At 41.4% G+C, this 112,007-nt stretch overlaps 34 non-coding genes across 34 annotated transcripts; all 34 read left to right on the top strand.

Annotated features, from left to right (window-relative positions):
* The first annotated feature begins 3,922 nt into the window (after positions 1–3,922).
* TRNAY-GUA (transfer RNA tyrosine (anticodon GUA)) lies at positions 3,923–4,008 on the top strand. Its single transcript is given in 2 exon segments — positions 3,923–3,959; positions 3,973–4,008. It is a non-coding gene; the product is annotated as a tRNA-Tyr (tRNA).
* A 560-nt stretch (positions 4,009–4,568) lies between these two features.
* Positions 4,569–4,654, top strand: TRNAY-GUA (transfer RNA tyrosine (anticodon GUA)). The gene is given in 2 exon segments: positions 4,569–4,605; positions 4,619–4,654. It is a non-coding gene; the product is annotated as a tRNA-Tyr (tRNA).
* Positions 4,655–5,859: 1,205 nt separating this feature from the next.
* Positions 5,860–5,945, top strand: TRNAY-GUA (transfer RNA tyrosine (anticodon GUA)). The gene is given in 2 exon segments: positions 5,860–5,896; positions 5,910–5,945. It is a non-coding gene; the product is annotated as a tRNA-Tyr (tRNA).
* A 3,142-nt stretch (positions 5,946–9,087) lies between these two features.
* TRNAY-GUA (transfer RNA tyrosine (anticodon GUA)) lies at positions 9,088–9,173 on the top strand. Its single transcript is given in 2 exon segments — positions 9,088–9,124; positions 9,138–9,173. It is a non-coding gene; the product is annotated as a tRNA-Tyr (tRNA).
* A 1,205-nt stretch (positions 9,174–10,378) lies between these two features.
* Positions 10,379–10,464, top strand: TRNAY-GUA (transfer RNA tyrosine (anticodon GUA)). Its single transcript is given in 2 exon segments — positions 10,379–10,415; positions 10,429–10,464. It is a non-coding gene; the product is annotated as a tRNA-Tyr (tRNA).
* A 1,205-nt stretch (positions 10,465–11,669) lies between these two features.
* Positions 11,670–11,755, top strand: TRNAY-GUA (transfer RNA tyrosine (anticodon GUA)). Its single transcript is given in 2 exon segments — positions 11,670–11,706; positions 11,720–11,755. It is a non-coding gene; the product is annotated as a tRNA-Tyr (tRNA).
* Positions 11,756–15,542: 3,787 nt separating this feature from the next.
* On the top strand, positions 15,543–15,628 carry TRNAY-GUA (transfer RNA tyrosine (anticodon GUA)). Its single transcript is given in 2 exon segments — positions 15,543–15,579; positions 15,593–15,628. It is a non-coding gene; the product is annotated as a tRNA-Tyr (tRNA).
* Positions 15,629–16,834: 1,206 nt separating this feature from the next.
* On the top strand, positions 16,835–16,920 carry TRNAY-GUA (transfer RNA tyrosine (anticodon GUA)). Its single transcript is given in 2 exon segments — positions 16,835–16,871; positions 16,885–16,920. It is a non-coding gene; the product is annotated as a tRNA-Tyr (tRNA).
* A 1,205-nt stretch (positions 16,921–18,125) lies between these two features.
* TRNAY-GUA (transfer RNA tyrosine (anticodon GUA)) lies at positions 18,126–18,211 on the top strand. Its single transcript is given in 2 exon segments — positions 18,126–18,162; positions 18,176–18,211. It is a non-coding gene; the product is annotated as a tRNA-Tyr (tRNA).
* Positions 18,212–21,353: 3,142 nt separating this feature from the next.
* On the top strand, positions 21,354–21,439 carry TRNAY-GUA (transfer RNA tyrosine (anticodon GUA)). The gene is given in 2 exon segments: positions 21,354–21,390; positions 21,404–21,439. It is a non-coding gene; the product is annotated as a tRNA-Tyr (tRNA).
* Positions 21,440–21,998: 559 nt separating this feature from the next.
* On the top strand, positions 21,999–22,084 carry TRNAY-GUA (transfer RNA tyrosine (anticodon GUA)). The gene is given in 2 exon segments: positions 21,999–22,035; positions 22,049–22,084. It is a non-coding gene; the product is annotated as a tRNA-Tyr (tRNA).
* Positions 22,085–25,871: 3,787 nt separating this feature from the next.
* On the top strand, positions 25,872–25,957 carry TRNAY-GUA (transfer RNA tyrosine (anticodon GUA)). The gene is given in 2 exon segments: positions 25,872–25,908; positions 25,922–25,957. It is a non-coding gene; the product is annotated as a tRNA-Tyr (tRNA).
* A 1,206-nt stretch (positions 25,958–27,163) lies between these two features.
* Positions 27,164–27,249, top strand: TRNAY-GUA (transfer RNA tyrosine (anticodon GUA)). The gene is given in 2 exon segments: positions 27,164–27,200; positions 27,214–27,249. It is a non-coding gene; the product is annotated as a tRNA-Tyr (tRNA).
* Positions 27,250–28,591: 1,342 nt separating this feature from the next.
* Positions 28,592–28,677, top strand: TRNAY-GUA (transfer RNA tyrosine (anticodon GUA)). Its single transcript is given in 2 exon segments — positions 28,592–28,628; positions 28,642–28,677. It is a non-coding gene; the product is annotated as a tRNA-Tyr (tRNA).
* Positions 28,678–32,464: 3,787 nt separating this feature from the next.
* On the top strand, positions 32,465–32,550 carry TRNAY-GUA (transfer RNA tyrosine (anticodon GUA)). The gene is given in 2 exon segments: positions 32,465–32,501; positions 32,515–32,550. It is a non-coding gene; the product is annotated as a tRNA-Tyr (tRNA).
* Positions 32,551–33,756: 1,206 nt separating this feature from the next.
* TRNAY-GUA (transfer RNA tyrosine (anticodon GUA)) lies at positions 33,757–33,842 on the top strand. The gene is given in 2 exon segments: positions 33,757–33,793; positions 33,807–33,842. It is a non-coding gene; the product is annotated as a tRNA-Tyr (tRNA).
* A 2,495-nt stretch (positions 33,843–36,337) lies between these two features.
* On the top strand, positions 36,338–36,423 carry TRNAY-GUA (transfer RNA tyrosine (anticodon GUA)). Its single transcript is given in 2 exon segments — positions 36,338–36,374; positions 36,388–36,423. It is a non-coding gene; the product is annotated as a tRNA-Tyr (tRNA).
* Positions 36,424–36,982: 559 nt separating this feature from the next.
* TRNAY-GUA (transfer RNA tyrosine (anticodon GUA)) lies at positions 36,983–37,068 on the top strand. The gene is given in 2 exon segments: positions 36,983–37,019; positions 37,033–37,068. It is a non-coding gene; the product is annotated as a tRNA-Tyr (tRNA).
* A 1,205-nt stretch (positions 37,069–38,273) lies between these two features.
* TRNAY-GUA (transfer RNA tyrosine (anticodon GUA)) lies at positions 38,274–38,359 on the top strand. Its single transcript is given in 2 exon segments — positions 38,274–38,310; positions 38,324–38,359. It is a non-coding gene; the product is annotated as a tRNA-Tyr (tRNA).
* Positions 38,360–38,918: 559 nt separating this feature from the next.
* TRNAY-GUA (transfer RNA tyrosine (anticodon GUA)) lies at positions 38,919–39,004 on the top strand. Its single transcript is given in 2 exon segments — positions 38,919–38,955; positions 38,969–39,004. It is a non-coding gene; the product is annotated as a tRNA-Tyr (tRNA).
* Positions 39,005–40,854: 1,850 nt separating this feature from the next.
* TRNAY-GUA (transfer RNA tyrosine (anticodon GUA)) lies at positions 40,855–40,940 on the top strand. The gene is given in 2 exon segments: positions 40,855–40,891; positions 40,905–40,940. It is a non-coding gene; the product is annotated as a tRNA-Tyr (tRNA).
* A 7,014-nt stretch (positions 40,941–47,954) lies between these two features.
* TRNAY-GUA (transfer RNA tyrosine (anticodon GUA)) lies at positions 47,955–48,040 on the top strand. Its single transcript is given in 2 exon segments — positions 47,955–47,991; positions 48,005–48,040. It is a non-coding gene; the product is annotated as a tRNA-Tyr (tRNA).
* Positions 48,041–48,599: 559 nt separating this feature from the next.
* TRNAY-GUA (transfer RNA tyrosine (anticodon GUA)) lies at positions 48,600–48,685 on the top strand. The gene is given in 2 exon segments: positions 48,600–48,636; positions 48,650–48,685. It is a non-coding gene; the product is annotated as a tRNA-Tyr (tRNA).
* A 5,076-nt stretch (positions 48,686–53,761) lies between these two features.
* Positions 53,762–53,847, top strand: TRNAY-GUA (transfer RNA tyrosine (anticodon GUA)). The gene is given in 2 exon segments: positions 53,762–53,798; positions 53,812–53,847. It is a non-coding gene; the product is annotated as a tRNA-Tyr (tRNA).
* Positions 53,848–61,507: 7,660 nt separating this feature from the next.
* TRNAY-GUA (transfer RNA tyrosine (anticodon GUA)) lies at positions 61,508–61,593 on the top strand. The gene is given in 2 exon segments: positions 61,508–61,544; positions 61,558–61,593. It is a non-coding gene; the product is annotated as a tRNA-Tyr (tRNA).
* A 1,205-nt stretch (positions 61,594–62,798) lies between these two features.
* On the top strand, positions 62,799–62,884 carry TRNAY-GUA (transfer RNA tyrosine (anticodon GUA)). Its single transcript is given in 2 exon segments — positions 62,799–62,835; positions 62,849–62,884. It is a non-coding gene; the product is annotated as a tRNA-Tyr (tRNA).
* A 559-nt stretch (positions 62,885–63,443) lies between these two features.
* TRNAY-GUA (transfer RNA tyrosine (anticodon GUA)) lies at positions 63,444–63,529 on the top strand. The gene is given in 2 exon segments: positions 63,444–63,480; positions 63,494–63,529. It is a non-coding gene; the product is annotated as a tRNA-Tyr (tRNA).
* Positions 63,530–73,127: 9,598 nt separating this feature from the next.
* TRNAY-GUA (transfer RNA tyrosine (anticodon GUA)) lies at positions 73,128–73,213 on the top strand. Its single transcript is given in 2 exon segments — positions 73,128–73,164; positions 73,178–73,213. It is a non-coding gene; the product is annotated as a tRNA-Tyr (tRNA).
* Positions 73,214–82,151: 8,938 nt separating this feature from the next.
* On the top strand, positions 82,152–82,237 carry TRNAY-GUA (transfer RNA tyrosine (anticodon GUA)). Its single transcript is given in 2 exon segments — positions 82,152–82,188; positions 82,202–82,237. It is a non-coding gene; the product is annotated as a tRNA-Tyr (tRNA).
* A 560-nt stretch (positions 82,238–82,797) lies between these two features.
* Positions 82,798–82,883, top strand: TRNAY-GUA (transfer RNA tyrosine (anticodon GUA)). Its single transcript is given in 2 exon segments — positions 82,798–82,834; positions 82,848–82,883. It is a non-coding gene; the product is annotated as a tRNA-Tyr (tRNA).
* Positions 82,884–89,239: 6,356 nt separating this feature from the next.
* On the top strand, positions 89,240–89,325 carry TRNAY-GUA (transfer RNA tyrosine (anticodon GUA)). The gene is given in 2 exon segments: positions 89,240–89,276; positions 89,290–89,325. It is a non-coding gene; the product is annotated as a tRNA-Tyr (tRNA).
* A 2,495-nt stretch (positions 89,326–91,820) lies between these two features.
* TRNAY-GUA (transfer RNA tyrosine (anticodon GUA)) lies at positions 91,821–91,906 on the top strand. The gene is given in 2 exon segments: positions 91,821–91,857; positions 91,871–91,906. It is a non-coding gene; the product is annotated as a tRNA-Tyr (tRNA).
* Positions 91,907–92,466: 560 nt separating this feature from the next.
* Positions 92,467–92,552, top strand: TRNAY-GUA (transfer RNA tyrosine (anticodon GUA)). Its single transcript is given in 2 exon segments — positions 92,467–92,503; positions 92,517–92,552. It is a non-coding gene; the product is annotated as a tRNA-Tyr (tRNA).
* Positions 92,553–108,579: 16,027 nt separating this feature from the next.
* On the top strand, positions 108,580–108,665 carry TRNAY-GUA (transfer RNA tyrosine (anticodon GUA)). The gene is given in 2 exon segments: positions 108,580–108,616; positions 108,630–108,665. It is a non-coding gene; the product is annotated as a tRNA-Tyr (tRNA).
* Positions 108,666–112,007: the final 3,342 nt, after the last annotated feature.

Here is a 112,007-nt window from a genome sequence, read left to right as displayed (position 1 = left end):
CGGTTGAAGTGGAAGCTCGTATTGAGCTTGCTAGAGACTGATTTGCCAAGCCTTCGATAGCTCAGTTGGTGGAGCGGAGGACTGTAGTGGTAAAACAGGCATCCTTAGGTCGCTGGTTCAAATCTTGCTCGAAGGACTTTTGCCAAATGCACATTTTATTGAATACTTGGAAAGTAAAATACTTGGAAAGTAAAATAACAGACAATGTATAATTATATTATATTTCATCACTGAAAATAGATGCCTTTTGCTTTGAGGCTGTGACCACGTTATTTTTCTGTCCAACACGAATCTTCATTGGTTTCCTGTGAGGTGTTTTGGATCCCCATTTCTTGCAATGAACTGGCAAAACAGCAGAATCCCCTTGACAATCTTGATTTCTCAAGGGAAATGAGAGAACACTATACACCATCCAAGATATTAAAATATTGTCAAGGCCCAACGCGGCTGAATACTCTGAGGAGATGGCCAGTGAGGTGCCGCCTTTCAACTTTTCCCCCTTAGTATGGTGGTCAGTAACATGCGGGAGACTGCGGAGGGGGTCATTTTTTTAATTGGGAACTGATGTGCTTTTACTCAATTCGGGAACCTCACAAGCCAAATTTGTAGTATTTAGCACGAATTGCAAGAGATGTTTACAAGTCGACGGTTGAAGTGGAAGCTCGTATTGAGTTTGCTAGAGTTGATTTGCCAAGCCTTCGATAGCTCAGTTGGTAGAGCGGAGGACTGTAGTGGTAAAACAGGCATCCTTAGGTCACTGGTTCAAATCCGGCTCGAAGGACTTTTGCCAAATGCACATTTTATTGAATACTTGGAAAGTAAAATACTTGGAAAGTAAAATAACAGACAATTTATAATTATATTATATTTCATCACTGAAAATAGATGCCTTTTGCTTTGAGGCTGTGGCCACGTTATTTTTCTGTCCAACACGAATCTTCATTGGTTTCCTGTGAGGTGTTTTGGATCCCCATCTCTTGCTATGAACTGGCAAAACAGCAGAATCCCCTTGACAATCTTGATTTCTCAAGGGAAATGAGAGAACACTATACACCATCCAAGATATTAAAATATTGTCAAGGCCCAACACGGCTGAATACTCTGAGGAGATGGCCTGTGAGGGGCCGCCTTTCAACTTTTCCCCCTTAGTATGGTGGTCATTAACATGTGGGAGACTGAGGAGGGGGTCATTTTTTTAATTGGGAACTGATGTGCTTTTACTCAATTCGGGAACCTCACAAGCCAAATTTGTAGTATTTTGCACGAATTGCAAGAGATGTTTGAATGTCGACGGTTGAAGTGGAAGCTCGTATTGAGCTTGCTAGAGACTGATTTGCCAAGCCTTCGATAGCTCAGTTGGTGGAGCGGAGGACTGTAGTGGTAAAACAGGCATCCTTAGGTCGCTGGTTCAAATCTGGCTCGAAGGACTTTTGCCAAATGCACATTTTATTGAATACTTGGAAAGTAAAATACTTGGAAAGTAAAATAACAGACAATTTATAATTATATTATATTTCATCACTGAAAATAGATGCCTTTTGCTTTGAGGCTGTGACCACGTTATTTTTCTGTCCAACACGAATCTTCATTGGTTTCCTGTCAGGTGTTTTGGATCCCCATCTCTTGCTATGAACTGGCAAAACAGCAGAATCCCCTTGACAATCTTGATTTCTCAAGGGAAATGAGAGAACAGTATACACCATCCAAGATATTAAAATATTGTCAAGGCCCAACGCGGCTGAATACTCTGAGGAGATGGCCAGTGAGGTGCCGCCTTTCAACTTTTCCCCCTTAGTATGGTGGTCAGTAACATGCGGGAGACTGCGGAGGGGGTCACTTTTTTAATTGGGAACTGATGTGCTTTTACTCAATTCGGGAACCTCACAAGCCAAATTTGTATTATTTTGCACGAATTGCAAGAGATGTTAACAAGTCGACGGTTGAAGTGGAAGCTCGTATTGAGTTTGCTAGAGTTGATTTGCCAAGCATTCGATAGCTCAGTTGGTAGAGCGGAAGACTGTAGTGGTAAAACAGGCATCCTTAGGTCGCTGGTTCAAATCCGGCTCGAAGGACTTTTGCCAAATGCACATTTTATTGAATACTTGGAAAGTAAAATACTTGGAAAGTAAAATAACAGACAATTTATAATTATATTATATTTCATCACTGAAAATAGATGCCTTTTGCTTTGAGGCTGTGGCCACGTTATTTTTCTGTCCAACACGAATCTTCATTGGTTTCCTGTCAGGTGTTTTGGATCCCCATCTCTTGCTATGAACTGGCAAAACAGCAGAATCCCCTTGACAATCTTGATTTCTCAAGGGAAATGAGAGAACACTATACACCATCCAAGATATTAAAATATTGTCAAGGCCCAACACGGCTGAATACTCTGAGGAGATGGCCTGTGAGGTGCCGCCTTTCAACTTTTCCCCCTTAGTATGGTGGTCAGTAACATGCGGGAGACTGCGGAGGGGGTCATTTTTTTAATTGGGAACTGATGTGCTTTTACTCAATTCGGGAACCTCACAAGCCAAATTTGTAGTATTTTGCACGAATTGCAAGAGATGTTTGAATGTCGACGGTTGAAGTGGAAGCTCGTATTGAGCTTGCTAGAGACTGATTTGCCAAGCCTTCGATAGCTCAGTTGGTAGAGCAGAGGACTGTAGTGGTAAAACAGGCATCCTTAGGTCGCTGGTTCAAATCCAGATTGAAGGACTTTTGCCAAATGCAAATTTTATTGAATACTTGGAAAGTAAAATGCTTGGAAAATAAAATAACAGACAATTTATAATTATATTATATTTCATCACTGAAAATAGATGCCTTTTGCTTTGAGGCTGTCGCCACGTTATGTTTCTGTCCAACACCAATCTTCATTGGTTTCCTGTGAGGTGTTTTGGATCCCCATCTCTTGCTATGAACTGACAAAACAGCAGAATCCCCTTGACAATCTTGATTTCTCAAGGGAAATGGGAGAACACTATACAACATCCAAGATATTAAAATATTGTCAAGGCCCAACACGGCTGAATACTCTGAGGAGATGGCCTGTGAGGCGCGCCTTTCAACTTTTCCCCCTTAGTATGGTGGTCAGTAACATGCGGGAGACTGCGGAGGGGGTCATTTTTTTAATTGGGAACTGATGTGCTTTTACCCAATTCGGGAACCTCACAAGCCAAATTTGTAGTATTTTGCACGAATTGCAAGAGATGTTTACAAGTCGACGGTTGAAGTGGAAGCTCGTATTGAGTTTGCTAGAGAATGATTTGCCAAGCCTTTGATAGCTCAGTTGGTAGAGCGGAGGACTGTAGTGGTAAAACAGGCATCCTTAGGTTGCTGGTTCAAATCCGTCTCAAAGCACTTTTGCCAAATGCACATTTTATTGAATGCTTGGAAAGTAAAATACTTGGAATGTAAAATAACAGACAATTTATAATTATATTATATTTCATCACTGAAAATAGATGCCTTTTGCTTTGAGGCTGTGGCCACGTTATTTTTCTGTCCGACACCAATCTTCGTTGGTTTCCTGTGAGGTATTTTGGATCCCCATCTCTTGCTATGAACTGACAAAACAGCAGAATCCCCTTGACAATCTTGATTTCTCAAGGGAAATGGGAGAACACTATACACCATCCAAGATATTAAAATATTGTCAAGGCCGAACACTGATGAATACTCTGAGGAGATGGCCTGTGAGGCGCCGCCTTTCAACCTTTCCTCCTTTGTATGGTGGTCAGTAACATGCGGGAGACTGCGGAGGGGGTCATTTTTTTAATTGGGAACTGATGTGCTTTTACTCAATTCGGGAACCTCACAAGCCAAATTTGTAGTATTTTGCACGAATTGCAAGAGATGTTTACAAGTCGACGGTTGAAGTGGAAGCTCGTATTGAGTTTGCTAGAGTTGATTTGCCAAGCCTTCGATAGCTCAGTTGGTAGAGCGGAGGACTGTAGTGGTAAAACAGGCATCCTTAGGTCGCTGGTTCAAATCCGGCTCGAAGGACTTTTGCCAAATGCACATTTTATTGAATACTTGGAAAGTAAAATACTTGGAAAGTAAAATAACAGACAATTTATAATTATATTATATTTCATCACTGAAAATAGATGCCTTTTGCTTTGAGGCTGTGACCACGTTATTTTTCTGTCCAACACGAATCTTCATTGGTTTCCTGTGAGGTGTTTTGGATCCCCATCTCTTGCTATGAACTGGCAAAACAGCAGAATCCCCTTGACAATCTTGATTTCTCAAGGGAAATGAGAGAACACTATACACCATCCAAGATATTAAAATATTGTCAAGGCCCAACGTGGCTGAATACTCTGAGGAGATGGCCTGTGAGGTGCCGCCTTTCAACTTTTCCCCCTTAGTATGGTGGTCAGTAACATGCGGGAGACTGCGGAGGGGGTCATTTTTTTAATTGGGAACTGATGTGCTTTTACTCAATTCGGGAACCTCACAAGCCAAATTTGTAGTATTTTGCACGAATTGCAAGAGATGTTAACAAGTCGACGGTTGAAGTGGAAGCTCGTATTGAGTTTGCTAGAGAATGATTTGCCAAGCCTTCGATAGCTCAGTTGGTAGAGCGGAGGACTGTAGTGGTAAAACAGGCATCCTTAGGTCGCTGGTTCAAATCCGGCTCGAAGGACTTTTGCCAAATGCACATTTTATTGAATACTTGGAAAGTAAAATACTTGGAAAGTAAAATAACAGACAATTTATAATTATATTATATTTCATCACTGAAAATAGATGCCTTTTGCTTTGAGGCTGTGGCCATGTTATTTTTCTGTCCGACACCAATCTTCGTTGGTTTCCTGTGAGGTATTTTGGATCCCCATCTCTTGCTATGAACTGACAAAACAGCAGAATCCCCTTGACAATCTTGATTTCTCAAGGGAAATGGGAGAACACTATACACCATCCAAGATACTAAAATATTGTCAAGGCCGAATACTGATGAATACTCTGAGGAGATGGCCTGTGAGGCGCCGCCTTTCAACTTTTCCTCCTTTGTATGGTGGTCAGTAACATGCGGGAGACTGTGGAGGGGGTCATTTTTTTAATTGTGAACTGATGTGCTTTTACTCAATTCGGGAACCTCACAAGCCAAATTTGTAGTATTTTGCACGAATTGCAAGAGATGTTTGAATGTCGACGGTTGAAGTGGAAGCTCGTATTGAGCTTGCTAGAGACTGATTTGCCAAGCCTTCGATAGCGCAGTTGGTAGAGCGGAGGACTGTAGTGGTAAAACAGGCATCCTTAGGTCGCTGGTTCAAATCTGGCTCGAAGGACTTTTGCCAAATGCACATTTTATTGAATACTTGGAAAGTAAAATACTTGGAAAGTAAAATAACAGACAATTTATAATTATATTATATTTCATCACTGAAAATAGATGCCTTTTGCTTTGAGGCTGTGACCACGTTATTTTTCTGTCCAACACGAATCTTCATTGGTTTCCTGTGAGGTGTTTTGGATCCCCATCTCTTGCTATGAACTGGCAAAACAGCAGAATCCCCTTGACAATCTTGATTTCTCAAGGGAAATGAGAGAACACTATACACCATCCAAGATATTAAAATATTGTCAAGGCCCAACGCGGCTGAATACTCTGAGGAGATGGCCTATGAGGTGCCGCCTTTCAACTTTTCCCCCTTAGTATGGTGGTCAGTAACATGCGGGAGACTGCGGAGGGGGTCATTTTTTTAATTGGGAACTGATGTGCTTTTACTCAATTCGGGAACCTCACAAGCCAAATTTGTAGTATTTAGCACGAATTGCAAGAGATGTTTACAAGTCGACGGTTGAAGTGGAAGCTCGTATTGAGTTTGCTAGAGTTGATTTGCCAAGCCTTCGATAGCTCAGTTGGTAGAGCGGAGGACTGTAGTGGTAAAACAGGCATCCTTAGGTCGCTGGTTCAAATCCGGCTCGAAGGACTTTTGCCAAATGCACATTTTATTGAATACTTGGAAAGTAAAATACTTGGAAAGTAAAATAACAGACAATTTATAATTATATTATATTTCATCACTGAAAATAGATGCCTTTTGCTTTGAGGCTGTGGCCACGTTATTTTTCTGTCCAACACGAATCTTCATTGGTTTCCTGTGAGGTGTTTTGGATCCCCATCTCTTGCTATGAACTGGCAAAACAGCAGAATCCCCTTGACAATCTTGATTTCTCAAGGGAAATGAGAGAACACTATACACCATCCAAGATATTAAAATATTGTCAAGGCCCAACACGGCTGAATACTCTGAGGAGATGGCCTGTGAGGGGCCGCCTTTCAACTTTTCCCCCTTAGTATGGTGGTCATTAACATGTGGGAGACTGAGGAGGGGGTCATTTTTTTAATTGGGAACTGATGTGCTTTTACTCAATTCGGGAACCTCACAAGCCAAATTTGTAGTATTTTGCACGAATTGCAAGAGATGTTTGAATGTCGACGGTTGAAGTGGAAGCTCGTATTGAGCTTGCTAGAGACTGATTTGCCAAGCCTTCGATAGCTCAGTTGGTGGAGCGGAGGACTGTAGTGGTAAAACAGGCATCCTTAGGTCGCTGGTTCAAATCTGGCTCGAAGGACTTTTGCCAAATGCACATTTTATTGAATACTTGGAAAGTAAAATACTTGGAAAGTAAAATAACAGACAATTTATAATTATATTATATTTCATCACTGAAAATAGATGCCTTTTGCTTTGAGGCTGTGACCACGTTATTTTTCTGTCCAACACGAATCTTCATTGGTTTCCTGTCAGGTGTTTTGGATCCCCATCTCTTGCTATGAACTGGCAAAACAGCAGAATCCCCTTGACAATCTTGATTTCTCAAGGGAAATGAGAGAACAGTATACACCATCCAAGATATTAAAATATTGTCAAGGCCCAACGCGGCTGAATACTCTGAGGAGATGGCCAGTGAGGTGCCGCCTTTCAACTTTTCCCCCTTAGTATGGTGGTCAGTAACATGCGGGAGACTGCGGAGGGGGTCACTTTTTTAATTGGGAACTGATGTGCTTTTACTCAATTCGGGAACCTCACAAGCCAAATTTGTATTATTTTGCACGAATTGCAAGAGATGTTAACAAGTCGACGGTTGAAGTGGAAGCTCGTATTGAGTTTGCTAGAGTTGATTTGCCAAGCCTTCGATAGCTCAGTTGGTAGAGCGGAAGACTGTAGTGGTAAAACAGGCATCCTTAGGTCGCTGGTTCAAATCCGGCTCGAAGGACTTTTGCCAAATGCACATTTTATTGAATACTTGGAAAGTAAAATACTTGGAAAGTAAAATAACAGACAATTTATAATTATATTATATTTCATCACTGAAAATAGATGCCTTTTGCTTTGAGGCTGTGGCCACGTTATTTTTCTGTCCAACACGAATCTTCATTGCTTTCCTGTCAGGTGTTTTGGATCCCCATCTCTTGCTATGAACTGGCAAAACAGCAGAATCCCCTTGACAATCTTGATTTCTCAAGGGAAATGAGAGAACACTATACACCATCCAAGATATTAAAATATTGTCAAGGCCCAACACGGCTGAATACTCTGAGGAGATGGCCTGTGAGGTGCCGCCTTTCAACTTTTCCCCCTTAGTATGGTGGTCAGTAACATGCGGGAGACTGCGGAGGGGGTCATTTTTTTAATTGGGAACTGATGTGCTTTTACTCAATTCGGGAACCTCACAAGCCAAATTTGTAGTATTTTGCACGAATTGCAAGAGATGTTTGAATGTCGACGGTTGAAGTGGAAGCTCGTATTGAGCTTGCTAGAGACTGATTTGCCAAGCCTTCGATAGCTCAGTTGGTAGAGCAGAGGACTGTAGTGGTAAAACAGGCATCCTTAGGTCGCTGGTTCAAATCCAGATTGAAGGACTTTTGCCAAATGCAAATTTTATTGAATACTTGGAAAGTAAAATGCTTGGAAAATAAAATAACAGACAATTTATAATTATATTATATTTCATCACTGAAAATAGATGCCTTTTGCTTTGAGGCTGTCGCCACGTTATGTTTCTGTCCAACACCAATCTTCATTGGTTTCCTGTGAGGTGTTTTGGATCCCCATCTCTTGCTATGAACTGACAAAACAGCAGAATCCCCTTGACAATCTTGATTTCTCAAGGGAAATGGGAGAACACTATACAACATCCAAGATATTAAAATATTGTCAAGGCCCAACACGGCTGAATACTCTGAGGAGATGGCCTGTGAGGCGCGCCTTTCAACTTTTCCCCCTTAGTATGGTGGTCAGTAACATGCGGGAGACTGCGGAGGGGGTCATTTTTTTAATTGGGAACTGATGTGCTTTTACCCAATTCGGGAACCTCACAAGCCAAATTTGTAGTATTTTGCACGAATTGCAAGAGATGTTTACAAGTCGACGGTTGAAGTGGAAGCTCGTATTGAGTTTGCTAGAGAATGATTTGCCAAGCCTTTGATAGCTCAGTTGGTAGAGCGGAGGACTGTAGTGGTAAAACAGGCATCCTTAGGTTGCTGGTTCAAATCCGTCTCAAAGCATTTTTGCCAAATGCACATTTTATTGAATGCTTGGAAAGTAAAATACTTGGAAAGTAAAATAACAGACAATTTATAATTATATTATATTTCATCACTGAAAATAGATGCCTTTTGCTTTGAGGCTGTGACCACGTTATTTTTCTGTCCAACACGAATCTTCATTGGTTTCCTGTGAGGTGTTTTGGATCCCCATCTCTTGCTATGAACTGGCAAAACAGCAGAATCCCCTTGACAATCTTGATTTCTCAAGGGAAATGAGAGAACACTATACACCATCCAAGATATTAAAATATTGTCAAGGCCCAACGCGGCTGAATACTCTGAGGAGATGGCCTGTGAGGTGCCGCCTTTCAACTTTTCCCCCTTAGTATGGTGGTCAGTAACATGCGGGAGACTGCGGAGGGGGTAATTTTTTTAATTGGGAACTGATATGCTTTTACTCAATTCGGGAACCTCACAAGCCAAATTTGTAGTATTTTGCACGAATTACAAGAGATGTTTACAAGTCGACGGTTGAAGTGGAAGCTCGTATTGAGTTTGCTAGAGAATGATTTGCCAAGCCTTCGATAGCTCAGTTGGTAGAGCGGAGGACTGTAGTGGTAAAACAGGCATCCTTAGGTCGCTGGTTCAAATCCGGCTCGAAGGACTTTTGCCAAATGCACATTTTATTGAATACTTGGAAAGTAAAATACTTGGAAAGTAAAATAACAGACAATTTATAATTATATTATATTTCATCACTGAAAATAGATGCCTTTTGCTTTGAGGCTGTGGCCATGTTATTTTTCTGTCCGACACCAATCTTCGTTGGTTTCCTGTGAGGTATTTTGGATCCCCATCTCTTGCTATGAACTGACAAAACAGCAGAATCCCCTTGACAATCTTGATTTCTCAAGGGAAATGGGAGAACACTATACACCATCCAAGATACTAAAATATTGTCAAGGCCGAATACTGATGAATACTCTGAGGAGATGGCCTGTGAGGCGCCGCCTTTCAACTTTTCCTCCTTTGTATGGTGGTCAGTAACATGCGGGAGACTGTGGAGGGGGTCATTTTTTTAATTGTGAACTGATGTGCTTTTACTCAATTCGGGAACCTCACAAGCCAAATTTGTAGTATTTTGCACGAATTGCAAGAGATGTTTGAATGTCGACGGTTGAAGTGGAAGCTCGTATTGAGCTTGCTAGAGACTGATTTGCCAAGCCTTCGATAGCGCAGTTGGTAGAGCGGAGGACTGTAGTGGTAAAACAGGCATCCTTAGGTCGCTGGTTCAAATCTGGCTCGAAGGACTTTTGCCAAATGCACATTTTATTGAATACTTGGAAAGTAAAATACTTGGAAAGTAAAATAACAGACAATTTATAATTATATTATATTTCATCACTGAAAATAGATGCCTTTTGCTTTGAGGCTGTGACCACGTTATTTTTCTGTCCAACACGAATCTTCATTGGTTTCCTGTGAGGTGTTTTGGATCCCCATCTCTTGCTATGAACTGGCAAAACAGCAGAATCCCCTTGACAATCTTGATTTCTCAAGGGAAATGAGAGAACACTATACACCATCCAAGATATTAAAATATTGTCAAGGCCCAACGCGGCTGAATACTCTGAGGAGATGGCCTATGAGGTGCCGCCTTTCAACTTTTCCCCCTTAGTATGGTGGTCAGTAACATGCGGGAGACTGCGGAGGGGGTCATTTTTTTAATTGGGAACTGATGTGCTTTTACTCAATTCGGGAACCTCACAAGCCAAATTTGTAGTATTTAGCACGAATTGCAAGAGATGTTTACAAGTCGACGGTTGAAGTGGAAGCTCGTATTGAGTTTGCTAGAGTTGATTTGCCAAGCCTTCGATAGCTCAGTTGGTAGAGCGGAGGACTGTAGTGGTAAAACAGGCATCCTTAGGTCGCTGGTTCAAATCCGGCTCGAAGGACTTTTGCCAAATGCACATTTTATTGAATACTTGGAAAGTAAAATACTTGGAAAGTAAAATAACAGACAATTTATAATTATATTATATTTCATCACTGAAAATAGATGCCTTTTGCTTTGAGGCTGTGGCCACGTTATTTTTCTGTCCAACACGAATCTTCATTGGTTTCCTGTGAGGTGTTTTGGATCCCCATCTCTTGCTATGAACTGGCAAAACAGCAGAATCCCCTTGACAATCTTGATTTCTCAAGGGAAATGAGAGAACACTATACACCATCCAAGATATTAAAATATTGTCAAGGCCCAACACGGCTGAATACTCTGAGGAGATGGCCTGTGAGGGGCCGCCTTTCAACTTTTCCCCCTTAGTATGGTGGTCATTAACATGTGGGAGACTGAGGAGGGGGTCATTTTTTTAATTGGGAACTGATGTGCTTTTACTCAATTCGGGAACCTCACAAGCCAAATTTGTAGTATTTTGCACGAATTGCAAGAGATGTTTGAATGTCGACGGTTGAAGTGGAAGCTCGTATTGAGCTTGCTAGAGACTGATTTGCCAAGCCTTCGATAGCTCAGTTGGTGGAGCGGAGGACTGTAGTGGTAAAACAGGCATCCTTAGGTCGCTGGTTCAAATCTTGCTCGAAGGACTTTTGCCAAATGCACATTTTATTGAATACTTGGAAAGTAAAATACTTGGAAAGTAAAATAACAGACAATTTATAATTATATTATATTTCATCACTGAAAATAGATGCCTTTTGCTTTGAGGCTGTGACCACGTTATTTTTCTGTCCAACACGAATCTTCATTGGTTTCCTGTGAGGTGTTTTGGATCCCCATTTCTTGCAATGAACTGGCAAAACAGCAGAATCCCCTTGACAATCTTGATTTCTCAAGGGAAATGAGAGAACACTATACACCATCCAAGATATTAAAATATTGTCAAGGCCCAACGCGGCTGAATACTCTGAGGAGATGGCCAGTGAGGTGCCGCCTTTCAACTTTTCCCCCTTAGTATGGTGGTCAGTAACATGCGGGAGACTGCGGAGGGGGTCATTTTTTTAATTGGGAACTGATGTGCTTTTACTCAATTCGGGAACCTCACAAGCCAAATTTGTAGTATTTAGCACGAATTGCAAGAGATGTTTACAAGTCGACGGTTGAAGTGGAAGCTCGTATTGAGTTTGCTAGAGTTGATTTGCCAAGCCTTCGATAGCTCAGTTGGTAGAGCGGAGGACTGTAGTGGTAAAACAGGCATCCTTAGGTCGCTGGTTCAAATCCGGCTCGAAGGACTTTTGCCAAATGCACATTTTATTGAATACTTGGAAAGTAAAATACTTGGAAAGTAAAATAACAGACAATTTATAATTATATTATATTTCATCACTGAAAATAGATGCCTTTTGCTTTGAGGCTGTGGCCACGTTATTTTTCTGTCCAACACGAATCTTCATTGGTTTCCTGTGAGGTGTTTTGGATCCCCATCTCTTGCTATGAACTGGCAAAACAGCAGAATCCCCTTGACAATCTTGATTTCTCAAGGGAAATGAGAGAACACTATACACCATCCAAGATATTAAAATATTGTCAAGGCCCAACACGGCTGAATACTCTGAGGAGATGGCCTGTGAGGGGCCGCCTTTCAACTTTTCCCCCTTAGTATGGTGGTCATTAACATGTGGGAGACTGAGGAGGGGGTCATTTTTTTAATTGGGAACTGATGTGCTTTTACTCAATTCGTGAACCTCACAAGCCAAATTTGTAGTATTTTGCACGAATTGCAAGAGATGTTTGAATGTCGACGGTTGAAGTGGAAGCTCGTATTGAGCTTGCTAGAGACTGATTTGCCAAGCCTTCGATAGCTCAGTTGGTAGAGCGGAGGACTGTAGTGGTAAAACAGGCATCCTTAGGTCGCTGGTTCAAATCTGGCTCGAAGGACTTTTGCCAAATGCACATTTTATTGAATACTTGGAAAGTAAAATACTTGGAAAGTAAAATAACAGACAATTTATAATTATATTATATTTCATCACTGAAAATAGATGCCTTTTGCTTTGAGGCTGTGACCACGTTATTTTTCTGTCCAACACGAATCTTCATTGGTTTCCTGTCAGGTGTTTTGGATCCCCATCTCTTGCTATGAACTGGCAAAACAGCAGAATCCCCTTGACAATCTTGATTTCTCAAGGGAAATGAGAGAACAGTATACACCATCCAAGATATTAAAATATTGTCAAGGCCCAACGCGGCTGAATACTCTGAGGAGATGGCCAGTGAGGTGCCGCCTTTCAACTTTTCCCCCTTAGTATGGTGGTCAGTAACATGCGGGAGACTGCGGAGGGGGTCACTTTTTTAATTGGGAACTGATGTGCTTTTACTCAATTCGGGAACCTCACAAGCCAAATTTGTATTATTTTGCACGAATTGCAAGAGATGTTAACAAGTCGACGGTTGAAGTGGAAGCTCGTATTGAGTTTGTTAGAGTTGATTTGCCAAGCCTTCGATAGCTCAGTTGGTAGAGCGGAAGACTGTAGTGGTAAAACAGGCATCCTTAGGTCGCTGGTTCAAATCCGGCTCGAAGGACTTTTGCCAAATGCACATTTTATTGAATACTTGGAAAGTAAAATACTTGGAAAGTAAAATAACAGACAATTTATAATTATATTATATTTCATCACTGAAAATAGATGCCTTTTGCTTTGAGGCTGTGGCCACGTTATTTTTCTGTCCAACACGAATCTTCATTGGTTTCCTGTCAGGTGTTTTGGATCCCCATCTCTTGCTATGAACTGGCAAAACAGCAGAATCCCCTTGACAATCTTGATTTCTCAAGGGAAATGAGAGAACACTATACACCATCCAAGATATTAAAATATTGTCAAGGCCCAACACGGCTGAATACTCTGAGGAGATGGCCTGTGAGGTGCCGCCTTTCAACTTTTCCCCCTTAGTATGGTGGTCAGTAACATGCGGGAGACTGCGGAGGGGGTCATTTTTTTAATTGGGAACTGATGTGCTTTTACTCAATTCGGGAACCTCACAAGCCAAATTTGTAGTATTTTGCACGAATTGCAAGAGATGTTTGAATGTCGACGGTTGAAGTGGAAGCTCGTATTGAGCTTGCTAGAGACTGATTTGCCAAGCCTTCGATAGCTCAGTTGGTAGAGCAGAGGACTGTAGTGGTAAAACAGGCATCCTTAGGTCGCTGGTTCAAATCCAGATTGAAGGACTTTTGCCAAATGCAAATTTTATTGAATACTTGGAAAGTAAAATGCTTGGAAAATAAAATAACAGACAATTTATAATTATATTATATTTCATCACTGAAAATAGATGCCTTTTGCTTTGAGGCTGTCGCCACGTTATGTTTCTGTCCAACACCAATCTTCATTGGTTTCCTGTGAGGTGTTTTGGATCCCCATCTCTTGCTATGAACTGACAAAACAGCAGAATCCCCTTGACAATCTTGATTTCTCAAGGGAAATGGGAGAACACTATACAACATCCAAGATATTAAAATATTGTCAAGGCCCAACACGGCTGAATACTCTGAGGAGATGGCCTGTGAGGCGCGCCTTTCAACTTTTCCCCCTTAGTATGGTGGTCAGTAACATGCGGGAGACTGCGGAGGGGGTCATTTTTTTAATTGGGAACTGATGTGCTTTTACCCAATTCGGGAACCTCACAAGCCAAATTTGTAGTATTTTGCACGAATTGCAAGAGATGTTTACAAGTCGACGGTTGAAGTGGAAGCTCGTATTGAGTTTGCTAGAGAATGATTTGCCAAGCCTTTGATAGCTCAGTTGGTAGAGCGGAGGACTGTAGTGGTAAAACAGGCATCCTTAGGTTGCTGGTTCAAATCCGTCTCAAAGCACTTTTGCCAAATGCACATTTTATTGAATGCTTGGAAAGTAAAATACTTGGAATGTAAAATAACAGACAATTTATAATTATATTATATTTCATCACTGAAAATAGATGCCTTTTGCTTTGAGGCTGTGGCCACGTTATTTTTCTGTCCGACACGAATCTTCGTTGGTTTCCTGTGAGGTATTTTGGATCCCCATCTCTTGCTATGAACTGACAAAACAGCAGAATCCCCTTGACAATCTTGATTTCTCAAGGGAAATGAGAGAACACTATACACCATCCAAGATATTAAAATATTGTCAAGGCCGAACACTGATGAATACTCTGAGGAGATGGCCTGTGAGGCGCCGCCTTTCAACCTTTCCTCCTTTGTATGGTGGTCAGTAACATGCGGGAGACTGCGGAGGGGGTCATTTTTTTAATTGTGAACTGATGTGCTTTTACTCAATTCGGGAACCTCACAAGCCAAATTTGTAGTATTTTGCACAAATTGCAAGAGATGTTTGAATGTCGACGGTTGAAGTGGAAGGCCGTATTGAGCTTGCTAGAGATTGATTTGCCAAGCCTTCGATAGCTCAGTTGGTAGAGCGGAGGACTGTAGTGGTAAAACAGGCATCCTTAGGTCGCTGGTTCAAATCTGGCTCGAAGGACTTTTGCCAAATGCACATTTTATTGAATACTTGGAAAGTAAAATACTTGGAAAGTAAAATAACAGACAATTTATAATTATATTATATTTCATCACTGAAAATAGATGCCTTTTGCTTTGAGGCTGTGACCACGTTATTTTTCTGTCCAACACGAATCTTCATTGGTTTCCTGTGAGGTGTTTTGGATCCCCATCTCTTGCTATGAACTGGCAAAACAGCAGAATCCCCTTGACAATCTTGATTTCTCAAGGGAAATGAGAGAACACTATACACCATCCAAGATATTAAAATATTGTCAAGGCCCAACGCGGCTGAATACTCTGAGGAGATGGCCTATGAGGTGCCGCCTTTCAACTTTTCCCCCTTAGTATGGTGGTCAGTAACATGCGGGAGACTGCGGAGGGGGTCATTTTTTTAATTGGGAACTGATGTGCTTTTACTCAATTCGGGAACCTCACAAGCCAAATTTGTAGTATTTAGCACGAATTGCAAGAGATGTTTACAAGTCGACGGTTGAAGTGGAAGCTCGTATTGAGTTTGCTAGAGTTGATTTGCCAAGCCTTCGATAGCTCAGTTGGTAGAGCGGAGGACTGTAGTGGTAAAACAGGCATCCTTAGGTCGCTGGTTCAAATCCGGCTCGAAGGACTTTTGCCAAATGCACATTTTATTGAATACTTGGAAAGTAAAATACTTGGAAAGTAAAATAACAGACAATTTATAATTATATTATATTTCATCACTGAAAATAGATGCCTTTTGCTTTGAGGCTGTGGCCATGTTATTTTTCTGTCCAACACGAATCTTCATTGGTTTCCTGTGAGGTGTTTTGGATCCCCATCTCTTGCTATGAACTGGCAAAACAGCAGAATCCCCTTGACAATCTTGATTTCTCAAGGGAAATGAGAGAACACTATACACCATCCAAGATATTAAAATATTGTCAAGGCCCAACACGGCTGAATACTCTGAGGAGATGGCCTGTGAGGGGCCGCCTTTCAACTTTTCCCCCTTAGTATGGTGGTCATTAACATGTGGGAGACTGAGGAGGGGGTCATTTTTTTAATTGGGAACTGATGTGCTTTTACTCAATTCGGGAACCTCACAAGCCAAATTTGTAGTATTTTGCACGAATTGCAAGAGATGTTTGAATGTCGACGGTTGAAGTGGAAGCTCGTATTGAGCTTGCTAGAGACTGATTTGCCAAGCCTTCGATAGCTCAGTTGGTGGAGCGGAGGACTGTAGTGGTAAAACAGGCATCCTTAGGTCGCTGGTTCAAATCTGGCTCGAAGGACTTTTGCCAAATGCACATTTTATTGAATACTTGGAAAGTAAAATACTTGGAAAGTAAAATAACAGACAATTTATAATTATATTATATTTCATCACTGAAAATAGATGCCTTTTGCTTTGAGGCTGTGACCACGTTATTTTTCTGTCCAACACGAATCTTCATTGGTTTCCTGTGAGGTGTTTTGGATCCCCATTTCTTGCAATGAACTGGCAAAACAGCAGAATCCCCTTGACAATCTTGATTTCTCAAGGGAAATGAGAGAACACTATACACCATCCAAGATATTAAAATATTGTCAAGGCCCAACGCGGCTGAATACTCTGAGGAGATGGCCAGTGAGGTGCCGCCTTTCAACTTTTCCCCCTTAGTATGGTGGTCAGTAACATGCGGGAGACTGCGGAGGGGGTCACTTTTTTAATTGGGAACTGATGTGCTTTTACTCAATTCGGGAACCTCACAAGCCAAATTTGTATTATTTTGCACGAATTGCAAGAGATGTTTACAAGTCGACGGTTGAAGTGGAAGCTCGTATTGAGTTTGCTAGAGAATGATTTGCCAAGCCTTCGATAGCTCAGTTGGTAGAGCGGAGGACTGTAGTGGTAAAACAGGCATCCTTAGGTCGCTGGTTCAAATCCGGCTCGAAGGACTTTTGCCAAATGCACATTTTATTGAATACTTGGAAAGTAAAATACTTGGAAAGTAAAATAACAGACAATTTATAATTATATTATATTTCATCACTGAAAATAGATGCCTTTTGCTTTGAGGCTGTGGCCATGTTATTTTTCTGTCCGACACCAATCTTCGTTGGTTTCCTGTGAGGTATTTTGGATCCCCATCTCTTGCTATGAACTGACAAAACAGCAGAATCCCCTTGACAATCTTGATTTCTCAAGGGAAATGGGAGAACACTATACACCATCCAAGATACTAAAATATTGTCAAGGCCGAATACTGATGAATACTCTGAGGAGATGGCCTGTGAGGCGCCGCCTTTCAACTTTTCCTCCTTTGTATGGTGGTCAGTAACATGCGGGAGACTGTGGAGGGGGTCATTTTTTTAATTGTGAACTGATGTGCTTTTACTCAATTCGGGAACCTCACAAGCCAAATTTGTAGTATTTTGCACGAATTGCAAGAGATGTTTGAATGTCGACGGTTGAAGTGGAAGCTCGTATTGAGCTTGCTAGAGACTGATTTGCCAAGCCTTCGATAGCGCAGTTGGTAGAGCGGAGGACTGTAGTGGTAAAACAGGCATCCTTAGGTCGCTGGTTCAAATCTGGCTCGAAGGACTTTTGCCAAATGCACATTTTATTGAATACTTGGAAAGTAAAATACTTGGAAAGTAAAATAACAGACAATTTATAATTATATTATATTTCATCACTGAAAATAGATGCCTTTTGCTTTGAGGCTGTGACCACGTTATTTTTCTGTCCAACACGAATCTTCATTGGTTTCCTGTGAGGTGTTTTGGATCCCCATCTCTTGCTATGAACTGGCAAAACAGCAGAATCCCCTTGACAATCTTGATTTCTCAAGGGAAATGAGAGAACACTATACACCATCCAAGATATTAAAATATTGTCAAGGCCCAACGCGGCTGAATACTCTGAGGAGATGGCCTGTGAGGTGCCGCCTTTCAACTTTTCCCCCTTAGTATGGTGGTCAGTAACATGCGGGAGACTGCGGAGGGGGTCATTTTTTTAATTGGGAACTGATGTGCTTTTACTCAATTCGGGAACCTCACAAGCCAAATTTGTAGTATTTTGCACGAATTGCAAGAGATGTTTACAAGTCGACGGTTGAAGTGGAAGCTCGTATTGAGTTTGCTAGAGTTGATTTGCCAAGCCTTCGATAGCTCAGTTGGTAGAGCGGAGGACTGTAGTGGTAAAACAGGCATCCTTAGGTCGCTGGTTCAAATCCGGCTCGAAGGACTTTTGCCAAATGCACATTTTATTGAATACTTGGAAAGTAAAATACTTGGAAAGTAAAATAACAGACAATTTATAATTATATTATATTTCATCACTGAAAATAGATGCCTTTTGCTTTGAGGCTGTGGCCACGTTATTTTTCTGTCCAACACGAATCTTCATTGGTTTCCTGTGAGGTGTTTTGGATCCCCATCTCTTGCTATGAACTGGCAAAACAGCAGAATCCCCTTGACAATCTTGATTTCTCAAGGGAAATGAGAGAACACTATACACCATCCAAGATATTAAAATATTGTCAAGGCCCAACACGGCTGAATACTCTGAGGAGATGGCCTGTGAGGGGCCGCCTTTCAACTTTTCCCCCTTAGTATGGTGGTCATTAACATGTGGGAGACTGAGGAGGGGGTCCTTTTTTTTAATTGGGAACTGATGTGCTTTTACTCAATTCGGGAACCTCACAAGCCAAATTTGTAGTATTTTGCACGAATTGCAAGAGATGTTTGAATGTCGACGGTTGAAGTGGAAGCTCGTATTGAGCTTGCTAGAGACTGATTTGCCAAGCCTTCGATAGCTCAGTTGGTGGAGCGGAGGACTGTAGTGGTAAAACAGGCATCCTTAGGTCGCTGGTTCAAATCTGGCTCGAAGGACTTTTGCCAAATGCACATTTTATTGAATACTTGGAAAGTAAAATACTTGGAAAGTAAAATAACAGACAATTCATAATTATATTATATTTCATCACTGAAAATAGATGCCTTTTGCTTTGAGGCTGTGACCACGTTATTTTTCTGTCCAACACGAATCTTCATTGGTTTCCTGTGAGGTGTTTTGGATCCCCATTTCTTGCAATGAACTGGCAAAACAGCAGAATCCCCTTGACAATCTTGATTTCTCAAGGGAAATGAGAGAACACTATACACCATCCAAGATATTAAAATATTGTCAAGGCCCAACGCGGCTGAATACTCTGAGGAGATGGCCAGTGAGGTGCCGCCTTTCAACTTTTCCCCCTTAGTATGGTGGTCAGTAACATGCGGGAGACTGCGGAGGGGGTCACTTTTTTAATTGGGAACTGATGTGCTTTTACTCAATTCGGGAACCTCACAAGCCAAATTTGTATTATTTTGCACGAATTGCAAGAGATGTTAACAAGTCGACGGTTGAAGTGGAAGCTCGTATTGAGTTTGCTAGAGTTGATTTGCCAAGCCTTCGATAGCTCAGTTGGTAGAGCGGAAGACTGTAGTGGTAAAACAGGCATCCTTAGGTCGCTGGTTCAAATCCGGCTCGAAGGACTTTTGCCAAATGCACATTTTATTGAATACTTGGAAAGTAAAATACTTGGAAAGTAAAATAACAGACAATTTATAATTATATTATATTTCATCACTGAAAATAGATGCCTTTTGCTTTGAGGCTGTGGCCACGTTATTTTTCTGTCCAACACGAATCTTCATTGGTTTCCTGTCAGGTGTTTTGGATCCCCATCTCTTGCTATGAACTGGCAAAACAGCAGAATCCCCTTGACAATCTTGATTTCTCAAGGGAAATGAGAGAACACTATACACCATCCAAGATATTAAAATATTGTCAAGGCCCAACACGGCTGAATACTCTGAGGAGATGGCCTGTGAGGTGCCGCCTTTCAACTTTTCCCCCTTAGTATGGTGGTCAGTAACATGCGGGAGACTGCGGAGGGGGTCATTTTTTTAATTGGGAACTGATGTGCTTTTACTCAATTCGGGAACCTCACAAGCCAAATTTGTAGTATTTTGCACGAATTGCAAGAGATGTTTGAATGTCGACGGTTGAAGTGGAAGCTCGTATTGAGCTTGCTAGAGACTGATTTGCCAAGCCTTCGATAGCTCAGTTGGTAGAGCAGAGGACTGTAGTGGTAAAACAGGCATCCTTAGGTCGCTGGTTCAAATCCAGATTGAAGGACTTTTGCCAAATGCAAATTTTATTGAATACTTGGAAAGTAAAATGCTTGGAAAATAAAATAACAGACAATTTATAATTATATTATATTTCATCACTGAAAATAGATGCCTTTTGCTTTGAGGCTGTCGCCACGTTATGTTTCTGTCCAACACCAATCTTCATTGGTTTCCTGTGAGGTGTTTTGGATCCCCATCTCTTGCTATGAACTGACAAAACAGCAGAATCCCCTTGACAATCTTGATTTCTCAAGGGAAATGGGAGAACACTATACAACATCCAAGATATTAAAATATTGTCAAGGCCCAACACGGCTGAATACTCTGAGGAGATGGCCTGTGAGGCGCGCCTTTCAACTTTTCCCCCTTAGTATGGTGGTCAGTAACATGCGGGAGACTGCGGAGGGGGTCATTTTTTTAATTGGGAACTGATGTGCTTTTACCCAATTCGGGAACCTCACAAGCCAAATTTGTAGTATTTTGCACGAATTGCAAGAGATGTTTACAAGTCGACGGTTGAAGTGGAAGCTCGTATTGAGTTTGCTAGAGAATGATTTGCCAAGCCTTTGATAGCTCAGTTGGTAGAGCGGAGTATTGTAGTGGTAAAACAGGCATCCTTAGGTTGCTGGTTCAAATCCGGCTAAAAGCACTTTTGCCAAATGCACATTTTATTGAATGCTTGGAAAGTAAAATACTTGGAATGTAAAATAACAGACAATTTATAATTATATTATATTTCATCACTGAAAATAGATGCCTTTTGCTTTGAGGCTGTGACCACGTTATTTTTCTGTCCAACACGAATCTTCATTGGTTTCCTGTGAGGTGTTTTGGATCCCCATCTCTTGCTATGAACTGGCAAAACAGCAGAATCCCCTTGACAATCTTGATTTCTCAAGGGAAATGAGAGAACACTATACACCATCCAAGATATTAAAATATTGTCAAGGCCCAACGCGGCTGAATACTCTGAGGAGATGGCCAGTGAGGTGCCGCCTTTCAACTTTTCCCCCTTAGTATGGTGGTCAGTAACATGCGGGAGACTGCGGAGGGGGTCACTTTTTTAATTGGGAACTGATGTGCTTTTACTCAATTCGGGAACCTCACAAGCCAAATTTGTAGTATTTTGCACGAATTGCAAGAGATGTTTACAAGTCGACGGTTGAAGTGGAAGCTCGTATTGAGTTTGCTAGAGTTGATTTGCCAAGCCTTCGATAGCTCAGTTGGTAGAGCGGAGGACTGTAGTGGTAAAACAGGCATCCTTAGGTCGCTGGTTCAAATCCGGCTCGAAGGACTTTTGCCAAATGCACATTTTATTGAATACTTGGAAAGTAAAATACTTGGAAAGTAAAATAACAGACAATTTATAATTATATTATATTTCATCACTGAAAATAGATGCCTTTTGCTTTGAGGCTGTGGCCACGTTATTTTTCTGACCAACACGAATCTTCATTGGTTTCCTGTCAGGTGTTTTGGATCCCCATCTCTTGCTATGAACTGGCAAAACAGCAGAATCCCCTTGACAATCTTGATTTCTCAAGGGAAATGAGAGAACACTATACACCATCCAAGATATTAAAATATTGTCAAGGCCCAACGCGGCTGAATACTCTGAGGAGATGGCCAGTGAGGTGCCGCCTTTCAACTTTTCCCCCTTAGTATGGTGGTCAGTAACATGCGGGAGACTGCGGAGGGGGTCATTTTTTTAATTGGGAACTGATGTGCTTTTACTCAATTCGGGAACCTCACAAGCCAAATTTGTAGTATTTAGCACGAATTGCAAGAGATGTTTACAAGTCGACGGTTGAAGTGGAAGCTCGTATTGAGTTTGCTAGAGTTGATTTGCCAAGCCTTCGATAGCTCAGTTGGTAGAGCGGAGGACTGTAGTGGTAAAACAGGCATCCTTAGGTCGCTGGTTCAAATCCGGCTCGAAGGACTTTTGCCAAATGCACATTTTATTGAATACTTGGAAAGTAAAATACTTGGAAAGTAAAATAACAGACAATTTATAATTATATTATATTTCATCACTGAAAATAGATGCCTTTTGCTTTGAGGCTGTGGCCACGTTATTTTTCTGTCCAACACGAATCTTCATTGGTTTCCTGTGAGGTGTTTTGGATCCCCATCTCTTGCTATGAACTGGCAAAACAGCAGAATCCCCTTGACAATCTTGATTTCTCAAGGGAAATGAGAGAACACTATACACCATCCAAGATATTAAAATATTGTCAAGGCCCAACACGGCTGAATACTCTGAGGAGATGGCCTGTGAGGGGCCGCCTTTCAACTTTTCCCCCTTAGTATGGTGGTCATTAACATGTGGGAGACTGAGGAGGGGGTCATTTTTTTAATTGGGAACTGATGTGCTTTTACTCAATTCGGGAACCTCACAAGCCAAATTTGTAGTATTTTGCACGAATTGCAAGAGATGTTTGAATGTCGACGGTTGAAGTGGAAGCTCGTATTGAGCTTGCTAGAGACTGATTTGCCAAGCCTTCGATAGCTCAGTTGGTGGAGCGGAGGACTGTAGTGGTAAAACAGGCATCCTTAGGTCGCTGGTTCAAATCTGGCTCGAAGGACTTTTGCCAAATGCACATTTTATTGAATACTTGGAAAGTAAAATACTTGGAAAGTAAAATAACAGACAATTTATAATTATATTATATTTCATCACTGAAAATAGATGCCTTTTGCTTTGAGGCTGTGACCACGTTATTTTTCTGTCCAACACGAATCTTCATTGGTTTCCTGTCAGGTGTTTTGGATCCCCATCTCTTGCTATGAACTGGCAAAACAGCAGAATCCCCTTGACAATCTTGATTTCTCAAGGGAAATGAGAGAACAGTATACACCATCCAAGATATTAAAATATTGTCAAGGCCCAACGCGGCTGAATACTCTGAGGAGATGGCCAGTGAGGTGCCGCCTTTCAACTTTTCCCCCTTAGTATGGTGGTCAGTAACATGCGGGAGACTGCGGAGGGGGTCACTTTTTTAATTGGGAACTGATGTGCTTTTACTCAATTCGGGAACCTCACAAGCCAAATTTGTATTATTTTGCACGAATTGCAAGAGATGTTAACAAGTCGACGGTTGAAGTGGAAGCTCGTATTGAGTTTGCTAGAGTTGATTTGCCAAGCCTTCGATAGCTCAGTTGGTAGAGCGGAAGACTGTAGTGGTAAAACAGGCATCCTTAGGTCGCTGGTTCAAATCCGGCTCGAAGGACTTTTGCCAAATGCACATTTTATTGAATACTTGGAAAGTAAAATACTTGGAAAGTAAAATAACAGACAATTTATAATTATATTATATTTCATCACTGAAAATAGATGCCTTTTGCTTTGAGGCTGTGGCCACGTTATTTTTCTGTCCAACACGAATCTTCATTGGTTTCCTGTCAGGTGTTTTGGATCCCCATCTCTTGCTATGAACTGGCAAAACAGCAGAATCCCCTTGACAATCTTGATTTCTCAAGGGAAATGAGAGAACACTATACACCATCCAAGATATTAAAATATTGTCAAGGCCCAACACGGCTGAATACTCTGAGGAGATGGCCTGTGAGGTGCCGCCTTTCAACTTTTCCCCCTTAGTATGGTGGTCAGTAACATGCGGGAGACTGCGGAGGGGGTCATTTTTTTAATTGGGAACTGATGTGCTTTTACTCAATTCGGGAACCTCACAAGCCAAATTTGTAGTATTTTGCACGAATTGCAAGAGATGTTTGAATGTCGACGGTTGAAGTGGAAGCTCGTATTGAGCTTGCTAGAGACTGATTTGCCAAGCCTTCGATAGCTCAGTTGGTAGAGCAGAGGACTGTAGTGGTAAAACAGGCATCCTTAGGTCGCTGGTTCAAATCCAGATTGAAGATCTTTTGCCAAATGCAAATTTTATTGAATACTTGGAAAGTAAAATGCTTGGAAAATAAAATAACAGACAATTTATAATTATATTATATTTCATCACTGAAAATAGATGCCTTTTGCTTTGAGGCTGTCGCCACGTTATGTTTCTGTCCAACACCAATCTTCATTGGTTTCCTGTGAGGTGTTTTGGATCCCCATCTCTTGCTATGAACTGACAAAACAGCAGAATCCCCTTGACAATCTTGATTTCTCAAGGGAAATGGGAGAACACTATACAACATCCAAGATATTAAAATATTGTCAAGGCCCAACACGGCTGAATACTCTGAGGAGATGGCCTGTGAGGCGCGCCTTTCAACTTTTCCCCCTTAGTATGGTGGTCAGTAACATGCGGGAGACTGCGGAGGGGGTCATTTTTTTAATTGGGAACTGATGTGCTTTTACCCAATTCGGGAACCTCACAAGCCAAATTTGTAGTATTTTGCACGAATTGCAAGAGATGTTTACAAGTCGACGGTTGAAGTGGAAGCTCGTATTGAGTTTGCTAGAGAATGATTTGCCAAGCCTTTGATAGCTCAGTTGGTAGAGCGGAGGACTGTAGTGGTAAAACAGGCATCCTTAGGTTGCTGGTTCAAATCCGTCTCAAAGCACTTTTGCCAAATGCACATTTTATTGAATGCTTGGAAAGTAAAATACTTGGAATGTAAAATAACAGACAATTTATAATTATATTATATTTCATCACTGAAAATAGATGCCTTTTGCTTTGAGGCTGTGGCCACGTTATTTTTCTGTCCGACACCAATCTTCGTTGGTTTCCTGTGAGGTATTTTGGATCCCCATCTCTTGCTATGAACTGACAAAACAGCAGAATCCCCTTGACAATCTTGATTTCTCAAGGGAAATGGGAGAACACTATACACCATCCAAGATATTAAAATATTGTCAAGGCCGAACACTGATGAATACTCTGAGGAGATGGCCTGTGAGGCGCCGCCTTTCAACCTTTCCTCCTTTGTATGGTGGTCAGTAACATGCGGGAGACTGCGGAGGGGGTCATTTTTTTAATTGTGAACTGATGTGCTTTTACTCAATTCGGGAACCTCACAAGCCAAATTTGTAGTATTTTGCACAAATTGCAAGAGATGTTTGAATGTCGACGGTTGAAGTGGAAGGCCGTATTGAGCTTGCTAGAGATTGATTTGCCAAGCCTTCGATAGCTCAGTTGGTAGAGCGGAGGACTGTAGTGGTAAAACAGGCATCCTTAGGTCGCTGGTTCAAATCTGGCTCGAAGGACTTTTGCCAAATGCACATTTTATTGAATACTTGGAAAGTAAAATACTTGGAAAGTAAAATAACAGACAATTTATAATTATATTATATTTCATCACTGAAAATAGATGCCTTTTGCTTTGAGGCTGTGACCACGTTATTTTTCTGTCCAACACGAATCTTCATTGGTTTCCTGTGAGGTGTTTTGGATCCCCATCTCTTGCTATGAACTGGCAAAACAGCAGAATCCCCTTGACAATCTTGATTTCTCAAGGGAAATGAGAGAACACTATACACCATCCAAGATATTAAAATATTGTCAAGGCCCAACGCGGCTGAATACTCTGAGGAGATGGCCTATGAGGTGCCGCCTTTCAACTTTTCCCCCTTAGTATGGTGGTCAGTAACATGCGGGAGACTGCGGAGGGGGTCATTTTTTTAATTGGGAACTGATGTGCTTTTACTCAATTCGGGAACCTCACAAGCCAAATTTGTAGTATTTAGCACGAATTGCAAGAGATGTTTACAAGTCGACGGTTGAAGTGGAAGCTCGTATTGAGTTTGCTAGAGTTGATTTGCCAAGCCTTCGATAGCTCAGTTGGTAGAGCGGAGGACTGTAGTGGTAAAACAGGCATCCTTAGGTCGCTGGTTCAAATCCGGCTCGAAGGACTTTTGCCAAATGCACATTTTATTGAATACTTGGAAAGTAAAATACTTGGAAAGTAAAATAACAGACAATTTATAATTATATTATATTTCATCACTGAAAATAGATGCCTTTTGCTTTGAGGCTGTGGCCACGTTATTTTTCTGTCCAACACGAATCTTCATTGGTTTCCTGTGAGGTGTTTTGGATCCCCATCTCTTGCTATGAACTGGCAAAACAGCAGAATCCCCTTGACAATCTTGATTTCTCAAGGGAAATGAGAGAACACTATACACCATCCAAGATATTAAAATATTGTCAAGGCCCAACACGGCTGAATACTCTGAGGAGATGGCCTGTGAGGGGCCGCCTTTCAACTTTTCCCCCTTAGTATGGTGGTCATTAACATGTGGGAGACTGAGGAGGGGGTCATTTTTTTAATTGGGAACTGATGTGCTTTTACTCAATTCGGGAACCTCACAAGCCAAATTTGTAGTATTTTGCACGAATTGCAAGAGATGTTTGAATGTCGACGGTTGAAGTGGAAGCTCGTATTGAGCTTGCTAGAGACTGATTTGCCACGCCTTCGATAGCTCAGTTGGTGGAGCGGAGGACTGTAGTGGTAAAACAGGCATCCTTAGGTCGCTGGTTCAAATCTGGCTCGAAGGACTTTTGCCAAATGCACATTTTATTGAATACTTGGAAAGTAAAATACTTGGAAAGTAAAATAACAGACAATTTATAATTATATTATATTTCATCACTGAAAATAGATGCCTTTTGCTTTGAGGCTGTGACCACGTTATTTTTGTGTCCAACACGAATCTTCATTGGTTTCCTGTGAGGTGTTTTGGATCCCCATTTCTTGCAATGAACTGGCAAAACAGCAGAATCCCCTTGACAATCTTGATTTCTCAAGGGAAATGAGAGAACACTATACACCATCCAAGATATTAAAATATTGTCAAGGCCCAACGCGGCTGAATACTCTGAGGAGATGGCCAGTGAGGTGCCGCCTTTCAACTTTTCCCCCTTAGTATGGTGGTCAGTAACATGCGGGAGACTGCGGAGGGGGTCACTTTTTTAATTGGGAACTGATGTGCTTTTACTCAATTCGGGAACCTCACAAGCCAAATTTGTATTATTTTGCACGAATTGCAAGAGATGTTTACAAGTCGACGGTTGAAGTGGAAGCTCGTATTGAGTTTGCTAGAAAATGATTTGCCAAGCCTTCGATAGCTCAGTTGGTAGAGCGGAGGACTGTAGTGGTAAAACAGGCATCCTTAGGTCGCTGGTTCAAATCCGGCTCGAAGGACTTTTGCCAAATGCACATTTTATTGAATACTTGGAAAGTAAAATACTTGGAAAGTAAAATAACAGACAATTTATAATTATATTATATTTCATCACTGAAAATAGATGCCTTTTGCTTTGAGGCTGTGGCCATGTTATTTTTCTGTCCGACACCAATCTTCGTTGGTTTCCTGTGAGGTATTTTGCATCCCCATCTCTTGCTATGAACTGACAAAACAGCAGAATCCCCTTGACAATCTTGATTTCTCAAGGGAAATGGGAGAACACTATACACCATCCAAGATACTAAAATATTGTCAAGGCCCAACGCGGCTGAATACTCTGAGGAGATGGCCAGTGAGGTGCCGCCTTTCAACTTTTCCCCCTTAGTATGGTGGTCAGTAACATGCGGGAGACTGCGGAGGGGGTCACTTTTTTAATTGGGAACTGATGTGCTTTTACTCAATTCGGGAACCTCACAAGCCAAATTTGTATTATTTTGCACGAATTGCAAGAGATGTTAACAAGTCGACGGTTGAAGTGGAAGCTCGTATTGAGTTTGCTAGAGTTGATTTGCCAAGCCTTCGATAGCTCAGTTGGTAGAGCGGAAGACTGTAGTGGTAAAACAGGCATCCTTAGGTCGCTGGTTCAAATCCGGCTCGAAGGACTTTTGCCAAATGCACATTTTATTGAATACTTGGAAAGTAAAATACTTGGAAAGTAAAATAACAGACAATTTATAATTATATTATATTTCATCACTGAAAATAGATGCCTTTTGCTTTGAGGCTGTGGCCACGTTATTTTTCTGTCCAACACGAATCTTCATTGGTTTCCTGTCAGGTGTTTTGGATCCCCATCTCTTGCTATGAACTGGCAAAACAGCAGAATCCCCTTGACAATCTTGATTTCTCAAGGGAAATGAGAGAACACTATACACCATCCAAGATATTAAAATATTGTCAAGGCCCAACACGGCTGAATACTCTGAGGAGATGGCCTGTGAGGTGCCGCCTTTCAACTTTTCCCCCTTAGTATGGTGGTCAGTAACATGCGGGAGACTGCGGAGGGGGTCATTTTTTTAATTGGGAACTGATGTGCTTTTACTCAATTCGGGAACCTCACAAGCCAAATTTGTAGTATTTTGCACGAATTGCAAGAGATGTTTGAATGTCGACGGTTGAAGTGGAAGCTCGTATTGAGCTTGCTAGAGACTGATTTGCCAAGCCTTCGATAGCTCAGTTGGTAGAGCAGAGGACTGTAGTGGTAAAACAGGCATCCTTAGGTCGCTGGTTCAAATCCAGATTGAAGGACTTTTGCCAAGTGGAAGCTCGTATTGAGTTTGCTAGAGTTGATTTGCCAAGCCTTCGATAGCTCAGTTGGTAGAGCGGAGGACTGTAGTGGTAAAACAGGCATCCTTAGGTCGCTGGTTCAAATCCGGCTCGAAGGACTTTTGCCAAATGCACATTTTATTGAATACTTGGAAAGTAAAATACTTGGAAAGTAAAATAACAGACAATTTATAATTATATTATATTTCATCACTGAAAATAGATGCCTTTTGCTTTGAGGCTGTGGCCACGTTATTTTTCTGTCCAACACGAATCTTCATTGGTTTCCTGTGAGGTGTTTTGGATCCCCATCTCTTGCTATGAACTGGCAAAACAGCAGAATCCCCTTGACAATCTTGATTTCTCAAGGGAAATGAGAGAACACTATACACCATCCAAGATATTAAAATATTGTCAAGGCCCAACACGGCTGAATACTCTGAGGAGATGGCCTGTGAGGGGCCGCCTTTCAACTTTTCCCCCTTAGTATGGTGGTCATTAACATGTGGGAGACTGAGGAGGGGGTCATTTTTTTAATTGGGAACTGATGTGCTTTTACTCAATTCGGGAACCTCACAAGCCAAATTTGTAGTATTTTGCACGAATTGCAAGAGATGTTTGAATGTCGACGGTTGAAGTGGAAGCTCGTATTGAGCTTGCTAGAGACTGATTTGCCAAGCCTTCGATAGCTCAGTTGGTGGAGCGGAGGACTGTAGTGGTAAAACAGGCATCCTTAGGTCGCTGGTTCAAATCTGGCTCGAAGGACTTTTGCCAAATGCACATTTTATTGAATACTTGGAAAGTAAAATACTTGGAAAGTAAAATAACAGACAATTTATAATTATATTATATTTCATCACTGAAAATAGATGCCTTTTGCTTTGAGGCTGTGACCACGTTATTTTTCTGTCCAACACGAATCTTCATTGGTTTCCTGTCAGGTGTTTTGGATCCCCATCTCTTGCTATGAACTGGCAAAACAGCAGAATCCCCTTGACAATCTTGATTTCTCAAGGGAAATGAGAGAACAGTATACACCATCCAAGATATTAAAATATTGTCAAGGCCCAACGCGGCTGAATACTCTGAGGAGATGGCCAGTGAGGTGCCGCCTTTCAACTTTTCCCCCTTAGTATGGTGGTCAGTAACATGCGGGAGACTGCGGAGGGGGTCACTTTTTTAATTGGGAACTGATGTGCTTTTACTCAATTCGGGAACCTCACAAGCCAAATTTGTATTATTTTGCACGAATTGCAAGAGATGTTAACAAGTCGACGGTTGAAGTGGAAGCTCGTATTGAGTTTGCTAGAGTTGATTTGCCAAGCCTTCGATAGCTCAGTTGGTAGAGCGGAAGACTGTAGTGGTAAAACAGGCATCCTTAGGTCGCTGGTTCAAATCCGGCTCGAAGGACTTTTGCCAAATGCACATTTTATTGAATACTTGGAAAGTAAAATACTTGGAAAGTAAAATAACAGACAATTTATAATTATATTATATTTCATCACTGAAAATAGATGCCTTTTGCTTTGAGGCTGTGGCCACGTTATTTTTCTGTCCAACACGAATCTTCATTGGTTTCCTGTCAGGTGTTTTGGATCCCCATCTCTTGCTATGAACTGGCAAAACAGCAGAATCCCCTTGACAATCTTGATTTCTCAAGGGAAATGAGAGAACACTATACACCATCCAAGATATTAAAATATTGTCAAGGCCCAACACGGCTGAATACTCTGAGGAGATGGCCTGTGAGGTGCCGCCTTTCAACTTTTCCCCCTTAGTATGGTGGTCAGTAACATGCGGGAGACTGCGGAGGGGGTCATTTTTTTAATTGGGAACTGATGTGCTTTTACTCAATTCGGGAACCTCACAAGCCAAATTTGTAGTATTTTGCACGAATTGCAAGAGATGTTTGAATGTCGACGGTTGAAGTGGAAGCTCGTATTGAGCTTGCTAGAGACTGATTTGCCAAGCCTTCGATAGCTCAGTTGGTAGAGCAGAGGACTGTAGTGGTAAAACAGGCATCCTTAGGTCGCTGGTTCAAATCCAGATTGAAGATCTTTTGCCAAATGCAAATTTTATTGAATACTTGGAAAGTAAAATGCTTGGAAAATAAAATAACAGACAATTTATAATTATATTATATTTCATCACTGAAAATAGATGCCTTTTGCTTTGAGGCTGTCGCCACGTTATGTTTCTGTCCAACACCAATCTTCATTGGTTTCCTGTGAGGTGTTTTGGATCCCCATCTCTTGCTATGAACTGACAAAACAGCAGAATCCCCTTGACAATCTTGATTTCTCAAGGGAAATGGGAGAACACTATACAACATCCAAGATATTAAAATATTGTCAAGGCCCAACACGGCTGAATACTCTGAGGAGATGGCCTGTGAGGCGCGCCTTTCAACTTTTCCCCCTTAGTATGGTGGTCAGTAACATGCGGGAGACTGCGGAGGGGGTCATTTTTTTAATTGGGAACTGATGTGCTTTTACCCAATTCGGGAACCTCACAAGCCAAATTTGTAGTATTTTGCACGAATTGCAAGAGATGTTTACAAGTCGACGGTTGAAGTGGAAGCTCGTATTGAGTTTGCTAGAGAATGATTTGCCAAGCCTTTGATAGCTCAGTTGGTAGAGCGGAGGACTGTAGTGGTAAAACAGGCATCCTTAGGTTGCTGGTTCAAATCCGTCTCAAAGCACTTTTGCCAAATGCACATTTTATTGAATGCTTGGAAAGTAAAATACTTGGAATGTAAAATAACAGACAATTTATAATTATATTATATTTCATCACTGAAAATAGATGCCTTTTGCTTTGAGGCTGTGGCCACGTTATTTTTCTGTCCGACACCAATCTTCGTTGGTTTCCTGTGAGGTATTTTGGATCCCCATCTCTTGCTATGAACTGACAAAACAGCAGAATCCCCTTGACAATCTTGATTTCTCAAGGGAAATGGGAGAACACTATACACCATCCAAGATATTAAAATATTGTCAAGGCCGAACACTGATGAATACTCTGAGGAGATGGCCTGTGAGGCGCCGCCTTTCAACCTTTCCTCCTTTGTATGGTGGTCAGTAACATGCGGGAGACTGCGGAGGGGGTCATTTTTTTAATTGTGAACTGATGTGCTTTTACTCAATTCGGGAACCTCACAAGCCAAATTTGTAGTATTTTGCACAAATTGCAAGAGATGTTTGAATGTCGACGGTTGAAGTGGAAGGCCGTATTGAGCTTGCTAGAGATTGATTTGCCAAGCCTTCGATAGCTCAGTTGGTAGAGCGGAGGACTGTAGTGGTAAAACAGGCATCCTTAGGTCGCTGGTTCAAATCTGGCTCGAAGGACTTTTGCCAAATGCACATTTTATTGAATACTTGGAAAGTAAAATACTTGGAAAGTAAAATAACAGACAATTTATAATTATATTATATTTCATCACTGAAAATAGATGCCTTTTGCTTTGAGGCTGTGACCACGTTATTTTTCTGTCCAACACGAATCTTCATTGGTTTCCTGTGAGGTGTTTTGGATCCCCATCTCTTGCTATGAACTGGCAAAACAGCAGAATCCCCTTGACAATCTTGATTTCTCAAGGGAAATGAGAGAACACTATACACCATCCAAGATATTAAAATATTGTCAAGGCCCAACGCGGCTGAATACTCTGAGGAGATGGCCTATGAGGTGCCGCCTTTCAACTTTTCCCCCTTAGTATGGTGGTCAGTAACATGCGGGAGACTGCGGAGGGGGTCATTTTTTTAATTGGGAACTGATGTGCTTTTACTCAATTCGGGAACCTCACAAGCCAAATTTGTAGTATTTAGCACGAATTGCAAGAGATGTTTACAAGTCGACGGTTGAAGTGGAAGCTCGTATTGAGTTTGCTAGAGTTGATTTGCCAAGCCTTCGATAGCTCAGTTGGTAGAGCGGAGGACTGTAGTGGTAAAACAGGCATCCTTAGGTCGCTGGTTCAAATCCGGCTCGAAGGACTTTTGCCAAATGCACATTTTATTGAATACTTGGAAAGTAAAATACTTGGAAAGTAAAATAACAGACAATTTATAATTATATTATATTTCATCACTGAAAATAGATGCCTTTTGCTTTGAGGCTGTGGCCACGTTATTTTTCTGTCCAACACGAATCTTCATTGGTTTCCTGTGAGGTGTTTTGGATCCCCATCTCTTGCTATGAACTGGCAAAACAGCAGAATCCCCTTGACAATCTTGATTTCTCAAGGGAAATGAGAGAACACTATACACCATCCAAGATATTAAAATATTGTCAAGGCCCAACACGGCTGAATACTCTGAGGAGATGGCCTGTGAGGGGCCGCCTTTCAACTTTTCCCCCTTAGTATGGTGGTCATTAACATGTGGGAGACTGAGGAGGGGGTCATTTTTTTAATTGGGAACTGATGTGCTTTTACTCAATTCGGGAACCTCACAAGCCAAATTTGTAGTATTTTGCACGAATTGCAAGAGATGTTTGAATGTCGACGGTTGAAGTGGAAGCTCGTATTGAGCTTGCTAGAGACTGATTTGCCACGCCTTCGATAGCTCAGTTGGTGGAGCGGAGGACTGTAGTGGTAAAACAGGCATCCTTAGGTCGCTGGTTCAAATCTGGCTCGAAGGACTTTTGCCAAATGCACATTTTATTGAATACTTGGAAAGTAAAATACTTGGAAAGTAAAATAACAGACAATTTATAATTATATTATATTTCATCACTGAAAATAGATGCCTTTTGCTTTGAGGCTGTGACCACGTTATTTTTGTGTCCAACACGAATCTTCATTGGTTTCCTGTGAGGTGTTTTGGATCCCCATTTCTTGCAATGAACTGGCAAAACAGCAGAATCCCCTTGACAATCTTGATTTCTCAAGGGAAATGAGAGAACACTATACACCATCCAAGATATTAAAATATTGTCAAGGCCCAACGCGGCTGAATACTCTGAGGAGATGGCCAGTGAGGTGCCGCCTTTCAACTTTTCCCCCTTAGTATGGTGGTCAGTAACATGCGGGAGACTGCGGAGGGGGTCACTTTTTTAATTGGGAACTGATGTGCTTTTACTCAATTCGGGAACCTCACAAGCCAAATTTGTATTATTTTGCACGAATTGCAAGAGATGTTTACAAGTCGACGGTTGAAGTGGAAGCTCGTATTGAGTTTGCTAGAAAATGATTTGCCAAGCCTTCGATAGCTCAGTTGGTAGAGCGGAGGACTGTAGTGGTAAAACAGGCATCCTTAGGTCGCTGGTTCAAATCCGGCTCGAAGGACTTTTGCCAAATGCACATTTTATTGAATACTTGGAAAGTAAAATACTTGGAAAGTAAAATAACAGACAATTTATAATTATATTATATTTCATCACTGAAAATAGATGCCTTTTGCTTTGAGGCTGTGGCCATGTTATTTTTCTGTCCGACACCAATCTTCGTTGGTTTCCTGTGAGGTATTTTGCATCCCCATCTCTTGCTATGAACTGACAAAACAGCAGAATCCCCTTGACAATCTTGATTTCTCAAGGGAAATGGGAGAACACTATACACCATCCAAGATACTAAAATATTGTCAAGGCCCAACGCGGCTGAATACTCTGAGGAGATGGCCAGTGAGGTGCCGCCTTTCAACTTTTCCCCCTTAGTATGGTGGTCAGTAACATGCGGGAGACTGCGGAGGGGGTCACTTTTTTAATTGGGAACTGATGTGCTTTTACTCAATTCGGGAACCTCACAAGCCAAATTTGTATTATTTTGCACGAATTGCAAGAGATGTTAACAAGTCGACGGTTGAAGTGGAAGCTCGTATTGAGTTTGCTAGAGTTGATTTGCCAAGCCTTCGATAGCTCAGTTGGTAGAGCGGAAGACTGTAGTGGTAAAACAGGCATCCTTAGGTCGCTGGTTCAAATCCGGCTCGAAGGACTTTTGCCAAATGCACATTTTATTGAATACTTGGAAAGTAAAATACTTGGAAAGTAAAATAACAGACAATTTATAATTATATTATATTTCATCACTGAAAATAGATGCCTTTTGCTTTGAGGCTGTGGCCACGTTATTTTTCTGTCCAACACGAATCTTCATTGGTTTCCTGTCAGGTGTTTTGGATCCCCATCTCTTGCTATGAACTGGCAAAACAGCAGAATCCCCTTGACAATCTTGATTTCTCAAGGGAAATGAGAGAACACTATACACCATCCAAGATATTAAAATATTGTCAAGGCCCAACACGGCTGAATACTCTGAGGAGATGGCCTGTGAGGTGCCGCCTTTCAACTTTTCCCCCTTAGTATGGTGGTCAGTAACATGCGGGAGACTGCGGAGGGGGTCATTTTTTTAATTGGGAACTGATGTGCTTTTACTCAATTCGGGAACCTCACAAGCCAAATTTGTAGTATTTTGCACGAATTGCAAGAGATGTTTGAATGTCGACGGTTGAAGTGGAAGCTCGTATTGAGCTTGCTAGAGACTGATTTGCCAAGCCTTCGATAGCTCAGTTGGTAGAGCAGAGGACTGTAGTGGTAAAACAGGCATCCTTAGGTCGCTGGTTCAAATCCAGATTGAAGGACTTTTGCCAAATGCAAATTTTATTGAATACTTGGAAAGTAAAATGCTTGGAAAATAAAATAACAGACAATTTATAATTATATTATATTTCATCACTGAAAATAGATGCCTTTTGCTTTGAGGCTGTCGCCACGTTATGTTTCTGTCCAACACCAATCTTCATTGGTTTCCTGTGAGGTGTTTTGGATCCCCATCTCTTGCTATGAACTGACAAAACAGCAGAATCCCCTTGACAATCTTGATTTCTCAAGGGAAATGGGAGAACACTATACAACATCCAAGATATTAAAATATTGTCAAGGCCCAACACGGCTGAATACTCTGAGGAGATGGCCTGTGAGGCGCGCCTTTCAACTTTTCCCCCTTAGTATGGTGGTCAGTAACATGCGGGAGACTGCGGAGGGGGTCATTTTTTTAATTGGGAACTGATGTGCTTTTACCCAATTCGGGAACCTCACAAGCCAAATTTGTAGTATTTTGCACGAATTGCAAGAGATGTTTACAAGTCGACGGTTGAAGTGGAAGCTCGTATTGAGTTTGCTAGAGAATGATTTGCCAAGCCTTTGATAGCTCAGTTGGTAGAGCGGAGGATTGTAGTGGTAAAACAGGCATCCTTAGGTTGCTGGTTCAAATCCGGCTCAGAGCACTTTTGCCAAATGCACATTTTATTGAATGCTTGGAAAGTAAAATACTTGGAATGTAAAATAACAGACAATTTATAATTATATTATATTTCATCACTGAAAATAGATACCTTTTGCTTTGAGGCTGTGACCACGTTATTTTTCTGTCCAACACGAATCTTCATTGGTTTCCTGTGAGGTGTTTTGGATCCCCATCTCTTGCTATGAACTGGCAAAACAGCAGAATCCCCTTGACAATCTTGATTTCTCAAGGGAAATGAGAGAACACTATACACCATCCAAGATATTAAAATATTGTCAAGGCCCAACGCGGCTGAATACTCTGAGGAGATGGCCAGTGAGGTGCCGCCTTTCAACTTTTCCCCCTTAGTATGGTGGTCAGTAACATGCGGGAGACTGCGGAGGGGGGCACTTTTTTAATTGGGAACTGATGTGCTTTTACTCAATTCGGGAACCTCACAAGCCAAATTTGTAGTATTTTGCACGAATTGCAAGAGATGTTTACAAGTCGACGGTTGAAGTGGAAGCTCGTATTGAGTTTGCTAGAGTTGATTTGCCAAGCCTTCGATAGCTCAGTTGGTAGAGCGGAGGACTGTAGTGGTAAAACAGGCATCCTTAGGTCGCTGGTTCAAATCCGGCTCGAAGGACTTTTGCCAAATGCACATTTTATTGAATACTTGGAAAGTAAAATACTTGGAAAGTAAAATAACAGACAATTTATAATTATATTATATTTCATCACTGAAAATAGATGCCTTTTGCTTTGAGGCTGTGGCCACGTTATTTTTCTGACCAACACGAATCTTCATTGGTTTCCTGTCAGGTGTTTTGGATCCCCATCTCTTGCTATGAACTGGCAAAACAGCAGAATCCCCTTGACAATCTTGATTTCTCAAGGGAAATGAGAGAACACTATACACCATCCAAGATATTAAAATATTGTCAAGGCCCAACGCGGCTGAATACTCTGAGGAGATGGCCAGTGAGGTGCCGCCTTTCAACTTTTCCCCCTTAGTATGGTGGTCAGTAACATGCGGGAGACTGCGGAGGGGGTCACTTTTTTAATTGGGAACTGATGTGCTTTTACTCAATTCGGGAACCTCACAAGCCAAATTTGTAGTATTTTGCACGAATTGCAAGAGATGTTTACAAGTCGACGGTTGAAGTGGAAGCTCGTATTGAGTTTGCTAGAGTTGATTTGCCAAGCCTTCGATAGCTCAGTTGGTAGAGCGGAGGACTGTAGTGGTAAAACAGGCATCCTTAGGTCGCTGGTTCAAATCCGGCTCGAAGGACTTTTGCCAAATGCACATTTTATTGAATACTTGGAAAGTAAAATACTTGGAAAGTAAAATAACAGACAATTTATAATTATATTATATTTCATCACTGAAAATAGATGCCTTTTGCTTTGAGGCTGTGGCCACGTTATTTTTCTGACCAACACGAATCTTCATTGGTTTCCTGTCAGGTGTTTTGGATCCCCATCTCTTGCTATGAACTGGCAAAACAGCAGAATCCCCTTGACAATCTTGATTTCTCAAGGGAAATGAGAGAACACTATACACCATCCAAGATATTAAAATATTGTCAAGGCCCAACACGGCTGAATACTCTGAGGAGATGGCCTGTGAGGCGCCGCCTTTCAACTTTTCCCCCTTAGTATGGTGGTCATTAACATGTGGGAGACTGAGGAGGGGGTCATTTTTTTAATTGGGAACTGATGTGCTTTTACTCAATTCGGGAACCTCACAAGCCAAATTTGTAGTATTTTGCACGAATTGCAAGAGATGTTTGAATGTCGACGGTTGAAGTGGAAGCTCGTATTGAGCTTGCTAGAGACTGATTTGCCAAGCCTTCGATAGCGCAGTTGGTAGAGCGGAGGACTGTAGTGGTAAAACAGGCATCCTTAGGTCGCTGGTTCAAATCTGGCTCGAAGGACTTTTGCCAAATGCACATTTTATTGAATACTTGGAAAGTAAAATACTTGGAAAGTAAAATAACAGACAATTTATAATTATATTATATTTCATCACTGAAAATAGATGCCTTTTGCTTTGAGGCTGTGACCACGTTATTTTTCTGTCCAACACGAATCTTCATTGGTTTCCTGTGAGGTGTTTTGGATCCCCATCTCTTGCTATGAACTGGCAAAACAGCAGAATCCCCTTGACAATCTTGATTTCTCAAGGGAAATGAGAGAACACTATACACCATCCAAGATATTAAAATATTGTCAAGGCCCAACGCGGCTGAATACTCTGAGGAGATGGCCTATGAGGTGCCGCCTTTCAACTTTTCCCCCTTAGTATGGTGGTCAGTAACATGCGGGAGACTGCGGAGGGGGTCATTTTTTTAATTGGGAACTGATGTGCTTTTACTCAATTCGGGAACCTCACAAGCCAAATTTGTAGTATTTAGCACGAATTGCAAGAGATGTTTACAAGTCGACGGTTGAAGTGGAAGCTCGTATTGAGTTTGCTAGAGTTGATTTGCCAAGCCTTCGATAGCTCAGTTGGTAGAGCGGAGGACTGTAGTGGTAAAACAGGCATCCTTAGGTCGCTGGTTCAAATCCGGCTCGAAGGACTTTTGCCAAATGCACATTTTATTGAATACTTGGAAAGTAAAATACTTGGAAAGTAAAATAACAGACAATTTATAATTATATTATATTTCATCACTGAAAATAGATGCCTTTTGCTTTGAGGCTGTGGCCACGTTATTTTTCTGTCCAACACGAATCTTCATTGGTTTCCTGTGAGGTGTTTTGGATCCCCATCTCTTGCTATGAACTGGCAAAACAGCAGAATCCCCTTGACAATCTTGATTTCTCAAGGGAAATGAGAGAACACTATACACCATCCAAGATATTAAAATATTGTCAAGGCCCAACACGGCTGAATACTCTGAGGAGATGGCCTGTGAGGGGCCGCCTTTCAACTTTTCCCCCTTAGTATGGTGGTCATTAACATGTGGGAGACTGAGGAGGGGGTCATTTTTTTAATTGGGAACTGATGTGCTTTTACTCAATTCGGGAACCTCACAAGCCAAATTTGTAGTATTTAGCACGAATTGCAAGAGATGTTTACAAGTCGACGGTTGAAGTGGAAGCTCGTATTGAGTTTGCTAGAGTTGATTTGCCAAGCCTTCGATAGCTCAGTTGGTAGAGCGGAGGACTGTAGTGGTAAAACAGGCATCCTTAGGTCGCTGGTTCAAATCCGGCTCGAAGGACTTTTGCCAAATGCACATTTTATTGAATACTTGGAAAGTAAAATACTTGGAAAGTAAAATAACAGACAATTTATAATTATATTATATTTCATCACTGAAAATAGATGCCTTTTGCTTTGAGGCTGTGGCCACGTTATTTTTCTGACCAACACGAATCTTCATTGGTTTCCTGTCAGGTGTTTTGGATCCCCATCTCTTGCTATGAACTGGCAAAACAGCAGAATCCCCTTGACAATCTTGATTTCTCAAGGGAAATGAGAGAACACTATACACCATCCAAGATATTAAAATATTGTCAAGGCCCAACACGGCTGAATACTCTGAGGAGATGGCCTGTGAGGCGCCGCCTTTCAACTTTTCCCCCTTAGTATGGTGGTCATTAACATGTGGGAGACTGAGGAGGGGGTCATTTTTTTAATTGGGAACTGATGTGCTTTTACTCAATTCGGGAACCTCACAAGCCAAATTTGTAGTATTTTGCACGAATTGCAAGAGATGTTTGAATGTCGACGGTTGAAGTGGAAGCTCGTATTGAGCTTGCTAGAGACTGATTTGCCAAGCCTTCGATAGCGCAGTTGGTAGAGCGGAGGACTGTAGTGGTAAAACAGGCATCCTTAGGTCGCTGGTTCAAATCTGGCTCGAAGGACTTTTGCCAAATGCACATTTTATTGAATACTTGGAAAGTAAAATACTTGGAAAGTAAAATAACAGACAATTTATAATTATATTATATTTCATCACTGAAAATAGATGCCTTTTGCTTTGAGGCTGTGACCACGTTATTTTTCTGTCCAACACGAATCTTCATTGGTTTCCTGTGAGGTGTTTTGGATCCCCATCTCTTGCTATGAACTGGCAAAACAGCAGAATCCCCTTGACAATCTTGATTTCTCAAGGGAAATGAGAGAACACTATACACCATCCAAGATATTAAAATATTGTCAAGGCCCAACGCGGCTGAATACTCTGAGGAGATGGCCTATGAGGTGCCGCCTTTCAACTTTTCCCCCTTAGTATGGTGGTCAGTAACATGCGGGAGACTGCGGAGGGGGTCATTTTTTTAATTGGGAACTGATGTGCTTTTACTCAATTCGGGAACCTCACAAGCCAAATTTGTAGTATTTAGCACGAATTGCAAGAGATGTTTACAAGTCGACGGTTGAAGTGGAAGCTCGTATTGAGTTTGCTAGAGTTGATTTGCCAAGCCTTCGATAGCTCAGTTGGTAGAGCGGAGGACTGTAGTGGTAAAACAGGCATCTTTAGGTCGCTGGTTCAAATCCGGCTCGAAGGACTTTTGCCAAATGCACATTTTATTGAATACTTGGAAAGTAAAATACTTGGAAAGTAAAATAACAGACAATTTATAATTATATTATATTTCATCACTGAAAATAGATGCCTTTTGCTTTGAGGCTGTGGCCACGTTATTTTTCTGTCCAACACGAATCTTCATTGGTTTCCTGTGAGGTGTTTTGGATCCCCATCTCTTGCTATGAACTGGCAAAACAGCAGAATCCCCTTGACAATCTTGATTTCTCAAGGGAAATGAGAGAACACTATACACCATCCAAGATATTAAAATATTGTCAAGGCCCAACACGGCTGAATACTCTGAGGAGATGGCCTGTGAGGGGCCGCCTTTCAACTTTTCCCCCTTAGTATGGTGGTCATTAACATGTGGGAGACTGAGGAGGGGGTCATTTTTTTAATTGGGAACTGATGTGCTTTTACTCAATTCGGGAACCTCACAAGCCAAATTTGTAGTATTTAGCACGAATTGCAAGAGATGTTTACAAGTCGACGGTTGAAGTGGAAGCTCGTATTGAGTTTGCTAGAGTTGATTTGCCAAGCCTTCGATAGCTCAGTTGGTAGAGCGGAGGACTGTAGTGGTAAAACAGGCATCCTTAGGTCGCTGGTTCAAATCCGGCTCGAAGGACTTTTGCCAAATGCACATTTTATTGAATACTTGGAAAGTAAAATACTTGGAAAGTAAAATAACAGACAATTTATAATTATATTATATTTCATCACTGAAAATAGATGCCTTTTGCTTTGAGGCTGTGGCCACGTTATTTTTCTGTCCAATACGAATCTTCATTGGTTTCCTGTGAGGTGTTTTGGATCCCCATCTCTTGCTATGAACTGGCAAAACAGCAGAATCCCCTTGACAATCTTGATTTCTCAAGGGAAATGAGAGAACAGTATACACCATCCAAGATATTAAAATATTGTCAAGGCCCAACGCGGCTGAATACTCTGAGGAGATGGCCAGTGAGGTGCCGCCTTTCAACTTTTCCCCCTTAGTATGGTGGTCAGTAACATGCGGGAGACTGCGGAGGGGGTCACTTTTTTAATTGGGAACTGATGTGCTTTTACTCAATTCGGGAACCTCACAAGCCAAATTTGTATTATTTTGCACGAATTGCAAGAGATGTTAACAAGTCGACGGTTGAAGTGGAAGCTCGTATTGAGTTTGCTAGAGTTGATTTGCCAAGCCTTCGATAGCTCAGTTGGTAGAGCGGAAGACTGTAGTGGTAAAACAGGCATCCTTAGGTCGCTGGTTCAAATCCGGCTCGAAGGACTTTTGCCAAATGCACATTTTATTGAATACTTGGAAAGTAAAATACTTGGAAAGTAAAATAACAGACAATTTATAATTATATTATATTTCATCACTGAAAATAGATGCCTTTTGCTTTGAGGCTGTGGCCACGTTATTTTTCTGTCCAACACGAATCTTCATTGGTTTCCTGTCAGGTGTTTTGGATCCCCATCTCTTGCTATGAACTGGCAAAACAGCAGAATCCCCTTGACAATCTTGATTTCTCAAGGGAAATGAGAGAACACTATACACCATCCAAGATATTAAAATATTGTCAAGGCCCAACACGGCTGAATACTCTGAGGAGATGGCCTGTGAGGTGCCGCCTTTCAACTTTTCCCCCTTAGTATGGTGGTCAGTAACATGCGGGAGACTGCGGAGGGGGTCATTTTTTTAATTGGGAACTGATGTGCTTTTACTCAATTCGGGAACCTCACAAGCCAAATTTGTAGTATTTTGCACGAATTGCAAGAGATGTTAACAAGTCGACGGTTGAAGTGGAAGCTCGTATTGAGTTTGCTAGAGTTGATTTGCCAAGCCTTCGATAGCTCAGTTGGTAGAGCGGAAGACTGTAGTGGTAAAACAGGCATCCTTAGGTCGCTGGTTCAAATCCGGCTCGAAGGACTTTTGCCAAATGCACATTTTATTGAATACTTGGAAAGTAAAATACTTGGAAAGTAAAATAACAGACAATTTATAATTATATTATATTTCATCACTGAAAATAGATGCCTTTTGCTTTGAGGCTGTGGCCACGTTATTTTTCTGTCCAACACGAATCTTCATTGGTTTCCTGTCAGGTGTTTTGGATCCCCATCTCTTGCTATGAACTGGCAAAACAGCAGAATCCCCTTGACAATCTTGATTTCTCAAGGGAAATGAGAGAACACTATACACCATCCAAGATATTAAAATATTGTCAAGGCCCAACACGGCTGAATACTCTGAGGAGATGGCCTGTGAGGTGCCGCCTTTCAACTTTTCCCCCTTAGTATGGTGGTCAGTAACATGCGGGAGACTGCGGAGGGGGTCATTTTTTTAATTGGGAACTGATGTGCTTTTACTCAATTCGGGAACCTCACAAGCCAAATTTGTAGTATTTTGCACGAATTGCAAGAGATGTTTGAATGTCGACGGTTGAAGTGGAAGCTCGTATTGAGCTTGCTAGAGACTGATTTGCCAAGCCTTCGATAGCTCAGTTGGTAGAGCAGAGGACTGTAGTGGTAAAACAGGCATCCTTAGGTCGCTGGTTCAAATCCAGATTGAAGGACTTTTGCCAAATGCAAATTTTATTGAATACTTGGAAAGTAAAATGCTTGGAAAATAAAATAACAGACAATTTATAATTATATTATATTTCATCACTGAAAATAGATGCCTTTTGCTTTGAGGCTGTCGCCACGTTATGTTTCTGTCCAACACCAATCTTCATTGGTTTCCTGTGAGGTGTTTTGGATCCCCATCTCTTGCTATGAACTGACAAAACAGCAGAATCCCCTTGACAATCTTGATTTCTCAAGGGAAATGGGAGAACACTATACAACATCCAAGATATTAAAATATTGTCAAGGCCCAACACGGCTGAATACTCTGAGGAGATGGCCTGTGAGGCGCGCCTTTCAACTTTTCCCCCTTAGTATGGTGGTCAGTAACATGCGGGAGACTGCGGAGGGGGTCATTTTTTTAATTGGGAACTGATGTGCTTTTACCCAATTCGGGAACCTCACAAGCCAAATTTGTAGTATTTTGCACGAATTGCAAGAGATGTTTACAAGTCGACGGTTGAAGTGGAAGCTCGTATTGAGTTTGCTAGAGAATGATTTGCCAAGCCTTTGATAGCTCAGTTGGTAGAGCGGAGGACTGTAGTGGTAAAACAGGCATCCTTAGGTTGCTGGTTCAAATCCGTCTCAAAGCACTTTTGCCAAATGCACATTTTATTGAATGCTTGGAAAGTAAAATACTTGGAAAGTAAAATAACAGACAATTTATAATTATATTATATTTCATCACTGAAAATAGATGCCTTTTGCTTTGAGGCTGTGACCACGTTATTTTTCTGTCCAACACGAATCTTCATTGGTTTCCTGTGAGGTGTTTTGGATCCCCATCTCTTGCTATGAACTGGCAAAACAGCAGAATCCCCTTGACAATCTTGATTTCTCAAGGGAAATGAGAGAACACTATACACCATCCAAGATATTAAAATATTGTCAAGGCCCAACGCGGCTGAATACTCTGAGGAGATGGCCTGTGAGGTGCCGCCTTTCAACTTTTCCCCCTTAGTATGGTGGTCAGTAACATGCGGGAGACTGCGGAGGGGGTAATTTTTTTAATTGGGAACTGATGTGCTTTTACTCAATTCGGGAACCTCACAAGCCAAATTTGTAGTATTTTGCACGAATTGCAAGAGATGTTTACAAGTCGACGGTTGAAGTGGAAGCTCGTATTGAGTTTGCTAGAGAATGATTTGCCAAGCCTTCGATAGCTCAGTTGGTAGAGCGGAGGACTGTAGTAGTACAACAGGCATCCTTAGGTCGCTGTTTCAAATCCGGCTCGAAGGACTTTTGCCAAATGCAAATTTTATTAAATACTTGGAAAGTAAAATACTTGGAAAGTAAAATAACAGACAATTTATAATTATATTATATTTCATCACTGAAAATAGATGCCTGTTGCTTTGAGGCTGTGGCCACGTTATGTTTCTGTCCAACACGAATCTTCATTGGTTTCATGTGAGGTGTTTTGGATCCCCATCTCTTGCTATGAACTGGCAAAACAGCAGAATCCCCTTGACAATCTTGATTTCTCAAGGGAAATGAGAGAACACTATACACCATCCAAGATATTAAAATATTGTCAAGGCCCAACACAGCTGAATACTCTGAGGAGATGGCCTGTGAGGCGCCGCCTTTCAACTTTTCCCCCTTAGTATGGTGGTCAGTAACATGCGGGAGACTGCGGAGGGGGTCATTTTTTTAATTGGGAACTGATGTGCTTTTACTCAATTCGGGAACCTCACAAGCCAAATTTGTAGTATTTTGCACGAATTGCAAGAGATGTTTACAAGTCGACGGTTGAAGTGGAAGCTCGTATTGAGTTTGCTAGAGAATGATTTGCCAAGCCGCCGATAGCTCAGTTGGTAGAGCGGAGGACTGTAGTGGTGAAACAGGCATCCTTAGGTCGCTGGTTCAAATCCGGCTAGAAGGACTTTTGCCAAATGCACATTTTATTGAATACTTGGAAAGTAAAATACTTGGAAAGTAAAATAACAGACAATTTATAATTATATTATATTTCATCACTGAAAATAGATGCCTTTTGCTTTGAGGCTGTGGCCACGTTATTTTTCTGTCCAACACGAATCTTCATTGGTTTCCTGTCAGGTGTTTTGGATCCCCATCTCTTGCTATGAACTGGCAAAACAGCAGAATCCCCTTGACAATCTTGATTTCTCAAGGGAAATGAGAGAACACTATACACCATCCAAGATATTAAAATATTGTCAAGGCCCAACACGGCTGAATACTCTGAGGAGATGGCCTGTGAGGGGCCGCCTTTCAACTTTACCCCTTAGTATGGTGGTCATTAACATGTGGGAGACTGAGGAGGGGGTCATTTTTTTAATTGGGAACTGATGTGCTTTTACTCAATTCGGGAACCTCACAAGCCAAATTTGTAGTATTTTGCACGAATTGCAAGAGATGTTTGAATGTCGACGGTTGAAGTGGAAGCTCGTATTGAGCTTGCTAGAGACTGATTTGCCAAGCCTTCGATAGCTCAGTTGGTAGAGCAGAGGACTGTAGTGGTAAAACAGGCATCCTTAGGTCGCTGGTTCAAATCCAGATTGAAGGACTTTTGCCAAATGCAAATTTTATTGAATACTTGGAAAGTAAAATGCTTGGAAAATAAAATAACAGACAATTTATAATTATATTATATTTCATCACTGAAAATAGATGCCTTTTGCTTTGAGGCTGTCGCCACGTTATGTTTCTGTCCAACACCAATCTTCATTGGTTTCCTGTGAGGTGTTTTGGATCCCCATCTCTTGCTATGAACTGACAAAACAGCAGAATCCCCTTGACAATCTTGATTTCTCAAGGGAAATGGGAGAACACTATACAACATCCAAGATATTAAAATATTGTCAAGGCCCAACACGGCTGAATACTCTGAGGAGATGGCCTGTGAGGCGCGCCTTTCAACTTTTCCCCCTTAGTATGGTGGTCAGTAACATGCGGGAGACTGCGGAGGGGGTCATTTTTTTAATTGGGAACTGATGTGCTTTTACCCAATTCGGGAACCTCACAAGCCAAATTTGTAGTATTTTGCACGAATTGCAAGAGATGTTTACAAGTCGACGGTTGAAGTGGAAGCTCGTATTGAGTTTGCTAGAGAATGATTTGCCAAGCCTTTGATAGCTCAGTTGGTAGAGCGGAGGATTGTAGTGGTAAAACAGGCATCCTTAGGTTGCTGGTTCAAATCCGGCTCAAAGCACTTTTGCCAAATGCACATTTTATTGAATGCTTGGAAAGTAAAATACTTGGAATGTAAAATAACAGACAATTTATAATTATATTATATTTCATCACTGAAAATAGATGCCTTTTGCTTTGAGGCTGTGGCCACGTTATTTTTCTGTCCGACACCAATCTTCGTTGGTTTCCTGTGAGGTATTTTGGATCCCCATCTCTTGCTATGAACTGACAAAACAGCAGAATCCCCTTGACAATCTTGATTTCTCAAGGGAAATGGGAGAACACTATACACCATCCAAGATATTAAAATATTGTCAAGGCCGAACACTGATGAATACTCTGAGGAGATGGCCTGTGAGGCGCCGCCTTTCAACTTTTCCTCCTTTGTATGGTGGTCAGTAACATGCGGGAGACTGCGGAGGGGGTCATTTTTTTAATTGTGAACTGATGTGCTTTTACTCAATTCGGGAACCTCACAAGCCAAATTTGTAGTATTTTGCACGAATTGCAAGAGATGTTTGAATGTCGACGGTTGAAGTGGAAGCTCGTATTGAGCTTGCTAGAGACTGATTTGCCAAGCCTTCGATAGCTCAGTTGGTAGAGTGGAGGACTGTAGGGGTAAAACAGGCATCCTTAGGTCACTGGTTCAAATCCGGCTCGAAGGACTTTTGCCAAATGCACATTTTATTGAATACTTGGAAAGTAAAATACTTGGAATGTAAAATAACAGACAATTTATAATTATATTATATTTCATCACTGAAAATAGATGCCTTTTGCTTTGAGGCTGTGACCACGTTATTTTTCTGTCCAACACGAATCTTCATTGGTTTCCTGTCAGGTGTTTTGGATCCCCATCTCTTGCTATGAACTGGCAAAACAGCAGAATCCCCTTGACAATCTTGATTTCTCAAGGGAAATGAGAGAACACTATACACCATCCAAGATATTAAAATATTGTCAAGGCCCAACACGGCTGAATACTCTGAGGAGATGGCCTGTGAGGCGCCGCCTTTCAACTTTTCCCCCTTAGTATGGTGGTCATTAACATGTGGGAGACTGAGGAGGGGGTCATTTTTTTAATTGGGAACTGATGTGCTTTTACCCAATTCGGGAACCTCACAAGCCAAATTTGTAGTATTTTGCACGAATTGCAAGAGATGTTTACAAGTCGACGGTTGAAGTGGAAGCTCGTATTGAGTTTGCTAGAGAATGATTTGCCAAGCCTTTGATAGCTCAGTTGGTAGAGCGGAGGACTGTAGTGGTAAAACAGGCATCCTTAGGTTGCTGGTTCAAATCCGGCTCAAAGCACTTTTGCCAAATGCACATTTTATTGAATGCTTGGAAAGTAAAATACTTGGAATGTAAAATAACAGACAATTTATAATTATATTATATTTCATCACTGAAAATAGATGCCTTTTGCTTTGAGGCTGTGGCCACGTTATTTTTCTGTCCGACACCAATCTTCGTTGGTTTCCTGTGAGGTATTTTGGATCCCCATCTCTTGCTATGAACTGACAAAACAGCAGAATCCCCTTGACAATCTTGATTTCTCAAGGGAAATGGGAGAACACTATACACCATCCAAGATATTAAAATATTGTCAAGGCCCAACGCGGCTGAATACTCTGAGGAGATGGCCTATGAGGTGCCGCCTTTCAACTTTTCCCCCTTAGTATGGTGGTCAGTAACATGCGGGAGACTGCGGAGGGGGTCATTTTTTTAATTGGGAACTGATGTGCTTTTACTCAATTCGGGAACCTCACAAGCCAAATTTGTAGTATTTAGCACGAATTGCAAGAGATGTTTACAAGTCGACGGTTGAAGTGGAAGCTCGTATTGAGTTTGCTAGAGTTGATTTGCCAAGCCTTCGATAGCTCAGTTGGTAGAGCGGAGGACTGTAGTGGTAAAACAGGCATCCTTAGGTCGCTGGTTCAAATCCGGCTCGAAGGACTTTTGCCAAATGCACATTTTATTGAATACTTGGAAAGTAAAATACTTGGAAAGTAAAATAACAGACAATTTATAATTATATTATATTTCATCACTGAAAATAGATGCCTTTTGCTTTGAGGCTGTGGCCACGTTATTTTTCTGTCCAACACGAATCTTCATTGGTTTCCTGTGAGGTGTTTTGGATCCCCATCTCTTGCTATGAACTGGCAAAACAGCAGAATCCCCTTGACAATCTTGATTTCTCAAGGGAAATGAGAGAACACTATACACCATCCAAGATATTAAAATATTGTCAAGGCCCAACACGGCTGAATACTCTGAGGAGATGGCCTGTGAGGGGCCGCCTTTCAACTTTTCCCCCTTAGTATGGTGGTCATTAACATGTGGGAGACTGAGGAGGGGGTCATTTTTTTAATTGGGAACTGATGTGCTTTTACTCAATTCGGGAACCTCACAAGCCAAATTTGTAGTATTTAGCACGAATTGCAAGAGATGTTTACAAGTCGACGGTTGAAGTGGAAGCTCGTATTGAGTTTGCTAGAGTTGATTTGCCAAGCCTTCGATAGCTCAGTTGGTAGAGCGGAGGACTGTAGTGGTAAAACAGGCATCCTTAGGTCGCTGGTTCAAATCCGGCTCGAAGGACTTTTGCCAAATGCACATTTTATTGAATACTTGGAAAGTAAAATACTTGGAAAGTAAAATAACAGACAATTTATAATTATATTATATTTCATCACTGAAAATAGATGCCTTTTGCTTTGAGGCTGTGGCCACGTTATTTTTCTGTCCAACACGAATCTTCATTGGTTTCCTGTGAGGTGTTTTGGATCCCCATCTCTTGCTATGAACTGGCAAAACAGCAGAATCCCCTTGACAATCTTGATTTCTCAAGGGAAATGAGAGAACAGTATACACCATCCAAGATATTAAAATATTGTCAAGGCCCAACGCGGCTGAATACTCTGAGGAGATGGCCAGTGAGGTGCCGCCTTTCAACTTTTCCCCCTTAGTATGGTGGTCAGTAACATGCGGGAGACTGCGGAGGGGGTCACTTTTTTAATTGGGAACTGATGTGCTTTTACTCAATTCGGGAACCTCACAAGCCAAATTTGTATTATTTTGCACGAATTGCAAGAGATGTTAACAAGTCGACGGTTGAAGTGGAAGCTCGTATTGAGTTTGCTAGAGTTGATTTGCCAAGCCTTCGATAGCTCAGTTGGTAGAGCGGAAGACTGTAGTGGTAAAACAGGCATCCTTAGGTCGCTGGTTCAAATCCGGCTCGAAGGACTTTTGCCAAATGCACATTTTATTGAATACTTGGAAAGTAAAATACTTGGAAAGTAAAATAACAGACAATTTATAATTATATTATATTTCATCACTGAAAATAGATGCCTTTTGCTTTGAGGCTGTGGCCACGTTATTTTTCTGTCCAACACGAATCTTCATTGGTTTCCTGTCAGGTGTTTTGGATCCCCATCTCTTGCTATGAACTGGCAAAACAGCAGAATCCCCTTGACAATCTTGATTTCTCAAGGGAAATGAGAGAACACTATACACCATCCAAGATATTAAAATATTGTCAAGGCCCAACACGGCTGAATACTCTGAGGAGATGGCCTGTGAGGTGCCGCCTTTCAACTTTTCCCCCTTAGTATGGTGGTCCGTAACATGCGGGAGACTGCGGAGGGGGTCATTTTTTTAATTGGGAACTGATGTGCTTTTACTCAATTCGGGAACCTCACAAGCCAAATTTGTAGTATTTTGCACGAATTGCAAGAGATGTTAACAAGTCGACGGTTGAAGTGGAAGCTCGTATTGAGTTTGCTAGAGTTGATTTGCCAAGCCTTCGATAGCTCAGTTGGTAGAGCGGAAGACTGTAGTGGTAAAACAGGCATCCTTAGGTCGCTGGTTCAAATCCGGCTCGAAGGACTTTTGCCAAATGCACATTTTATTGAATACTTGGAAAGTAAAATACTTGGAAAGTAAAATAACAGACAATTTATAATTATATTATATTTCATCACTGAAAATAGATGCCTTTTGCTTTGAGGCTGTGGCCACGTTATTTTTCTGTCCAACACGAATCTTCATTGGTTTCCTGTCAGGTGTTTTGGATCCCCATCTCTTGCTATGAACTGGCAAAACAGCAGAATCCCCTTGACAATCTTGATTTCTCAAGGGAAATGAGAGAACACTATACACCATCCAAGATATTAAAATATTGTCAAGGCCCAACACGGCTGAATACTCTGAGGAGATGGCCTGTGAGGTGCCGCCTTTCAACTTTTCCCCCTTAGTATGGTGGTCCGTAACATGCGGGAGACTGCGGAGGGGGTCATTTTTTTAATTGGGAACTGATGTGCTTTTACTCAATTCGGGAACCTCACAAGCCAAATTTGTAGTATTTTGCACGAATTGCAAGAGATGTTAACAAGTCGACGGTTGAAGTGGAAGCTCGTATTGAGTTTGCTAGAGTTGATTTGCCAAGCCTTCGATAGCTCAGTTGGTAGAGCGGAAGACTGTAGTGGTAAAACAGGCATCCTTAGGTCGCTGGTTCAAATCCGGCTCGAAGGACTTTTGCCAAATGCACATTTTATTGAATACTTGGAAAGTAAAATACTTGGAAAGTAAAATAACAGACAATTTATAATTATATTATATTTCATCACTGAAAATAGATGCCTTTTGCTTTGAGGCTGTGGCCACGTTATTTTTCTGTCCAACACGAATCTTCATTGGTTTCCTGTCAGGTGTTTTGGATCCCCATCTCTTGCTATGAACTGGCAAAACAGCAGAATCCCCTTGACAATCTTGATTTCTCAAGGGAAATGAGAGAACACTATACACCATCCAAGATATTAAAATATTGTCAAGGCCCAACACGGCTGAATACTCTGAGGAGATGGCCTGTGAGGTGCCGCCTTTCAACTTTTCCCCCTTAGTATGGTGGTCAGTAACATGCGGGAGACTGCGGAGGGGGTCATTTTTTTAATTGGGAACTGATGTGCTTTTACTCAATTCGGGAACCTCACAAGCCAAATTTGTAGTATTTTGCACGAATTGCAAGAGATGTTTGAATGTCGACGGTTGAAGTGGAAGCTCGTATTGAGCTTGCTAGAGACTGATTTGCCAAGCCTTCGATAGCTCAGTTGGTAGAGCAGAGGACTGTAGTGGTAAAACAGGCATCCTTAGGTCGCTGGTTCAAATCCAGATTGAAGGACTTTTGCCAAATGCAAATTTTATTGAATACTTGGAAAGTAAAATGCTTGGAAAATAAAATAACAGACAATTTATAATTATATTATATTTCATCACTGAAAATAGATGCCTTTTGCTTTGAGGCTGTCGCCACGTTATGTTTCTGTCCAACACCAATCTTCATTGGTTTCCTGTGAGGTGTTTTGGATCCCCATCTCTTGCTATGAACTGACAAAACAGCAGAATCCCCTTGACAATCTTGATTTCTCAAGGGAAATGGGAGAACACTATACAACATCCAAGATATTAAAATATTGTCAAGGCCCAACACGGCTGAATACTCTGAGGAGATGGCCTGTGAGGCGCGCCTTTCAACTTTTCCCCCTTAGTATGGTGGTCAGTAACATGCGGGAGACTGCGGAGGGGGTCATTTTTTTAATTGGGAACTGATGTGCTTTTACCCAATTCGGGAACCTCACAAGCCAAATTTGTAGTATTTTGCACGAATTGCAAGAGATGTTTACAAGTCGACGGTTGAAGTGGAAGCTCGTATTGAGTTTGCTAGAGAATGATTTGCCAAGCCTTTGATAGCTCAGTTGGTAGAGCGGAGGACTGTAGTGGTAAAACAGGCATCCTTAGGTTGCTGGTTCAAATCCGTCTCAAAGCACTTTTGCCAAATGCACATTTTATTGAATGCTTGGAAAGTAAAATACTTGGAAAGTAAAATAACAGACAATTTATAATTATATTATATTTCATCACTGAAAATAGATGCCTTTTGCTTTGAGGCTGTGACCACGTTATTTTTCTGTCCAACACGAATCTTCATTGGTTTCCTGTGAGGTGTTTTGGATCCCCATCTCTTGCTATGAACTGGCAAAACAGCAGAATCCCCTTGACAATCTTGATTTCTCAAGGGAAATGAGAGAACACTATACACCATCCAAGATATTAAAATATTGTCAAGGCCCAACGCGGCTGAATACTCTGAGGAGATGGCCTGTGAGGTGCCGCCTTTCAACTTTTCCCCCTTAGTATGGTGGTCAGTAACATGCGGGAGACTGCGGAGGGGGTAATTTTTTTAATTGGGAACTGATGTGCTTTTACTCAATTCGGGAACCTCACAAGCCAAATTTGTAGTATTTTGCACGAATTGCAAGAGATGTTTACAAGTCGACGGTTGAAGTGGAAGCTCGTATTGAGTTTGCTAGAGAATGATTTGCCAAGCCTTCGATAGCTCAGTTGGTAGAGCGGAGGACTGTAGTAGTACAACAGGCATCCTTAGGTCGCTGTTTCAAATCCGGCTCGAAGGACTTTTGCCAAATGCAAATTTTATTAAATACTTGGAAAGTAAAATACTTGGAAAGTAAAATAACAGACAATTTATAATTATATTATATTTCATCACTGAAAATAGATGCCTGTTGCTTTGAGGCTGTGGCCACGTTATGTTTCTGTCCAACACGAATCTTCATTGGTTTCATGTGAGGTGTTTTGGATCCCCATCTCTTGCTATGAACTGGCAAAACAGCAGAATCCCCTTGACAATCTTGATTTCTCAAGGGAAATGAGAGAACACTATACACCATCCAAGATATTAAAATATTGTCAAGGCCCAACACAGCTGAATACTCTGAGGAGATGGCCTGTGAGGCGCCGCCTTTCAACTTTTCCCCCTTAGTATGGTGGTCAGTAACATGCGGGAGACTGCGGAGGGGGTCATTTTTTTAATTGGGAACTGATGTGCTTTTACTCAATTCGGGAACCTCACAAGCCAAATTTGTAGTATTTTGCACGAATTGCAAGAGATGTTTACAAGTCGACGGTTGAAGTGGAAGCTCGTATTGAGTTTGCTAGAGAATGATTTGCCAAGCCGCCGATAGCTCAGTTGGTAGAGCGGAGGACTGTAGTGGTGAAACAGGCATCCTTAGGTCGCTGGTTCAAATCCGGCTAGAAGGACTTTTGCCAAATGCACATTTTATTGAATACTTGGAAAGTAAAATACTTGGAAAGTAAAATAACAGACAATTTATAATTATATTATATTTCATCACTGAAAATAGATGCCTTTTGCTTTGAGGCTGTGGCCACGTTATTTTTCTGTCCAACACGAATCTTCATTGGTTTCCTGTCAGGTGTTTTGGATCCCCATCTCTTGCTATGAACTGGCAAAACAGCAGAATCCCCTTGACAATCTTGATTTCTCAAGGGAAATGAGAGAACACTATACACCATCCAAGATATTAAAATATTGTCAAGGCCCAACACGGCTGAATACTCTGAGGAGATGGCCTGTGAGGGGCCGCCTTTCAACTTTACCCCTTAGTATGGTGGTCATTAACATGTGGGAGACTGAGGAGGGGGTCATTTTTTTAATTGGGAACTGATGTGCTTTTACTCAATTCGGGAACCTCACAAGCCAAATTTGTAGTATTTTGCACGAATTGCAAGAGATGTTTGAATGTCGACGGTTGAAGTGGAAGCTCGTATTGAGTTTGCTAGAGTTGATTTGCCAAGCCTTCGATAGCTCAGTTGGTAGAGCGGAGGACTGTAGTGGTAAAACAGGCATCCTTAGGTCGCTGGTTCAAATCCGGCTCGAAGGACTTTTGCCAAATGCACATTTTATTGAATACTTGGAAAGTAAAATACTTGGAAAGTAAAATAACAGACAATTTATAATTATATTATATTTCATCACTGAAAATAGATGCCTTTTGCTTTGAGGCTGTGGCCACGTTATTTTTCTGACCAACACGAATCTTCATTGGTTTCCTGTCAGGTGTTTTGGATCCCCATCTCTTGCTATGAACTGGCAAAACAGCAGAATCCCCTTGACAATCTTGATTTCTCAAGGGAAATGAGAGAACACTATACACCATCCAAGATATTAAAATATTGTCAAGGCCCAACACGGCTGAATACTCTGAGGAGATGGCCTGTGAGGCGCCGCCTTTCAACTTTTCCCCCTTAGTATGGTGGTCATTAACATGTGGGAGACTGAGGAGGGGGTCATTTTTTTAATTGGGAACTGATGTGCTTTTACTCAATTCGGGAACCTCACAAGCCAAATTTGTAGTATTTTGCACGAATTGCAAGAGATGTTTGAATGTCGACGGTTGAAGTGGAAGCTCGTATTGAGCTTGCTAGAGACTGATTTGCCAAGCCTTCGATAGCGCAGTTGGTAGAGCGGAGGACTGTAGTGGTAAAACAGGCATCCTTAGGTCGCTGGTTCAAATCTGGCTCGAAGGACTTTTGCCAAATGCACATTTTATTGAATACTTGGAAAGTAAAATACTTGGAAAGTAAAATAACAGACAATTTATAATTATATTATATTTCATCACTGAAAATAGATGCCTTTTGCTTTGAGGCTGTGACCACGTTATTTTTCTGTCCAACACGAATCTTCATTGGTTTCCTGTGAGGTGTTTTGGATCCCCATCTCTTGCTATGAACTGGCAAAACAGCAGAATCCCCTTGACAATCTTGATTTCTCAAGGGAAATGAGAGAACACTATACACCATCCAAGATATTAAAATATTGTCAAGGCCCAACGCGGCTGAATACTCTGAGGAGATGGCCTATGAGGTGCCGCCTTTCAACTTTTCCCCCTTAGTATGGTGGTCAGTAACATGCGGGAGACTGCGGAGGGGGTCACTTTTTTAATTGGGAACTGATGTGCTTTTACTCAATTCGGGAACCTCACAAGCCAAATTTGTATTATTTTGCACGAATTGCAAGAGATGTTAACAAGTCGACGGTTGAAGTGGAAGCTCGTATTGAGTTTGCTAGAGTTGATTTGCCAAGCCTTCGATAGCTCAGTTGGTAGAGCGGAAGACTGTAGTGGTAAAACAGGCATCCTTAGGTCGCTGGTTCAAATCCGGCTCGAAGGACTTTTGCCAAATGCACATTTTATTGAATACTTGGAAAGTAAAATACTTGGAAAGTAAAATAACAGACAATTTATAATTATATTATATTTCATCACTGAAAATAGATGCCTTTTGCTTTGAGGCTGTGGCCACGTTATTTTGCTGTCCAACACGAATCTTCATTGGTTTCCTGTCAGGTGTTTTGGATCCCCATCTCTTGCTATGAACTGGCAAAACAGCAGAATCCCCTTGACAATCTTGATTTCTCAAGGGAAATGAGAGAACACTATACACCATCCAAGATATTAAAATATTGTCAAGGCCCAACACGGCTGAATACTCTGAGGAGATGGCCTGTGAGGTGCCGCCTTTCAACTTTTCCCCCTTAGTATGGTGGTCAGTAACATGCGGGAGACTGCGGAGGGGGTCATTTTTTTAATTGGGAACTGATGTGCTTTTACTCAATTCGGGAACCTCACAAGCCAAATTTGTAGTATTTTGCACGAATTGCAAGAGATGTTAACAAGTCGACGGTTGAAGTGGAAGCTCGTATTGAGTTTGCTAGAGTTGATTTGCCAAGCCTTCGATAGCTCAGTTGGTAGAGCGGAAGACTGTAGTGGTAAAACAGGCATCCTTAGGTCGCTGGTTCAAATCCGGCTCGAAGGACTTTTGCCAAATGCACATTTTATTGAATACTTGGAAAGTAAAATACTTGGAAAGTAAAATAACAGACAATTTATAATTATATTATATTTCATCACTGAAAATAGATGCCTTTTGCTTTGAGGCTGTGGCCACATTATTTTTCTGTCCAACACGAATCTTCATTGGTTTCCTGTCAGGTGTTTTGGATCCCCATCTCTTGCTATGAACTGGCAAAACAGCAGAATCCCCTTGACAATCTTGATTTCTCAAGGGAAATGAGAGAACACTATACACCATCCAAGATATTAAAATATTGTCAAGGCCCAACACGGCTGAATACTCTGAGGAGATGGCCTGTGAGGTGCCGCCTTTCAACTTTTCCCCCTTAGTATGGTGGTCAGTAACATGCGGGAGACTGCGGAGGGGGTCATTTTTTTAATTGGGAACTGATGTGCTTTTACTCAATTCGGGAACCTCACAAGCCAAATTTGTAGTATTTTGCACGAATTGCAAGAGATGTTTGAATGTCGACGGTTGAAGTGGAAGCTCGTATTGAGCTTGCTAGAGACTGATTTGCCAAGCCTTCGATAGCTCAGTTGGTAGAGCAGAGGACTGTAGTGGTAAAACAGGCATCCTTAGGTCGCTGGTTCAAATCCAGATTGAAGGACTTTTGCCAAATGCAAATTTTATTGAATACTTGGAAAGTAAAATGCTTGGAAAATAAAATAACAGACAATTTATAATTATATTATATTTCATCACTGAAAATAGATGCCTTTTGCTTTGAGGCTGTCGCCACGTTATGTTTCTGTCCAACACCAATCTTCATTGGTTTCCTGTGAGGTGTTTTGGATCCCCATCTCTTGCTATGAACTGACAAAACAGCAGAATCCCCTTGACAATCTTGATTTCTCAAGGGAAATGGGAGAACACTATACAACATCCAAGATATTAAAATATTGTCAAGGCCCAACACGGCTGAATACTCTGAGGAGATGGCCTGTGAGGCGCGCCTTTCAACTTTTCCCCCTTAGTATGGTGGTCAGTAACATGCGGGAGACTGCGGAGGGGGTCATTTTTTTAATTGGGAACTGATGTGCTTTTACCCAATTCGGGAACCTCACAAGCCAAATTTGTAGTATTTTGCACGAATTGCAAGAGATGTTTACAAGTCGACGGTTGAAGTGGAAGCTCGTATTGAGTTTGCTAGAGAATGATTTGCCAAGCCTTTGATAGCTCAGTTGGTAGAGCGGAGGACTGTAGTGGTAAAACAGGCATCCTTAGGTTGCTGGTTCAAATCCGTCTCAAAGCACTTTTGCCAAATGCACATTTTATTGAATGCTTGGAAAGTAAAATACTTGGAAAGTAAAATAACAGACAATTTATAATTATATTATATTTCATCACTGAAAATAGATGCCTTTTGCTTTGAGGCTGTGACCACGTTATTTTTCTGTCCAACACGAATCTTCATTGGTTTCCTGTGAGGTGTTTTGGATCCCCATCTCTTGCTATGAACTGGCAAAACAGCAGAATCCCCTTGACAATCTTGATTTCTCAAGGGAAATGAGAGAACACTATACACCATCCAAGATATTAAAATATTGTCAAGGCCCAACGCGGCTGAATACTCTGAGGAGATGGCCTGTGAGGTGCCGCCTTTCAACTTTTCCCCCTTAGTATGGTGGTCAGTAACATGCGGGAGACTGCGGAGGGGGTAATTTTTTTAATTGGGAACTGATGTGCTTTTACTCAATTCGGGAACCTCACAAGCCAAATTTGTAGTATTTTGCACGAATTGCAAGAGATGTTTACAAGTCGACGGTTGAAGTGGAAGCTCGTATTGAGTTTGCTAGAGAATGATTTGCCAAGCCTTCGATAGCTCAGTTGGTAGAGCGGAGGACTGTAGTAGTACAACAGGCATCCTTAGGTCGCTGTTTCAAATCCGGCTCGAAGGACTTTTGCCAAATGCAAATTTTATTAAATACTTGGAAAGTAAAATACTTGGAAAGTAAAATAACAGACAATTTATAATTATATTATATTTCATCACTGAAAATAGATGCCTGTTGCTTTGAGGCTGTGGCCACGTTATGTTTCTGTCCAACACGAATCTTCATTGGTTTCATGTGAGGTGTTTTGGATCCCCATCTCTTGCTATGAACTGGCAAAACAGCAGAATCCCCTTGACAATCTTGATTTCTCAAGGGAAATGAGAGAACACTATACACCATCCAAGATATTAAAATATTGTCAAGGCCCAACACAGCTGAATACTCTGAGGAGATGGCCTGTGAGGCGCCGCCTTTCAACTTTTCCCCCTTAGTATGGTGGTCAGTAACATGCGGGAGACTGCGGAGGGGGTCATTTTTTTAATTGGGAACTGATGTGCTTTTACTCAATTCGGGAACCTCACAAGCCAAATTTGTAGTATTTTGCACGAATTGCAAGAGATGTTTACAAGTCGACGGTTGAAGTGGAAGCTCGTATTGAGTTTGCTAGAGAATGATTTGCCAAGCCGCCGATAGCTCAGTTGGTAGAGCGGAGGACTGTAGTGGTGAAACAGGCATCCTTAGGTCGCTGGTTCAAATCCGGCTAGAAGGACTTTTGCCAAATGCACATTTTATTGAATACTTGGAAAGTAAAATACTTGGAAAGTAAAATAACAGACAATTTATAATTATATTATATTTCATCACTGAAAATAGATGCCTTTTGCTTTGAGGCTGTGGCCACGTTATTTTTCTGTCCAACACGAATCTTCATTGGTTTCCTGTCAGGTGTTTTGGATCCCCATCTCTTGCTATGAACTGGCAAAACAGCAGAATCCCCTTGACAATCTTGATTTCTCAAGGGAAATGAGAGAACACTATACACCATCCAAGATATTAAAATATTGTCAAGGCCCAACACGGCTGAATACTCTGAGGAGATGGCCTGTGAGGGGCCGCCTTTCAACTTTACCCCTTAGTATGGTGGTCATTAACATGTGGGAGACTGAGGAGGGGGTCATTTTTTTAATTGGGAACTGATGTGCTTTTACTCAATTCGGGAACCTCACAAGCCAAATTTGTAGTATTTTGCACGAATTGCAAGAGATGTTTGAATGTCGACGGTTGAAGTGGAAGCTCGTATTGAGCTTGCTAGAGACTGATTTGCCAAGCCTTCGATAGCTCAGTTGGTAGAGCAGAGGACTGTAGTGGTAAAACAGGCATCCTTAGGTCGCTGGTTCAAATCCAGATTGAAGGACTTTTGCCAAATGCAAATTTTATTGAATACTTGGAAAGTAAAATGCTTGGAAAATAAAATAACAGACAATTTATAATTATATTATATTTCATCACTGAAAATAGATGCCTTTTGCTTTGAGGCTGTCGCCACGTTATGTTTCTGTCCAACACCAATCTTCATTGGTTTCCTGTGAGGTGTTTTGGATCCCCATCTCTTGCTATGAACTGACAAAACAGCAGAATCCCCTTGACAATCTTGATTTCTCAAGGGAAATGGGAGAACACTATACAACATCCAAGATATTAAAATATTGTCAAGGCCCAACACGGCTGAATACTCTGAGGAGATGGCCTGTGAGGCGCGCCTTTCAACTTTTCCCCCTTAGTATGGTGGTCAATAACATGCGGGAGACTGCGGAGGGGGTCATTTTTTTAATTGGGAACTGATGTGCTTTTACCCAATTCGGGAACCTCACAAGCCAAATTTGTAGTATTTTGCACGAATTGCAAGAGATGTTTACAAGTCGACGGTTGAAGTGGAAGCTCGTATTGAGTTTGCTAGAGAATGATTTGCCAAGCCTTTGATAGCTCAGTTGGTAGAGCGGAGGATTGTAGTGGTAAAACAGGCATCCTTAGGTTGCTGGTTCAAATCCGGCTCAAAGCACTTTTGCCAAATGCACATTTTATTGAATGCTTGGAAAGTAAAATACTTGGAATGTAAAATAACAGACAATTTATAATTATATTATATTTCATCACTGAAAATAGATGCCTTTTGCTTTGAGGCTGTGGCCACGTTATTTTTCTGTCCGACACCAATCTTCGTTGGTTTCCTGTGAGGTATTTTGGATCCCCATCTCTTGCTATGAACTGACAAAACAGCAGAATCCCCTTGACAATCTTGATTTCTCAAGGGAAATGGGAGAACACTATACACCATCCAAGATATTAAAATATTGTCAAGGCCGAACACTGATGAATACTCTGAGGAGATGGCCTGTGAGGCGCCGCCTTTCAACTTTTCCTCCTTTGTATGGTGGTCAGTAACATGCGGGAGACTGCGGAGGGGGTCATTTTTTTAATTGTGAACTGATGTGCTTTTACTCAATTCGGGAACCTCACAAGCCAAATTTGTAGTATTTTGCACGAATTGCAAGAGATGTTTGAATGTCGACGGTTGAAGTGGAAGCTCGTATTGAGCTTGCTAGAGACTGATTTGCCAAGCCTTCGATAGCTCAGTTGGTAGAGTGGAGGACTGTAGGGGTAAAACAGGCATCCTTAGGTCACTGGTTCAAATCCGGCTCGAAGGACTTTTGCCAAATGCACATTTTATTGAATACTTGGAAAGTAAAATACTTGGAAAGTAAAATAACTGACAATTTATAATTATATTATATTTCATCACTGAAAATAGATGCCTTTTGCTTTGAGGCTGTGACCACGTTATTTTTCTGTCCAACACGAATCTTCATTGGTTTCCTGTCAGGTGTTTTGGATCCCCATCTCTTGCTATGAACTGGCAAAACAGCAGAATCCCCTTGACAATCTTGATTTCTCAAGGGAAATGAGAGAACACTATACACCATCCAAGATATTAAAATATTGTCAAGGCCCAACACGGCTGAATACTCTGAGGAGATGGCCTGTGAGGCGCCGCCTTTCAACTTTTCCCCCTTAGTATGGTGGTCATTAACATGTGGGAGACTGAGGAGGGGGTCATTTTTTTAATTGGGAACTGATGTGCTTTTACCCAATTCGGGAACCTCACAAGCCAAATTTGTAGTATTTTGCACGAATTGCAAGAGATGTTTACAAGTCGACGGTTGAAGTGGAAGCTCGTATTGAGTTTGCTAGAGAATGATTTGCCAAGCCTTTGATAGCTCAGTTGGTAGAGCGGAGGACTGTAGTGGTAAAACAGGCATCCTTAGGTTGCTGGTTCAAATCCGGCTCAAAGCACTTTTGCCAAATGCACATTTTATTGAATGCTTGGAAAGTAAAATACTTGGAATGTAAAATAACAGACAATTTATAATTATATTATATTTCATCACTGAAAATAGATGCCTTTTGCTTTGAGGCTGTGGCCACGTTATTTTTCTGTCCGACACCAATCTTCGTTGGTTTCCTGTGAGGTATTTTGGATCCCCATCTCTTGCTATGAACTGACAAAACAGCAGAATCCCCTTGACAATCTTGATTTCTCAAGGGAAATGGGAGAACACTATACACCATCCAAGATATTAAAATATTGTCAAGGCCCAACGCGGCTGAATACTCTGAGGAGATGGCCTATGAGGTGCCGCCTTTCAACTTTTCCCCCTTAGTATGGTGGTCAGTAACATGCGGGAGACTGCGGAGGGGGTCATTTTTTTAATTGGGAACTGATGTGCTTTTACTCAATTCGGGAACCTCACAAGCCAAATTTGTAGTATTTAGCACGAATTGCAAGAGATGTTTACAAGTCGACGGTTGAAGTGGAAGCTCGTATTGAGTTTGCTAGAGTTGATTTGCCAAGCCTTCGATAGCTCAGTTGGTAGAGCGGAGGACTGTAGTGGTAAAACAGGCATCCTTAGGTCGCTGGTTCAAATCCGGCTCGAAGGACTTTTGCCAAATGCACATTTTATTGAATACTTGGAAAGTAAAATACATGGAAAGTAAAATAACAGACAATTTATAATTATATTATATTTCATCACTGAAAATAGATGCCTTTTGCTTTGAGGCTGTGGCCACGTTATTTTTCTGTCCAACACGAATCTTCATTGGTTTCCTGTGAGGTGTTTTGGATCCCCATCTCTTGCTATGAACTGGCAAAACAGCAGAATCCCCTTGACAATCTTGATTTCTCAAGGGAAATGAGAGAACACTATACACCATCCAAGATATTAAAATATTGTCAAGGCCCAACACGGCTGAATACTCTGAGGAGATGGCCTGTGAGGGGCCGCCTTTCAACTTTTCCCCCTTAGTATGGTGGTCATTAACATGTGGGAGACTGAGGAGGGGGTCATTTTTTTAATTGGGAACTGATGTGCTTTTACTCAATTCGGGAACCTCACAAGCCAAATTTGTAGTATTTAGCACGAATTGCAAGAGATGTTTACAAGTCGACGGTTGAAGTGGAAGCTCGTATTGAGTTTGCTAGAGAATGATTTGCCAAGCCTTTGATAGCTCAGTTGGTAGAGCGGAGGACTGTAGTGGTAAAACAGGCATCCTTAGGTTGCTGGTTCAAATCCGGCTCAAAGCACTTTTGCCAAATGCACATTTTATTGAATGCTTGGAAAGTAAAATACTTGGAATGTAAAATAACAGACAATTTATAATTATATTATATTTCATCACTGAAAATAGATGCCTTTTGCTTTGAGGCTGTGGCCACGTTATTTTTCTGTCCGACACCAATCTTCGTTGGTTTCCTGTGAGGTATTTTGGATCCCCATCTCTTGCTATGAACTGACAAAACAGCAGAATCCCCTTGACAATCTTGATTTCTCAAGGGAAATGGGAGAACACTATACACCATCCAAGATATTAAAATATTGTCAAGGCCCAACGCGGCTGAATACTCTGAGGAGATGGCCTATGAGGTGCCGCCTTTCAACTTTTCCCCCTTAGTATGGTGGTCAGTAACATGCGGGAGACTGCGGAGGGGGTCATTTTTTTAATTGGGAACTGATGTGCTTTTACTCAATTCGGGAACCTCACAAGCCAAATTTGTAGTATTTAGCACGAATTGCAAGAGATGTTTACAAGTCGACGGTTGAAGTGGAAGCTCGTATTGAGTTTGCTAGAGTTGATTTGCCAAGCCTTCGATAGCTCAGTTGGTAGAGCGGAGGACTGTAGTGGTAAAACAGGCATCCTTAGGTCGCTGGTTCAAATCCGGCTCGAAGGACTTTTGCCAAATGCACATTTTATTGAATACTTGGAAAGTAAAATACTTGGAAAGTAAAATAACAGACAATTTATAATTATATTATATTTCATCACTGAAAATAGATGCCTTTTGCTTTGAGGCTGTGGCCACGTTATTTTTCTGTCCAACACGAATCTTCATTGGTTTCCTGTGAGGTGTTTTGGATCCCCATCTCTTGCTATGAACTGGCAAAACAGCAGAATCCCCTTGACAATCTTGATTTCTCAAGGGAAATGAGAGAACACTATACACCATCCAAGATATTAAAATATTGTCAAGGCCCAACACGGCTGAATACTCTGAGGAGATGGCCTGTGAGGGGCCGCCTTTCAACTTTTCCCCCTTAGTATGGTGGTCATTAACATGTGGGAGACTGAGGAGGGGGTCATTTTTTTAATTGGGAACTGATGTGCTTTTACTCAATTCGGGAACCTCACAAGCCAAATTTGTAGTATTTAGCACGAATTGCAAGAGATGTTTACAAGTCGACGGTTGAAGTGGAAGCTCGTATTGAGTTTGCTAGAGTTGATTTGCCAAGCCTTCGATAGCTCAGTTGGTAGAGCGGAGGACTGTAGTGGTAAAACAGGCATCCTTAGGTCGCTGGTTCAAATCCGGCTCGAAGGACTTTTGCCAAATGCACATTTTATTGAATACTTGGAAAGTAAAATACTTGGAAAGTAAAATAACAGACAATTTATAATTATATTATATTTCATCACTGAAAATAGATGCCTTTTGCTTTGAGGCTGTGGCCACGTTATTTTTCTGTCCAACACGAATCTTCATTGGTTTCCTGTGAGGTGTTTTGGATCCCCATCTCTTGCTATGAACTGGCAAAACAGCAGAATCCCCTTGACAATCTTGATTTCTCAAGGGAAATGAGAGAACAGTATACACCATCCAAGATATTAAAATATTGTCAAGGCCCAACGCGGCTGAATACTCTGAGGAGATGGCCAGTGAGGTGCCGCCTTTCAACTTTTCCCCCTTAGTATGGTGGTCAGTAACATGCGGGAGACTGCGGAGGGGGTCACTTTTTTAATTGGGAACTGATGTGCTTTTACTCAATTCGGGAACCTCACAAGCCAAATTTGTATTATTTTGCACGAATTGCAAGAGATGTTAACAAGTCGACGGTTGAAGTGGAAGCTCGTATTGAGTTTGCTAGAGTTGATTTGCCAAGCCTTCGATAGCTCAGTTGGTAGAGCGGAAGACTGTAGTGGTAAAACAGGCATCCTTAGGTCGCTGGTTCAAATCCGGCTCGAAGGACTTTTGCCAAATGCACATTTTATTGAATACTTGGAAAGTAAAATACTTGGAAAGTAAAATAACAGACAATTTATAATTATATTATATTTCATCACTGAAAATAGATGCCTTTTGCTTTGAGGCTGTGGCCACGTTATTTTTCTGTCCAACACGAATCTTCATTGGTTTCCTGTCAGGTGTTTTGGATCCCCATCTCTTGCTATGAACTGGCAAAACAGCAGAATCCCCTTGACAATCTTGATTTCTCAAGGGAAATGAGAGAACACTATACACCATCCAAGATATTAAAATATTGTCAAGGCCCAACACGGCTGAATACTCTGAGGAGATGGCCTGTGAGGTGCCGCCTTTCAACTTTTCCCCCTTAGTATGGTGGTCCGTAACATGCGGGAGACTGCGGAGGGGGTCATTTTTTTAATTGGGAACTGATGTGCTTTTACTCAATTCGGGAACCTCACAAGCCAAATTTGTAGTATTTTGCACGAATTGCAAGAGATGTTAACAAGTCGACGGTTGAAGTGGAAGCTCGTATTGAGTTTGCTAGAGTTGATTTGCCAAGCCTTCGATAGCTCAGTTGGTAGAGCGGAAGACTGTAGTGGTAAAACAGGCATCCTTAGGTCGCTGGTTCAAATCCGGCTCGAAGGACTTTTGCCAAATGCACATTTTATTGAATACTTGGAAAGTAAAATACTTGGAAAGTAAAATAACAGACAATTTATAATTATATTATATTTCATCACTGAAAATAGATGCCTTTTGCTTTGAGGCTGTGGCCACGTTATTTTTCTGTCCAACACGAATCTTCATTGGTTTCCTGTCAGGTGTTTTGGATCCCCATCTCTTGCTATGAACTGGCAAAACAGCAGAATCCCCTTGACAATCTTGATTTCTCAAGGGAAATGAGAGAACACTATACACCATCCAAGATATTAAAATATTGTCAAGGCCCAACACGGCTGAATACTCTGAGGAGATGGCCTGTGAGGTGCCGCCTTTCAACTTTTCCCCCTTAGTATGGTGGTCAGTAACATGCGGGAGACTGCGGAGGGGGTCATTTTTTTAATTGGGAACTGATGTGCTTTTACTCAATTCGGGAACCTCACAAGCCAAATTTGTAGTATTTTGCACGAATTGCAAGAGATGTTTGAATGTCGACGGTTGAAGTGGAAGCTCGTATTGAGCTTGCTAGAGACTGATTTGCCAAGCCTTCGATAGCTCAGTTGGTAGAGCAGAGGACTGTAGTGGTAAAACAGGCATCCTTAGGTCGCTGGTTCAAATCCAGATTGAAGGACTTTTGCCAAATGCAAATTTTATTGAATACTTGGAAAGTAAAATGCTTGGAAAATAAAATAACAGACAATTTATAATTATATTATATTTCATCACTGAAAATAGATGCCTTTTGCTTTGAGGCTGTCGCCACGTTATGTTTCTGTCCAACACCAATCTTCATTGGTTTCCTGTGAGGTGTTTTGGATCCCCATCTCTTGCTATGAACTGACAAAACAGCAGAATCCCCTTGACAATCTTGATTTCTCAAGGGAAATGGGAGAACACTATACAACATCCAAGATATTAAAATATTGTCAAGGCCCAACACGGCTGAATACTCTGAGGAGATGGCCTGTGAGGCGCGCCTTTCAACTTTTCCCCCTTAGTATGGTGGTCAGTAACATGCGGGAGACTGCGGAGGGGGTCATTTTTTTAATTGGGAACTGATGTGCTTTTACCCAATTCGGGAACCTCACAAGCCAAATTTGTAGTATTTTGCACGAATTGCAAGAGATGTTTACAAGTCGACGGTTGAAGTGGAAGCTCGTATTGAGTTTGCTAGAGAATGATTTGCCAAGCCTTTGATAGCTCAGTTGGTAGAGCGGAGGACTGTAGTGGTAAAACAGGCATCCTTAGGTTGCTGGTTCAAATCCGTCTCAAAGCACTTTTGCCAAATGCACATTTTATTGAATGCTTGGAAAGTAAAATACTTGGAAAGTAAAATAACAGACAATTTATAATTATATTATATTTCATCACTGAAAATAGATGCCTTTTGCTTTGAGGCTGTGACCACGTTATTTTTCTGTCCAACACGAATCTTCATTGGTTTCCTGTGAGGTGTTTTGGATCCCCATCTCTTGCTATGAACTGGCAAAACAGCAGAATCCCCTTGACAATCTTGATTTCTCAAGGGAAATGAGAGAACACTATACACCATCCAAGATATTAAAATATTGTCAAGGCCCAACGCGGCTGAATACTCTGAGGAGATGGCCTGTGAGGTGCCGCCTTTCAACTTTTCCCCCTTAGTATGGTGGTCAGTAACATGCGGGAGACTGCGGAGGGGGTAATTTTTTTAATTGGGAACTGATGTGCTTTTACTCAATTCGGGAACCTCACAAGCCAAATTTGTAGTATTTTGCACGAATTGCAAGAGATGTTTACAAGTCGACGGTTGAAGTGGAAGCTCGTATTGAGTTTGCTAGAGAATGATTTGCCAAGCCTTCGATAGCTCAGTTGGTAGAGCGGAGGACTGTAGTAGTACAACAGGCATCCTTAGGTCGCTGTTTCAAATCCGGCTCGAAGGACTTTTGCCAAATGCAAATTTTATTAAATACTTGGAAAGTAAAATACTTGGAAAGTAAAATAACAGACAATTTATAATTATATTATATTTCATCACTGAAAATAGATGCCTGTTGCTTTGAGGCTGTGGCCACGTTATGTTTCTGTCCAACACGAATCTTCATTGGTTTCATGTGAGGTGTTTTGGATCCCCATCTCTTGCTATGAACTGGCAAAACAGCAGAATCCCCTTGACAATCTTGATTTCTCAAGGGAAATGAGAGAACACTATACACCATCCAAGATATTAAAATATTGTCAAGGCCCAACACAGCTGAATACTCTGAGGAGATGGCCTGTGAGGCGCCGCCTTTCAACTTTTCCCCCTTAGTATGGTGGTCAGTAACATGCGGGAGACTGCGGAGGGGGTCATTTTTTTAATTGGGAACTGATGTGCTTTTACTCAATTCGGGAACCTCACAAGCCAAATTTGTAGTATTTTGCACGAATTGCAAGAGATGTTTACAAGTCGACGGTTGAAGTGGAAGCTCGTATTGAGTTTGCTAGAGAATGATTTGCCAAGCCGCCGATAGCTCAGTTGGTAGAGCGGAGGACTGTAGTGGTGAAACAGGCATCCTTAGGTCGCTGGTTCAAATCCGGCTAGAAGGACTTTTGCCAAATGCACATTTTATTGAATACTTGGAAAGTAAAATACTTGGAAAGTAAAATAACAGACAATTTATAATTATATTATATTTCATCACTGAAAATAGATGCCTTTTGCTTTGAGGCTGTGGCCACGTTATTTTTCTGTCCAACACGAATCTTCATTGGTTTCCTGTCAGGTGTTTTGGATCCCCATCTCTTGCTATGAACTGGCAAAACAGCAGAATCCCCTTGACAATCTTGATTTCTCAAGGGAAATGAGAGAACACTATACACCATCCAAGATATTAAAATATTGTCAAGGCCCAACACGGCTGAATACTCTGAGGAGATGGCCTGTGAGGGGCCGCCTTTCAACTTTACCCCTTAGTATGGTGGTCATTAACATGTGGGAGACTGAGGAGGGGGTCATTTTTTTAATTGGGAACTGATGTGCTTTTACTCAATTCGGGAACCTCACAAGCCAAATTTGTAGTATTTTGCACGAATTGCAAGAGATGTTTGAATGTCGACGGTTGAAGTGGAAGCTCGTATTGAGCTTGCTAGAGACTGATTTGCCAAGCCTTCGATAGCTCAGTTGGTAGAGCAGAGGACTGTAGTGGTAAAACAGGCATCCTTAGGTCGCTGGTTCAAATCCAGATTGAAGGACTTTTGCCAAATGCAAATTTTATTGAATACTTGGAAAGTAAAATGCTTGGAAAATAAAATAACAGACAATTTATAATTATATTATATTTCATCACTGAAAATAGATGCCTTTTGCTTTGAGGCTGTCGCCACGTTATGTTTCTGTCCAACACCAATCTTCATTGGTTTCCTGTGAGGTGTTTTGGATCCCCATCTCTTGCTATGAACTGACAAAACAGCAGAATCCCCTTGACAATCTTGATTTCTCAAGGGAAATGGGAGAACACTATACAACATCCAAGATATTAAAATATTGTCAAGGCCCAACACGGCTGAATACTCTGAGGAGATGGCCTGTGAGGCGCGCCTTTCAACTTTTCCCCCTTAGTATGGTGGTCAGTAACATGCGGGAGACTGCGGAGGGGGTCATTTTTTTAATTGGGAACTGATGTGCTTTTACTCAATTCGGGAACCTCACAAGCCAAATTTGTAGTATTTTGCACGAATTGCAAGAGATGTTTACAAGTCGACGGTTGAAGTGGAAGCTCGTATTGAGTTTGCTAGAGAATGATTTGCCAAGCCTTTGATAGCTCAGTTGGTAGAGCGGAGGATTGTAGTGGTAAAACAGGCATCCTTAGGTTGCTGGTTCAAATCCGGCTCAAAGCACTTTTGCCAAATGCACATTTTATTGAATGCTTGGAAAGTAAAATACTTGGAATGTAAAATAACAGACAATTTATAATTATATTATATTTCATCACTGAAAATAGATGCCTTTTGCTTTGAGGCTGTGGCCACGTTATTTTTCTGTCCGACACCAATCTTCGTTGGTTTCCTGTGAGGTATTTTGGATCCCCATCTCTTGCTATGAACTGACAAAACAGCAGAATCCCCTTGACAATCTTGATTTCTCAAGGGAAATGGGAGAACACTATACACCATCCAAGATATTAAAATATTGTCAAGGCCGAACACTGATGAATACTCTGAGGAGATGGCCTGTGAGGCGCCGCCTTTCAACTTTTCCTCCTTTGTATGGTGGTCAGTAACATGCGGGAGACTGCGGAGGGGGTCATTTTTTTAATTGTGAACTGATGTGCTTTTACTCAATTCGGGAACCTCACAAGCCAAATTTGTAGTATTTTGCACGAATTGCAAGAGATGTTTGAATGTCGACGGTTGAAGTGGAAGCTCGTATTGAGCTTGCTAGAGACTGATTTGCCAAGCCTTCGATAGCTCAGTTGGTAGAGTGGAGGACTGTAGGGGTAAAACAGGCATCCTTAGGTCACTGGTTCAAATCCGGCTCGAAGGACTTTTGCCAAATGCACATTTTATTGAATACTTGGAAAGTAAAATACTTGGAAAGTAAAATAACAGACAATTTATAATTATATTATATTTCATCACTGAAAATAGATGCCTTTTGCTTTGAGGCTGTGACCACGTTATTTTTCTGTCCAACACGAATCTTCATTGGTTTCCTGTCAGGTGTTTTGGATCCCCATCTCTTGCTATGAACTGGCAAAACAGCAGAATCCCCTTGAAAATCTTGATTTCTCAAGGGAAATGAGAGAACACTATACACCATCCAAGATATTAAAATATTGTCAAGGCCCAACACGGCTGAATACTCTGAGGAGATGGCCTGTGAGGCGCCGCCTTTCAACTTTTCCCCCTTAGTATGGTGGTCATTAACATGTGGGAGACTGAGGAGGGGGTCATTTTTTTAATTGGGAACTGATGTGCTTTTACCCAATTCGGGAACCTCACAAGCCAAATTTGTAGTATTTTGCACGAATTGCAAGAGATGTTTACAAGTCGACGGTTGAAGTGGAAGCTCGTATTGAGTTTGCTAGAGAATGATTTGCCAAGGTTTGATAGCTCAGTTGGTAGAGCGGAGGACTGTAGTGGTAAAACAGGCATCCTTAGGTTGCTGGTTCAAATCCGGCTCAAAGCACTTTTGCCAAATGCACATTTTATTGAATGCTTGGAAAGTAAAATACTTGGAATGTAAAATAACAGACAATTTATAATTATATTATATTTCATCACTGAAAATAGATGCCTTTTGCTTTGAGGCTGTGGCCACGTTATTTTTCTGTCCAACACGAATCTTCATTGGTTTCCTGTCAGGTGTTTTGGATCCCCATCTCTTGCTATGAACTGGCAAAACAGCAGAATCCCCTTGACAATCTTGATTTCTCAAGGGAAATGAGAGAACACTATACACCATCCAAGATATTAAAATATTGTCAAGGCCCAACACGGCTGAATACTCTGAGGAGATGGCCTGTGAGGCGCCGCCTTTCAACTTTTCCTCCTTTGTATGGTGGTCAGTAACATGCTGGAGACTGCGGAGGGGGTCATTTTTTTAATTGTGAACTGATGTGCTTTTACTCAATTCGGGAACCTCACAAGCCAAATTTGTAGTATTTTGCACGAATTGCAAGAGATGTTTGAATGTCGACGGTTGAAGTGGAAGCTCGTATTGAGCTTGCTAGAGACTGATTTGCCAAGCCTTCGATAGCTCAGTTGGTAGAGTGGAGGACTGTAGGGGTAAAACAGGCATCCTTAGGTCACTGGTTCAAATCCGGCTCGAAGGACTTTTGCCAAATGCACATTTTATTGAATACTTGGAAAGTAAAATACTTGGAAAGTAAAATAACAGACAATTTATAATTATATTATATTTCATCACTGAAAATAGATGCCTTTTGCTTTGAGGCTGTGACCACGTTATTTTTCTGTCCAACACGAATCTTCATTGGTTTCCTGTCAGGTGTTTTGGATCCCCATCTCTTGCTATGAACTGGCAAAACAGCAGAATCCCCTTGACAATCTTGATTTCTCAAGGGAAATGAGAGAACACTATACACCATCCAAGATATTAAAATATTGTCAAGGCCCAACGCGGCTGAATACTCTGAGGAGATGGCCTGTGAGGTGCCGCCTTTCAACTTTTCCCCCTTAGTATGGTGGTCAGTAACATGCGGGAGACTGCGGAGGGGGTCATTTTTTTAATTGGGAACTGATGTGCTTTTACTCAATTCGGGAACCTCACAAGCCAAATTTGTAGTATTTTGCACGAATTGCAAGAGATGTTTACAAGTCGACGGTTGAAGTGGAAGCTCGTATTGAGTTTGCTAGAGAATGATTTGCCAAGCCTTCGATAGCTCAGTTGGTAGAGCGGAGGACTGTAGTAGTACAACAGGCATCCTTAGGTCGCTGTTTCAAATCCGGCTCGAAGGACTTTTGCCAAATGCAAATTTTATTAAATACTTGGAAAGTAAAATACTTGGAAAGTAAAATAACAGACAATTTATAATTATATTATATTTCATCACTGAAAATAGATGCCTGTTGCTTTGAGGCTGTGGCCACGTTATGTTTCTGTCCAACACGAATCTTCATTGGTTTCATGTGAGGTGTTTTGGATCCCCATCTCTTGCTATGAACTGGCAAAACAGCAGAATCCCCTTGACAATCTTGATTTCTCAAGGGAAATGAGAGAACACTATACACCATCCAAGATATTAAAATATTGTCAAGGCCCAACACAGCTGAATACTCTGAGGAGATGGCCTGTGAGGCGCCGCCTTTCAACTTTTCCCCCTTAGTATGGTGGTCAGTAACATGCGGGAGACTGCGGAGGGGGTCATTTTTTTAATTGGGAACTGATGTGCTTTTACTCAATTCGGGAACCTCACAAGCCAAATTTGTAGTATTTTGCACGAATTGCAAGAGATGTTTACAAGTCGACGGTTGAAGTGGAAGCTCGTATTGAGTTTGCTAGAGAATGATTTGCCAAGCCGCCGATAGCTCAGTTGGTAGAGCGGAGGACTGTAGTGGTGAAACAGGCATCCTTAGGTCGCTGGTTCAAATCCGACTAGAAGGACTTTTGCCAAATGCACATTTTATTGAATACTTGGAAAGTAAAATACTTGGAAAGTAAAATAACAGACAATTTATAATTATATTATATTTCATCACTGAAAATAGATGCCTTTTGCTTTGAGGCTGTGGCCACGTTATTTTTCTGTCCAACACGAATCTTCATTGGTTTCCTGTCAGGTGTTTTGGATCCCCATCTCTTGCTATGAACTGGCAAAACAGCAGAATCCCCTTGACAATCTTGATTTCTCAAGGGAAATGAGAGAACACTATACACCATCCAAGATATTAAAATATTGTCAAGGCCCAACACGGCTGAATACTCTGAGGAGATGGCCTGTGAGGGGCCGCCTTTCAACTTTTCCTCCTTTGTATGGTGGTCAGTAACATGCGGGAGACTGCGGAGGGGGTCATTTTTTTAATTGTGAACTGATGTGCTTTTACTCAATTCGGGAACCTCACAAGCCAAATTTGTAGTATTTTGCACGAATTGCAAGAGATGTTTGAATGTCGACGGTTGAAGTGGAAGCTCGTATTGAGCTTGCTAGAGACTGATTTGCCAAGCCTTCGATAGCTCAGTTGGTAGAGTGGAGGACTGTAGGGGTAAAACAGGCATCCTTAGGTCACTGGTTCAAATCCGGCTCGAAGGACTTTTGCCAAATGCACATTTTATTGAATACTTGGAAAGTAAAATACTTGGAAAGTAAAATAACAGACAATTTATAATTATATTATATTTCATCACTGAAAATAGATGCCTTTTGCTTTGAGGCTGTGACCACGTTATTTTTCTGTCCAACACGAATCTTCATTGGTTTCCTGTCAGGTGTTTTGGATCCCCATCTCTTGCTATGAACTGGCAAAACAGCAGAATCCCCTTGACAATCTTGATTTCTCAAGGGAAATGAGAGAACACTATACACCATCCAAGATATTAAAATATTGTCAAGGCCCAACACGGCTGAATACTCTGAGGAGATGGCCTGTGAGGCGCCGCCTTTCAACTTTTCCCCCTTAGTATGGTGGTCATTAACATGTGGGAGACTGAGGAGGGGGTCATTTTTTTAATTGGGAACTGATGTGCTTTTACTCAATTCGGGAACCTCACAAGCCAAATTTGTAGTATTTTGCACGAATTGCAAGAGATGTTTACAAGTCGACGGTTGAAGTGGAAGCTCGTATTGAGTTTGCTAGAGAATGATTTGCCAAGCCTTCGATAGCTCAGTTGGTAGAGCGGAGGACTGTAGTGGTAAAACAGGCATCCTTAGGTCGCTGGTTCAAATCCGGCTCGAAGGACTTTCGCCAAATGCAAATTTTATTGAATACTTGGAAAGTAAAATACTTGGAAAATAAAATAACAGACAATTTATAATTATATTATATTTCATCACTGAAAATAGATGCCTTTTGCTTTGAGGCTGTGGCCACGTTATGTTTCTGTCCAACACCAATCTTCATTGGTTTCCTCTGAGGTGATTCGGATCCCCATCTCTTGCTATGAACTGGCAAAACAGCAGAATCCCCTTGACAATCTTGATTTCTCAAGGAAAATGAGAGAACACTATACACCATCCAAGATATTAAAATATTGTCAAGGCCCAACACGGCTGAATACTCTGAGGAGATGGCCTGTGAGGCGCCGCCTTTCAACTTTTCCTCCTTTGTATGGTGGTCAGTAACATGCTGGAGACTGCGGAGGGGGTCATTTTTTTAATTGTGAACTGATGTGCTTTTACTCAATTCGGGAACCTCACAAGCCAAATTTGTAGTATTTTGCACGAATTGCAAGAGATGTTTGAATGTCGACGGTTGAAGTGGAAGCTCGTATTGAGCTTGCTAGAGACTGATTTGCCAAGCCTTCGATAGCTCAGTTGGTAGAGTGGAGGACTGTAGGGGTAAAACAGGCATCCTTAGGTCACTGGTTCAAATCCGGCTCGAAGGACTTTTGCCAAATGCACATTTTATTGAATACTTGGAAAGTAAAATACTTGGAAAGTAAAATAACAGACAATTTATAATTATATTATATTTCATCACTGAAAATAGATGCCTTTTGCTTTGAGGCTGTGACCACGTTATTTTTCTGTCCAACACGAATCTTCATTGGTTTCCTGTCAGGTGTTTTGGATCCCCATCTCTTGCTATGAACTGGCAAAACAGCAGAATCCCCTTGACAATCTTGATTTCTCAAGGGAAATGAGAGAACACTATACACCATCCAAGATATTAAAATATTGTCAAGGCCCAACGCGGCTGAATACTCTGAGGAGATGGCCTGTGAGGTGCCGCCTTTCAACTTTTCCCCCTTAGTATGGTGGTCAGTAACATGCGGGAGACTGCGGAGGGGGTCATTTTTTTAATTGGGAACTGATGTGCTTTTACTCAATTCGGGAACCTCACAAGCCAAATTTGTAGTATTTTGCACGAATTGCAAGAGATGTTTACAAGTCGACGGTTGAAGTGGAAGCTCGTATTGAGTTTGCTAGAGAATGATTTGCCAAGCCTTCGATAGCTCAGTTGGTAGAGCGGAGGACTGTAGTAGTACAACAGGCATCCTTAGGTCGCTGTTTCAAATCCGGCTCGAAGGACTTTTGCCAAATGCAAATTTTATTAAATACTTGGAAAGTAAAATACTTGGAAAGTAAAATAACAGACAATTTATAATTATATTATATTTCATCACTGAAAATAGATGCCTGTTGCTTTGAGGCTGTGGCCACGTTATGTTTCTGTCCAACACGAATCTTCATTGGTTTCATGTGAGGTGTTTTGGATCCCCATCTCTTGCTATGAACTGGCAAAACAGCAGAATCCCCTTGACAATCTTGATTTCTCAAGGGAAATGAGAGAACACTATACACCATCCAAGATATTAAAATATTGTCAAGGCCCAACACAGCTGAATACTCTGAGGAGATGGCCTGTGAGGCGCCGCCTTTCAACTTTTCCCCCTTAGTATGGTGGTCAGTAACATGCGGGAGACTGCGGAGGGGGTCATTTTTTTAATTGGGAACTGATGTGCTTTTACTCAATTCGGGAACCTCACAAGCCAAATTTGTAGTATTTTGCACGAATTGCAAGAGATGTTTACAAGTCGACGGTTGAAGTGGAAGCTCGTATTGAGTTTGCTAGAGAATGATTTGCCAAGCCGCCGATAGCTCAGTTGGTAGAGCGGAGGACTGTAGTGGTGAAACAGGCATCCTTAGGTCGCTGGTTCAAATCCGGCTAGAAGGACTTTTGCCAAATGCACATTTTATTGAATACTTGGAAAGTAAAATACTTGGAAAGTAAAATAACAGACAATTTATAATTATATTACATTTCATCACTGAAAATAGATGCCTTTTGCTTTGAGGCTGTGGCCACGTTATTTTTCTGTCCAACACGAATCTTCATTGGTTTCCTGTCAGGTGTTTTGGATCCCCATCTCTTGCTATGAACTGGCAAAACAGCAGAATCCCCTTGACAATCTTGATTTCTCAAGGGAAATGAGAGAACACTATACACCATCCAAGATATTAAAATATTGTCAAGGCCCAACACGGCTGAATACTCTGAGGAGATGGCCTGTGAGGGGCCGCCTTTCAACTTTCCCCCTTAGTATGGTGGTCATTAACATGTGGGAGACTGAGGAGGGGGTCATTTTTTTAATTGGGAACTGATGTGCTTTTACTCAATTCGGGAACCTCACAAGCCAAATTTGTAGTATTTTGCACGAATTGCAAGAGATGTTTGAATGTCGACGGTTGAAGTGGAAGCTCGTATTGAGCTTGCCAGAGACTGATTTGCCAAGCCTTCGATAGCTCAGTTGGTAGAGCAGAGGACTGTAGTGGTAAAACAGGCATCCTTAGGTCGCTGGTTCAAATCCAGATTGAAGGACTTTTGCCAAATGCAAATTTTATTGAATACTTGGAAAGTAAAATGCTTGGAAAATAAAATAACAGACAATTTATAATTATATTATATTTCATCACTGAAAATAGATGCCTTTTGCTTTGAGGCTGTCGCCACGTTATGTTTCTGTCCAACACCAATCTTCATTGGTTTCCTCTGAGGTGTTTTGGATCCCCATCTCTTGCTATGAACTGACAAAACAGCAGAATCCCCTTGACAATCTTGATTTCTCAAGGGAAATGGGAGAACACTATACAACATCCAAGATATTAAAATATTGTCAAGGCCCAACACGGCTGAATACTCTGAGGAGATGGCCTGTGAGGCGCGCCTTTCAACTTTTCCCCCTTAGTATGGTGGTCAGTAACATGCGGGAGACTGCGGAGGGGGTCATTTTTTTAATTGGGAACTGATGTGCTTTTACCCAATTCGGGAACCTCACAAGCCAAATTTGTAGTATTTTGCACGAATTGCAAGAGATGTTTACAAGTCGACGGTTGAAGTGGAAGCTCGTATTGAGTTTGCTAGAGAATGATTTGCCAAGCCTTTGATAGCTCAGTTGGTAGAGCGGAGGATTGTAGTGGTAAAACAGGCATCCTTACGTTGCTGGTTCAAATCCGGCTCGAAGCACTTTTGCCAAATGCACATTTTATTGAATGCTTGGAAAGTAAAATACTTGGAATGTAAAATAACAGACAATTTATAATTATATTATATTTCATCACTGAAAATAGATGCCTTTTGCTTTGAGGCTGTGGCCACGTTATTTTTCTGTCCGACACCAATCTTGGTTGGTTTCCTGTGAGGTATTTTGGATCCCCATCTCTTGCTATGAACTGACAAAACAGCAGAATCCCCTTGACAATCTTGATTTCTCAAGGGAAATGGGAGAACACTATACACCATCCAAGATATTAAAATATTGTCAAGGCCGAACACTGATGAATACTCTGAGGAGATGGCCTGTGAGGCGCCGCCTTTCAACTTTTCCTCCTTTGTATGGTGGTCAGTAACATGCGGGAGACTGCGGAGGGGGTCATTTTTTTAATTGTGAACTGATGTGCTTTTACTCAATTCGGGAACCTCACAAGCCAAATTTGTAGTATTTTGCACGAATTGCAAGAGATGTTTGAATGTCGACGGTTGAAGTGGAAGCTCGTATTGAGCTTGCTAGAGACTGATTTGCCAAGCCTTCGATAGCTCAGTTGGTAGAGTGGAGGACTGTAGGGGTAAAACAGGCATCCTTAGGTCACTGGTTCAAATCCGGCTCGAAGGACTTTTGCCAAATGCACATTTTATTGAATACTTGGAAAGTAAAATACTTGGAAAGTAAAATAACAGACAATTTATAATTATATTATATTTCATCACTGAAAATAGATGCCTTTTGCTTTGAGGCTGTGACCACGTTATTTTTCTGTCCAACACGAATCTTCATTGGTTTCCTGTCAGGTGTTTTGGATCCCCATCTCTTGCTATGAACTGGCAAAACAGCAGAATCCCCTTGACAATCTTGATTTCTCAAGGGAAATGAGAGAACACTATACACCATCCAAGATATTAAAATATTGTCAAGGCCCAACACGGCTGAATACTCTGAGGAGATGGCCTGTGAGGCGCCGCCTTTCAACTTTTCCCCCTTAGTATGGTGGTCATTAACATGTGGGAGACTGAGGAGGGGGTCATTTTTTTAATTGGGAACTGATGTGCTTTTACCCAATTCGGGAACCTCACAAGCCAAATTTGTAGTATTTTGCACGAATTGCAAGAGATGTTTACAAGTCGACGGTTGAAGTGGAAGCTCGTATTGAGTTTGCTAGAGAATGATTTGCCAAGCCTTTGATAGCTCAGTTGGTAGAGCGGAGGACTGTAGTGGTAAAACAGGCATCCTTAGGTTGCTGGTTCAAATCCGGCTCAAAGCACTTTTGCCAAATGCACATTTTATTGAATGCTTGGAAAGTAAAATACTTGGAATGTAAAATAACAGACAATTTATAATTATATTATATTTCATCACTGAAAATAGATGCCTTTTGCTTTGAGGCTGTGGCCACGTTATTTTTCTGTCCGACACCAATCTTCGTTGGTTTCCTGTGAGGTATTTTGGATCCCCATCTCTTGCTATGAACTGACAAAACAGCAGAATCCCCTTGACAATCTTGATTTCTCAAGGGAAATGGGAGAACACTATACACCATCCAAGATATTAAAATATTGTCGAGGCCGAACACTGATGAATACTCTGAGGAGATGGCCTGTGAGGCGCCGCCTTTCAACTTTTCCTCCTTTGTATGGTGGTCAGTAACATGCTGGAGACTGCGGAGGGGGTCATTTTTTTAATTGTGAACTGATGTGCTTTTACTCAATTCGGGAACCTCACAAGCCAAATTTGTAGTATTTTGCACGAATTGCAAGAGATGTTTGAATGTCGACGGTTGAAGTGGAAGCTCGTATTGAGCTTGCTAGAGACTGATTTGCCAAGCCTTCGATAGCTCAGTTGGTAGAGTGGAGGACTGTAGGGGTAAAACAGGCATCCTTAGGTCACTGGTTCAAATCCGGCTCGAAGGACTTTTGCCAAATGCACATTTTATTGAATACTTGGAAAGTAAAATACTTGGAAAGTAAAATAACAGACAATTTATAATTATATTATATTTCATCACTGAAAATAGATGCCTTTTGCTTTGAGGCTGTGACCACGTTATTTTTCTGTCCAACACGAATCTTCATTGGTTTCCTGTCAGGTGTTTTGGATCCCCATCTCTTGCTATGAACTGGCAAAACAGCAGAATCCCCTTGACAATCTTGATTTCTCAAGGGAAATGAGAGAACACTATACACCATCCAAGATATTAAAATATTGTCAAGGCCCAACGCGGCTGAATACTCTGAGGAGATGGCCTGTGAGGTGCCGCCTTTCAACTTTTCCCCCTTAGTATGGTGGTCAGTAACATGCGGGAGACTGCGGAGGGGGGCATTTTTTTAATTGGGAACTGATGTGCTTTTACTCAATTCGGGAACCTCACAAGCCAAATTTGTAGTATTTTGTACGAATTGCAAGAGATGTTTGCATGTCGACGGTTGAAGTGGAAGCTCGAATTGAGCTTGCTAGAGAACGGTTTGCCAAGCCTTCGATAGCTCAGTTGGTAGAGGGGAGGACTGTAGTGGTAAAACAGGCACCCTTAGGTCGCTGGTTCAAATTCGGCTCAAAGGACTTTTGCCAAATGCAAATTTTATTGAATACTTGGAAAATAACATAACAGACAATTTATAATTATATTATATTTCATCACTGAAAATAGATGCCTTTTGCTTTGAGGCTGTGACCACGTTATTTTTCTGTCCAACACGAATCTTCATTGGTTTCCTGTGAGGTGTTTTGGATCCCCATCTCTTGCTATGAACTGGCAAAACAGCAGAATCCCCTTGACAATCTTGATTTCTCAAGGGAAATGAGAGAACACTATACACCATCCAAGATATTAAAATATTGTCAAGGCCCAACGCGGCTGAATACTCTGAGGAGATGGCCTGTGAGGTGCCGCCTTTCAACTTTTCCCCCTTAGTATGGTGGTCAGTAACATGCGGGAGACTGCGGAGGGGGTCATTTTTTTAATTGGGAACTGATGTGCTTTTACTCAATTCGGGAACCTCACAAGCCAAATTTGTAGTATTTTGCACGAATTGCAAGAGATGTTTACAAGTCGACGGTTGAAGTGGAAGCTCGTATTGAGTTTGCTAGAGAATGATTTGCCAAGCCTTCGATAGCTCAGTTGGTAGAGCGGAGGACTGTAGTAGTACAACAGGCATCCTTAGGTCGCTGTTTCAAATCCGGCTCGAAGGACTTTTGCCAAATGCAAATTTTATTAAATACTTGGAAAGTAAAATACTTGGAAAGTAAAATAACAGACAATTTATAATTATATTATATTTCATCACTGAAAATAGATGCCTGTTGCTTTGAGGCTGTGGCCACGTTATGTTTCTGTCCAACACGAATCTTCATTGGTTTCATGTGAGGTGTTTTGGATCCCCATCTCTTGCTATGAACTGGCAAAACAGCAGAATCCCCTTGACAATCTTGATTTCTCAAGGGAAATGAGAGAACACTATACACCATCCAAGATATTAAAATATTGTCAAGGCCCAACACAGCTGAATACTCTGAGGAGATGGCCTGTAAGGCGCCGCCTTTCAACTTTTCCCCCTTAGTATGGTGGTCAGTAACATGCGGGAGACTGCGGAGGGGGTCATTTTTTTAATTGGGAACTGATGTGCTTTTACTCAATTCGGGAACCTCACAAGCCAAATTTGTAGTATTTTGCACGAATTGCAAGAGATGTTTACAAGTCGACGGTTGAAGTGGAAGCTCGTATTGAGTTTGCTAGAGAATGATTTGCCAAGCCGCCGATAGCTCAGTTGGTAGAGCAGAGGACTGTAGTGGTGAAACAGGCATCCTTAGGTCGCTGGTTCAAATCCGGCTAGAAGGACTTTTGCCAAATGCACATTTTATTGAATACTTGGAAAGTAAAATACTTGGAAAGTAAAATAACAGACAATTTATAATTATATTATATTTCATCACTGAAAATAGATGCCTTTTGCTTTGAGGCTGTGGCCACGTTATTTTTCTGTCCAACACGAATCTTCATTGGTTTCCTGTCAGGTGTTTTGGATCCCCATCTCTTGCTATGAACTGGCAAAACAGCAGAATCCCCTTGACAATCTTGATTTCTCAAGGGAAATGAGAGAACACTATACACCATCCAAGATATTAAAATATTGTCAAGGCCCAACACGGCTGAATACTCTGAGGAGATGGCCTGTGAGGGGCCGCCTTTCAACTTTCCCCCTTAGTATGGTGGTCATTAACATGTGGGAGACTGAGGAGGGGGTCATTTTTTTAATTGGGAACTGATGTGCTTTTACTCAATTCGGGAACCTCACAAGCCAAATTTGTAGTATTTTGCACGAATTGCAAGAGATGTTTGAATGTCGACGGTTGAAGTGGAAGCTCGTATTGAGCTTGCTAGAGACTGATTTGCCAAGCCTTCGATAGCTCAGTTGGTAGAGCAGAGGACTGTAGTGGTAAAACAGGCATCCTTAGGTCGCTGGTTCAAATCCAGATTGAAAGACTTTTGCCAAATGCAAATTTTATTGAATACTTGGAAAGTAAAATGCTTGGAAAATAAAATAACAGACAATTTATAATTATATTATATTTCATCACTGAAAATAGATGCCTTTTGCTTTGAGGCTGTCGCCACGTTATGTTTCTGTCCAACACCAATCTTCATTGGTTTCCTGTGAGGTGTTTTGGATCCCCATCTCTTGCTATGAACTGACAAAACAGCAGAATCCCCTTGACAATCTTGATTTCTCAAGGGAAATGGGAGAACACTATACAACATCCAAGATATTAAAATATTGTCAAGGCCCAACACGGCTGAATACTCTGAGGAGATGGCCTGTGAGGCGCGCCTTTCAACTTTTCCCCCTTAGTATGGTGGTCAGTAACATGCGGGAGACTGCGGAGGGGGTCATTTTTTTAATTGGGAACTGATGTGCTTTTACCCAATTCGGGAACCTCACAAGCCAAATTTGTAGTATTTTGCACGAATTGCAAGAGATGTTTACAAGTCGACGGTTGAAGTGGAAGCTCGTATTGAGTTTGCTAGAGAATGATTTGCCAAGCCTTTGATAGCTCAGTTGGTAGAGCGGAGGATTGTAGTGGTAAAACAGGCATCCTTAGGTTGCTGGTTCAAATCCGGCTCAAAGCACTTTTGCCAAATGCACATTTTATTGAATACTTGGAAAGTAAAATACTTGGAAAGTAAAATAACAGACAATTTATAATTATATTATATTTCATCACTGAAAATAGATGCCTTTTGCTTTGAGGCTGTGACCACGTTATTTTTCTGTCCAACACGAATCTTCATTGGTTTCCTGTCAGGTGTTTTGGATCCCCATCTCTTGCTATGAACTGGCAAAACAGCAGAATCCCCTTGACAATCTTGATTTCTCAAGGGAAATGAGAGAACACTATACACCATCCAAGATATTAAAATATTGTCAAGGCCCAACACGGCTGAATACTCTGAGGAGATGGCCTGTGAGGCGCCGCCTTTCAACTTTTCCCCCTTAGTATGGTGGTCATTAACATGTGGGAGACTGAGGAGGGGGTCATTTTTTTAATTGGGAACTGATGTGCTTTTACTCAATTCGGGAACCTCACAAGCCAAATTTGTAGTATTTTGCACGAATTGCAAGAGATGTTTACAAGTCGACGGTTGAAGTGGAAGCTCGTATTGAGTTTGCTAGAGAATGATTTGCCAAGCCTTCGATAGCTCAGTTGGTAGAGCGGAGGACTGTAGTGGTAAAACAGGCATCCTTAGGTCGCTGGTTCAAATCCGGCTCGAAGGACTTTCGCCAAATGCAAATTTTATTGAATACTTGGAAAGTAAAATACTTGGAAAATAAAATAACAGACAATTTATAATTATATTATATTTCATCACTGAAAATAGATGCCTTTTGCTTTGAGGCTGTGGCCACGTTATGTTTCTGTCCAACACCAATCTTCATTGGTTTCCTCTGAGGTGATTCGGATCCCCATCTCTTGCTATGAACTGGCAAAACAGCAGAATCCCCTTGACAATCTTGATTTCTCAAGGAAAATGAGAGAACACTATACACCATCCAAGATATTAAAATATTGTCAAGGCCCAACACGGCTGAATACTCTGAGGAGATGGCCTGTGAGGCGCCGCCTTTCAACTTTTCCCCCTTAGTATGGTGGTCATTAACATGTGGGAGACTGAGGAGGGGGTCATTTTTTTAATTGGGAACTGATGTGCTTTTACTCAATTCGGGAACCTCACAAGCCAAATTTGTAGTATTTTGCACGAATTGCAAGAGATGTTTGAATGTCGACGGTTGAAGTGGAAGCTCGTATTGAGCTTGCTAGAGACTGATTTGCCAAGCCTTCGATAGCTCAGTTGGTAGAGCGGAGGACTGTAGTGGTAAAACAGGCATCCTTAGGTCGCTGGTTCAAATCCGGCTCGAAGGACTTTTGCCAGATGCACATTTTATTGAATACTTGGAAAGTAAAATACTTGGAAAGTAAAATAACAGACAATTTATAATTATATTATATTTCATCACTGAAAATAGATGCCTTTTGCTTTGAGGCTGTGACCACGTTATTTTTCTGTCCAACACGAATCTTCATTGGTTTCCTGTCAGGTGTTTTGGATCCCCATCTCTTGCTATGAACTGGCAAAACAGCAGAATCCCCTTGACAATCTTGATTTCTCAAGGGAAATGAGAGAACACTATACACCATCCAAGATATTAAAATATTGTCAAGGCCCAACGCGGCTGAATACTCTGAGGAGATGGCCTGTGAGGTGCCGCCTTTCAACTTTTCCCCCTTAGTATGGTGGTCAGTAACATGCGGGAGACTGCGGAGGGGGTCATTTTTTTAATTGGGAACTGATGTGCTTTTACTCAATTCGGGAACCTCACAAGCCAAATTTGTAGTATTTTGCACGAATTGCAAGAGATGTTTACAAGTCGACGGTTGAAGTGGAAGCTCGTATTGAGTTTGCTAGAGTTGATTTGCCAAGCCTTCGATAGCTCAGTTGGTAGAGCGGAGGAATGTAGTGGTAAAACAGGCATCCTTAGGTCGCTGGTTCAAATCCGGCTCGAAGGACTTTTGCCAAATGCACATTTTATTGAATACTTGGAAAGTAAAATACTTGGAAAGTAAAATAACAGACAATTTATAATTATATTATATTTCATCACTGAAAATAGATGCCTTTTGCTTTGAGGCTGTGGCCACGTTATTTTTCTGTCCAACACGAATCTTCATTGGTTTCCTGTGAGGTGTTTTGGATCCCCATCTCTTGCTATGAACTGGCAAAACAGCAGAATCCCCTTGACAATCTTGATTTCTCAAGGGAAATGGGAGAACACCATACACCATCCAAGATATTAAAATATTGTCAAGGCCGAACACTGATGAATACTCTGAGGAGATGGCCTGTGAGGCGCCGCCTTTCAACTTTTCCTCCTTAGTATGGTGGTCAGTAACATGCGGGAGACTGCGGAGGCGGTCATTTTTTTAATTGGGAACTGATGTGCTTTTACTCAATTCGGGAACCTCACAAGCCAAATTTGTAGTATTTTGTACGAATTGCAAGAGATGTTTGCATGTCGACGGTTGAAGTGGAAGCTCGAATTGAGCTTGCTAGAGAACGGTTTGCCAAGCCTTCGATAGCTCAGTTGGTAGAGGGGAGGACTGTAGTGGTAAAACAGGCATCCTTAGGTCGCTGGTTCAAATTCGGCTCAAAGGACTTTTGCCAAATGCAAATTTTATTGAATACTTGGAAAATAACATAACAGACAATTTATAATTATATTATATTTCATCACTGAAAATAGATGCCTTTTGCTTTGAGGCTGTGACCACGTTATTTTTCTGTCCAACACGAATCTTCATTGGTTTCCTGTGAGGTGTTTTGGATCCCCATCTCTTGCTATGAACTGGCAAAACAGCAGAATCCCCTTGACAATCTTGATTTCTCAAGGGAAATGAGAGAACACTATACACCATCCAAGATATTAAAATATTGTCAAGGCCCAACGCGGCTGAATACTCTGAGGAGATGGCCTGTGAGGTGCCGCCTTTCAACTTTTCCCCCTTAGTATGGTGGTCAGTAACATGCGGGAGACTGCGGAGGGGGTCATTTTTTTAATTGGGAACTGATGTGCTTTTACTCAATTCGGGAACCTCACAAGCCAAATTTGTAGTATTTTGCACGAATTGCAAGAGATGTTTACAAGTCGACGGTTGAAGTGGAAGCTCGTATTGAGTTTGCTAGAGAATGATTTGCCAAGCCTTCGATAGCTCAGTTGGTAGAGCGGAGGACTGTAGTAGTACAACAGGCATCCTTAGGTCGCTGTTTCAAATCCGGCTCGAAGGACTTTTGCCAAATGCAAATTTTATTAAATACTTGGAAAGTAAAATACTTGGAAAGTAAAATAACAGACAATTTATAATTATATTATATTTCATCACTGAAAATAGATGCCTGTTGCTTTGAGGCTGTGGCCACGTTATGTTTCTGTCCAACACGAATCTTCATTGGTTTCATGTGAGGTGTTTTGGATCCCCATCTCTTGCTATGAACTGGCAAAACAGCAGAATCCCCTTGACAATCTTGATTTCTCAAGGGAAATGAGAGAACACTATACACCATCCAAGATATTAAAATATTGTCAAGGCCCAACACAGCTGAATACTCTGAGGAGATGGCCTGTGAGGCACCGCCTTTCAACTTTTCCCCCTTAGTATGGTGGTCAGTAACATGCGGGAGACTGCGGAGGGGGTCATTTTTTTAATTGGGAACTGATGTGCTTTTACTCAATTCGGGAACCTCACAAGCCAAATTTGTAGTATTTTGCACGAATTGCAAGAGATGTTTACAAGTCGACGGTTGAAGTGGAAGCTCGTATTGAGTTTGCTAGAGAATGATTTGCCAAGCCGCCGATAGCTCAGTTGGTAGAGCGGAGGACTGTAGTGGTGAAACAGGCATCCTTAGGTCGCTGGTTCAAATCCGGCTAGAAGGACTTTTGCCAAATGCACATTTTATTGAATGCTTGGAAAGTAAAATACTTGGAAAGTAAAATAACAGACAATTTATAATTATATTATATTTCATCACTGAAAATAGATGCCTTTTGCTTTGAGGCTGTGGCCACGTTATTTTTCTGTCCAACACGAATCTTCATTGGTTTCCTGTCAGGTGTTTTGGATCCCCATCTCTTGCTATGAACTGGCAAAACAGCAGAATCCCCTTGACAATCTTGATTTCTCAAGGGAAATGAGAGAACACTATACACCATCCAAGATATTAAAATATTGTCAAGGCCCAACACGGCTGAATACTCTGAGGAGATGGCCTGTGAGGGGCCGCCTTTCAACTTTTCCCCCTTAGTATGGTGGTCATTAACATGTGGGAGACTGAGGAGGGGGTCATTTTTTTAATTGGGAACTGATGTGCTTTTACTCAATTCGGGAACCTCACAAGCCAAATTTGTAGTATTTTGCACAAATTGCAAGAGATGTTTGAATGTCGACGGTTGAAGTGGAAGCTCGTATTGAGCTTGCTAGAAAATGATTTGCCAAGCCTTCGATAGCTCAGTTGGTAGAGCAGAGGACTGTAGTGGTAAAACAGGCATCCTTAGGTCGCTGGTTCAAATCCAGATTGAAGGACTTTTGCCAAATGCAAATTTTATTGAATACTTGGAAAGTAAAATACTTGGAAAGTAAAATAACAGACAATTTATAATTATATTATATTTCATCACTGAAAATAGATGCCTTTTGCTTTGAGGCTGTGGCCACGTTATTTTTCTGTCCAACACGAATCTTCATTGGTTTCCTGTCAGGTGTTTTGGATCCCCATCTCTTGCTATGAACTGGCAAAACAGCAGAATCCCCTTGACAATCTTGATTTCTCAAGGGAAATGAGAGAACACTATACACCATCCAAGATATTAAAATATTGTCAAGGCCCAACACGGCTGAATACTCTGAGGAGATGGCCTGTGAGGGGCCGCCTTTCAACTTTTCCCCCTTAGTATGGTGGTCATTAACATGTGGGAGACTGAGGAGGGGGTCATTTTTTTAATTGGGAACTGATGTGCTTTTACTCAATTCGGGAACCTCACAAGCCAAATTTGTAGTATTTTGCACAAATTGCAAGAGATGTTTGAATGTCGACGGTTGAAGTGGAAGCTCGTATTGAGCTTGCTAGAAAATGATTTGCCAAGCCTTCGATAGCTCAGTTGGTAGAGCAGAGGACTGTAGTGGTAAAACAGGCATCCTTAGGTCGCTGGTTCAAATCCAGATTGAAGGACTTTTGCCAAATGCAAATTTTATTGAATACTTGGAAAGTAAAATGCTTGGAAAATAAAATAACAGACAATTTATAATTATATTATATTTCATCACTGAAAATAGATGCCTTTTGCTTTGAGGCTGTCGCCACGTTATGTTTCTGTCCAACACCAATCTTCATTGGTTTCCTGTGAGGTGTTTTGGATCCCCATCTCTTGCTATGAACTGACAAAACAGCAGAATCCCCTTGACAATCTTGATTTCTCAAGGGAAATGGGAGAACACTATACAACATCCAAGATATTAAAATATTGTCAAGGCCCAACACGGCTGAATACTCTGAGGAGATGGCCTGTGAGGCGCGCCTTTCAACTTTTCCCCCTTAGTATGGTGGTCAGTAACATGCGGGAGACTGCGGAGGGGGTCATTTTTTTAATTGGGAACTGATGTGCTTTTACCCAATTCGGGAACCTCACAAGCCAAATTTGTAGTATTTTGCACGAATTGCAAGAGATGTTTACAAGTCGACGGTTGAAGTGGAAGCTCGTATTGAGTTTGCTAGAGAATGATTTGCCAAGCCTTTGATAGCTCAGTTGGTAGAGCGGCGGACTGTAGAGGTAAAACAGGCATCCTTAGGTTGCTGGTTCAAATCCGGCTCAAAGCACTTTTGCCAAATGCACATTTTATTGAATGCTTGGAAAGTAAAATACTTGGAATGTAAAATAACAGACAATTTATAATTATATTATATTTCATCACTGAAAATAGATTCCTTTTGCTTTGAGGCTGTGGCCACGTTATTTTTCTGTCCGACACCAATCTTCGTTGGTTTCCTGTGAGGTATTTTGGATCCCCATCTCTTGCTATGAACTGACAAAACAGCAGAATCCCCTTGACAATCTTGATTTCTCAAGGGAAATGGGAGAACACTATACACCATCCAAGATATTAAAATATTGTCAAGGCCGAACACTGATGAATACTCTGAGGAGATGGCCTGTGAGGCGCCGCCTTTCAACTTTTCCTCCTTTGTATGGTGGTCAGTAACATGCGGGAGACTGCGGAGGGGGTCATTTTTTTAATTGTGAACTGATGTGCTTTTACTCAATTCGGGAACCTCACAAGCCAAATTTGTAGTATTTTGCACGAATTGCAAGAGATGTTTGAATGTCGACGGTTGAAGTGGAAGCTCGTATTGAGCTTGCTAGAGACTGATTTGCCAAGCCTTCGATAGCTCAGTTGGTAGAGCAGAGGACTGTAGTGGTAAAACAGGCATCCTTAGGTCGCTGGTTCAAATCCAGATTGAAGGACTTTTGCCAAATGCAAATTTTATTGAATACTTGGAAAGTAAAATGCTTGGAAAATAAAATAACAGACAATTTATAATTATATTATATTTCATCACTGAAAATAGATGCCTTTTGCTTTGAGGCTGTCGCCACGTTATGTTTCTGTCCAACACCAATCTTCATTGGTTTCCTGTGAGGTGTTTTGGATCCCCATCTCTTGCTATGAACTGACAAAACAGCAGAATCCCCTTGACAATCTTGATTTCTCAAGGGAAATGGGAGAACACTATACACCATCCAAGATATTAAAATATTGTCAAGGCCGAACACTGATGAATACTCTGAGGAGATGGCCTGTGAGGCGCCGCCTTTCAACTTTTCCTCCTTTGTATGGTGGTCAGTAACATGCGGGAGACTGCGGAGGGGGTCATTTTTTTAATTGTGAACTGATGTGCTTTTACTCAATTCGGGAACCTCACAAGCCAAATTTGTAGTATTTTGCACGAATTGCAAGAGATGTTTGAATGTCGACGGTTGAAGTGGAAGCTCGTATTGAGCTTGCTAGAGACTGATTTGCCAAGCCTTCGATAGCTCAGTTGGTAGAGTGGAGGACTGTAGGGGTAAAACAGGCATCCTTAGGTCACTGGTTCAAATCCGGCTCGAAGGACTTTTGCCAAATGCACATTTTATTGAATACTTGGAAAGTAAAATACTTGGAAAGTAAAATAACAGACAATTTATAATTATATTATATTTCATCACTGAAAATAGATGCCTTTTGCTTTGAGGCTGTGGCCACGTTATGTTTCTGTCCAACACCAATCTTCATTGGTTTCCTCTGAGGTGATGCGGATCCCCATCTCTTGCTATGAACTGGCAAAACAGCAGAATCCCCTTGACAATCTTGATTTCTCAAGGGAAATGAGAGAACACTATACACCATCCAAGATATTAAAATATTGTCAAGGCCCAACACGGCTGAATACTCTGAGGAGATGGCCTGTGAGGCGCCGCCTTTCAACTTTTCCCCCTTAGTATGGTGGTCATTAACATGTGGGAGACTGAGGAGGGGGTCATTTTTTTAATTGGGAACTGATGTGCTTTTACTCAATTCGGGAACCTCACAAGCCAAATTTGTAGTATTTTGCACGAATTGCAAGAGATGTTTGAATGTCGACGGTTGAAGTGGAAGCTCGTATTGAGCTTGCTAGAGACTGATTTGCCAAGCCTTCGATAGCTCAGTTGGTAGAGCGGAGGACTGTAGTGGTAAAACAGGCATCCTTAGGTCGCTGGTTCAAATCCGGCTCGAAGGACTTTTGCCAAATGCACATTTTATTGAATACTTGGAAAGTAAAATACTTGGAAAGTAAAATAACAGACAATTTATAATTATATTATATTTCATCACTGAAAATAGATGCCTTTTGCTTTGAGGCTGTGACCACGTTATTTTTCTGTCCAACACGAATCTTCATTGGTTTCCTGTGAGGTGTTTTGGATCCCCATCTCTTGCTATGAACTGGCAAAACAGCAGAATCCCCTTGACAATCTTGATTTCTCAAGGGAAATGAGAGAACACTATACACCATCCAAGATATTAAAATATTGTCAAGGCCCAACGCGGCTGAATACTCTGAGGAGATGGCCTGTGAGGTGCCGCCTTTCAACTTTTCCCCCTTAGTATGGTGGTCAGTAACATGCGGGAGACTGCGGAGGGGGTCATTTTTTTAATTGGGAACTGATGTGCTTTTACTCAATTCGGGAACCTCACAAGCCAAATTTGTAGTATTTTGCACGAATTGCAAGAGATGTTTGAATGTCGACGGTTGAAGTGGAAGCTCGTATTGAGCTTGCTAGAGACTGATTTGCCAAGCCTTCGATAGCTCAGTTGGTAGAGCAGAGGACTGTAGTGGTAAAACAGGCATCCTTAGGTCGCTGGTTCAAATCCAGATTGAAGGACTTTTGCCAAATGCAAATTTTATTGAATACTTGGAAAGTAAAATGCTTGGAAAATAAAATAACAGACAATTTATAATTATATTATATTTCATCACTGAAAATAGATGCCTTTTGCTTTGAGGCTGTCGCCACGTTATGTTTCTGTCCAACACCAATCTTCATTGGTTTCCTGTGAGGTGTTTTGGATCCCCATCTCTTGCTATGAACTGACAAAACAGCAGAATCCCCTTGACAATCTTGATTTCTCAAGGGAAATGGGAGAACACTATACAACATCCAAGATATTAAAATATTGTCAAGGCCCAACACGGCTGAATACTCTGAGGAGATGGCCTGTGAGGCGCGCCTTTCAACTTTTCCCCCTTAGTATGGTGGTCAGTAACATGCGGGAGACTGCGGAGGGGGTCATTTTTTTAATTGGGAACTGATGTGCTTTTACCCAATTCGGGAACCTCACAAGCCAAATTTGTAGTATTTTGCACGAATTGCAAGAGATGTTTACAAGTCGACGGTTGAAGTGGAAGCTCGTATTGAGTTTGCTAGAGAATGATTTGCCAAGCCTTTGATAGCTCAGTTGGTAGAGGAGGACTGTAGAGATAAAACAGACATCCTTAGGTTGCTGGTTCAAATCCGGCTCAAAGCACTTTTGCCAAATGCACATTTTATTGAATGCTTGGAAAGTAAAATACTTGGAATGTAAAATAACAGACAATTTATAATTATATTATATTTCATCACTGAAAATAGATGCCTTTTGCTTTGAGGCTGTGGCCACGTTATTTTTCTGTCCGACACCAATCTTCGTTGGTTTCCTGTGAGGTATTTTGGATCCCCATCTCTTGCTATGAGCTGACAAAACAGCAGAATCCCCTTGACAATCTTGATTTCTCAAGGGAAATGGGAGAACACTATACACCATCCAAGATATTAAAATATTGTCAAGGCCGAACACTGATGAATACTCTGAGGAGATGGCCTGTGAGGCGCCGCCTTTCAACTTTTCCTCCTTTGTATGGTGGTCAGTAACATGCGGGAGACTGCGGAGGGGGTCATTTTTTTAATTGTGAACTGATGTGCTTTTACTCAATTCGGGAACCTCACAAGCCAAATTTGTAGTATTTTGCACGAATTGCAAGAGATGTTTGAATGTCGACGGTTGAAGTGGAAGCTCGTATTGAGCTTGCTAGAGACTGATTTGCCAAGCCTTCGATAGCTCAGTTGGTAGAGTGGAGGACTGTAGGGGTAAAACAGGCGTCCTTAGGTCACTGGTTCAAATCCGGCTCGAAGGACTTTTGCCAAATGCACATTTTATTGAATACTTGGAAAGTAAAATACTTGGAAAGTAAAATAACAGACAATTTATAATTATATTATATTTCATCACTGAAAATAGATGCCTTTTGCTTTGAGGCTGTGACCACGTTATTTTTCTGTCCAACACGAATCTTCATTGGTTTCCTGTCAGGTGTTTTGGATCCCCATCTCTTGCTATGAACTGGCAAAACAGCAGAATCCCCTTGACAATCTTGATTTCTCAAGGCAAATGAGAGAACACTATACACCATCCAAGATATTAAAATATTGTCAAGGCCCAACACGGCTGAATACTCTGAGGAGATGGCCTGTGAGGCGCCGCCTTTCAACTTTTCCCCCTTAGTATGGTGGTCATTAACATGTGGGAGACTGAGGAGGGGGTCATTTTTTTAATTGGGAACTGATGTGCTTTTACTCAATTCGGGAACCTCACAAGCCAAATTTGTAGTATTTTGCACGAATTGCAAGAGATGTTTACAAGTCGACGGTTGAAGTGGAAGCTCGTATTGAGTTTGCTAGAGAATGATTTGCCAAGCCTTCGATAGCTCAGTTGGTAGAGCAGAGGACTGTAGTGGTAAAACAGGCATCCTTAGGTCGCTGGTTCAAATCCGGCTCGAAGGACTTTCGCCAAATGCAAATTTTATTGAATACTTGGAAAGTAAAATACTTGGAAAATAAAATAACAGACAATTTATAATTATAATATATTTCATCACTGAAAATAGATGCCTTTTGCTTTGAGGCTGTGGCCACGTTATGTTTCTGTCCAACACCAATCTTCATTGGTTTCCTCTGAGGTGATTCGGATCCCCATCTCTTGCTATGAACTGGCAAAACAGCAGAATCCCCTTGACAATCTTGATTTCTCAAGGGAAATGAGAGAACAGTATACACCATCCAAGATATTAAAATATTGTCAAGGCCCAACACGGCTGAATACTCTGAGGAGATGGCCTGTGAGGCGCCGCCTTTCAACTTTTCCCCCTTAGTATGGTGGTCAGTAACATGCGGGAGACTGCGGAGGGGGTCATTTTTTTAATTGGGAACTGATATGCTTTTACTCAATTCGGGAACGTCACAAGCCAAATTTGTAGTATTTTGCACGAATTGCAAGAGATGTTTACAAGTCGACGGTTGAAGTGAAAGCTCGTATTGAGTTTGCTAGAAAACAATTTGTCAAGCCTTCGATAGCTCAGTTGGTAGAGCGGAGGACTGTAGTGGTAAAACAGGCATCCTTAGGTCGCTGGTTCAAATCCGGCTCGAAGGACTTTTGCCAAATGCACATTTTATTGAATACTTGGAAAGTAAAATACTTGGAAAGTAAAATAACAGACAATTTATAATTATATTATATTTCATCACTGAAAATAGATGCCTTTTGCTTTGAGGCTGTGACCACGTTATTTTTCTGTCCAACACGAATCTTCATTGGTTTCCTGTCAGGTGTTTTGGATCCCCATCTCTTGCTATGAACTGGCAAAACAGCAGAATCCCCTTGACAATCTTGATTTCTCAAGGGAAATGAGAGAACACTATACACCATCCAAGATATTAAAATATTGTCAAGGCCCAACGCGGCTGAATACTCTGAGGAGATGGCCTGTGAGGTGCCGCCTTTCAACTTTTCCCCCTTAGTATGGTGGTCAGTAACATGCGGGAGACTGCGGAGGGGGTAATTTTTTTAATTGGGAACTGATGTGCTTTTACTCAATTCGGGAACCTCACAAGCCAAATTTGTAGTATTTTGCACGAATTGCAAGAGATGTTTACAAGTCGACGGTTGAAGTGGAAGCTCGTATTGAGTTTGCTAGAAAATACTTTGCCAAGCCTTCGATAGCTCAGTTGGTAGAGCGGAGGACTGCAGTGGTAAAACAGGCATCCTTAGGTCGCTGGTTCAAATCCGGCTCGAATGACTTTTGCCAAATGCAAATTTTATTGAATACTTGGAAAGTAAAATGCTTGGAAAATAAAATAACAGACAATTTATAATTATATTATATTTCATCACTGAAAATAGATGCCTTTTGCTTTGAGGCTGTCGCCACGTTATGTTTCTGTCCAACACCAATCTTCATTGGTTTCCTGTGAGGTGTTTTGGATCCCCATCTCTTGCTATGAACTGACAAAACAGCAGAATCCCCTTGACAATCTTGATTTCTCAAGGGAAATGGGAGAACACTATACAACATCCAAGATATTAAAATATTGTCAAGGCCCAACACGGCTGAATACTCTGAGGAGATGGCCTGTGAGGCGCGCCTTTCAACTTTTCCCCCTTAGTATGGTGGTCAGTAACATGCGGGAGACTGCGGAGGGGGTCATTTTTTTAATTGGGAACTGATGTGCTTTTACCCAGTTCGGGAACCTCACAAGCCAAATTTGTAGTATTTTGCACGAATTGCAAGAGATGTTTACAAGTCGACGGTTGAAGTGGAAGCTCGTATTGAGTTTGCTAGAGAATGATTTGCCAAGCCTTTGATAGCTCAGTTGGTAGAGCCGAGGACTGTAGTGGTAAAACAGGCATCCTTAGGTTGCTGGTTCAAATCCGGCTCAAAGCACTTTTGCCAAATGCACATTTTATTGAATGCTTGGAAAGTAAAATACTTGGAATGTAAAATAACAGACAATTTATAATTATATTATATTTCATCACTGAAAATAGATGCCTTTTGCTTTGAGGCTGTGGCCACGTTATTTTTCTGTCCGACACCAATCTTCGTTGGTTTCCTGTGAGGTATTTTGGATCCCCATCTCTTGCTATGAACTGACAAAACAGCAGAATCCCCTTGACAATCTTGATTTCTCAAGGGAAATGGGAGAACACTATACACCATCCAAGATATTAAAATATTGTCAAGGCCGAACACTGATGAATACTCTGAGGAGATGGCCTGTGAGGCGCCGCCTTTCAACTTTTCCTCCTTTGTATGGTGGTCAGTAACATGCGGGAGACTGCGGAGGGGGTCATTTTTTTAATTGTGAACTGATGTGCTTTTACTCAATTCGGGAACCTCACAAGCCAAATTTGTAGTATTTTGCACGAATTGCAAGAGATGTTTGAATGTCGACGGTTGAAGTGGAAGCTCGTATTGAGCTTGCTAGAGACTGATTTGCCAAGCCTTCGATAGCTCAGTTGGTAGAGTGGAGGACTGTAGGGGTAAAACAGGCATCCTTAGGTCACTGGTTCAAATCCGGCTCGAAGGACTTTTGCCAAATGCACATTTTATTGAATACTTGGAAAGTAAAATACTTGGAAAGTAAAATAACAGACAATTTATAATTATATTATATTTCATCACTGAAAATAGATGCCTTTTGCTTTGAGGCTGTGACCACGTTATTTTTCTGTCCAACACGAATCTTCATTGGTTTCCTGTCAGGTGTTTTGGATCCCCATCTCTTGCTATGAACTGGCAAAACAGCAGAATCCCCTTGACAATCTTGATTTCTCAAGGGAAATGAGAGAACACTATACACCATCCAAGATATTAAAATATTGTCAAGGCCCAACGCGGCTGAATACTCTGAGGAGATGGCCTGTGAGGTGCCGCCTTTCAACTTTTCCCCCTTAGTATGGTGGTCAGTAACATGCGGGAGACTGCGGAGGGGGTCATTTTTTTAATTGGGAACTGATGTGCTTTTACTCAATTCGGGAACCTCACAAGCCAAATTTGTAGTATTTTGCACGAATTGCAAGAGATGTTTACAAGTCGACGGTTGAAGTGGAAGCTCGTATTGAGTTTGCTAGAGTTGATTTGCCAAGCCTTCGATAGCTCAGTTGGTAGAGCGGAGGAATGTAGTGGTAAAACAGGCATCCTTAGGTCGCTGGTTCAAATCCGGCTCGAAGGACTTTTGCCAAATGCACATTTTATTGAATACTTGGAAAGTAAAATACTTGGAAAGTAAAATAACAGACAATTTATAATTATATTATATTTCATCACTGAAAATAGATGCCTTTTGCTTTGAGGCTGTGGCTACGTTATTTTTCTGTCCAACACGAATCTTCATTGGTTTCCTGTGAGGTGTTTTGGATCCCCATCTCTTGCTATGAACTGGCAAAACAGCAGAATCCCCTTGACAATCTTGATTTCTCAAGGGAAATGGGAGAACACCATACACCATCCAAGATATTAAAATATTGTCAAGGCCGAACACTGATGAATACTCTGAGGAGATGGCCTGTGAGGCGCCGCCTTTCAACTTTTCCTCCTTAGTATGGTGGTCAGTAACATGCGGGAGACTGCGGAGGCGGTCATTTTTTTAATTGGGAACTGATGTGCTTTTACTCAATTCGGGAACCTCACAAGCCAAATTTGTAGTATTTTGTACGAATTGCAAGAGATGTTTGCATGTCGACGGTTGAAGTGGAAGCTCGAATTGAGCTTGCTAGAGAACGGTTTGCCAAGCCTTCGATAGCTCAGTTGGTAGAGGGGAGGACTGTAGTGGTAAAACAGGCATCCTTAGGTCGCTGGTTCAAATTCGGCTCAAAGGACTTTTGCCAAATGCAAATTTTATTGAATACTTGGAAAATAACATAACAGACAATTTATAATTATATTATATTTCATCACTGAAAATATATGCCTTTTGCTTTGAGGCTGTGACCACGTTATTTTTCTGTCCAACACGAATCTTCATTGGTTTCCTGTGAGGTGTTTTGGATCCCCATCTCTTGCTATGAACTGGCAAAACAGCAGAATCCCCTTGACAATCTTGATTTCTCAAGGGAAATGAGAGAACACTATACACCATCCAAGATATTAAAATATTGTCAAGGCCCAACGCGGCTGAATACTCTGAGGAGATGGCCTGTGAGGTGCCGCCTTTCAACTTTTCCCCCTTAGTATGGTGGTCAGTAACATGCGGGAGACTGCGGAGGGGGACATTTTTTTAATTGGGAACTGATGTGCTTTTACTCAATTCGGGAACCTCACAAGCCAAATTTGTAGTATTTTGCACGAATTGCAAGAGATGTTTACAAGTCGACGGTTGAAGTGGAAGCTCGTATTGAGTTTGCTAGAGAATGATTTGCCAAGCCTTCGATAGCTCAGTTGGTAGAGCGGAGGACTGTAGTAGTACAACAGGCATCCTTAGGTCGCTGTTTCAAATCCGGCTCGAAGGACTTTTGCCAAATGCAAATTTTATTAAATACTTGGAAAGTAAAATACTTGGAAAGTAAAATAACAGACAATTTATAATTATATTATATTTCATCACTGAAAATAGATGCCTGTTGCTTTGAGGCTGTGGCCACGTTATGTTTCTGTCCAACACGAATCTTCATTGGTTTCATGTGAGGTGTTTTGGATCCCCATCTCTTGCTATGAACTGGCAAAACAGCAGAATCCCCTTGACAATCTTGATTTCTCAAGGGAAATGAGAGAACACTATACACCATCCAAGATATTAAAATATTGTCAAGGCCCAACACAGCTGAATACTCTGAGGAGATGGCCTGTGAGGCGCCGCCTTTCAACTTTTCCCCCTTAGTATGGTGGTCAGTAACATGCGGGAGACTGCGGAGGGGGTCATTTTTTTAATTGTGAACTGATGTGCTTTTACTCAATTCGGGAACCTCACAAGAAAAATGTGTAGTATTTTGCACGAATTGCAAGAGATGTTTGAATGTCGACGGTTGAAGTGGAAGCTCGTATTGAGCTTGCTAGAGACTGATTTGCCAAGCCTTCGATAGCTCAGTTGGTAGAGTGGAGGACTGTAGGGGTAAAACAGGCATCCTTAGGTCACTGGTTCAAATCCGGCTCGAAGGACTTTTGCCAAATGCACATTTTATTGAATACTTGGAAAGTAAAATACTTGGAAAGTAAAATAACAGACAATTTATAATTATATTATATTTCATCACTGAAAATAGATGCCTTTTGCTTTGAGGCTGTGACCACGTTATTTTTCTGTCCAACACGAATCTTCATTGGTTTCCTGTCAGGTGTTTTGGATCCCCATCTCTTGCTATGAACTGGCAAAACAGCAGAATCCCCTTGACAATCTTGATTTCTCAAGGGAAATGAGAGAACACTATACACCATCCAAGATATTAAAATATTGTCAAGGCCCAACGCGGCTGAATACTCTGAGGAGATGGCCTGTGAGGTGCCGCCTTTCAACTTTTCCCCCTTAGTATGGTGGTCAGTAACATGCGGGAGACTGCGGAGGGGGTCATTTTTTTAATTGGGAACTGATGTGCTTTTACTCAATTCGGGAACCTCACAAGCCAAATTTGTAGTATTTTGCACGAATTGCAAGAGATGTTTACAAGTCGACGGTTGAAGTGGAAGCTCGTATTGAGTTTGCTAGAGTTGATTTGCCAAGCCTTCGATAGCTCAGTTGGTAGAGCGGAGGAATGTAGTGGTAAAACAGGCATCCTTAGGTCGCTGGTTCAAATCCGGCTCGAAGGACTTTTGCCAAATGCACATTTTATTGAATACTTGGAAAGTAAAATACTTGGAAAGTAAAATAACAGACAATTTATAATTATATTATATTTCATCACTGAAAATAGATGCCTTTTGCATTGAGGCTGTGGCCACGTTATTTTTCTGTCCAACACGAATCTTCATTGGTTTCCTGTGAGGTGTTTTGGATCCCCATCTCTTGCTATGAACTGGCAAAACAGCAGAATCCCCTTGACAATCTTGATTTCTCAAGGGAAATGGGAGAACACCATACACCATCCAAGATATTAAAATATTGTCAAGGCCGAACACTGATGAATACTCTGAGGAGATGGCCTGTGAGGCGCCGCCTTTCAACTTTTCCTCCTTAGTATGGTGGTCAGTAACATGCGGGAGACTGCGGAGGCGGTCATTTTTTTAATTGGGAACTGATGTGCTTTTACTCAATTCGGGAACCTCACAAGCCAAATTTGTAGTATTTTGTACGAATTGCAAGAGATGTTTGCATGTCGACGGTTGAAGTGGAAGCTCGAATTGAGCTTGCTAGAGAACGGTTTGCCAAGCCTTCGATAGCTCAGTTGGTAGAGGGGAGGACTGTAGTGGTAAAACAGGCATCCTTAGGTCGCTGGTTCAAATTCGGCTCAAAGGACTTTTGCCAAATGCAAATTTTATTGAATACTTGGAAAATAACATAACAGACAATTTATAATTATATTATATTTCATCACTGAAAATAGATGCCTTTTGCTTTGAGGCTGTGACCACGTTATTTTTCTGTCCAACACGAATCTTCATTGGTTTCCTGTGAGGTGTTTTGGATCCCCATCTCTTGCTATGAACTGGCAAAACAGCAGAATCCCCTTGACAATCTTGATTTCTCAAGGGAAATGAGAGAACACTATACACCATCCAAGATATTAAAATATTGTCAAGGCCCAACGCGGCTGAATACTCTGAGGAGATGGCCTGTGAGGTGCCGCCTTTCAACTTTTCCCCCTTAGTATGGTGGTCAGTAACATGCGGGAGACTGCGGAGGGGGTCATTTTTTTAATTGGGAACTGATGTGCTTTTACTCAATTCGGGAACCTCACAAGCCAAATTTGTAGTATTTTGCACGAATTGCAAGAGATGTTTACAAGTCGACGGTTGAAGTGGAAGCTCGTATTGAGTTTGCTAGAGAATGATTTGCCAAGCCTTCGATAGCTCAGTTGGTAGAGCGGAGGACTGTAGTAGTACAACAGGCATCCTTAGGTCGCTGTTTCAAATCCGGCTCGAAGGACTTTTGCCAAATGCAAATTTTATTAAATACTTGGAAAGTAAAATACTTGGAAAGTAAAATAACAGACAATTTATAATTATATTATATTTCATCACTGAAAATAGATGCCTGTTGCTTTGAGGCTGTGGCCACGTTATGTTTCTGTCCAACACGAATCTTCATTGGTTTCATGTGAGGTGTTTTGGATCCCCATCTCTTGCTATGAACTGGCAAAACAGCAGAATCCCCTTGACAATCTTGATTTCTCAAGGGAAATGAGAGAACACTATACACCATCCAAGATATTAAAATATTGTCAAGGCCCAACACAGCTGAATACTCTGAGGAGATGGCCTGTGAGGCGCCGCCTTTCAACTTTTCCCCCTTAGTATGGTGGTCAGTAACATGCGGGAGACTGCGGAGGGGGTCATTTTTTTAATTGGGAACTGATGTGCTTTTACTCAATTCGGGAACCTCACAAGCCAAATTTGTAGTATTTTGCACGAATTGCAAGAGATGTTTGAATGTCGACGGTTGAAGTGGAAGCTCGTATTGAGCTTGCTAGAGACTGATTTGCCAAGCCTTCGATAGCTCAGTTGGTAGAGCAGAGGACTGTAGTGGTAAAACAGGCATCCTTAGGTCGCTGGTTCAAATCCAGATTGAAGGACTTTTGCCAAATGCAAATTTTATTGAATACTTGGAAAGTAAAATGCTTGGAAAATAAAATAACAGACAATTTATAATTATATTATATTTCATCACTGAAAATAGATGCCTTTTGCTTTGAGGCTGTCGCCACGTTATGTTTCTGTCCAACACCAATCTTCATTGGTTTCCTGTGAGGTGTTTTGGATCCCCATCTCTTGCTATGAACTGACAAAACAGCAGAATCCCCTTGACAATCTTGATTTCTCAAGGGAAATGGGAGAACACTATACAACATCCAAGATATTAAAATATTGTCAAGGCCCAACACGGCTGAATACTCTGAGGAGATGGCCTGTGAGGCGCGCCTTTCAACTTTTCCCCCTTAGTATGGTGGTCAGTAACATGCGGGAGACTGCGGAGGGGGTCATTTTTTTAATTGGGAACTGATGTGCTTTTACCCAATTCGGGAACCTCACAAGCCAAATTTGTAGTATTTTGCACGAATTGCAAGAGATGTTTACAAGTCGACGGTTGAAGTGGAAGCTCGTATTGAGTTTGCTAGAGAATGATTTGCCAAGCCTTTGATAGCTCAGTTGGTAGAGCGGAGGACTGTAGTGGTAAAACAGGCATCCTTAGGTTGCTGGTTCAAATCCGGCTCAAAGCACTTTTGCCAAATGCACATTTTATTGAATGCTTGGAAAGTAAAATACTTGGAATGTAAAATAACAGACAATTTATAATTATATTATATTTCATCACTGAAAATAGATGCCTTTTGCTTTGAGGCTGTGGCCACGTTATTTTTCTGTCCGACACCAATCTTCGTTGGTTTCCTGTGAGGTATTTTGGATCCCCATCTCTTGCTATGAACTGACAAAACAGCAGAATCCCCTTGACAATCTTGATTTCTCAAGGGAAATGGGAGAACACTATACACCATCCAAGATATTAAAATATTGTCAAGGCCGAACACTGATGAATACTCTGAGGAGATGGCCTGTGAGGCGCCGCCTTTCAACTTTTCCTCCTTTGTATGGTGGTCAGTAACATGCGGGAGACTGCGGAGGGGGTCATTTTTTTAATTGTGAACTGATGTGCTTTTACTCAATTCGGGAACCTCACAAGCCAAATTTGTAGTATTTTGCACGAATTGCAAGAGATGTTTGAATGTCGACGGTTGAAGTGGAAGCTCGTATTGAGCTTGCTAGAGACTGATTTGCCAAGCCTTCGATAGCTCAGTTGGTAGAGTGGAGGACTGTAGGGGTAAAACAGGCATCCTTAGGTCACTGGTTCAAATCCGGCTCGAAGGACTTTTGCCAAATGCACATTTTATTGAATACTTGGAAAGTAAAATACTTGGAAAGTAAAATAACAGACAATTTATAATTATATTATATTTCATCACTGAAAATAGATGCCTTTTGCTTTGAGGCTGTGACCACGTTATTTTTCTGTCCAACACGAATCTTCATTGGTTTCCTGTCAGGTGTTTTGGATCCCCATCTCTTGCTATGAACTGGCAAAACAGCAGAATCCCCTTGACAATCTTGATTTCTCAAGGGAAATGAGAGAACACTATACACCATCCAAGATATTAAAATATTGTCAAGGCCCAACGCGGCTGAATACTCTGAGGAGATGGCCTGTGAGGTGCCGCCTTTCAACTTTTCCCCCTTAGTATGGTGGTCAGTAACATGCGGGAGACTGCGGAGGGGGTCATTTTTTTAATTGGGAACTGATGTGCTTTTACTCAATTCGGGAACCTCACAAGCCAAATTTGTAGTATTTTGCACGAATTGCAAGAGATGTTTACAAGTCGACGGTTGAAGTGGAAGCTCGTATTGAGTTTGCTAGAGAATGATTTGCCAAGCCTTCGATAGCTCAGTTGGTAGAGCGGAGGACTGTAGTAGTACAACAGGCATCCTTAGGTCGCTGTTTCAAATCCGGCTCGAAGGACTTTTGCCAAATGCAAATTTTATTAAATACTTGGAAAGTAAAATACTTGGAAAGTAAAATAACAGACAATTTATAATTATATTATATTTCATCACTGAAAATAGATGCCTGTTGCTTTGAGGCTGTGGCCACGTTATGTTTCTGTCCAACACAAATCTTCATTGGTTTCATGTGAGGTGTTTTGGATCCCCATCTCTTGCTATGAACTGGCAAAACAGCAGAATCCCCTTGACAATCTTGATTTCTCAAGGGAAATGAGAGAACACTATACACCATCCAAGATATTAAAATATTGTCAAGGCCCAACACAGCTGAATACTCTGAGGAGATGGCCTGTGAGGCGCCGCCTTTCAACTTTTCCCCCTTAGTATGGTGGTCAGTAACATGCGGGAGACTGCGGAGGGGGTCATTTTTTTAATTGGGAACTGATGTGCTTTTACCCAATTCGGGAACCTCACAAGCCAAATTTGTAGTATTTTGCACGAATTGCAAGAGATGTTTACAAGTCGACGGTTGAAGTGGAAGCTCGTATTGAGTTTGCTAGAGAATGATTTGCCAAGCCTTTGATAGCTCAGTTGGTAGAGCGGAGGACTGTAGTGGTAAAACAGGCATCCTTAGGTTGCTGGTTCAAATCCGGCTCAAAGCACTTTTGCCAAATGCACATTTTATTGAATGCTTGGAAAGTAAAATACTTGGAATGTAAAATAACAGACAATTTATAATTATATTATATTTCATCACTGAAAATAGATGCCTTTTGCTTTGAGGCTGTGGCCACGTTATTTTTCTGTCCGACACCAATCTTCGTTGGTTTCCTGTGAGGTATTTTGGATCCCCATCTCTTGCTATGAACTGACAAAACAGCAGAATCCCCTTGACAATCTTGATTTCTCAAGGGAAATGGGAGAACACTATACACCATCCAAGATATTAAAATATTGTCAAGGCCGAACACTGATGAATACTCTGAGGAGATGGCCTGTGAGGCGCCGCCTTTCAACTTTTCCTCCTTTGTATGGTGGTCAGTAACATGCGGGAGACTGCGGAGGGGGTCATTTTTTTAATTGTGAACTGATGTGCTTTTACTCAATTCGGGAACCTCACAAGCCAAATTTGTAGTATTTTGCACGAATTGCAAGAGATGTTTGAATGTCGACGGTTGAAGTGGAAGCTCGTATTGAGCTTGCTAGAGACTGATTTGCCAAGCCTTCGATAGCTCAGTTGGTAGAGTGGAGGACTGTAGGGGTAAAACAGGCATCCTTAGGTCACTGGTTCAAATCCGGCTCGAAGGACTTTTGCCAAATGCACATTTTATTGAATACTTGGAAAGTAAAATACTTGGAAAGTAAAATAACAGACAATTTATAATTATATTATATTTCATCACTGAAAATAGATGCCTTTTGCTTTGAGGCTGTGACCACGTTATTTTTCTGTCCAACACGAATCTTCATTGGTTTCCTGTCAGGTGTTTTGGATCCCCATCTCTTGCTATGAACTGGCAAAACAGCAGAATCCCCTTGACAATCTTGATTTCTCAAGGGAAATGAGAGAACACTATACACCATCCAAGATATTAAAATATTGTCAAGGCCCAACGCGGCTGAATACTCTGAGGAGATGGCCTGTGAGGTGCCGCCTTTCAACTTTTCCCCCTTAGTATGGTGGTCAGTAACATGCGGGAGACTGCGGAGGGGGTCATTTTTTTAATTGGGAACTGATGTGCTTTTACTCAATTCGGGAACCTCACAAGCCAAATTTGTAGTATTTTGCACGAATTGCAAGAGATGTTTACAAGTCGACGGTTGAAGTGGAAGCTCGTATTGAGTTTGCTAGAGAATGATTTGCCAAGCCTTCGATAGCTCAGTTGGTAGAGCGGAGGACTGTAGTGGTGAAACAGGCATCCTTAGGTCGGTGGTTCAAATCCGGCTAGAAGGACTTTTGCCAAATGCACATTTTATTGAATACTTGGAAAGTAAAATACTTGGAAAGTAAAATAACAGACAATTTATAATTATATTATATTTCATCACTGAAAATAGATGCCTTTTGCTTTGAGGCTGTGGCCACGTTATTTTTCTGTCCAACACGAATCTTCATTGGTTTCCTGTCAGGTGTTTTGGATCCCCATCTCTTGCTATGAACTGGCAAAACAGCAGAATCCCCTTGACAATCTTGATTTCTCAAGGGAAATGAGAGAACACTATACACCATCCAAGATATTAAAATATTGTCAAGGCCCAACACGGCTGAATACTCTGAGGAGATGGCCTGTGAGGGGCCGCCTTTCAACTTTTCCCCCTTAGTATGGTGGTCAGTAACATGCGGGAGACTGCGGAGGGGGTCATTTTTTTAATTGGGAACTGATGTGCTTTTACTCAATTCGGGAACCTCACAAGCCAAATTTGTAGTATTTTGCACGAATTGCAAGAGATGTTTACAAGTCGACGGTTGAAGTGGAAGCTCGTATTGAGTTTGCTAGAGAATGATTTGCCAAGCCTTTGATAGCTCAGTTGGTAGAGCGGAGGACTGTAGTGGTAAAACAGGCATCCTTAGGTTGCTGGTTCAAATCCGGCTCAAAGCACTTTTGCCAAATGCACATTTTATTGAATGCTTGGAAAGTAAAATACTTGGAATGTAAAATAACAGACAATTTATAATTATATTATATTTCATCACTGAAAATAGATGCCTTTTGCTTTGAGGCTGTGGCCACGTTATTTTTCTGTCCGACACCAATCTTCGTTGGTTTCCTGTGAGGTATTTTGGATCCCCATCTCTTGCTATGAACTGACAAAACAGCAGAATCCCCTTGACAATCTTGATTTCTCAAGGGAAATGGGAGAACACTATACACCATCCAAGATATTAAAATATTGTCAAGGCCGAACACTGATGAATACTCTGAGGAGATGGCCTGTGAGGCGCCGCCTTTCAACTTTTCCTCCTTTGTATGGTGGTCAGTAACATGCGGGAGACTGCGGAGGGGGTCATTTTTTTAATTGTGAACTGATGTGCTTTTACTCAATTCGGGAACCTCACAAGCCAAATTTGTAGTATTTTGCACGAATTGCAAGAGATGTTTGAATGTCGACGGTTGAAGTGGAAGCTCGTATTGAGCTTGCTAGAGACTGATTTGCCAAGCCTTCGATAGCTCAGTTGGTAGAGTGGAGGACTGTAGGGGTAAAACAGGCATCCTTAGGTCACTGGTTCAAATCCGGCTCGAAGGACTTTTGCCAAATGCACATTTTATTGAATACTTGGAAAGTAAAATACTTGGAAAGTAAAATAACAGACAATTTATAATTATATTATATTTCATCACTGAAAATAGATGCCTTTTGCTTTGAGGCTGTGACCACGTTATTTTTCTGTCCAACACGAATCTTCATTGGTTTCCTGTCAGGTGTTTTGGATCCCCATCTCTTGCTATGAACTGGCAAAACAGCAGAATCCCCTTGACAATCTTGATTTCTCAAGGGAAATGAGAGAACACTATACACCATCCAAGATATTAAAATATTGTCAAGGCCCAACGCGGCTGAATACTCTGAGGAGATGGCCTGTGAGGTGCCGCCTTTCAACTTTTCCCCCTTAGTATGGTGGTCAGTAACATGCGGGAGACTGCGGAGGGGGTCATTTTTTTAATTGGGAACTGATGTGCTTTTACTCAATTCGGGAACCTCACAAGCCAAATTTGTAGTATTTTGCACGAATTGCAAGAGATGTTTACAAGTCGACGGTTGAAGTGGAAGCTCGTATTGAGTTTGCTAGAGAATGATTTGCCAAGCCTTCGATAGCTCAGTTGGTAGAGCGGAGGACTGTAGTGGTGAAACAGGCATCCTTAGGTCGGTGGTTCAAATCCGGCTAGAAGGACTTTTGCCAAATGCACATTTTATTGAATACTTGGAAAGTAAAATACTTGGAAAGTAAAATAACAGACAATTTATAATTATATTATATTTCATCACTGAAAATAGATGCCTTTTGCTTTGAGGCTGTGGCCACGTTATTTTTCTGTCCAACACGAATCTTCATTGGTTTCCTGTCAGGTGTTTTGGATCCCCATCTCTTGCTATGAACTGGCAAAACAGCAGAATCCCCTTGACAATCTTGATTTCTCAAGGGAAATGAGAGAACACTATACACCATCCAAGATATTAAAATATTGTCAAGGCCCAACACGGCTGAATACTCTGAGGAGATGGCCTGTGAGGGGCCGCCTTTCAACTTTTCCCCCTTAGTATGGTGGTCATTAACATGTGGGAGACTGAGGAGGGGGTCATTTTTTTAATTGGGAACTGATGTGCTTTTACTCAATTCGGGAACCTCACAAGCCAAATTTGTAGTATTTTGCACGAATTGCAAGAGATGTTTGAATGTCGACGGTTGAAGTGGAAGCTCGTATTGAGCTTGCTAGAAAATGATTTGACAAGCCTTCGATAGCTCAGTTGGTAGAGCAGAGGACTGTAGTGGTAAAACAGGCATCCTTAGGTCGCTGGTTCAAATCCAGATTGAAGGACTTTTGCCAAATGCAAATTTTATTGAATACTTGGAAAGTAAAATGCTTGGAAAATAAAATAACAGACAATTTATAATTATATTATATTTCATCACTGAAAATAGATGCCTTTTGCTTTGAGGCTGTCGCCACGTTATGTTTCTGTCCAACACCAATCTTCATTGGTTTCCTGTGAGGTGTTTTGGATCCCCATCTCTTGCTATGAACTGACAAAACAGCAGAATCCCCTTGACAATCTTGATTTCTCAAGGGAAATGGGAGAACACTATACAACATCCAAGATATTAAAATATTGTCAAGGCCCAACACGGCTGAATACTCTGAGGAGATGGCCTGTGAGGCGCGCCTTTCAACTTTTCCCCCTTAGTATGGTGGTCAGTAACATGCGGGAGACTGCGGAGGGGGTCATTTTTTTAATTGGGAACTGATGTGCTTTTACCCAATTCGGGAACCTCACAAGCCAAATTTGTAGTATTTTGCACGAATTGCAAGAGATGTTTACAAGTCGACGGTTGAAGTGGAAGCTCGTATTGAGTTTGCTAGAGAATGATTTGCCAAGCCTTTGATAGCTCAGTTGGTAGAGCTGAGGACTGTAGAGGTAAAACAGACATCCTTAGGTTGCTGGTTCAAATCCGGCTCAAAGCACTTTTGCCAAATGCACATTTTATTGAATGCTTGGAAAGTAAAATACTTGGAATGTAAAATAACAGACAATTTATAATTATATTATATTTCATCACTGAAAATAGATGCCTTTTGCTTTGAGGGTGTGGCCACGTTATTTTTCTGTCCGACACCAATCTTCGTTGGTTTCCTGTGAGGTATTTTGGATCCCCATCTCTTGCTATGAGCTGACAAAACAGCAGAATCCCCTTGACAATCTTGATTTCTCAAGGGAAATGGGAGAACACTATACACCATCCAAGATATTAAAATATTGTCAAGGCCGAACACTGATGAATACTCTGAGGAGATGGCCTGTGAGGCGCCGCCTTTCAACTTTTCCTCCTTTGTATGGTGGTCAGTAACATGCGGGAGACTGCGGAGGGGGTCATTTTTTTAATTGTGAACTGATGTGCTTTTACTCAATTCGGGAACCTCACAAGCCAAATTTGTAGTATTTTGCACGAATTGCAAGAGATGTTTGAATGTCGACGGTTGAAGTGGAAGCTCGTATTGAGCTTGCTAGAGACTGATTTGCCAAGCCTTCGATAGCTCAGTTGGTAGAGTGGAGGACTGTAGGGGTAAAACAGGCATCCTTAGGTCACTGGTTCAAATCCGGCTCGAAGGACTTTTGCCAAATGCACATTTTATTGAATACTTGGAAAGTAAAATACTTGGAAAGTAAAATAACAGACAATTTATAATTATATTATATTTCATCACTGAAAATAGATGCCTTTTGCTTTGAGGCTGTGACCACGTTATTTTTCTGTCCAACACGAATCTTCATTGGTTTCCTGTCAGGTGTTTTGGATCCCCATCTCTTGCTATGAACTGGCAAAACAGCAGAATCCCCTTGACAATCTTGATTTCTCAAGGCAAATGAGAGAACACTATACACCATCCAAGATATTAAAATATTGTCAAGGCCCAACACGGCTGAATACTCTGAGGAGATGGCCTGTGAGGCGCCGCCTTTCAACTTTTCCCCCTTAGTATGGTGGTCATTAACATGTGGGAGACTGAGGAGGGGGTCATTTTTTTAATTGGGAACTGATGTGCTTTTACTCAATTCGGGAACCTCACAAGCCAAATTTGTAGTATTTTGCACGAATTGCAAGAGATGTTTACAAGTCGACGGTTGAAGTGGAAGCTCGTATTGAGTTTGCTAGAGAATGATTTGCCAAGCCTTTGATAGCTCAGTTGGTAGAGCGGAGGACTGTAGTGGTAAAACAGGCATCCTTAGGTCGCTGGTTCAAATCCGGCTTGAAGGACTTTCGCCAAATGCAAATTTTATTGAATACTTGGAAAGTAAAATACTTGGAAAATAAAATAACAGACAATTTATAATTATATTATATTTCATCACTGAAAATAGATGCCTTTTGCTTTGAGGCTGTGGCCACGTTATGTTTCTGTCCAACACCAATCTTCATTGGTTTCCTCTGAGGTGATTCGGATCCCCATCTCTTGCTATGAACTGGCAAAACAGCAGAATCCCCTTGACAATCTTGATTTCTCAAGGGAAATGAGAGAACAGTATACACCATCCAAGATATTAAAATATTGTCAAGGCCCAACACGGCTGAATACTCTGAGGAGATGGCCTGTGAGGCGCCGCCTTTCAACTTTTCCCCCTTAGTATGGTGGTCAGTAACATGCGGGAGACTGCGGAGGGGGTCATTTTTTTAATTGGGAACTGATATGCTTTTACTCAATTCGGGAACGTCACAAGCCAAATTTGTAGTATTTTGCACGAATTGCAAGAGATGTTTACAAGTCGACGGTTGAAGTGAAAGCTCGTATTGAGTTTGCTAGAAAACAATTTGTCAAGCCTTCGATAGCTCAGTTGGTAGAGCGGAGGACTGTAGTGGTAAAACAGGCATCCTTAGGTCGCTGGTTCAAATCCGGCTCGAAGGACTTTTGCCAAATGCACATTTTATTGAATACTTGGAAAGTAAAATACTTGGAAAGTAAAATAACAGACAATTTATAATTATATTATATTTCATCACTGAAAATAGATGCCTTTTGCTTTGAGGCTGTGACCACGTTATTTTTCTGTCCAACACGAATCTTCATTGGTTTCCTGTGAGGTGTTTTGGATCCCCATCTCTTGCTATGAACTGGCAAAACAGCAGAATCCCCTTGACAATCTTGATTTCTCAAGGGAAATGAGAGAACACTATACACCATCCAAGATATTAAAATATTGTCAAGGCCCAACGCGGCTGAATACTCTGAGGAGATGGCCTGTGAGGTGCCGCCTTTCAACTTTTCCCCCTTAGTATGGTGGTCAGTAACATGCGGGAGACTGCGGAGGGGGTCATTTTTTTAATTGGGAACTCATGTGCTTTTACTCAATTCGGGAACCTCACAAGCCAAATTTGTAGTATTTTGCACGAATTGCAAGAGATGTTTGAATGTCGACGGTTGAAGTGGAAGCTCGTATTGAGCTTGCTAGAGACTGATTTGCCAAGCCTTCGATAGCTCAGTTGGTAGAGCAGAGGACTGTAATGGTAAAACAGGCATCCTTAGGTCGCTGGTTCAAATCCAGATTGAAGGACTTTTGCCAAATGCAAATTTTATTGAATACTTGGAAAGTAAAATGCTTGGAAAATAAAATAACAGACAATTTATAATTATATTATATTTCATCACTGAAAATAGATGCCTTTTGCTTTGAGGCTGTCGCCACGTTATGTTTCTGTCCAACACCAATCTTCATTGGTTTCCTGTGAGGTGTTTTGGATCCCCATCTCTTGCTATGAACTGACAAAACAGCAGAATCCCCTTGACAATCTTGATTTCTCAAGGGAAATGGGAGAACACTATACAACATCCAAGATATTAAAATATTGTCAAGGCCCAACACGGCTGAATACTCTGAGGAGATGGCCTGTGAGGCGCGCCTTTCAACTTTTCCCCCTTAGTATGGTGGTCAGTAACATGCGGGAGACTGCGGAGGGGGTCATTTTTTTAATTGGGAACTGATGTGCTTTTACCCAATTCGGGAACCTCACAAGCCAAATTTGTAGTATTTTGCACGAATTGCAAGAGATGTTTACAAGTCGACGGTTGAAGTGGAAGCTCGTATTGAGTTTGCTAGAGAATGATTTGCCAAGCCTTTGATAGCTCAGTTGGTAGAGCGGAGGACTGTAGTGGTAAAACAGGCATCCTTAGGTTGCTGGTTCAAATCCGGCTCAAAGCACTTTTGCCAAATGCACATTTTATTGAATGCTTGGAAAGTAAAATACTTGGAATGTAAAATAACAGACAATTTATAATTATATTATATTTCATCACTGAAAATAGATGCCTTTTGCTTTGAGGCTGTGGCCACGTTATTTTTCTGTCCGACACCAATCTTCGTTGGTTTCCTGTGAGGTATTTTGGATCCCCATCTCTTGCTATGAACTGACAAAACAGCAGAATCCCCTTGACAATCTTGATTTCTCAAGGGAAATGGGAGAACACTATACACCATCCAAGATATTAAAATATTGTCAAGGCCCAACACAGCTGAATACTCTGAGGAGATGGCCTGTGAGGCACCGCCTTTCAACTTTTCCCCCTTAGTATGGTGGTCAGTAACATGCGGGAGACTGCGGAGGGGGTCATTTTTTTAATTGGGAACTGATGTGCTTTTACTCAATTCGGGAACCTCACAAGCCAAATTTGTAGTATTTTGCACGAATTGCAAGAGATGTTTACAAGTCGACGGTTGAAGTGGAAGCTCGTATTGAGTTTGCTAGAGAATGATTTGCCAAGCCGCCGATAGCTCAGTTGGTAGAGCGGAGGACTGTAGTGGTGAAACAGGCATCCTTAGGTCGCTGGTTCAAATCCGGCTAGAAGGACTTTTGCCAAATGCACATTTTATTGAATACTTGGAAAGTAAAATACTTGGAAAGTAAAATAACAGACAATTTATAATTATATTATATTTCATCACTGAAAATAGATGCCTTTTGCTTTGAGGCTGTGGCCACGTTATTTTTCTGTCCAACACGAATCTTCATTGGTTTCCTGTCAGGTGTTTTGGATCCCCATCTCTTGCTATGAACTGGCAAAACAGCAGAATCCCCTTGACAATCTTGATTTCTCAAGGGAAATGAGAGAACACTATACACCATCCAAGATATTAAAATATTGTCAAGGCCCAACACGGCTGAATACTCTGAGGAGATGGCCTGTGAGGGGCCGCCTTTCAACTTTTCCCCCTTAGTATGGTGGTCATTAACATGTGGGAGACTGAGGAGGGGGTCATTTTTTTAATTGGGAACTGATGTGCTTTTACTCAATTCGGGAACCTCACAAGCCAAATTTGTAGTATTTTGCACAAATTGCAAGAGATGTTTGAATGTCGACGGTTGAAGTGGAAGCTCGTATTGAGCTTGCTAGAAAATGATTTGCCAAGCCTTCGATAGCTCAGTTGGTAGAGCAGAGGACTGTAGTGGTAAAACAGGCATCCTTAGGTCGCTGGTTCAAATCCAGATTGAAGGACTTTTGCCAAATGCAAATTTTATTGAATACTTGGAAAGTAAAATGCTTGGAAAATAAAATAACAGACAATTTATAATTATATTATATTTCATCACTGAAAATAGATGCCTTTTGCTTTGAGGCTGTCGCCACGTTATGTTTCTGTCCAACACCAATCTTCATTGGTTTCCTGTGAGGTGTTTTGGATCCCCATCTCTTGCTATGAACTGACAAAACAGCAGAATCCCCTTGACAATCTTGATTTCTCAAGGGAAATGGGAGAACACTATACAACATCCAAGATATTAAAATATTGTCAAGGCCCAACACGGCTGAATACTCTGAGGAGATGGCCTGTGAGGCGCGCCTTTCAACTTTTCCCCCTTAGTATGGTGGTCAGTAACATGCGGGAGACTGCGGAGGGGGTCATTTTTTTAATTGGGAACTGATGTGCTTTTACCCAATTCGGGAACCTCACAAGCCAAATTTGTAGTATTTTGCACGAATTGCAAGAGATGTTTACAAGTCGACGGTTGAAGTGGAAGCTCGTATTGAGTTTGCTAGAGAATGATTTGCCAAGCCTTTGATAGCTCAGTTGGTAGAGCGGCGGACTGTAGAGGTAAAACAGGCATCCTTAGGTTGCTGGTTCAAATCCGGCTCAAAGCACTTTTGCCAAATGCACATTTTATTGAATGCTTGGAAAGTAAAATACTTGGAATGTAAAATAACAGACAATTTATAATTATATTATATTTCATCACTGAAAATAGATTCCTTTTG

The sequence above is a fragment of the Ambystoma mexicanum genome, chromosome 1p (genome assembly GCF_040938575.1).
Source record: "Ambystoma mexicanum isolate Mex_15411 chromosome 1p, UKY_AmexF1_1, whole genome shotgun sequence".
NCBI lineage: Eukaryota > Metazoa > Chordata > Amphibia > Caudata > Ambystomatidae > Ambystoma > Ambystoma mexicanum.
This window is presented reverse-complemented; position numbering and strand designations above follow the sequence as displayed.